The following is a 144,179-nucleotide window of genomic DNA, read 5'->3' as shown; positions in this document are numbered from 1 at the left end:
AGTATTGTTCTCCTTTCTGGTCTTCAGGTGCTGAATTTAATCTTAATTTTCTGGACGAGAACTTGTGGTGTATCAATTTTTTTATTTTTTATATTGATATTAATCTTTGACACTGTCGTTTGGTTAGTTCTTTATGCATGTTGCATAAGAATTTTTATAACTCTGACCATCCTTTGCCTTCTGATAATCTCACAGTCCCATCCTTCTCCTAATTTTAGGTATGCAGTTAATTCTAATAGTTATGCCTTTTCCATCATAAGGCTCAACACTACACAGTTTTTTAGAAGGTTTACTCCAGCTATGAGGAGTGTTAATCAGGCAGTTGAATCGGTGGAACTTCATATGTTCAAACTAACAGCGAATGTTTATATGTTGAACAGGCTGACAGAAATCTCTCTTTATAGTTTATATATGAAAGATCTATTTTTGACACTGTCGTTTGGTTAGTTCTTTATGCATGTTGCATAGAATTTTTATAACTCTGACCATCCTTTGCCTTCTGATAATCTCACAGTCCCATCCTTCTCCTAATTTTAGGTATGCAGTTAATTCTAATAGTTATGCCTTTTCCATCATAAGGCTCAACACTACACAGTTTTTTAGAAGGTTTACTCCAGCTATGAGGAGTGTTAATCAGGCAGTTGAATCGGTGGAACTTCATATGTTCAAACTAACAGCGAATGTTTATATGTTGAACAGGCTGACAGAAATCTCTCTTTATAGTTTATATATGAAAGATCTATTTTAATCATGTTACTGTTCTTGAAATATTTTATATTGATTATTCATTACTTCCTGTATAGTTTATTTCTTTATTTCCTTTCCTCACTGGGCTATTTTTCCTTATTGGAGCCCTTTGCCTCATAGCAAATAGTAATAATAGCTGCAAAAATAGGCCTCTTCCCTGCAACGGACTTACCTCGTCCCCTACGCTGGGTAGGGGAAGAAGGGCGGGCGCTACGGTCTGCCGAGTCGTCTGGTGAACCTGCAGGCGAAGAAATGTTGGAATCTTTAGGCATCTTCTTAGCTGCCTTCTTCTTCTTCGTCCCGAAGCGCACCCACTGGATCTCAGTCCAATCAGCACACTCCGGGCATGTAGAGGTAGGGGAACACGCTTTCCCCCTACACGTGGAGCACAGGGAGTGGGGATCAACCTCAGGCTTGGAGAGGAAAGCCCCGCAAGCATTTAAAGCCACAGGCCCAGGGCAATGACGAGGATGCTCCATAACACAAAGCTAACACACCAAGAGAGACAAGGATGAACGGGAAAGGGAAAATGAAAACACGTGGGCAACACGTGGTAAGCACAAAGGATCGGGGGACACGAGAGTCGCACAATGTAAGAGAGAGCGCGGCGAGATGTTTATCGCGTCGCGACCAGAAACTTACTGGCGATTCGACCTGAGCTAGCACGCTGCCTGACCCCGGGGTCGCCTCGGGGCATGTACCACACTGCCAGAGGTTGACCCCGTAGAAAACGGGAAGAGGGAGATAAACTACAAAAAGCTGGTCGGTTAGGTAGAGTTAACCAGTAACTCCTAAGAAGGTAGTTCTAGGTAAGTATGTTAGGAAAAATACAAATTACTTAAAAATTTGTGATTTTGAGGAAATAATGTTGACAGTTGCCAACTACTATACTGTACTCAGGTATATTATTATTTTGTTTTTAAATTTTTCCCATTTCCTGAGTTAATCATTTGGCTGCCCCATGTAAATAAAGTTAAAATGTATTTGAACAGTGTGATAAAATACTATTGATATGTTGATGTTTAATTGCAGAAACTCCTACCACAATACAATAATCGGCCAGGAAGGAGAGTTTTACGAAAAAGTGTTGTGGTTCAACGACAGCTACCTCTTCTTCCCAAAGCTCGGTCACAACCTACGGGGGTTATAGCCATGAAAGTTCTTCCACATGTTATTCAGGTTAGTTTTAATTTCTTCAGTTATATAGTACAGTTCCTAATTTATCTGTTGTACAGACTTGTCATTTATGTTTTTCCATTTTGAGAGACATTCTTTGTGAACCTTGACATTTCATTCCTGAATAAAAATTAGAAGACTGTCTGTTGGCTGGTTGGCAATAGAGATTTCTAGTTCCAAGTTTATAAGTACCTGAGTTCCCATGTTCTACCTCACTATTATGAGCCTCATCTTAGAAACCCAGTTGATTTTATTTGTAATATTTTTTATCCTATTTTTACCATGATTTTCAATTTAACTTTATTTTCTGATCGTGCTTCAATATATAGACTTTTATTAGAAGTAGGTGATTTGACTGTGTATATTTTAGTATTGGTGCTACATTATCTTGCCTTTCTAAGTTTGATATTGATTAGTTTCTATTTTCTACACTACATTTTTTTATTCAAGATATTTTGCATATCTAAATTATAAGTTAGAATTTACTAATATTTGGACAGTGATCTCCATATGTTACTGTAGCATTACCCTTGATTTTTTTTTACTGATTTTATTAACTCAACTTTTGAATTCATAAATAATAACTTGGATTTTGAATGTTTTTTTAAATATCTGTAGTGTAATCTATATATTAAGAGTAATTTTCTACAATTTTTTCATAATTGAAATAGGCACAGTAAGGTACAGTAGATAAGAAAAAATAGTAAGAAAAGGTGAATGGTTTTGTTTAAAATCATGAGAATGTCCTCAGTAAAGGTTTATTCTTTTCAATGGCGGTCCCATGAAAATTAGAAGTATCCTCTCCATTTAAATAAAACAATTAAAAAGTGGTGTAATATTGATTGTAAAGTAATTTGAAGCAGTCACACTTATTAGGAATTGCAAAATGGTCTTAAGGAAGATAGGCAAATCTTATTTTAGATTTGTGTATGTTTTGTCAGCGTATTGTTGACGTAACATATGTAACCATTTTGAAAATTATTTTCTCTGTTGATTATAAAATCTAGTTTTGAACAGTATTGTTTTTAACCCTTTTACCCCCAAAAGGACGTACTGGTACGTTTCACAAAACTCATCCCTTTACCCCCATGGACGTACCGGTACATCCTTGCAAAAAACTGCTATTTAAATTTTTGTTTGCATATTTTTTTATAATTTTTTGTGAAACTTCAGGCATTTTCCAAGAGAATGAGACCAACCTGACCTCTCTATGACGAAAATTAAGGCTGTTAGAGCAATTTTAAAAGAAATACTGCAAAATGTGCTTGAAAAAAATAACCCCTGGGGGTCAATGGTTGGAAATTTCCAATTAGCCTGAGGGTAAAGGTTAACATACTTGGCTATAGAATATGTATATATATTTTTGGGGACATGCACATATACAATAATATAAAAGGTTATGAAAGCTGATCCATAAGTGCATATTGCAACTGTTGCCAATTCCTGTTGACTTTTCTTGATAGGCTAGTTATTTGTTTTGCATATCGGTTGTGGAGTTAATGGTAATTTGCTCCAACATTGATACAAACTCTCATTCTTTACTATGGATATATGTTTCAGCGCGAGTTGGAATTTAACAAAGAAATTTTACGTGATGTCTCAATAACCCTCCGCTAGTTTAACCGCCCCACTCTAACACTTTCCCATTGAGTTCCTCCAAATTTTGCAACGGTCAAGTGCAGATGTCTCATCTTTTCACAGTCTTCTGGGTTTCTTTCCTTCTGAAGTCGCTGCAAAACTTTAAGAATTTCTTTCCCTTTACTAGCGTGTATGGATTTAAGACTTGCAATCTTGCTGGTTTTCCCTGGCGTATAAGGCCACGCATGTGGCACGTTTATGTCAGCTGTGGAGACTGATCCACACTATTTTTGCCCTTGCAGAGAGATCCTCACTGATTTTGCACTTCTTGCAGACAGTACCTCACCAATTTTGCCCTTCATGCAGATGGATCCTCTCCGATTTTGCCCTTCGTACAGACGGATCCTCCCCAATTTTTCCCTTCGTTCAAATGGATCCTCACCGATTTTGCCCTTCTTGCAGACAGATCCTCATCGATTTTGCCCTTCTTGCAGACAGATCCTCATCGATTTTGCCCTTTTTGCAGACAGTACTTCATTGATTTTGCCCTTCTTGCAGACAAATTCTCACTGATTTTGCTCTTCTTGTAGACAGATCCTCACTGATTTTGCCCTTCTTGCAAACAGATCCTCACTGATTTTGCCCCTCCTTGCAGACAGTACCTCACTGATTTTGCACTTCTTGCAGACAGATCCTCACTGATTTTGCCCTTCTTGCAGACAGTACCTCACAAATTTTGCCCATTGTGCAGACGGATCCTTACCGATATTGCCCTTTGTGCAGACGGATCCTGACCGATTTTGCCCTTCGTGCAGACGACACTCGTGCATGGAGGCTTTGCCCTGCCGGAGCAATACAGTAGGCTAAGGAAGAAGTCTAAAAGGGATTATTCACCTTCAAGTTCATCTTTCAGGTTGGAGAAGTCCTTATTTCTTTTTCCTATGCCTCCTTCCTTCCAACCTTCCTCTTCCCTGTTTGGCTTCCTCCGGAGGCTGATCGAATAGGAGTGATGACCATTTGACCTCCTGGTCAGGCAGAACTCGCTGCTCCCACTAGCGAAATAGTGGTGCCATTCACCTCTTGACACTCTTTCACTGTTAGAGGTGCTGAAGCTTGAGAGACAGCAGAAGTACGCAGTTGCCTCTACTGTGGTTGGTCTTAACCTTTCCCATCGAATTGCTGGAGGGGAGACACTTCCAGTTAGTCCTGTGCTCCCCGCAGTGTCATCCTCTGTAATTCCTCGCCAACCCGAGGAATTGCAGGCAGGTACTCTTCGGAGTTCCAGCCAAGAGCGTTTATACCCCGAGGTGAATGCATGCGCGGAATCTTTTCAGCATGCTGAGTTTGCTCAGTCTGATGTTCCTTGTGAACCTCAATCCTGCGAGGATGGTTGACGCTGTCACCAGCTCGAGAGGTTGTCCTCCTCTGAATGGTTTTCCCCTCGAGTGAGTACCAAGTGAGTGTGAGGTTTTTTGCCACCACACACTAGCTTTCTGGAGTCAGGTTCTTAGAAGCAATCAGGTAGTAGTAACCAAAGACTCTCTGGAGTCATAGACGCTTTCTATCGTGCCCTACGGACACATTTGAGTCTCCATTGAAAAGAACGAGGATTTGTGTTTTTGTTGGAACATATGTAAAATTTGGAAGTAATTTGCATTTTTCCTTATTATACATTCCTGAGTTCTTTGAACACACTTGTCTCACCATCACCTTCCCCCTCCAGAAGTTCTGCCTGCAATCAAAAGTGGAGGAACTCACTGGGTGAGTGTGTGAGTGGGGAGATCAGTGTACTCCCCACTAACCAGCGGAGGGTCATTGACACATTGCATAAAAGTTTTATGGCTAAATTCCAGCTCGGTTTGAAACATATATCCATAGTAAAGAGCTCAGGTTTGTATAGTTAGGAAAAATATAAATTACTTCCAAATTTGTCATTTTATAGCTTTGCTTACACTACGGTTTTTCATCACAAACAACTTCTGTAGGTTTTATGTGGTACTTAATGTAGCCTACATAGTCTAGGTTAACTCCATAGTTTTTATACAGTGAAAGTGTAAATTTAATTTCTCATTCTGGATGATTTGTTTAGGTCATTGGAATTCATATCATGTAGCCTAACATGAAAGTAATTGTGTATTCAAAAGACAAAAGTTGAAGTTATCTTAGGCTATGATTTTAGGTGTGCCGTAAATTCAGTTAATGTGATTACTTGTTTCATCTGGTAAGATTTCTTTCCCAAATTTGATGGATTAGCAAGGTTATAATATGCTTCATATTTCTCTTTAAGCTTGATTGAGATGTTTGTTAAACAATATACAACTTATTTGCAATGTTATAGTTGTTTATCATTGGTGATTTTAATTTTTTCTAAAATTTTCTTTTCTATTTTACATTGAATCTGGTAAAGGGAATATTCAGGTGTGTTTGTGTATGTAATTTCAATGCTTTACTGTAGTTATTTTCATAGAGACGGACTTTATCAATTACTGAAAATTTAATACTCAAATTTAGCCACCAATTTCATGTTTAATACATTAAATTATTTTTTATATTTAATTTGTATTGTTTTCAGCACAAAGATTAATTTTTGGTAGATAAAAGACATGCATAGGAAGTTTATGGAAAAAAAATTCTCCAGCATAATGTGCTCCTGAAGTTGTTACTACTCCAGGTCTACACCTCTGGGAATGTGCTGAGAACCGTTGAGTGCTTTGGTATTTGCTAAGGTTATAACGTACGGGCCTATTTTACCCTTTTGAGTGCATGGAACTGGCCTGCATTTTTGTTTGACTACTTATTGATCTTTCTTTGCCTGAGAATTATCTTCAGGGGTTATTGTTCTCAGGAACCACTACAGGTTAAAAGTTAACTCTGCAGTCAGTTATGGGCTAGTTTAGTCTAACCACCTCAGTACCTGCCTATTACTACTAATCTGCTCCCAGTTTGGTATGCTCTCAATTCATCTGTCTCTGCTGTTTGGCCTTCTGTCATCAACTGCCTTCGGTGTCTGAAGTAAATGATTCAACTTTGGTTATGGACACTAAGTTAAGGGTGGGGTTCCTCTATTGTATGGTGTTTACTGACAGTAGCTGAATCTCACAAGTGTTCTTTATCAGAGCATCCAAAAGCAGTGGCTATGAAGGCAACAACTATAGGCAGAAAGATTACAGGCACAGTAGCATAGGGCAACACTTTTATGGTTTAAGTAGTTATCGACTACCTAACCATAGGCAAATTGTCAATATCATGTTTACATGCAGGACAGTCAACTTGATTGTTTCACGGCTTTGAAGGTTGATCCATTTGTGATCCTGTTCCCAGGGTGATATTGAGTATATTGATGTAACACTGTGTTCACAGCAGTTATTGATAAAGATTGGTCAATCTGGTTCATATTAACAAGAATTGGTTGACTAGAGCAGACTTGGCCAAGTTTAGAACTGGACAACTTTGCAGTCTTTTCCCATTGGCTACAGTCAAGCGACTTCATTTCAGGTTATTTTTTACCTGCCTAAGTGCCATTACTTTGTGACTATGCAAAATAATTGTTCCTTTGATGACAGAGTGTCAACTGTTGGAAATTTTTAGATGCAATCAGAGTAGATATATCATCAAGAATTTTTGTGGTTGTCCAGCATTGTTGAACTGGTTCATTGATTTTGGGATTGGATGTAGCATGCAGATACAACAAAACGTTTGGCCTTGCCATTAATGATCAACAGACTTTCTTCTTATGCTGACTGCAATCATTTAACAGCTATCAGTGAATTAGTGAAATATTTTTACTAGTGAAAGATGGCAAATTTATTGGAAACCACTGAGATTTTATGATCCTGGGCCAGTCTGCAGCATAGCATATTTTATGTATTATTTTGTGACTCGACCAGTTACAGTTTTAGTTTTTCATTTAATTTTTATCCCTGTTATATGACCATTTTTCTAACTTGTCTTCTATTAACAGGAATGGCAGTATCAATATTATTTTTGCTTGGCCCATTCAAAACTTGTTGCATTCTTGAGCCCATAGACTTGTTCTGTTAGACTTGGTACCATCAACAATTGAGATAGTGCTACCAAATTTGGTGAGCTGCAGACTTTTAATGTGACATCTTAACCTTTTTTATTCTGACATCTGTGATCGCAGTGATAACAGACCAGCTCCCACCTTAATCAGTTCCATCTTTGAATGCAATACCACCACCATGAAGAATACAACCAGGGTTTAACTAATTTGAAGTCTAAATTTCTTTATTGAGAATTTAGCTGTATGGTCTGACATAGACATTGATTTTGAGATCACCAACAATGGCTGTTGTTGTAAAGGAGGTGCTCTGGTGGTCATTGGCAAGATTGGCTGATTATAGAAAACCTGGTCATTTGTTGGGTTGCAGGAGAAGCCATTTCACTTTGACTGTTTATAAAGGGTGTGATAAGTGGCACCTTGCAATGTAGTAATCCTGTTAGTTATGGCAAGTGATCCTCAAAGGGTTATATCTCAGATCTAATACCTGACTAATCAAGTTTAACTGGACTTAATATCAATTCTGGCATGGTCAGTATTTGGGGCTCTTATCTTTACTGCTATCATTCTCTGATGGTTTTATGATTATACGGCAGTTAGGGGGATGCCATTTCAATGGTGTTTACTCCTCGGATTGATTCAATAGCAACTGATGGTGAGACGTAATAAATTTTGCATTTAATAGGGAGAAAGTTTTCACATTATTCAGTATCACTCCTCAATCTGGATTTATGTCGTCATTACTTGTCCTTCAATGACTTCAATTGATTTTGAAGAGACAACAGTCCTTATTTTGTATTTTAAAAACTTTTGTAAAATTAAATTTACTATTGAATGATGTCTCTTCTTTAAAGGACCTGTGTCATGATCTTTAACACACACTGGTGCCTGGGGAAATCTCGGTAGACTATCATGGTTCCCTCTATTCAGAAAACAGAAAACTGAAGGGAACTATACTTCTGCTTGCAGCCTTGTATCATTGGGACATTTACAGCAAATAAAGGCCTTTTGTCCATAACAAGGTGGCTAATGGTTTTAGATACATGATCTGAGAATTGTCAGTAAGAAGGTAGGCTATTACCTATGAATTTCCTAGATATCCAACTGACTTTTCAAGATAACATGAACCCTGTAGAAGATTTCTAACCAGAGAATGCTAAGCATATTCCTGGGAATATGACCCTGGTGCCACATATAAGTGTCCATCTTCTTCAGAGCAAAATGACTTCAACCCCTTAGGATCCAAGCCTGTCATCAGCATCTTTGTCTTTAGCTAGAAGGAACAGTTTCAGGATACCAGTCCTTATTAAAGTTCCAGGAACTCTTAACAACCAGATTCATATGTTTTAGACTCTTAAAAACAACTTTTTTCACTCAACTTTTCAGGGGTATCTCTTCCTCGGCAGATTGGTCCTAAATTACGTTTAGGAAGTACAGTAATATAAGATTAGTTTTAAAGATTTTTTTATTTTTAAAGAAAAATCTTTTATTTTTTTTGGGTATGTAAATCCATCTTTGATGTATTATGGCTTGCCTTCCTATCCCTAATTTCTTCTCACAGCCATATTGATAATACCTTGACTACATGAGAGGTATGGTTCTTACATGAAACAGTAGGCTGCAGGTATTAGACAGCTAATTATTGCTTTGGAATGAAGTGTATAGAATTGATAACTAATGAATAAGATAGTGATAGGATTCATAAGTAATGAATAAGATAGTGATGTAAATGTATTTACACAAAAAATATTTTTTTTCTTAATCAAAGATATGATTTTTTTAGACTAATGGCATGTTATAAGTAATAATGTATTGACTGGATATTTCAGAAATTTGACTTGGAGGGAAATCAGATAAAAAGCTATCTGCCAATCAGTAAAGCAACTTCTCAGGGGTCACAATTGAGACCAAGTGCTCAGGCTGTGAATGCACACATAGTGGCTTCTTCATTGAATGTTGGGACACCTATTCAAGTTGACCACCCTGTGAATCCTAATACTATTCAATTAACAAGTCAACAAACACTGCCAACACCACAAAGAATCCTGCCGTCTATGCCTGTGGTCAGTACAAATCCACCAGCAACCAATGCGATATCTGTCAATGTATCAGGGCAGCCACTTCTTACAGTAGAGCTTCCTGCCCCTGTTACTTCACCAAATAAGCAGCCTGGAATTCTTAGTGGTGATAGTTGCCTACCAGGAGTTGTAAGTGCTCCGCCTGTGACTGACTTATCTGAGTTATTAAAACCTGCTTTACTTGTTGATAATACTCAATCTCAGATAACCGTTGTTACAAAATCACCAGTTAAAAGCAGCGTTTATGGCTCAGATAATTCTAATCCTCTAACTCCTAGGAAAATAGATAATTTAATAAACTCTGCTGTTTCATTGTCTCAGAGCTTCAATTATGCATTATCTGGAGACAGTAAAGAGTCGCTTTCACCGGTTTCAACAAATGCCAATTCAAGTAATACAAATATTAATGGTATACTAAACTCAATGGTTTCAGAAGCTTTGAGTGATTTACCTGATCTCAGTACACCACCTGGAACTCCACACCCATTTTCTAGTACAAAATCATCTGGTGAAAGTACAAGTTTTTTGTCTCAGCTAGAGAACATCTCTTCATCAGTTTCTACAACTACAGCTTATCCATGTATTCCTTCACCATTACTTTTTAATTCATCTTTATCATTGGACTCATTGCCCAGCTTAAATAATGGGCTTCCCGTCAACACTCAGCTAGTCAGTGCCCTTCCTACCACCACCACATCTGTAGGGCTTTCGAATATGCCAGCGCAGATTGCATCATCTCTAACTGCATCTTCAGTAACAACTTCATTATCACCCTGTACCTCATTACTTGCCACACCAACCACAAGCCACTTAGAACTTTCACCCTCTCCCATGCAAACAAACAGCTTTTCCTCACTTCTCAATACCCCAACTCCTCACTCCACCCATAATAATCCCTCAAGCTCAGGGGGAGACATATCTCCTCCTACACCTCTGACTGCACTCTTGCATTCACCTTCTGCAGGAAGTAGCAAAAATTTCTCAAATATGTTGGATTCAAATGGCCGCAGCAGCGCCAGTGGCTTAGCAGTGCCAGATCTCTACATTCCAGAAGGATCTTTGAATTTGCCATTACTTGACATATCAATGGGTGGAACTGTTTCACTGAATGAGCAGGCTTCTGGGTTGTTGAACAGTGAACTAGATTCAAAAGGTGCTGAGTATCCTGAAAGTACGACAGCAAAGCATGATTCATCAGATTGTATAAGAAGTTCTACTCCAACACCAATAGTTTCAAGTGAAAATTGTATGCAGGGGACAAGCAGTGACAAGTTACTGGACATAACCCTTGGAATATCCAATTCCAATTCAAGCTTTTCAAGTAAGTGATCATTACATGTTGGTTGTTTTACTTTATTTTATATGATTATGCTTATGCTAAAAAAAAAATAATAGCAGAATATAATTTTTACGAAGGTAGACTTTGTTACATTATTTGATTGTGATTTTTAGTTTGAAGTTTTTCAAGATGTCATAAAAGACATTTCCTATCTATTTTTGGTGAAAAGTGTTTGATATATATATTTTAAGGATGGAAAATTCATATCATTAGGCTTGCTCAAAGGATTTATTTATAAAAGAGGTAAAAATTTATAGCAAGGCAAAGTTAAATTAATTGGACTGTACAGCCTAATGAGTGTAAACTAAAAGGATATTTGAGAATTTGAAGTTCAAAAGCAATTTTGCTGCATCCCTGTGAATGTTATAAAAAATAAAACTTTAATGCCAAAGTGAACACCATGTAAAAGATTAAGCATGGATTATGTTCTGCTTTTGTTTTACAAAGAGTTAATTCCTAATAAGATACATTCATTGTATTTGAAGACAATTTGGTTCTATGTTGAAAAAAAGTAGTGTTTGTACTGTATTATGCAATGTAGTGAGTTTTTCCTTTGGATTAAGTATGTCAATGTCTATGACTACATCATTATTTTGTTACTGTTTTAGGCTAACAGTTTGTTTGATTGTATAGAGGAGAGGGAAACTTTTGTTGCAAGTAATTTTAAAGTACTAAGCCTCAGGGTGTGTTGTTAATGTTGTTTTGATTTTCAGGCTTGTTAGCTTCTGCCACACAAACTCCAAAAGTTCTGGACTCCTCTATTTTAGGGGCACTGAATATGGACAACCTAGACTGCGGAACAGAGTCGGGGAATAGAGGTGGTGTTGGTAATGTTCTTGAAGGGATATCGGGTGTTGAAATTTCTGGCTTTCCAGCGTTAGACACGTCTACACCATCGCCGCCGCCTTCACCATCCCGCCTTCTTCAGCAGGGGGATAACCAGTGGTTGAATAATGAAGTCAATGATTTTTCCCTCTCAAGTTTTCTTGGCCATTTTGATTCCCCTGTCAAGGGCTCAACATCAAGGGGGTCTTCTCAGTCCAACCCCCCTGACTTACCCATGCCTAGTCTGGTAACTGTATACAATGAAAACAGTGTTGATTTTATTGCAAAATTTGCAGAAATGAAAGCTAAAGCTTCTCATACTTACAAAAACTGAAGCATTAATGTGAATTTTTTTTTTTTTTTTTTGGAAAATATATGCAATACAAATTTGTAGATAGCAGTATCCTATTGTATATTTTGTACATACAAAGCAGATTTATATCACCATAAAGATATATGGTTTACAATTTTTTACAGGATGTTAGAAAGTTTTATTTGAAGTTTTATGCATCAAAAGTAGTAATTATTTTTGTAAATTTTGTTGCTAAAATTTGTATACAGTAGATTAAATTCCAAAGGAAAATAACATATGCATTATGTTTATAAAGACACTAAACTGAACACCATAGAGTTAGAATGCGTGTTGTATGCGTAAGCTAGATCCCAAAGATGTATTTGATTTTATTGTAAGATAATTCAAAAATGAAAAATCCCCATGGCTTTAAATGAAAAAGAAAAATGCAGCTCTTCACAACTTTTTACATTAATATAGATTTTTTCCTAAATGAAATATTTCTTTTACCTTTGTTTCATGTTTTTTATGAACAATTTTATTGCAATTTTATTGCAAAGATTATATTTTTATTTAAGAGGTCCCCTTTTTTGTTTCATTTGTTTGATGTCGGCTACCCCCCAAAATTGGGGGAAATGCCTTGGTATATGTATGTATATTTCTGAAGCAGTTTAATGATTTAAAGCACACTTTTGTGTTCTACATTCAATGTTTTACTAGTTTGAGGTTAAATTTTGTCTAGAGAGTGTATATTATGATTTCTTTTATTAGTTTTCCTTGCATATTTTACACCATATACTTCACAGATTTTATTCTTCTTAAACAGTTGTAAACATATTTAAGAAATTTGAAAGAACTATCTCATTGAATGATGACACAATATTTGCTTGCTGTTTTGGCACTGTAGAAATTTAAATCTCCTTATTGTGTGGGACTTTTACCAGGGAACAAAGTGTGATCTTTGTAGTATAATTGTGCTCTTCATTTTATCCAATGCCATTCAAATTTGTTTTGAGGCAACATAGATAAAACTAATTTTGTTAGTGGTGAAGGGATACAAATTATTGACAAGTGCCTAAACGAAGTAAGTATAATTGGCAAAATTGAATGTCTTCTTTTCACAGTGTTTAGCCATGTATGTAATTATTTTTCAATATTAATCTTACCCGATAATCATGTAGCTGTCAACTCTGTTGCCGACAGAAATCTACGGTCGGGATACGCCAGCGATCGCTATACAGGTGGGGGTGAACACAACAGCGCCATCTGTGGTCAGGTACTCCAGTACTTCTTGTCAACACCACCTCAATTTTTCCTCTGTCGTGCCTCCGGCTAGACCTACATGGATACGCTGTTAATTCTGGAGTTATTGTTCACGATTTGGTGATGTATTTGCTCTAGAGTTTAGCCTTCGCTATTCAGGAAGCTTTATCATTAGCTTAGCAAGTTTTTTGGAATTAATTTGATTTAATTTTGGTGACGAAGAGAGTATGAACTCTCTTTCACTTTTTAATGGCCGACCCTTCCCTTAGTCGGAAGGGTTGGTGTCGAAGAGAGTATAGACTCTCTTTCTTAATTTTGCTTAACAAAGTTATAGATTTATTTTATATCTCTCCGCCTTTTATAGGCCTCTTCGATTAACTTCCTTTTATTATAAACTTATTAAAATTAATTTTTATTTTTTTTTTTTATATGCGACCTTTCCTAATAGTAGGCGGTCTTTTCTTGGAACCGAAGTTAATTAACATTGAGCCCGTCATTTCGTTTTTACCTGTTAACATTTTATGCTATTTTAATGTTTTTGAAAGAATTTCTTTGATAGTCTCGTACTGTTTTCAAAGTTGAACTAACGTTTTGTTTTGTCTCTGCAGTTGTTGACGTTCAGAACGTTCAACTTGCGCTCTATCGTTACGATAGAGAGAGAGTATTAACGGTTTCACGTTGCAGTAAGAGTAAACCGATTCTAGCGTTTTGTTCATTCTTTCTTAGCTTAAATGGTTTTAATTCTAATAAAGGAACTTTTTATTTGGGAAATCTTTCAGTTTTTTTCCTTTAACAATAATATGTTTTAACGATATATATAATTGGGCTCATCTCTCAGGCTCTAAGTCAAGAGAGAGAGAGAGAGATAGAGACGGAGGGAGAGAGAGGAGGGTAAACGTTTCGTTCAAGCGGGTAACGTTGTTATCGTTTTTGCTCTTCTCCCTAGTCTCTTTAGGGGAAGAAGGTAAACGTTTCTAGAGTTTTATTCTTGTTCCCAGGCTTTTTGCGGTGAGAGATTTTAAACGTAGTTTATTTGATCTAGTGTTTAGTCTCTTTTCCAGCCACTGAATTATTTATCTTTCATTATGTTTTTCTGTTACATTGTAATACTGTTTTTGCAATTACTAACTTTTAATGAAGGATAGAATTGCGTGTTTCAGGTACAAACCACTTAAAGTTTCGAGTTCAGTGAAATAAGTGCAAACAGAAAATCAAAAGTGATAAAGTGATAAGCGCAAAGTGTTACAGTGTTGCGTTCGAGGGTTCGTCTGTTCGTGCCAGTTGTTCGCCTAGTCTGGGACCTCTTACAAGCTCCCAAGCCCAGGGGAGAAGTAACGTCGAAGGACTTATGGGTTCATCAGGCCTTGATCGACGAACAGACGTTTCCCTCCGTGGTTTCGGGTGTAACCAACTCACGTAGCCGACGTGATCACCCCACCCACACAAAGACGAGAGAGCCCATTTATTCCTCGTCTGCGGAAGAGGTTTCTCGCAGAAACCATGGACCAAATCTTGCAGCTTTTAAGTGCAAGTCGGTCCCTTCCGCGCAAGTCCAACTCCTAGGTGTAGCCGTTAGCACTGGGTCAGTTCGGACTTGCTGCAGTACGACAACTGCACACCTCCCAGAGAGGCAAGGTGGTACCGCAACAGGCAGTAACTCCGTCTGTTGCCGCACCAGCTGTTTTAGACCCTCAGTCTCAACAGACAGTAGCTCCGTTTGTTGTTGTTTTTCATAGACTCTAGTGGTCTATGCTGCAGACAATGCAGTCTCAGCTTGCGGTGTTGATGCAGGAGTTTCAGGCAGAGAAGGTTAGCACACCTCCTCCTGCGAGCGCTCCTCCACCTCTGCGCAGTCCACCCTGCCAGACGTATGATGTTGAGGCTCCTCCTGCCTCCATGCGTGAGCTGCCGCATTGGGAGTTGCCAGGTACCAGCGCTTTGCAGCAACCTCCTCTAACCATGAGGCAGGAGCCTCATGCGTTGCGGCAACCTCCTCCATCCTTGAGGCAGCAGCCTCATGCGTTGCGGCAACCTCCACCATCCTTGAGGCAGCAGCCTCATGCTATGCGGCAACCGCCTCAACTCTTGAGGCAAGAGCCTCTCTCTGCGCAGCTACCTCCTCAACCCTTGAGGCAGACGCAACTCTTGAGGCAGCAACCTCATGCTATGCGGCAACCTCCTCTAACCATGAGGCAGGAGCCTCATGCTATGAGGAGCCTCATGCTATGAGGAGCCTCATGGTATGCGGCATCCTCCTCAAACCATGAGGCAGGAGCCTCATGCTATGCGGCTTCCTCCTCAACCCATGAGGCAGGAGCCTCATGCTATGAGGAGCCTCATGCTATGCGGCATCCTCCTCAACCCATGAGGCAGGGACCTCATGCTATGAGGAGCCTCATGCTATGCGGCATCCTCCTCAACCCATGAGGCAGGAGCCTCATGCTATGCGGCAACCTCCTCTACCCATGAGGCAGGAGCCTCATGCTATGCGGCATCCTCCTCAACCCATGAGGCAGGAGCCTCATGCTATGCGGCATCCTCCTCAACCCATGAGGCAGGAGCCTCATGCTATGAGGAGCCTCATGCTATGCGGCATCCTCCTCAAACCATGAGGCAGGAGCCTCATGCTATGCGGCAACCGCCTCAACCCATGAGGCAGGAGCCTCATACTATGCGGCATCCTCCTCAACGCATGCGGCATGAGCCTCATCCCTTGCAGCATGAGCCTCATCCCATGCAGCATGAGCCTCATACCATGCAGCATGAGCCTCATCCCATGCAGCATGAGCCTCATCCCATGCAGCATAAGCCGCACGCCATGCAACATGCTCTGCTTTCCTTACAGCATGCTCTACATACAGCATGCTCTGCATACAGCATGCTCTGCATACCTTACCGCATGCTCCTCAGTCACACATCTTTGGTTGTTGCCAACTCACAAGACTGTCAAGCAGTTTCATAACGTTGCCTTCTAGTCTGCTGCTTTTGCACCAGTGAAACCCTCACTGAGAGAACTTAGCTTTTCTAGGATATGGTTCCTGTAGATGAGAAAGTGCTATTCTCCCTCCTTCTGATATTCCCTTGAGGACTCTGTCATTTGGAGAGGAGCCTTTAGCTGCTTAGCCTCCTATGGACTTTTATTTAAGCATAACATGCTTCCAGGGAGGGTAATGGTTCCACTTCAGTCGCTAACCCTGTCTGTTACCACACCTGCTCCCATAGACCTTGAGCTTTGTTGCAAGACATGCAGTCCAAGCTTAGTCCTTGTTAGAGGATTTTTTGTTTACGGAGTCAGTGTGTCACTGGGAAGACGTTCAACAACCAGCAGAAGTGACTTGTTGTGACGCAGTGCGGCAACCTCAGCAACCCGATAAGGAGTTGTCTGTACGACCCAGACAGTCTAGACAGCTTCGGGTTGTCGCTGTACTTCCTCGCTTCCCCATGGTTGACAGTTCACAGACTGTGCAGCAGTACCATGATCTTGTGTCCGGCTCCGTCAGACGACTGGCTTTTAAGAGCTCCCACAAGTCGTCGCTGTCTGGAGATTCTCAGATGGACTATGGATCTGACCAAGGAACTGGGCCTCCTGGTCAATTTTGAGGAGTCCCAGCTCGTCCCATCCCAGACCATTGTCTACCTGGGTATGGATCTTCAGAGTCGAGCTTTTCGGGCTTTTCCGTCGGCCCCAAGGATCTACTAAGCCCTAGAATGCATCCAGAGCATGCTGAGAAGGAACCGATGCTCAGTCAGGTAGTGGATGAGTCTAACAGGGACACTTTCATCGCTGGCCCTGTTCATCGAGTTAGAGAGACGCCACCTCCGCCCCCTTCAGTATCATCTAGCGGCTCACTGGATAAAGGACATGACGCTAGAGACGGTCTCAGTTCCTGTTTCCGAAGAGAGGAGGTCTACTCTCACGTGGTGAAAGAACAGCTTTCTTCTCAAGGAAGTCTACCTTTGGCTGTTCAGAAACCCGACCGCCGTCTCTTCTCTGACGCATCAGACACGGGCTGGGGTGCGACTTTGGACGGACAGGAATGCTCGGGAACGTGGAATCAGGAGCAAAGGACACTTCACATCTTTTGCAAGGAGCTGTTGGCGGTTCATCTGGCCTTGATAAACTTCAAGTCCCTCCAGCTTAACAAGGTGGTGGAGGTAGACTCTGACAACACCACAGCCTTGGCTTACATCTCCAAGCAGGGAGGGACTCATTCGTGGAAGTTGTTCTAGATCGCAAGGGACCTCCTCATCTGGTCAAAAGATCGAAAGCTCACGCTGGTAACGAGGTTCATTCAGGGCGATATGAATGTCATGGCAGATCGCCTTAGCCGGAAGGGTCAGGTCATCCCCACAGAGTGGACCCTTCACAAGAATGTTTGCAGCAGACTTTGGGCCCTGTGGGGTCAGCCAACCATAGGTCTGTTCGCTACCTCGATAACCTAGAGGCTCCCGTTGTATTGTTCTCCGATTCCAGACCCAGCAGCAGTTCACGTGGATGCTTTTCTGCTGGATTGGTCCCATCTCGACCTGTATGCATTCCCGCCGTTCAAGATTGTCAACAGGGTACTTCAGAAGTTCGCCTCTCGCAAAGGGACACGGCTGACGTTGGTTGGCTCCGCTCTGGCCCGCGAGAGAATGGTTCATAGAGGTACTGCAATGGCTGGTCGACATTCCAAGGACTCTTCCTCTAGGAGTGGACCTTCTACGTCTACCTCACGTAAAGAAGGTACACCCAAACCTCCACGCTCTTCGTCTGACTGCCTTCAGACTTTCGAAAGACTCTCAAGAGCTAGGGGCTTTTCGAAGGAGGCAGCCAGAGCGATTGCCAGAGCAAGGAGGACATCCACTCTCAGAGTCTATCAGTCTAAAGGGGAAGTCTTCCGAAGCTGGTACAAGGCCAATGCAGTTTCCTCAACCAGTACCACTGTAACCCAGATTGCTGACTTCCTGTTACATCTAAGGAACGTAAGATCCCTTTCAGCTCCTACGATCAAGGGTTACAGAAGTATGTTGGCAGCGGTTTTCCGCCACAGAGGCTTGGATCTTTCCACCAACAAAGATCTACAGGACCTCCTTAGGTCTTTTGAGACCTCAAAGGAACGTCGGTTGTCCACTCCTGGCTGGAATCTAGACGTGGTCCTAAGGTTCCTTATGTCATCAAGATTTGAACCTCTCCAATCAGCCTCTTTTAAGGACCTCACATTAAAAACTCTTTTCCTCGTGTGCTTGACAACAGCTAAAAGAGTAAGTGAGATCCACGCCTTCAGCAGGAACATAGTTTTCACATCTGAAACGGCTACATGTTCCTTGCAGCTCGGTTTTTTGCTAAAACGAGCTTCCTTCACGTCCTTGGCCTAAGTCGTTCGAGATCCCAAGCCTGTCCAACTTGGTGGGGGACGAACTGGAGAGAGTACTTTGCCCAGTTAGAGCTCTTAGGTACTATCTAAAAAGGTCATAACCTTTACGAGGACAATCAGAAGCCTTATGGTGTGCTATCAAGAAGCCTTCTCTTCCAAGGTCTAAGATCTCAGTTTCTTACTAATTCAGGCTCCTGATTAGGGAAGCACATTCTCATCTGAAGGAAGAAGACCTTGCTTTGCTGAAGGTAAGGACACATGAAGTGAGAGCTGTGGCTACTTCAGTGGCCTTCAAACAGAACCGTTCTCTGCAGAGTGTTATGGATGCAACCTATTGGAGAAGCAAGTCAGTGTTCGCATCATTCTATCTCAAAGATGTCCAGTCTCTTTACGAGAACTGCTACACCCTGGGACCATTCGTAGCAACGAATGCAGTAGTAGGCGGGGGCTCAGCCACTACATTCCCATAATCCCATAACCTTTTTAACCTTTCTCTTGAATACTTTTTATGGGTTGTACGGTCGGCTAAGAAGCCTTCCACATCCTTGTTGATTTGGCGGGTGGTCAATTCTTTCTTGAGAAGCGCCGAGGTTAAAGGTTGTGATGAGGTCCTTTAGTATGGATTGCAGCCCTTTATACTTCAGCACCTAAGAGTCGTTCAGCATCCTAAGAGGACCGCTACGCTCAGTAAGGAAGACGTACTTAATAAAGGCAGAGTAATGGTTCAAGTCGTCTTCCTTACCAGGTACTTATTTATTTTATGTTATTTTTTAATAACTAATAAAATAAAATACGGGATACTTAGCTTCTTTGTTAACATGTATGCTGGTCTCCACCCACCACCCTGGGTGTGAATCAGCTACATGATTATCGGGTAAGATTAATATTGAAAAATGTTATTTTCATTAGTAAAATAAATTTTTGAATATACTTACCCGATAATCATGATTTAATTGACCCACCCTTCCTCCCCATAGAGAACCAGTGGACCGAGGAAAAAATTGAGGTGGTGTTGACAAGAAGTACCGGAGTACCTGACCACAGATGGCACTGTTGTGTTCACCCCCACCTGTATAGCGATCGCTGGCGTATCCCGACCGTAGATTTCTGTCGGCAACAGAGTTGACAGCTACATGATTATCGGGTAAGTATATTCAAAAATTTATTTTACTAATGAAAATAACATTTTTTAAATATTAAACTTAGCCGGTGAATATATAATAGCTGACGTCTCGGACGGATCGACAGAAACCAAAAACTCGCGAGCGATCGCCATGAAGGTTGCGGGTGTGACCACCAGCGCCGACTATCGGCCAGATACCGCATATACTTGTAAACAGCTCCAGTTCTTCTCTGTCGGTCTTATCGACAAGTTGATTCCGCTCGCTGTTGACCTTGAGTTTTCGTCATTTTTGGTGAAGTACTTTATTTTGGTTGTTTTGAGCTTTCGCTGTGACGGGTGTTTTTTTCTTCAATTAAAACTCTTGAACCCTTTTTTGGCTAGTGTTTATTGTTGATGACTTTGGATTTGTTTTGGATTTTCTCTGATTGTTCAATATGGCTGACCCTTCTCCTATCCCTGGACCTAAATTTCGCAAATGTAATGCTAGGGATTGTAACAAACGTCTTCCCAAGGCCTCTCTCGACCCACATACCGTTTGTTCTAATTGCCGGGGTAAATCCTGCCAATTAGGAGATCGGTGTGATGAGTGCGTGGTCTTGTCGGAATTCGACTGGCTTGAATTTGATAAATATTCTCGTAAGCTGGAGAGAGATAAGGTGAGGAGAAGCTCCTCTAGGTCGTTGGAATTTTCCTCCTCCCATGCCCCTGAACCTAATCCTTCCCCTGTAGTAGTTGTTCCTGAACCCTCTACTAACACTCATGAACCATCCATGCGGGATATGTTTCTTGCGATTCAAGCTTTAGGCGAGAAAGTTGAGTCCTTAGCATCGGACCGTAACCAACTCATGTCAGATGTGAAGTTATTGAAGTGTCAGAGTGGCAAATCAGAAAATCGTAGTGATAAATTGATAAGTGCGACAAAGTGTATTTAGTGTTGCGACCGAGGGTTCGTCTGTTCGTGCTTGTCGCTTCCCTAGTCCGAGACCTCTTTCAGGCTCCCCTGCACCAGGGAGAAGTAATGTCGTAGGACTTAAGGGGACGAGAGACTTTAACCAACGTACAGACGTTCCCTCTTTGGTATCGGGCGTTTCTCGTCAAGATCGCCCTTACCATAAGACGAGCGAGGCTGTGTTCTCCTCGTCATCCGAAGGCTTTTCGCAAAAGAAACCTTGGCGCAAGGTTTCTAGACCCTTGAAGCGAAAGTCAGTCCCTTCAGGACAGGTCCAGCATCCTGGCTGTAGCCATTGGGACAGCTCTGACCCTTTGCAGTCGTCGGAAGACTGTTCGCCTTTTAAATGTAAGCGTAACACGGGATCCGAGGGTCTCGGTAAAGGCAATGTTTTGCCAACACAGACGTTACCGTCGTCTCGGCCCGTTCCGACTCCCGTTGATCCTAAATGGGTTGTCCTGCAGGACATGCAGACTAAGCTTGCCTCCCTTATGGAGGAGTATAACGTTGAGCAGGTTCACTATGATCCTTCGCTTTCGAATCGCCGTTACGCTGATCGAGACTCTGGCCGTCAGCCGCCCAAACGAGCTTTTACTCGTCCTTTTGACGTTAGTGCTGACGTTTCTTGTACTTTGAAACGTGATGTCGGTAGTTTTTCACGTCAGTCACGTGACATGGATCCTCCCTCGCTGCAGTCTCGTGTTGACGTTCAGCCGCTGCCGCAGTCTCGTGTTGACGTTCAGGACGTTCGCCGACCAGCTCTGTTGCCTCGACTTGACGTTGAGCGTCAATCACCGCAGTCGAAGGTTGTTTTGACTGCTCAGTCTATGCAGTCAATGCAGTTCCGACGTGACGTCGAGCGTCCATTAACTCCTGTTGTTGTTGTTGGTCAGTCACAGTGTTTTCAGTCCTTTCAGCAGCGGCGTGACGTCGCTTCCTCTACTGCTACTGCTGCTCCTTTGCTTGTTGACATTGCCTGTCAAGCGTTGCCGCCGCGGCAGGTCTCTCCTTTTCATGAGACTCTGCAATTGTCGGACGAGGTTCCTTCAGGTGAGGAAGTTGCTGATCCTCCTCCTACTGATATTCCTTTGGGCATTTTGTCAGACAGAGAAGAGCCTAAAGCTGCTCAGCCCTCTATGGACTTTAAGAAAATCATGTTGATTTTTAAGGATCTTTTTCCGGACCATTTTGTAACTTCTGCTCCTCGTTTGCCTCCGTCAGAGTTTGCGCTAGGCCTAGCTGCTTTGAAGCCTTCGTTTACTAAGCTAGTGCTCTCTCGCTCTTCTAAGAGGGCTTTACGTTTGCTAGGCGACTGGTTGATCACCAGGAGGAGTTTAGGGAAGACAGCCTTTGCTTTCCCTCCTTTTAAACTAGCTTCTAGAGCGAGCGTCTGGTATGACAGGGGAGAAGTTCTCGGCTTGGGAGTTCCTGCCTCTGCCCAGGGAGACTTCTCAAGCCTCGTAGACTCTCCCCGTCGCCTGGCCATGAGATGCTCTAAAGTTTACTGGTCCTCCTCGGACCTTGACCATCTCCTCAAAGGGGTTTACAGGGCCTTCGAAGTTTTTAACTTCTTAGATTGGTCGCTAGGAGCCTTAAGCAGGAAGATCTCGTCGGCCGACCAGGATGTTTCCGTGCTTATTATGTCCTGCATGGACAAAGCCATCCGTGATGGCTCCAATGAGCTCGCCGCTACCTTTACGGCTGGAGTCCTGAAGAAGAGGGAGACTCTTTGCTCGTTCCTTTCGGCAGGAGTAACTCCCTGCCAAAGGTCGGAACTTCTCCTTGCCCCTTTGTCATCTGCCTTGTTTCCTCAGCAGTTGATCAAGGATATTGCGGCTTCTCTGGTGCAGAAGGATACCCACGACTTGATGGCTACGTCTGCTCGTAAGGGTGCTCCTTCATCGTCTTATGTCGTAAGACCCAAGATCGATACCCCAGCGACGAGGTTTATCCCGCCCTTTCGTGGCAGAGCCCCCAGTAGGGGAGGCGCTCGTGCCGACAGTAAAAGAGGCAAGAGGAGAGGATCCAAGTCCTCCCGTGGCAGAGTCTGACTGCCCACGTCCTCAGACACCGGTAGGGGCCAGACTGAACAACTTCTGGCAGGCCTGGGAGAAGAGGGGTGCAGACCGAGAGTCTGTGTTGTTGCTCAAGGAGGGGTACAAAATACCTTTTGTACGTAGACCTCCTCTAGTAACAGTTCCTTTAGACCTCTCTCCCAGGTATCGAGAGGAGTCAAGGAGACAAGCTCTACATCAGCAGGTTTCTCAATTGCTAGAGAAGGGAGCGGTGGTGAAAGTCTCGGACCTTCAATCACCGGGATTTTACAACCGTCTCTTCCTAGTCCCAAAGCATACAGGAGGTTGGAGGCCAGTGCTGGATGTCAGTGCGCTCAACGTTTTTGTTGTAAAAACAAAATTTACGATGGAGACCACGAAGTCCGTCCTAGCAGCGGTCAGAGAGGGAGACTGGATGGTCTCTCTCGACCTGCAGGATGCGTACTTCCACATTCCTATACACCCGGATTCTCAACCGTATCTGAGGTTTGTATACAGGAATGTGGTGTACCAGTTCCGAGCACTGTGCTTCGGCCTCAGCCCTGCTCCTCTCGTGTTTACGAGGCTCATGAGGAATGTGGCAAAATTCCTTCATTTATCGGGAATTCGAGCCTCCCTGTACCTGGACGACTGGCTTCTCAGAGCGTCGTCCCGTCATCGCTGTCTGCAGGACCTTCAATGGACGTTGGACCTTGCAAAGGAGTTGGGACTGTTGGTGAACTTAGAAAAGTCTCAACTGAATCCCTCCCAGACGATTCTCTATTTGGGGATGGAGATTCGCAGTCTAGTTTTTCGGGCTTTTCCGTCTGCCACCAGGATAGATCAAGCCTTGCTCAAAGTCCGCCTCATGCTGAAAAAAGACCGTTGTTCAGTGAGAAGTTGGATGAGCCTCCTAGGGACTCTCATCCCTGGAACAATTTATCTCACTAGGGAGACTTCACCTTCGCCCTCTCCAGTTCCATCTAGACTCCCATTGGAACAAGGGCAAGACTTTGGAAGCTGTGTCAATCCCGATCTCCGAGCCAGTAAAAACGTGCCTGAACTGGTGGGACAGCAACATAAGTCTGCGAGAGGGTCTGTCCCTGGCGGTCAAGAACCCAAACCATGTGTTGTTCTCAGACGCGTCGGATTTGGGTTGGGGAGCGACTCTGGACGGTCTGGAATGTTCGGGTCTTTGGACGTCGGATCAGAGGAGCCTGCACATCAACTGCAAGGAGCTGTTGGCAGTTCACTTGGCCTTGATGAGTTTCGAGAGTCTTCTACGAAACAAAGTGGCAGAAGTGAATTCGGACAACACCACAGCCTTGGCGTACATCTCCAAGCAAGGAGGCACTCACTCCCACACACTGTTTGTCATCGCAAGGGACCTCCTCGTCTGGTCAAAAGATCGAGGCATCTCACTGTTGACAAGATTCATCCAGGGGGACTTGAACGTCTTGGCGGACTGTCTCAGTCGGAGAGGTCAGGTGATCCCCACAGAATGGACCCTCCACAAGGACGTGTGCAAGAGTTTTTGGATGACTTGGGGCCAACCCACCTCTTTGCCACCTCGTTGACCAAAAGGCTCCCGACCTATTGCTCTCCAGTCCCAGATCCAGAGGCGGCCCACATAGATGCTTTTCTGCTGGACTGGTCTCACCTGGACGCGTACGCATTCCCGCCGTTCAAGATCATCAACAAGGTACTGCAGAAGTTCGCCTCTCACGAAGGGACAAGGTTGACGTTGGTTGCTCCCCTCTGGCCCGCGAGAGAGTGGTTCACAGAGGTACTTCAATGGCTGGTAGACGTTCCAAGGAGTCTGCCTTTAAGGATGGATCTCTTACGGCAGCCCCTCGTAAGGAGTCTTCATCAAAGCCTCCCCGCGCTTCGTCTGACTGCCTTCAGACTATCGAAAGACTCTCAAGAGCTCGAGGATTTTCGAAGAAGGCAGCCAGAGCGATCGCGAGGGCTAGGAGAGCATCTACCATCAAGGTCTACCAGTCGAAGTGGGAGGTCTTTAGAGACTGGTGCAAGTCATCATCTATTTCCTCTTCCAGTACCTCTGTAGCCCAAATTGTAGACTTTCTCCTGCATCTGAGAAATGTTCGCTCCCTCTCTGCTCCCACTATTAAGGGCTACAGGAGCATGTTGGCTTCTGTGTTCAGACATAGAGGCTTGGATCTGTCCAATAATAAAGATCTCCAAGATCTCCTTAAGTCCTTCGAGACCTCTAAGGAGCGCCGTATGTCAACTCCTGGTTGGAACTTAGACGTGGTCCTAAGGTTCCTAATGTCCGACAGGTTTGAGCCATTACATTCAGCCTCCCTGAAGGATCTCACCCTCAAGACGCTTTTTTTGGGTGTGCTTGGCTTCAGCTAAAAGGGTCAGTGAGATCCATACCTTTAGTAAAAACATCGGCTTCTCTACAGATAAAGCCACATGTTCGCTTCAGCTTGGTTTCTTGGCCAAAAATGAACTGCCTTCTCGTCCTTGGCCTAAATCTTTTGATATACCTTGCCTATCAGAGATTGTAGGCAACGAGGTTGAAAGAGTACTGTGCCCAGTTAGAGCTCTTAAGTTTTATTTAGCTCGTACCAGATCTTTACGAGGTGGATCTGAGGCCTTATGGTGCTCCGTTAAGAAGCCCTCATTGCCTATGTCTAAAAATGCTTTACAGTGAACCCTCGTTTATCGCGGTAGATAGGTTCCAGTCGCGGCCGCGATAGGTGAAAATCCGCGAAGTAGTGACACCATATTTACCTATTTATTCAACATGTATATTCAGACTTTTAAAACCTTCCCTTGTACGTAGTTCTGTTAACAAACTACCCTTTAATGTACAGAACACTTAATGCATGTACTACAGTACCCTAAACTAAAGCAGGCACAAATATTAAAGGTGATTTTATATCATGCATTTCCTAAACACGCTAAAAAGCACGATAAAAAATGGCAACCAATGTTTTGTTTACATTTATCTCTGATCATAATGAAGAAACAAACTGGAGGTAGAGCTTTGCTTATTACCCAGACATATTTCCCATACTTTTCCCTTAGAACTACATCACATCTTCCTACTTTAGATATATATATATATATATATATATATATATATATATATATATATATATATATATATATATATATATATATATATATATATATATATATATATATATAAATATATATATATATACATATATATATATATATATATATATATATATATATATATATATATATATATATATATATATATATATATATATATATATATATATATATATATATATATATATATATATATATATATATATATATATATATATATATATATGTATATATATATATATATATATATATATATATATATATACGTGTGTGTGTATATATATATATATATTTATATGTATACACATATACATACCTACATATATACATAAATACATGCATATATATATATATATTATATATATATATATATATATATATATATATATATATATATATTACTGTATATATATGGGTTATGGAAAAAATCCGCGAAGTGGTGAATCCGCGATGGTCGAACCGCGAAGTAGCGAGGGTTCACTGTATCGTATTTTATTAGATTTTTAATCCGAGAGGCTCATTCTCACTTAAGTGAAAAAGATCGTTGTTTACTTAAGGTCAAGACGCACGAAGTAAGAGCGATAGCAACTTCCGTGGCTTTTAAGCAAAACAGATCTCTACGAAGTATTATGGACGCGACCTTTTGGAGGAGCAAGTCGGTGTTCGCTTCATTTTACTTAAAAGACGTCCAGACTCTTTATGAGGACTGCTACACACTGGGTCCATTCGTTGCAGCGCGTGCAGTAGTGGGTGAGGGTTCTACCACTACATTCCCTTAATCCCAATATCCTTTTAATTTTCTCTTGAAATGTTTTTAATCTTGTCTTGGGTTGTACGGAAGGCTGAGAAGTCTTTCGCATCCTTTTTGATTTGGCGGGTGGTCAAATGTCGTTTCTTGAGAGCGCCCAGATTAAGGGTTTTGATGAGGTCCTGTTGTATGGGTGGTCGCCCTGGATATAACAGCTCCTGGGAGTCTTTCAGCATCCTGAGAGGATGGCTGGGCTTCGTGAGGAAAGCGGACTAATAAGACAGAGTAATCGTCAGAGTCAGCTTCCTTACCAGGTACCTATATTTAATTGGGTTTTGTTATGATATAATTGTCAAAAACTCATGAGCATATATGCCTTTATTGTATTAATACTGGTCTCTTCCCACCACCATGGGTGTGAATCAGCTATTATATATTCATCGGCTAAGTTTAGTATTTAAAAATGATATTTTGATTATAAAATAAATTTTTGAATATACTTACCCGGTGAATATATAAATTAAAGGCCCTCCCTTCCTCCCCGATAGAGACCCAGCGGAATGAGAAGAACTGGAGCTGTTTACAAGTATATGCGGTATCTGGCCGATAGTCGGCGCTGGTGGTCACACCCGCAACCTTCATGGCGATCGCTCGCGAGTTTTTGGTTTCTGTCGAGCCGTCCGAGACGTCAGCTATTATATATTCACCGGGTAAGTATATTCAAAAATTTATTTTATAATCAAAATATCATTTTAATCAAAAGTTAAAATTTTCTTCATGATTTTTATGCTTGGAGATGAATAATTTAAATTTAATGGCTGTTGATCTGTTCAGAGAATACTGTATTTCAAAATATGACATGCAGTAACAAGAAAAATAATTGTTTGGAAATGTTAAGGCTTTAGAATGAAATTCATTGGGTATTGTTTTATGCTCATTTCCCGCATAGGTTGTTATCCAAGTTTGAGAGATATGTGGTTTTTGCAGGTAGGTTCATTTGCTGTTAAATGTATACTGTACATGTATGATCAATCCAGAAGTGACACAATTTCTCCTTATTGAATAATATTTTTATTTAGATTGCTTATGATTTCATTGATTTTAAATGTAGCTTTTGAGACTATTGGTTGAGTTTCTTCTTCGGTGCTGATTTTGAATGCAAAATTTTTGTTTCAAGAGTTGTGATTAAGTTTTTTTATTTAATTGGAATTGTATTGATCTCTTCTTATACTTTTTTTCACTTAGTCGTCTGCTGGGAAATAGTGACGAGTGTTTTAAGAGGATGTTTAAATATGAATACTAAAATGGCTGAAAGTTCGTAGAATATCATGGGACATATTTCTTCGTGAAGAAGGACTTTGTACGGAGAATTCCTAGCAAGAAAATTATGCATTATTAAGGTGAGAGGTAAGTAAGAACTGTAAAAAAAGATGAGATTTTTCATAGAATATCAATTTATGATTTTCCAAATATTACATGTACTTTTATTTCAACGATATGCAACTGGCCATGCACACTGATACTTTAAAGCTGGAGTGTTAACTAGTCTATTTCTACTGTAGGTGATGCATAATTTTTTTTTCATTAATTTAAAGCTTTCTGCTTTTACTTGTGCCACTATGTTGAATCATATGCCAGATATATAACTGAAGCATAGTGAAAAAAAATTTATTACTAATCATGTTTATGCCTTGCTTAACATCAAATCAGAACATGAATTAAATATCACGTGGATGAAAAGTACACTTTAAGCTCAGGGAGACTTATTGGAAACAACCAGATATACATATAACAGGACCATCCTTGGGGAGAATTTGTGGTCTCCACAAACTTTTTGATTGATAACATTTTTCCCTGATAGAAATTACGTAATATAATTTCAGTACCGTTATTTAATTGAAAAAATCTCTTGTTCATGGATCCCTATCAGATATAATCTGGTTTTAGAGATTTCTAGCTAGAAATATGGAAGGTAGACAGCGTGACACTGGATAAATTGCTCAACAGTATTATAGGATGCCCTTTTCCTACAAGTTTATTTCCCTTGTTTTATTTTGCTTTGTTCTTGTATTTTACTTATTAATTTATTAGCCATTCTTGTACCCAAGTCAAGTTGAAGCCTGTTGAAATTAGGCGTATTGTATATAAACATTTACGTGATCTTGGTTGGTTCAACTGCTACGACTAGATTCGCACCATCATAAGTATTGGAATGTCTGTCAGAGTGGTTTGTATTCTTTACCAGTTCAAGATTTCATGCTCAAGTTTACAGTAAGTCCATTTTAGGGGAACTTGCATCTCGTCTGACAAGAAAATACGGATGGATTACATCAACTGATAGTTACAGTGAGTTAGATTTTTCGGCTGACACTGGAACACATCTTGTGGAATTTTGCTGCTGTAAAGAAATCAAGACCTACTCTTCCAGTGAATATACACCCCGGAGACAGAACGGGATTTTAGAACAGTAATTTAGTGTAATTCTCTCAGCCCAAGTTTATCCATTTGCAGTTTCCGATGACATTCTGACAAAGGTAGTTTCGATTCAATGCCACAATAAAATTTAGTCAGATAAAGATTTAAACAAGAAGTACAATTAGCACGATAGCTGCAAAGCTTCAGATTTGGAATTGAGGAGACTAGCAGAAAATACGGATCATGGATACTAAGGATGTCATAAATCGTGGCTATGTAAATTTTCACTGTTTGTAATAAAACAATTCAAATCAGAGAATTGATAAATGAGAAATGTTTTGATGTGTTAGCAATATATGAAACGTGGCTAAATGATGATGTCAAGAATAACAAAGCTGAAGTGACCCCCGTTACACATGCTTTCTTTCATATTCTGAGAGAGAGCAAGTTGGGGGGAGGTGGGTTGTTCATTCTCAAGGCTATTCTACCATCAAGATGATAAAAAGAAAAGTGTAACAAGTTAGGAATATATGGAAATAAACTTCACACAAAATACAGAGTGACAAAAAAAACGGTCATCACCAAAAAATGAATAACTTCCAAAATTTTATTTAGATCGACACAAAACTTTAGCTACATTAGGTCAAGCGTGTGTAACAGACATCTCCAAAGTTTCAAGTCTGTACAACAAAAGCTCTTTGTTTCACTAGCTCCAAAATGTGCTCATAATGAGCTCCCCGTCGCTGCAGGCACATTTGGATCCGGCGGCCAAAGTTCTCGATGACCTTCCCGCATTCCTCCCTTGGGATCACTCTTATTGCTGCTGTGATTGCTGCCTTCAGGTCAGGGATAGTCGGGGGGGTTGTTTCCATATACCCTGTCCTTAAGGTATCCCCAGAGATAAAAATCTGGGGGGTTCAGGTCCGGTGAATGCGGCGACCGCTCCGGGTCACACCTGCGGCTGTTCAGTCGGTCGGGGAAACGCTGCTGTAGCCATGCCAATGATTCATTTGAAGTGTGAGGGGTGGCACCATCCTGCTGGAACCACTGGAGGACCCTGACAACTCCTCTCCGTCGACCAAGTGGTGTCCAGAACTTGCCAAGCACCTGGACATATCGCTCGGTGTTGATTGTCACAGACCGCTCGTTGTCGTCCTCGAACCAGAATGGTCCAATGATGCACAGGCAGTGCACTTCACCGAGTGTAGTGGCCTTTGCAGACAGTGCTCAGGGGGTGTGCTACCCCAGAAGATATTGTTCTTCGAGTTCACGTGACCTGACAACAGAAAACGTGCCTCATCCGAAAACCAGACATTGTCAAGGAAGTCTGGCACAGCGTCAATCTTGTCGCAAAACCACTTGCACATCATCACTCGCTTCCTCATGTCATCAGGTGTAAGCTTGTGTTTAATCTGTATCCTGTAAGGATACAAGTGGAGATCTGCGTTCAAAATTCTCCACACGGACTCCCGATTGATTCCAAGCTCCTGACTTTGCCGTCACACAGACTTGCTTGGGCTGGGGACAACAGATTCTCTGACTGCAGCAATGTTGCGTGGTGTTCTTGATGATTTCGGTCGTCCAGAGTGTGATTCTGTTAGTGTCTTTACAATTGAGGTTATGCACAGTCCCATGGGTTCTGAACTTGTTGACCCATCTGTAGATCATTGAGTGGACAGAAAATTCTTGACATCTGAACCGTTCTTTGAATTGCAATTGAGCTGCGTGGATAAACTTCAACCGAAAATATGCCCAACTATAAATGTCTTTTCCTCAGTAGTCCATGGCATCTCAAAGGTTGAATTTGGTAGACTCTTAGAACATTAATTTTTCTTGATAAATCTGAAAAATAAAAGGAATTGATTATTTATTTCAAAAGTTATTCAAGTTTAGGTGATGACCGTTTTTTTTTTTTTGTGTCACCCTGTATAAGATGTCTATCGTAATATTATAGTTTACAAACTCCTGGGAACAAATGCAGATATCGTTTTTTGAGGAATTCAATATGCTCATTGATATGATTGCCATGCCATCAACAAAATTAGTTATCTGTGGAGGTTTCAATTTTGGATGAATGATGCATCAAATCGTGATGCTTCAGCCTTTAGTGAGCTATTGGAATCATAACAATTAGCTGATACTGTAATTTTGGTTGTGCAACAACTTTAACTGGACGTATATTTGACTTGGTTGTAAGTGATGGAATGAATCATATTGTATTGGGTATTTATGTGGATGACAATTGAACCATTTCCTGTGTAAAAGCTTATGATTTTTAGATTACCTTTACAGAAACACAGTGCTAAAGGAAATAAGCTTTAGAAATAAAACAAACTTCTCTCCTCGTGTACTTATTGCAGTCATTGTAATCAACGTTTATTGGGGTTTATGTGTTGATTGCCTTATAACTATATAGTATGATGAATAAAAATGAATATGACATCTGACCATTGATGGAAAAGACTAAAACTGTAATGTATAGATCTTGCTTCAATGGGAAGCCTATAGAGAGAAGGAAAAAAGACATAAAGAAAGCAAGTGAAGTCTGTTAAAATCTGAAAGTGCATGTGTGGAATACGAAACCGTAAAAGGCCTATATAATCACAGCACCTGTTAGGGAGGAAAAAACATGCGAATACTATAAGAAAACAAAATCCAGGAAGCAACAACAAACATGAAGAAATTATATCATTTCCTAAATGGTGTAATGGAAAATGTAAATTTTACTTCTCCATGAATAATAATAATGATGCTGCTAAAACTTTAAACTATGTTCTTACTAGTATTAGAGAGTGATTATCAGTTAAACAAAATAACCTAAGAAACTTGTGGTGGCTTATTTGGTAAGGTCCCTGACTGGTCATTGCTAGACTGGTTCAAGTCCTGCTCTAACATTATTATTATTATTATTAATTGCTAAGGTACAACCCTAGTTGGAAAAGGAGGATGCTATAAGCCCAGGGGCCCCAACAGGGAAAATAGCCCAGTGAGGAAAGGAAACAAGGAAAAATAAAAACATTTTAAGGACAGTAACAACATTGAAATAAATATTTTGTATATAAACTATAAATACTTTAACAAAACAAGAGGAAGAGAAATTAGATAGAATAGTATGCCCGAGTGTACCTTCAAGCAAGAGAACTCTAACCCAAGACGGTGGAAGACCATGTTACAGAGGCTATGGCACTATCCAAGACTAGAGAACAATGTTTTGATTTTGGTATGTCCTTCTCCTAGAAAAGCTGCTTACAAGTGCTGAAGAGTCTCTTCTACCTTTACCAAGAGGAAAGTAATCACTGAACAATTATAGTGCAATAGTTAACCCCTTGGGTGAAGAAGAATTGTTTGGTAATCTCAGTGTTGTCAGGTGTATGAGGACAGAGGAGAGTCTGTAAAGAATAGGCCAGACTGTTCGGTGTATGTGTAGACAAAGGGAGAGAACTGTAACCAGAGAGAAGAATCCAATGTATTACTGTCTGGCTAGTCAAAGGATCCCATAACACTCTCGCGGTAGTATTTGGTGTCTTGGCCGACCTACTACCTTTAGCGTCTGCAACCTCACCATCCATATGAGTTAAGGGTGTGGGGTTTGGGGGAGCCTATAGGTCTACATGCTAAGTCGTCAGCAGCCATTTCCTGGCCCTCCCTGGTCCTACCTTGATGGAGAGTGGGCTTAGGCACTGATCATATATACATCTAGTCAGTCTCTTTGAAACAGAATTGAGTGGAGAAGACAACTGATTCCACTGACAGGCTGAAAGCCTACCTGGGAGTGGAAGTGAAGTGAAGTTTCTCGGGTATTGTCCTGCTTTGCTAGGGCAATGTCACTGTCCCTCACCTCTGCTATTTATGAGCGGCCTTTAAACCTTTAAATAAACATGAATATTAACCTGGTCTTAATATCTAGTAGTTTGTGACCTAGGTGTATAATTTGTCTCTCAGTGCTCAAATAAGTTATTTGATGTAGTAAGAAGGGCTGGATATCACCTTAGAAACATTTCTTATGTATGGAAGTGTCTGGATGAATATTTTTTAAAGAAACTTTGTATTAACTGTGGTATTACCAGGAATGACTACCAACACCATCTATCACAATCTACTCATAGTGCAACTTAAGAAAATAAAAATCAATAAACAAAGGAGCAAGATTGATAAGAGATCCCACCTGAGAAAGGATTACTCATATTAATTGGATAACACTGGTTGCCTGTTAAAGCCAGGAGAGAGTTAAGTTTCTATACGCCGTTCTGCCAACAAATCATGTCGACATGAAATCAGTTACAGATGGTTTAAAGTTTTTGGAGCCAAGATGTACGCTACTGTAGATTCTATAACTTTTAAACAAGCAGCCTCAAGACTATATAACAAACTCCCACTAAACATCCGAAAGATATTAAGAATTTCAAGAAGAAACTGAAGACTTTGTTTTTTTAAATGCTTCACTAATGTGAATTTAACAATTAACTTGAAGTACGCTATGTGATACACTTAAATTACTTAAGAATATATATTACAAGCAGATAGTGTAGATCATGTAGTGCATAAGGTTTCCTTGTGTGATAGGACCAGAAAAAAACACCTTTAAAGTAAGCATTTTGATAGATTTTGACATATATTTCTAATTGGAATTCAGAAGTCTTGCAATTGTTGGGACAGCAGTAAACATCCAGGTTTTTATTTGTGTGGGGAAAACAAAAAGAACTGGTGAACTAGAGTGCATCCTGAGAAAACCACTACAAAACTAACCTAACCTAATCTACGTCAGTAAGTCCTTGATTAAAGATGTCTTATTTTGGACACTGAATAAACCCACATAAATATTTTGACCCCTCACCCTTTCCTTAAGAAGGAATTAGAAGTACCAGGAACTCTATTCTGACCATCCAAAGGATTCGGGTTTTAAGCTTCCCCCTTGAAAACCCCCCCTTCCTTGGTGAGGTTCCCCTTATTGTCATTTTTGTATGAAGACATCTGTCATCGGAGGCACAAACAGTTGTCTGAACTTGGTCGAGTAAACATAAGTGCTAATCCTTCTGAGAGATCAGCTTATTTTTGGTTAGGATTAAGTATCTTACAGCTAAATTAATCTAAATTTTTAAAAACTTACTAATCAGTTATACATCTCCAAGAAAAAATTGCAGTATTGGTCATTATGAAGTGTTGAATAGTGTTACTGTGCTTTTTATAATGTTTAAAAGTGCTTTTTCCATTTGTTTAATGTATTACTTTTTACATAACCCCTTGGTTGATCATGTGCATGTATTGAACTTAATCCATATCAAGCCCTACAAAATAAGCATAGTTTCTTATTTCTTTTTTCAATGACACTTTATGATTCAATATGTTTGTATGGTATGAATTTTGAGAGAAATAGTTTTCACTTTTGATATCTACACCTTGAATATCATAGTGAAGAAAATAGCCACAAGCTTTAACATTTTTGAAATAGCCAAATTATGGAAAAACAAACCTATTTTTGATATACAGTAGTCCACTTATTTTGAAGTACTGTAATGGGGAAAGTGAAATTTTTGAGGTACAGTAATGTATTTTCATGAATTAGAATTGCTATTTAATGACATATTTTTGTTGACAATTTACCTTTTGGGGGGAGGGGGGTTTGCTCATTAAAATTTCTTCAATTAATGTGAATTTTAGTGTACAGAAAGTAACTTCATTTTACTAATTTCTAACTTCAATTTTAATATCAAGGAAGCTGGCGTCCTTTCTTAATGTTATTGAACACTACGATCAGTAAGTCAAGATTTTAAAGCTTTAAAATTTGTAGCTCAGCATTGGTTCTATCCCAGTATTCATAGATTTTATCCATAATTTGACTTTTGAGAATATAAACTTTTAGGTATTTATGTTATGCTATCTTTTCTCAAATAGAATTTATTCCTTTATGGATACAAACTTCCGAGTCATTTATGTGGGTTACTGTTAGTTTCGTTTTCTACGACCAGACATTTAAAAGAAAATTGGTTTGATTACATCATGCTTTGGTGGTTGGCAACTGCTGCACGTGATGCATAATGCTTGGCCGAGATGTGGTATTTATATGACCTGGGTAGAAGTAGATCCACACCTAGTTTGCCCTTCTTGTAGAAGTAAACGATGTTCTGTGGAGAAGTCGTTCTCACAGCAAAAAATGTTGTAAGAGAGATCATTCCCCTTCTTCATCTTCTATCAGCAATGACAAGACATGTAAGATCAGTCCAGCTGGGAATGTTAACCCTTATCCAGGTCTGTGTCAGGATCCCACTGAGGCTCCTGTCATGGATGATGACAGCCATAATTTTGTTAATATTTTATCATCCCATGTTGGTAGTGTACAGTATGAATTTGAACCTGTACTTATAGCAGATGCTAAACTCATGCATTCTACGGACACCATCTTATTTCAGATAATTCTTTGCAGGTACAGAGTGTAGATAAGGGACGTGGAATGTTCCCCCCTTCCGAAGAGTCATTCACAAATTTGACACAGATTAAGGCGCTATCGGCAGACGACGTAGATATGGTCCACGCTGTCGACGTTCTAGGTAGAAGAGTCTTGAGAACTCTCTCTCCCCTTGTAAATCGAGCTCTGAGAGAGACTTCAATTCCTCTGCCTCACACTCAGTTGCTAGAGGCAAATGTTCTCTTAATGGGAGTGAGCTGGACTCCTATTACTTCTCTGCCTCCTATTCCTGCCACAATATGAATGACACAAGGGAAAGGAAGGACGTCCAAGGAAGAATTAAGAACTCGGCAACCGTTAAAAAGGAACAACCGAATGAACGAGTGAGTACTAGCTCTGCTGATGTAATCCCCTTGAAGCCTCAGAGTCAAGCTCAGAAGCCTCACACTTTATTAAGGTTATGAGCCTCATCTGTCATTTTTATGGATTGAATGAACGGTTTGCTATTGACTCTATCTTTCCGCAGTCTCAAAGCCTCAGACACAGGTTCAACGTAATGCTTTCTAATCTGACTAAAGATACGCTAAACTTTCTGAATACAGTATATAAGTCTCAGCATCAGAAAACTCGCTTAAAGCCAGTAGATCCTCGAAACAACCACCTTTACCTTTTACGTACACTGGCGCTTTTCAGAGTCCGTTTCCCTTTGTCGGTGATGTGGCTAACCTAGTCCCATCAGTACCAGTAGAGAGAGAGAGAGACTGTGTAATCTCTCATCTATTTTGTTAGGGCCCAAAATAACGAACATGGAGGTTGCAGTTATGTCAGCAATCCAAGCCTACTTTTGGATAGACGGCTGGTTTGGACCAGTCTCGCTTTGCGGTATCAGAGAACCTGAAGAACGAGCATGTTCATGAATAATTTGAGGAACTATCCAGATCTGGAGCCAAAGCCTTAGAGTTTCTCCTACATGAGAACATATTCCTCTGAGGGAAATTGCTCTAAACAGCTGTTCCCCAGAGATGCATTAGCCCTAAGATTTCAGAGCTAGTAAACTTCCCCTCCCTTTTCCTGCCCTCAAAGGTAGCAATGGCGATCGAAAAGGTCATCATGCTCCTGAAATACCTGGATGAGTGGCTTCTCTTAGCAGAATCCTAAGCTCTCCTGTTGAAACACAGAGACCTACTCCTGGGTCTGTGCAAGGAGTTAGGGATCCAATTGAATCTGCAGAAGTCCATCCTTGTCCCCCAGCAGTCCATCAAAGACTCTGTTCAAGCCAGTTCCTTTTCATCAGCTGACAGAATCTTGAGGGTCAGAGTATTAGCAGCAACCTTTCTGAATGGGAAACTCCCTTGAAGCCTTCACTTGGAACTTACCTTAATGCAAGTAAGAATGCCTTGAAGTTGAGTATTTGATATATTTGATTATATATTGAAATTTTGATAGTATGCAATACTTGACGTTCATGTCACTTCACCCCTGGGCAAAGCATTTAATTCTTTAGAATTAAATGTAAGACCGTGAATCTTTACAAGGTAGCTACACTGTTCACTAATAATTAACTTTGGTCTCTTGCTATTACTCATAGTAATTATATCTTGAGAGACTTCCTCCCTCCCATTTATAGTGATTCAAGAAGTGTCCTTCAAGCTCTAGAAGGTTTTAATTCTAGTAACCCTTTAGTTTTAAAGATTTTAGAGTGGCTTCTAATTATTGGTCTGAAAGGTATAATAGTTCGATTTTGTTGGGTTCCGGCACATGTAGGTGTGTCTGGAAATGAAGAGGCAGATTCACTGGCCAAAAGTGCTGAAGCCGAGTTGTTACCAAAAAGGTTTCCCATTCACTGTAATAACTTTTAACCAGCAATTAAGAATGTTATTTATAACAGTTGGCAACAGCTTGGGATAGTGTAACTGAAAATAAGATGAGAGAAATTGCGATTGTTATGTCCCCTTGGAGGTATAATGGAATGCCCAGGAAATGGGAGACGACTATTTGTCGTCTCCGCATTGGTCATACTTGGATGACACACGAGTTTCTGCTGGCTGGCCAACACCAATCATATTGCGACGACTGTTTGCTACCCTTGACAGTGGAGCATTTGTTGACTGAATGCCCCTGTTATAGCGCAGAAAGAAATAGATATCTGTTTGAAGCTCGGGGTGAAGGTGGCAGGTTCATCCTTGCCAAGATCCTTGGACTTGTGTTGTATAATGCTAGTGGCATTTTTAAATTTGTATCAGAAGTAGGTCATCTTAATACTATCTAGGTTAGTTTTCTGGTGTTAATTGAGTATTCTTTTAATCTTTATTTATAATAAACGATATGGGCGTCAATGACCTTCGATGTCAGGATGCCAGAGAACTTCAAATCATTCATTCCTCCCTCCCAATGAAGACTCGCACAGAAATGACTCAGAAGTTTGTATCCGCATAGGAATAAACTACAAATCTAATATTTGTATTTTTTCTAGTTATATGAACCTGAGTCATTTATGAAAGGTCCCACCTCAAGTCTTTGACCTGATGAGTGTTGCGAGGAAGCGCTTTGAACAAGCATTACAGTATTCATCATGCGTATCAGCTGCCTAGCAATGAAGCATGATGCAATCAAACCAATTTTCTTTTGAATGTCTGGTTGTAGAAAATGAAACTAGAAGTAACCCAAATAAATGACTTGGATTTTTATAGCTATGAAAAATGCAAATTGTATTAAAGTTGTACAGTAGTATGAAAGAATTCCTTATTTTTAAAGATGTATGTCCATGGTTTGTGCATGGCAGACGTGGTCCTACAATCTTTCCAATATCAGTATGGTGGGACATCATGGCAGGGGCATAGGGAACATGTGGAGCGTAAGAATTATATTGATTTTTATTATTACCGGAACAGGTAATAGTTTTCTCTATGATGTTTTCTGTCAGTTACTCCCTTTTTGTGGCTATATAGATTTCCATTTCATATATGGTACTCAACATACAGTGTGGTTTATTTTATTGGTTTTGCCTTAGAAGTTATTCAGCTTTGATACGCAACTTTTTATTTACAAGGTTAAGCGTTCTTATACCACAAGGAATCTATATAACTTTAGTTGGTTTTCAGGCTGATATTTTTCCCAAAGGTCTAGAGGGACACATTCATTATCTATGGTTGTGCAAGTTGTTTTAATCAAAATGTTTTGAGGGTTCTCAATTAACCTTTTTCATAGGTAGGATGGTTGTGCTTTTAAATGTGAATTTATGATGCAATACGTATAGACATTTGTGAAGTAAACAGATATAGACTTCAAAATTTTTAAGGGGTTTCCAATACATGTTTGTGAAGTGTCATTAAAAGATGGCTGTGTTTTTTATATGCAAAGATGTGAAGTAAACACAGATGTATAGTTTAGAGGTATGTACAGAAGACACATCTTGTAATTTTGTCTGCGCATTTCTCAACCTTTTATATAACCTGCATTATATTGTACTGAATAGGTGTGTTTGCCAAGAATAGTCATCAGCAGATGCAATAAATGAGTCATGTATTTTGGTTAGTATCTCTTTATTGAGGTAGCCACCCTTGCTCACTTCATCACATGGGTACCTCATTTAAAAATAACTCCGGTATTTCAGACTCTTCAACTTTTCATCTCGGTACAAAGTTTTATGAAGTATTTTGTGCTCATTATGGTCAAGATATGCAGATATCATGTTGGCAAGGTTAGCACCGTAATTTGATTTTCAACTAGAAAAAAAGAGGCTAGTAATTTGTTTTTATTTATTGTAGACATCTGCAATTGTGAAATCCCATTATATTTTTTTAGGAACTGAGCAGTTCATGTGTTGTTAGTGTCTTGTTAATCTACTTTATTAAAAGTAAATACAGTAGTTAGAAAAGTTTTCATTGCATTTTACTATTTTAAAATACTGATGATAAATTTATAAAGAGGGTGCCATTCCCAACTACACTAGATTAAAAAAGATTAATTAGTGTAGTGATATAGGTGTATGCCGCACAATTACTGAACGTCTGTAATTGAACGAGTTATTTTTCAGTCAGATGAATAATTTGTTACAGAAGTAATTGATTTTATTAAGCATTTGTGGCTAACCTTTTGAGCTTAGAGTAAATCAAATTGAAAGTATGTAGTTCATATATCTTAGAAAAGAAATTGTCACCACTCTCCAAAATCTTGACTTACTTTATACTGTATGTTCCTGGGTGCTGCAAAAGAAATACTGTACCATAATTTAAAGAAGATGGAATATTTTGAAGAAAATTTTTATTTTAAGGAATAGACACTTTATTAAGTTTTGAATTTTGTTATTTTTTCTTTTCTGGTTTTTAACAAAGGGGCTTCACTTGTATTGGGCTAGAAAGGCATTTTTTTTTTTTCCACAAAATTTTTTTCATATAAAATCTTTCCAGTCATGAAAATTTTTTTAATTGCATCTTATGCATTGAGAAAGGGATGTAAGAGAGTTTTTAAAATACAGGTATTCATAGTCAATAGTGCTAGGGACTCTTTATTACTTATTTTTTAAGGACCATAGCCTCTGTGTGACGACTACCGCTCTTCTATCACAGTAGGTTACTTTAAATTCCACATGGAAGTGGGGAAGGGCTTATCCCTCCACAAGACTATAGCATGATGTCAATTGGCTTGGCAAAAAGTGAAAAATTAATCATCAACCACAGGTGTGTCAACATGTGCTGCGCTGCTACTTCAGCACTTTCCTTTCCTACCTACCTCTTGGGGTGCTATTTTGCTAGAAAGAAGAAAGTTTTTGCTAACAGAATTTTACCCTACCCTGTAACTCAAGCCTTGAAAGGGGGTTCACGTGACATATCTAATTCAATACCATCAGTAGACAGGAAACAATTAAGAATTATGTTTAATAAATGTTAGCCAAGAAAACATTTCAAGTTTCCATAGGGGGTAATAACATCAGTACATCTCATGGGGTGCACTGTAGGAATTGCACTACTTATGGCCTTAGCAGCATTCCATTAGCCTCAAGCACACTTGCTATATATAATTCTATTTGTTACTGAGCATATACAAACTATTTGTCCTTTAGATTAGGAAATGTTTTCAGTGGAGTTGGAATGGGCTTCGAAATCCTTAATGAGGCAGTTAGCAACAGGTGGTGGGTGCAGGTGAATAGCACTGCCTACCCAATTGTCAAAAACTTCACTTTTGTCTTTGGCTGAAACAAGTAGGATATATATATATATATATATATATATATATATATATATATATATATATATATATATATATATATATATATATATATATATATATATATATATATATATATATATACAGTGATGCCTCTACATACGATCTTAATTCGTTCCAGAAAATGCTTCGTATGTTAAAACGATCGTATGTTGGAGCAAATATTCCCATAAGAATACATGGTAATTTATTTAATTCATTCTTCAACCTAAAAACCCATAATAAATCCTTAATAAATGGCTACACATAATTACACATAACATTAATACAATATAATAAATACATACAAACCAGAAAAAAGAATAATAATAATGAAATAGTAAATAAAAAAGGGGTTTTACCTTAGTGACAGGCCAGCGCAGGTGTAGGGACTGCTAGGCAGGAGGAGACGGAAGATCAGCGAGGAGGTAGGGACGGTGACTTTGTACGATAACGTGTACGATAACTTACACTAACTTACACTACTACGTGAACTTTAACTTAACTTAGCTTATTTTTTTTTTTTTTTTTATAATTTTATATTTATTTTTTTAATTTTTCTTTTCTTATTTTTAATTTTCATCACTTTCACTCGATTCGGTCTTCCTTTTCTTTGCTTCACTTTCTTTCTTTTCATCATGATCACTAGACCGTTTTAAAGATTTTTTAAAAAAACTTTCGAGTGAAAGTTGCTTGGTACGGCTTGTGAGGATTTTTCTAAAATGCGTTAAGCAAACATCATCGAACTGCGTAACAACACGGCAAACCTGAAGTTTCTGTGGGTGATGCTTGTCGATGAAATCAACGTGTTGATGATATGCCAACATTGTTTTATTTCCGCCGTACCTAAGATTTGGTCTACCTCCTCGATCTCCTCCGACTCACGCAACTGCGCTTAGAACTCATCATGCTGCAAGGCTTGCAGCTCCTTGAGTTCCTCGGTGGTGAGCTCTTCATGATGCTCATCGACGAGTTCGGTGATGTCATCTTCATCCACCTCCAGACCCATGGACTTGCCAAGGGATACAATCTCTTCAACGTCTTCCTCGGCGGCAACCACAGGTTCATTCCCGGGGCCAAAACCTTCGAAATCTCTGGGAGCAACAGCGTCAGGCCAAAGCTTCTTCCAAGCGGAATTCAGGGTCCGACCAGTAACTCCCTCCCAAGCCTGATCTATGATCTTTAAGCAGTGCACAATATTAAAGTGGCTCCTCCAAAATTCACACACAGTTAAGTTGGTGCTTTGCGTGACATTAAAGCACTGCTTAAATAAGTGCTTGGTGTACAGCTTCTTAAAATTAGAGATGACTTGCTGGTCCATGGGCTGGAGGATAGGTGTGGTATTCGGTGGAAGATACAACACCTTGATGAATTTGTGTTAGTCGATGATATCATCTTCGAGTCCGGGGGGCTGAGCGGGTGCATTGTCCAAACAAAGCAAGCACTTCAAAGGCAAATTCTTCTCCTGAAGACACTTCTTGACAGCAGGGCCGAAAACTACGTTTACCCATTCCACAAAGATATGCCTAGTAACCCAAGCCTTAGAATTAGAATGCCATAGAACATGTAGCAGGTCTTTATTAATTCTATGTGCTTTAAATGCCCTAGGGTTTTCGGAATGGTAAACCAATAACGGCTTTATTTTGCAGTCCCCGCTGGTGTTGGCACAAAGCGCAAGAGTCAACCGATCCTTCATTGGCTTATGTCCAGGCATTTTCTTCTCTTCGGTGGTAATGTACATTCGACTAGGCATCTTTTTCCAAAACAGACCGGTTTCATCACAGTTGAACACCTGCTGCTTTACGTAACCTTTCTCCGCTACGATGCTTTCAAACTTTTTAACAAAGTCTTTAGCAGCCTTGGTGTCCGAACTTGAAGCTTCTCCATGACGAACAACTGAATGAATCCCGGTCCATTTCCTAAATTTCTCAAACCAACCTCGAGACGCCTTGAATTCCTCCGTCGTAGGATCGGCTGAACTCTCCCCCGCGTCACCCCGAGAGCGCACCGCCTTCAAGTCACTGTAGATAGCGCTGGCCTTCTCACAAATTATCGTTTCCGTGATCGTATCGCCAACAATCTCCTTGTCTTTGATCCATATTAACAAGTCGTTCCATCTCTTCAAGGGTAGGGCTACGACGTTTGGAAATAATTGTGATCCCCTTCGAAGGTTTCACTGCTTTAATGGCTGCCTTCTGTTTTATGATTGTCGAGATCGTAGACATATTCCGGCCATATTGTTTAGCCAGATCGCTAACACGTACACCTCGCTCATGCTTTTCTATTATTTCTTGCTTTAATTCTAATGAAAGCATAGACTTCCTCCTTTTCTCACCACTACTACTACTTCCTGAACCGAAACTAAGCTTTTTAGGACCCATGATTACGGAACACAGAAAACAACACGTGAAAAAGGAAGATGAAAAACGCTGTTAAAACTGAGCGAATAGAGGACAACCACACGATGCGCACGAGATGAGAGGACTGATCAAGGTGACGCTTGATTGGCGTCCCTCCGATGTGCTGCCGTTTAGTGGCGTCAACAACAAACGACGCTGGACGCTTTCGAGAAAATTCCATGTGTACGCGTAATGTTTACTTTGTATGCTAGAGCAACACTTTGGGTGTCGAGACAGAAATTTGGTCGAACTTTACCTCGGATGTTGGAAAATTCATATATTAGGACATTTGTATGTAGAGGTTCCACTATATATATATATATATATATATATATATATATATATATATATATATATATATATATATATATATATATATATTTATATATTTATATATATATATATATATATATTTATATATAATATATATATATATATATATATATATATATATATATATATATATATATATATATATATATATATATATATATATATATATATATATATATATATATATATATATATATATATTACATCATCATCATCAGCCGTTACTATTCCACTGCAGGACAGAGGCCTCAAACATGTATTTCCATACATGTGTTTCCATTTGCAGCTGTTTATGGTCTTTGTCAATCCATCGTCTTTGCTTCCTTTCCCTGCTGCTTTTGCAGTCTCTAGGGACCCATTCTGTTGTTTTTAATGTCCATCTATTAGCTGTCATTCTCATTATATGTCCTGCCCATGTCCATTTCTTTTCCTTACATTTAGTTAAAATATCCTCTACTTTAGTTTGCTCTTTTTATGTCTCTTGGTTTAATTCCCATCGTTGTTCTTTTCATAGCTCTTTGAGTTACAACTAGGTTATGTTCTTAGGCTTAGTAACCATCCAAGTTTCTGATGAATAAGTTAAAACCAGTAGGACTATCTGATTAAATGATTTTCCTTTTAGAGAAAGTGGCATTTTACTTTTCATAGTCTCATTTTGTTCACCAAATGCTCTCCATCCCATGCACATTCTTTTAATTTCATTCATGTGTCCTGGAGATACACTCACTGCCTACTCTTAAGTACGTATATTCATTAACAGTTTTCAGAGTTGTGTCCATAGCCTTTATTTGTTATATGTGCATTTTCAGTAAATATTAGCTTAGTTTTACTCATATTCATTTTCAGTCCTACGTTTCTACTTTCCCTATTCCAATCTTCTAAAATCTTTTCCAATTCCTCCTATGATTCACTAAACAACTATATCATCTGCAAATCTTAAGTTGTTAAGGTATTCCCCATTGATATTAATTCCTACATTTTCCCAATATGAATTAAAAAAAAGAAATTATCTTGGCTTACTGTGAATAATTTAAGAGAGATGGGGTCTCCCTGTCTAACACCTTTTCCCAATATGAATTTTCTCACTATCTATATGTAGTTTTAAGATGGCTATACTTTTGTATAGATATCTTCAAGTGTTCTAACATAAAACTCATTTATTCCTTTTCTCTGAAGGGCATTCATTATTTAGAAGTTTTGACAGAATCAAAAGCTATACATGCCATACATAGTAGTTTGTCATACTCTGCTGATTTTTCCATTAGCTGGTTGTACTTGGATGTGGCCAGTTGTTGCATACCCACTTCTAAATCCTACCTGCTCTCTTGGTTGATTAGTCTAGCTGTCTTTCTATTCGACCTAATGTGATCCTTGTAAATATTTTATATATATTACTGAGAGTAAACTTATTGGGTGGTAATTTTTCAGATCTTTTGTGCCTCCCGTTTCGTGAGTTTGTATAGTGATAGTTTTTTCCAAGCATTCTTGCAAACATTTCATGTAAAGTTCAGCTAGTTTTACTGCTATGAAATCTCCTCTATCTATTATTGAATAAATTGTTAGGCCATCTTATCATGTTCCTTTATCTCTTTTCATGCCTATTAATGCTTTCTTTACTTCTACTGTTACATTTGGTACTGGCTCAGGTTTTTCATTATTTATATTGGGAAAGTTGTATCTTACATCACTACTGAAACTTTTATTACTCCATCGCTTTTGTTGATGATATTTCCATTTTCATCTGTTCTAGCAAACATCTGTTGGCGCCTTGTTCCAAGACTTCTTTTCATCAATTTGATGCTTCCTGTCTTTAGTGTTTCCTCAATTTTGGACTGATTGTGTTTATAAGGGTCTGGGGGTTTTAGTTTGTTTATTGTTTTGGGGAATTCTGATAACTTCCTTTTCATCTCTTGGATTTTACTCTAACTTCTAATTTTTTCTTTAATAGGTTTTTGGTATTTTATAGTGGGTCTCCTTGATCTTGCTTAGGAACTTTTCCACCTATTGTTTGTGCTGATTCCAATACAAATTTTGTGAAACTACTGTTCATTTCTTCTTCACTTTCTTCAATTTCATGATGTAGCTAGGAGTACTTGTTTTGTATTGCTAAAATAAACTCTTCAGATTTTTCTCTTATTACGGGGGTTTATTTTCTTCCTTTGATCTAAACAAATTTTGCTTCTCACCAATACTGTATATGATTACTTAACTTTAACAGTGTTACATCTTTAACTAAATTAGTTTTTTCACTGAGAATAAAATCTATTTCATTTATCGTTTCTCCGTGCCCATTTTCAATGTTCCTTTTTATAAAAAGGGTGTTATTGATATTGTTTCTTCCAGTAAATTCTGCAAAGATGTCTCTGTTATTCTTTGCGCCTACTCCAAGTTTACGCACTACTGATTCTCCTCGTCTTTTGACTTACTTTGACATGGAAATAATTGAAAACATGTAAATTGAGCCTTACATTTTTTCATAGATATTATCATTATTATTATTATTACTAGCTAAGCTGCAACCCTAGTTGGAAAAGCATGATACTATAAGTGGGCTCCAACAGGGAAAAATAGGCCAGTGAGGAAAGGAAATGAGGAAATAGATAAACTACAAGAGAAGTAATAACAATCAAAATAAAATATTTTAAGGTATTTGACTTTAAATTATATCTATCATACATAAACTATAAAACTTCATAAAAACAAGAAGAGGAGAAACAGGGTAGAAATAACATGCCCAAGTGTACCCTCAAGCAAGAGAACTAACCTAAGAGAGTGGAAGACCATGGTACTGAGGTTATGGCACTACCCAAGACTAGAGAACAATGGTTTGATTTTGGAGTGTCCTCATAGAAGAGCTGCTTACCATAGCTAAAGAGTCTCTTCTAGCTTTACCAAGAGGAAAGTAGCCAGTGATCAATTACATTGCAGTAGTTAACCCCTTTAGTTAAGAAGAACTGTTTGGTATTCTCCGTGTTGTCAGATGTTTGAGAGCAGAGGAGAATGTGATAAGAATAGCCAGACTACTCGTTGTATGTGTAGGCAAAGATAAAATGAACCGTAACTAGAGAGAGGGATCCAATGTAGTACTGTCTTGCCAGTCAAAGAATCCAATGACACTAACGGTCATATCTCAATGGGTGGCTGGTGCCCAGGCCAACCTATTATCTCCTGATCTTCATAAAAAGTTTCTATTTCTTCCTCTGTATGGGACGTTTGAATGATCTTCAGTTTATACTTTTTACTTAGTTTGATAATTAATCCTGCAATTCTATCACATGCTACAAAATTCTTCCATGTTACCTGCTAAACTTTTATTAAAAAGAAAACCCACTCCATTCTCTTTGTTCCTTTCATGTCTTCCAAAGCAGATTATATGGCGCTTTCCTTCCTGGTTGGTGAACTGCTCCTTTCTCAGAATAGTACTGTTGTGTCCTTGGACTTCGACTTCTCAGTTTAAAGAGTTGGAGGAGAAGTAGGTAAGCAGAAGCTATTTGTTACTCTTCCTCTTTCCTTCTGATTCTGTACCTTTTCTAAGACGTAGAAGTTTAGGAAGCCCAATCTCAGTTGCGAGATGTCTTTGCTACACCACCTCCCTTTTGGGGTGTGGGTTGGATGACACCCAGATGGTTCCTAACGTAACTGGCCCCCCCCCCCCTCCAAATGCAAGCAGCCAGAACCATGACAGGGTGAGTAGCTTGGTGGGACAGAAGTGCATATCTTTGAATGATCTTGGGTACATCTGTTGTCCATGTGTAGAAGAGTTGGACTCTCTCTTTCCTTCCTGCATGATGAAATACTGCTTCTCTGATTAGGATGCTGTAGTATTTGATGTTGATAAGAGGACTCCTTGAGATTGTTGCCGTTTGATCGTGTGCAGTTGAAGGCTGCAGGACTGTGGTTGAGGGATCTCAGCCTAGTGCTTAGACACAAGTTCAACGCTCCCTCCCCACCTCAGTCATTAAAGGTAAAAGTACAATGTTCTCCTGTCTTTGCCTTGATTGGTGATAGAGATCCTTCTCTCCCAGGGGACTACCAGACTGGTCTGGCTTTAGTCCATGATTGATTTGCAAATTCTGTCCTTTGGTCAAAACGCTAGTTTTTGCGGGGGGAGAGTAGATCTTTGGAGTGGCCTGTCAGACACTACCCCTTAAAATACAACGGTTCACGGCCATTTTATGCCACAGGTACTGGTTCTTGGACCGGTACTGAGGGGAGCAGAAAACCCTGAGATGGATTGATCCTTGTGGATATGCTTGCTTTCAAGGGCAATGAAGGTGTTGAGGCAACCTTGGCGTCCCTCCTCTGGTTGGCCTCTGTCATTGATTAGCACTTCGGTGCCCCTCAAGGTCTAGGCCTTTTCTAAAGTACCTGATCAGATGTTGCTAGTTTGTCCTAGTTTGATTTGACTATCAGATTTGGGTTTTCTCACTTCTGGTCAACCAACAAGGATTCTGCCACATGCACTCTTATGAGCCAGAGGCTGATGCATCATATCCTCACCAAGAGACCTGTTAATATATCCACTATGAGGTGGACTCCCCTTAGAGAAACTTGAGCCAGATTGTTTATCTTTCTCAACCAATGATTCAGTGGCCACTCTGAGATGTCTCCTAATTTGACTGGTCAGGCACTAGGCTTACGTCGCAGGACGTGTTCCAACCCTAAGAGTCTTCAGAGAAGTATAGGAGTCGTGTTGTTTGATGGGAAGGCAGTGACTTGCTTGACACATCAGTCACCACTTAATTGAGCTAACTGGGTTTTAAAGGGGAGGGATACATGGCTTCCAGATTCTCAAACCAAGTTGGTCTAGGGTAGCTATAATGCTGGTGGCTACCTCTTTTTCTTCAGAGAAATCTTGTGAAGGCAAAAAGAAGGCTGAGACCTACTCTAGTCCTCGATCATGAAAGCCTATGACATCTATACATACATAACCCTTTTAAGGTACCCATCTTGGTCAGGTCAGGAAGGGGGAAGAGTGAAGGTAGAGAGGAAGCTGATGACAGCTTTCCCCCTCTGTTGCCAAGGAGGGGAATGCCTGTCTGTCTTTGAGTAAGATAACAGAGCACAGGGCCTAGCTCAGAGTAGTGAGTGTCCTTCGGGATGGGTACTTTCTACTGTTTGGAGCAATTTCCTTGCAGACCTGTTATATGTTTGAACACAACTCAATGGTGGCAGTGTCTCTCGGCTACCTTCCTCAATGGAGAAGCTCGTTTCACAGGGGCATCCTTTACTGATTTGAAAGATCACTGGTCAGCCTTCAAAGGTACCCCATTCATCCTTTTCCCATGAAACAAGTGGCATGGGCTGATCTTCCTGGTAGCTGCACAAGGAAACCTCACAATGTGAGACACATGACAACTTCTTGACATGCAACTGTCCTGTGTGTCAAAGCAGGGGTGGGGCATGCACCTGGTGGCTTAGTGTGGTGTCTGTGAACCTCTGTACTTTAACAAGTAATTGGTAATATTGTTACACCACCCCCTTAATAATCTCATCAAACATGCACGGTATCTCAGTCTTGTTCTCTCTTCCATTTTGTTGGAAATTAACAAAGCAGATGCATATCTGGGCTTATCACCCTGATACATATTTGACAGGAATGTCTTATTAGACAGATTCAGTTGCCAAGGGTAAATTGTGACTGATTGCTCCTTACATCCTTGTGTGATGGAGATGCTTCTTATCCCGTGGAAATCACCAGGAACCATCCTGTTAGGCACATAGCTAACAAAAAGCCCTTGGAGTTTTATTTTCCTGTTCAAAGGTCTTCCAGCACCCATGGGATCTCCTGGACATACAGTACTTCTTGTTCACCAGCTGATCTACCAATGTTGACCATGCCAGGCCAAAGGATAACCCTGGTTGCTCCCAGATGGCAACTTGCAGAATGATTCCCGATCTGTGAGCACGTCTTGAGAATTAACCAGTCTTTTATCTACCAATGTGAGCCATCATCTGTCTACAACAGTTCTCCGGGCCTAGGTTTGGACATCTCTTGCCAGAGTATCAGCGTTGCTTTCTTGGTACTAGCAGATTCAGGAAAGATGCATCACAACATGATCTTTTTTTATTTTTTCTTAGAGCATACACTTAGACCTTTGCCAGGGAGTCAAGATACGAGTCCAATGTAGAGTTCACAAAGTTGTGGAATCTGCAGACAGAAAAGTGTTGGAGTTTAGATCCACCAAACAACTTTTGTCCCTGTGGTGGCAGCTCTTTAGTTATGTAGCTAGCACAGCTCCCTTATGGGACAGTATGCATCTTTCTATGGTAACATGTTTTAGGCGAGTCTGGAGAACTGTAAAATGACTGGCTCCTCTGCCTCTACTTTCCTTCTCTTTGCATTTGGATAAGTGTTTCTTATTAATACACACTTGATCTGACATTGATAAACTGCATTACTGAATACCATTCTTATTAGAACTGATCAATAAGTATTCGTCCCCCCCCCTTCCTCCCTTTATGAGGGGGATGATGGTAAAATGAATACCTTCCTCACTCATACCGAGTCAGCTGTATCTTTCCAGACTTTTGTGAGAGAAAGATCCTTTCATTGACCAATTACTGGCCAGGCCCTATCTGTACTCATCTCTTATGTTGAGCCAATATGTGGTTGCCGAGTCATTTCTGCTCTAACATTTCCAGTGAAGAAAAGGACAAACCAGTTGTGTTCTAGGGAGGATTTCATACCCACCAATAAGTGAAGCTCCCTACTTTTGAGGGTGAAAGGTTCGTATGCTAGTAGGAACAAATAGGTTATAAAAGTAATATGTTTTTTCTAGCCATACAAACCACGAGTCCTATATAGCTAAGCTTCCCACCTCAACCACCCATCTCAGTCCTGAGCTACCGGTCATTAACAATTTTAACAGTCGTTTCAGCTCCACCGAAGGCATTACCCGTTTTAAGGGACTCATGTTTGTATAAACGAGGAAAAATACAAATTCCTTTAAAAAAAATGTTTTACCTCTGTGACCACTTTCTTTCTTCTCTTAGTAAACTTCTTCAACTTTTAATTTATAGTTTAACTGCAGGGTTTTCTTGCTGTTGCACTGAATGGCCTCACAGGTCCAAATTCTGGGTTATAAATATTTTTCTTTGAAGTGTTTCAATTGCTTTAAATATAAAGTTACATTTGAGAGATCAACTGCTGAAGATCTTACAGGGATTCTGGGTTATATATAGCCCAAATTTCACAAACCTGTAATCTATGAACATTTTGAAAGTGATGGACAGATAAGTTTATTCCAAAAGAAATATTTTTCTTTGAAGTCTTTCAAGTTACATTTGAGAGATCATTTGTTACCTCACCAATCCTGTTGAATCAACTGCTGAAGACCTCTGCATTTATGTCTCATGTGGTTTTTCATGTCTTGATATGGAATGACTGTTTTTTTTTTTTAACTGGAACTTTGCTTACATAAGAATCTGTGATGAATGAGTAAATGAAAAAAAAAATGGAGCATATATTCAAGAATTTGGTTAATTTAACTGGCATTTTATTTAGACAACTTTGCAACTTTTTCATTGACTGCTATATTTCTATCTAATCTGGAAGGTCATGGTGGTTAATATTTCATAGATTTATAAAATTCGTTGTGATTAAAATTTCTTGTTTTATAGATAAACTTTGAGGGTCTTTAGCAATTAAATGAAAAGTACAAAATGGCTGAAATTTTGCCAGCTATAGTGTAATAATTGTTTGTTTTGAATAAAAGAATTCATTATTTCTGTTGAACTGTACAAGTGTTTTTTTACATATTAATTTTGTTTCAGATTTAGTGTTCATACTAGAGTTACGTCTTATGGCATTTCAGTTGTTATAAATTGTTTAATGTGTAGAAACACTTGACATTTGGCAGAAACCAGTATTTTCTTAAGATCTAAGATTAGAGAATTACATTTATTTAATTAATTTATATTCATAGTGACGGGAAATAATTTGGTGTAAGTACATTAGGTACAAGTAATACTACTACAATACAACTTTTGTCAAACATGTATCCAGGTTACTGTCAAATTTGTATCGTGTCCTCCAAGTTTATTTATCAGTGAAAGAAGTTAATGAACTTCATTTTTAGCACATGCTGAAATTTTGAATTTTCTCTACTCGTTCACTAATACAATTAAATTTATTATGTACCCTTCTATATGATGGAACAAAACTGAAATACAATATTTGCATTGGAAAGATTTCTTTTCAAAATTTCTAATAAGGTTTTGTAACTTTCTTCCGGTACTGTATTGTCCCTTTTTTTTTTCCAATTAATGAGAAATTGTCTTCTTTTGCTGTGTATCGGTTTACTGAAATCTAGTATACATATCTGTTTGTAGTATTTATACTATATAATGAATACACTTTACTTGTATACTGGATACAGTCTTCATATGTTTCTTTTTGAATCCTGTTGCACTCACATTAGATTATAGATTTCCATCTCTATGAAGAGGTAAAGGCCATTAAGAAGAGAAAGAATTCGAGTCATCACAAATTTGTCAAATATTCTTGTCCAGAGTGTAACCAGTCTTACATCTTTACTAATACTAAGGTAAGTCTCACTATGCAGGCTCCAGTTTTATCTTTTGGATTGTGTTGACCACCTACTTCACTTTTTCTGCCCCAGTAATTGTTATGCTCATTGTTCCTTAATGTCTACTCCATAATTGTACAGTATTACAATATTAAATTTCACAAGAGTTCTTGCAATTGTAACAAAACAAAAAAATGTTCCTCCGTGAATACAAAGTACCGTCCTTTACTATAAGAGAATAGATGATAGCGAAGCTGGAACACAGCACCTAAAACTTATGAGGTGTTAACAACTGACAGGTGGTTTACTTGTTGGTAATGCAGAGGCAACAGCCCCCCTTGTAGCTCACTGACAACTCTTAGATTCCAGCTGTTGTTGAGGACAGACGTTCTCCCTCTGATTGGAAATATTTTGAACGATATTTCTAATTTTTCTTTTTTGTTTATAGCATGTTTGTGCTGTGTGACTGACTCCTTCATCATGCCCCTGACCATATGGATGTGTCCAGGAGTACCGCCAAAACTCTCCGGTACCTTTAAGAGCAGTTTGTTTCTATACAAATACAAACCCTTCACTCTTTACTAATGGATATGTTTTCAGCATAGCTGGAATTTAGCCATAAACTTTTACATGAGGTGTCAACACCTCTCCTCTTGTTAATGGGGGTTAGACCGGCTCACACACTCACCTAATGGATTACTGCACTTTTGTTTTTGGTTCAGTAGAGTGAAGACGTGATGTCTCGCTCTCCTGTTAACCATATAAATAAATCTTATAGGGCTGTATATTACTTTTCTTTTTCTTTTGTGGGTGTGTGGTCTTTTGAGGATTGCAACTACGCTCTGCATACAGAAGACACTCCTGCACGCAGGCTTCTCCCTGTGACGTGTGTCGGGAGTGGTACGGTAGGTGATGGAAGAAGTCTAAAAGGGATTATTTTCCCTCAGGGTCTTATTCAAAGTTGAAGAAGTCCCAACTTCTTTCTCCGGCGCCTAGTACTTTCTGCTCGTTCGGCCTACTCCGGTGGACAATCAAGTAAGCGTGATGACCATTTAACCCCTGTATAACCTTTGGGTTTGGAGAAGCCCGTCACTTCCCCTAGCTAAACGGCTGCGCCTGCCGCCCATGGGAAGTCTAGCTCTTTTGATGCCTTGCGTCATTTGTGGCTTTCAGGTTCACCCATGAAGGAACGTGTTTTGGATGTGCTGAAGCTTGGGGCACTGCAGGAGCGCATAGCTGCCTCCGCAGTAGTTGGTCACAACTTCCCCCCTTCTGGGCCTTTGGTGGGGGGTCCCTTCAGTAGGTCTCGTATTTCGAGCCGACACTTCTTCTATAGCTCCCCTCACTTCAGTGGGGCCCCTCGAGTACCTTGTAAGCGGGTGTGTGATTCGTCACTGCCTAGTTTTAAGACTTCGAAACACCCTGGTGATTGTGGTAGCCCCTTTTCACCATGCCGCCTAGGCACCACGAATCTGCGATACTTGCAGTCCCCCTGCAATCCAAACATAAGCAGTCTGTTTTCTGTAGAAGGCAACTCATGAACCACTTGCAAGTACTTATGCGAGTGATCAAGTGCCTGTTCGCAATGTTTCGGCTCGTGAATAAGCATTTCCTAGCTTCAAAGCTAAGACTAGCACTTGGATGTGCACTCCTCAACCTTATTAGCGTGAGGCAGGCACACAGGCTCCTGCTCCTGACAGAGGTCTGTCAAGGTGCGCGTTCCGAGAGAGGTGGGTCCCAGTGACCAGCATGCACACAAACACCGCTCACCAAGAGCTCTAAGAGGCCATTCCTTGTTTCGTGGAAGGCACGCCATGGTTTGAGGTGCTCATAAAGGCTGTTAAAGCAGCTGTTACCAACCTTGCTCCAGCCTGATCATCAGGGGATAACCACCAACCTGTTCAAATCCTCCTCTCAGTTTCAAGATCTTTCATGATTTCCAGCCCACCTTTGGACCCTAGGTCCAGGAGTACCGACTCAAAGCATGCTCTTCCTCCACCATCGGAATCTCCTTTGATTCTAGGTCACTTGTGTATCTAAACTCTAAGGCTGGCCATGACAAGCCTGATCCATTATGGGAAAAACTGGATGTCTTCCCAGTTAAAAGTGACCAAGAAACGAATAAAGGAGACTGAGAACTTGCAAGGGTTTGAAGTCTCGTTTACAGATAATTACCAGCTGTCGCCACTTGAATTTGTGCGTACTGAACCAGCTCCTGTATCCTTGGAGCCTGTGGCTGACTCCGTGGTACCTCTGCAGTCGGTGTGGGCTCCTCGGAAGGAGACTCCCAGTCTTTTCGCTTCCTTTGCAGCTAAGCCCTTGGAGCAGGATATGAAAACTTCGGAAAAATAGGGCCTTGAAAGTTCTCGAGGTCCTAAATTGACAGAAGAGCACTCTCGGTTTAGTACTTGTCTTGTTGCCCACAGCGCAGCACCCCTCCGCTAGGCGTCGTGCCTTTGTTGGGGAAGTAGTTAATGAACCTGACCCAACCTAGCCTCCTATGGGTGCGAGTCTGTTGTTGGAGAAGAGTCAAAATATGAAGAATCTGATTACTAGGACGGTGCTGTTTCTGCCAATTAGACCTAAAACATCCCCCATCGATCAGAGAGACTCGGACTATTCTTTTCTGCAGGTGTTAGTCTGCATAATGAAACTGAATGAGTTGGGCAATCTATCATACCACCCTCCTGAAGGGAAGGACGCGGTCCTCGACTTCTGCCAGGCCCCCCTCTAACCCGAAAGACCAAGATCAAGTTGCCATTGACTTGGATGGGGAAGGGAGCCCAAGTTGCTGGGACTGAGTAACCCAGGGCTAGGAACTCGTCGCGGTTACTTCCTGCAATGTTTGTTTGGCAAAGAAAGTACTATGACATCCTCCCCGACGATCCCTCACCATTACCCCTAGACCCAGCGGTTTTGGCTTTGGTGCGCAACATGCCATTGGACAAGCTAGCTGCACAGCAAGTGATGTTCTTGTCTGCAAAAGCTGCAAACATGGAGCGGATTGCAAAGGCTTCTTTACAGGCTGCTTCATGGATCGACTACTGGTTAGCTCGGTTGATTATCTGATCGCCAGTGAGGATTTGGTAAGTAAGAGCCGTTGAGTTACTTGCTTACATTGCAGCCAATCAGTTGGCAAATAGGATCTTGAAATAATGAGACTCCGTCATTTAAAGGCACCAAAGAAAGAAGCACTCAAGTTACGTAACTACTCGATGGAGGGCCTTTCCTTGTTCAACATGTAAGACATCGACATGGTTGCGGAGTACTGGAGGACGGAGAGTCAAGACATCCTCCTCCACAGGAGGTTGCCATCTACCCCACCTTTTATTATTATTATTTGCTAAACTACAACCCTAGTTGGAAAAGCAGGATGCTATAAGCCCATGGGCTCCAACAGGGAAAATAGCTCAGTGAGGAAAGAAAAGAAAACGAAGAAAAATAAAATATTTTAAGAAGAGCAACAACATTAAAATAAATATCTCCTATAAACTATAAAAATTTACCAAAACAAGAGTAAGAGAATTAAGATAGAATAGTGTGTCCGAGTGCACCCTCAAGCAAGAGAACAGTAACCCAAGACAGTGGAAGACAATGGCACAAAGGTTATGACACTACCCAAGATTAGAGAACAATGGTTTGATTTTGGAGTGTCCTTCTCCTAGAAGAGCTGCTTACAATAGCTAAAGAGTCTCTTCTACCCTTACAAGGAGGAAAGTGGCCACTGAACAATTACAGTGCAGTAAGAAGAATTGTTTGGTAATCTCGGTGTTGTCAGGTATAAGAGGCAGAGGAGAATATGTAAAGAATAGGCCAGACTATTCAGTGTGTGTGTGTGTAAGCAAAAGGAAAATGAACCATAACCAGAGAGAAGGATCCAATGTATTACTGTCTGGCCAGTCCAAAGACCCCATAACTTTCAAGCGGTAGTATCAACGGGTGGCTGATTGCCAGGCCAACCTACAACCTAGCACCATATGCTTCGAGGTCGTCTTCCATCTTCAGACAAGTGCATAAGAAATTGTCGTTGCTTCGAGGCAGTCTTATGTCAAGAAGCAAGTTCCTAAGCAGCACTTGACTGGCAAGGACACTAAGGGTGGAGATGGAAGACAAGGTCAATCATCTAGGTGGGTATTCCGTCAGCCTGACCACCAGTGGGAGAATGCCTGAAATGCAGGTGGCAATAAAGGGAGATCCTTGGGGTTAAACCTTGAATGGTTTCAATATTCCATGCGGGCTACCACTTCCCGTTCATTCTCTCTCTCTTTGACAGAATATCCAATGACGTCATATTCCTTCCCGAAGTGATCAGTTTAGTAGTTCGCCCTCCAAGAGGTTCTCTACAGGTCCCCAGGCTAATACAGTCAACTTTTTCTTGTAGAAGAGTGAAGGATGGAGACCAGTCATTGACCTCTCCAGTCTTAACAAGTTTGTCTTATTGGACTCTGTTCAAGATGAAGATGGCAGAAACAGTCAGACAGGCTGTCAGACTGAAGGACTTCCATGATCACAATGGATCTCAAAGATATGTACATCCAGATCCCAATCCATCTTGCATCAAGGAAGTACGTAAGATTCATCTTATACGAGAGGATAAACAGTTTCAGGTGCTGTGCTTTAGCCTGTCCACAGCACCTCAAGTGTTAACAAGTGTGGTCACTCTAGTCTCAACTTGGGTCCCTTTTTTATCACAATCTGCAGATCATTACAAATTTAGAGGTCTTCTCTCCAACTTTCTTAGAAACTGGTATACAGTACCTTGGAAGGCAAATAGACAAAGTGGCATGACCCTTCCTTTTGTAAGACTCGCTTTGGAGTATCTGGTATCTGACGGCAGTCTTCACATTCGGTCTCCAGTGACGAAGATATTTTTGGTCTTGGTACAAGGACCCTTCAGATTGTTGCGTTCTGCTAAGGCCAGAGGAGAGACTTGAGTTGGGAGGAGTAGATACCAACCTCCTCAAGGGAGAAGATCTTCTCTTTCCTCCCCCGGATTTAATGCTCTTTACAGAAGCGTCAAAAGAAATGAGCCTTGCCTGTTGCAGCACATGGCCTCTGGGCTATGGTCCAATTCCAATTGGCAGTGCCACTTAAATCTTCTGGAGTTGAGGACAGCCTTTCCTACTCTCAAAAACTTTCATTAGCCCTTTTCAGGTCACTCCGTAAGAGTTGATGAGCAACCTGATGGTAATGGCCTATCTAAACAAACTAGGAGATACATTCTTGTGGTTGCTCTGCCAACTAGCCATAGAAATACTGGAATGGACAGAAGACAGTTTGATCTCCCTGTCAGCCCAGTTCTTTACGGACAAGAACATTGTTGCTGACAAACTTAGCAGGAAGATTTAGATAGTTGGCTCCGAATGGTCTTTACATCCTTAAATAGACAACAAAGTACTGATGTGGCGTTTGCTGATAATAGACCTGTTCGCAACGTCTCTCAACCAGAAACTAACGGTGTACTGCTCGCCAGCACCAGATCCCTGGGCATCTCTATAGATGCCTTCCAACATCCGTAATATAACCTAGACAGTTACACATTCCCCCTTCTGTCTAATGAGGAGACTCTTCAACAAGATGAGAATATAGCAAGATCTATTGTTGACCTCAATAACTCTAATGTGGCAGCAAGCAGAATGGTACCCAGACCTACTTCTGTTTATTGAGGTACCGAGGGAGTTGCCACCTCGCCACGACCTGCTCAGGCAACCATGCATAGAGATATACCACAGGGGAATCACTTCTCTACAATTTCATGCCTGGAGGTTATCTAGCATCTTTCTCAGAGGATTTACGCACGCAGTGTGGCGAAACTAATGTCTTGATCCCTCCGTAAATCATCTTCCACTGTCTATCAGGAAAAGTGGGCTATCTTCTGTGGTTGGTGTTGTCGAAGAGGTGTCTTTCCTCGCAGTGCTGCTATCACCATGATGGCAGTTTCTTCTATACCTCGAGGAGGAAAAAACTACCACTCGGCCTTGAACCTTGTCTTTAAACTGAACGGAGTTAACTTTTCCTCTTTGATGGAATTCTGTATCCTTATACAGAGTTTTGAGCCTATATGCCTCTAGTTGGAAGTTAGACCACCTCCTTGGAATGTGGTAAAAGTCATACTCTCTCTGAAAGGAGCTCCTTACGAAATTCCACGTGAGACTTCATATCGCGACTTGATGCTAAGACGGTTTTCCTTCTCGCCATCAACTCGGCTAAAAGGTTCAGCGAGTTGCATGGTCTTTCTTACGATATCGCCCATTGAAGGGGATGGGGGCAGGTAACACCTAGTTTCGAACCCGTGTTGTAGCCAAGACTTAGAATCCAGCTGTAGCGGACTCTCAGTTTGGGCCCTTCCGGATTTTGAGTGATATAACCGATGATCCTCATCAGCTGTTACATTGTCCTGTGAGATTGCACATCTTGAGCTCACCCGCATGTCACTTATCTGTTTATAAGCTCGGCAGTGTCACAAAGAATACAATCTCTGGTTGAAAGCAGCAAGTTGACCATGCACTGAATCCTGATTTTCCTCGACTTGATCATAGACACACAGCTCATGATGTTGAGGGGGAAAAGCACCTCTCTAGCATTCAAGAGTAACTTCTTTGTGGCATAGGTTCTACAAGTGGGCATATAGCGACGTTAGACTACCTTTACTGCTCACTACCTGCAAGACGTATCCCACAGTAACCTGGATACTTTCTCTCAGAGTCCTTTGATGTCCACTCAATAAATGGTATAAGCTACTTCAGCTCCCTTACAGGACAAGTTATTAAGCTGGTTAATCTCCTCCTTTTAATATTGTTAATACAGGAAAAGTAGCAGTCTGTCGAGGGCAGACGTCACCCGGTATTAATTTGGGATGAATGGAATGACTGGCTATTTTTTCCTAAATCTTCACTCCTCTGGGGCAACAGCATCTGGAGGACTCTGCAAGATGATAACCGTTACTCTTGTGTGGTCTGAAATATTTTACACATTTTGTTATGTCTCTCCCTGCTAGGGGGAGTCAGTTAATGTCTAGATTCAAGTTCTAAGAAGTGTTTCACTTTATTCTTACCTGGTCAAGTCAGTATTTAGTTTCCACTCACTCGCCATAATTGCTAACTCTCCTGCTTTTTAGTCTGAGAGTTCACAATGTCAGGATACCTCTTTCAAGCTCTAACTAGCTCAGAGGTGTACCTCATTTCACAAGCCACTTGGGTTAGGATTTGCATCCGCCTAAGGGTGAGTCGAAATAGTAAAGAGCGAAGGGTTTGTATTAGTGTAGGAACAAATGGCAAATTTTGAAGTACAGTAATTTGTATTTTTTGTAAGTATACAAACCTGAGCTCTTTACTCATACTTGTCCCGCCATCATCTGTCCCCCATGAAGTCCTACGCCAACAATCAAAAGTGATGTAATCCACTAGGCGAGTGTGTGAGCATGGTGGTCAGTATACCCCACATTAACTAGCAGAGAGCCAATGACACCTCGCATAAAAGTTTGTGGCTAACATATATCCATAGTAAAGAGCTCAGTTTTGCATACAGTAGTTAGGAAAAATATAAATGGCCTCCAAATTTTGACATATTGAAGTGGATCCTCATAGTTAATGCCAGTCCTGTAAAGGCCATGTGTGCATTCAGGCCTCCCTATGTGACGAGTGTCTGAAGTGGCCATCCTCCCAGTGGGAGAAGTTCTGCAGGAGGAAGAAAAAAGTCTAAGAGGGATGCTTTGCCTTTGGGATCATCCACGAAGTTGAAGTCCAGGGCAACTTCTTCTAAGCCCAGGGGCAAGGAGGCCCTGCTGTTTCCCAGTGAAAAGGCAGCGCCTTCTCCTCCTCCTCAGTGAAGACGCCACCTTTACAGATAGCAGACGGGTTACATATGCTTAGGCCTTTCTTCGGCATTCAAGCTTCCTTGTCGGAGGCTAAGCTGCAGCAGTTTATTTCTCAGCAACATCCTTCCAGTTCATTGCTCCCGTGGTGTTTTTTTAGGATCACTCCATTGCTGACCACTGCCAGAGGAGGATGCAGTACTGTAGAGGTGACCGAAGATCCTCTATCTTCAGTTCCCCTTTTGAGCACCCGTTCTTTGGAGAGTTCTTCACAACCTTGGCACAATCTCTCCTCTATGGAGATAGATCGCAGGCGGTTGGCTTCTAGACCTTCCCCTTCTAGATCAGCTACAATGGGTAGCAAAATCCTCTAGATCTTCTAGACGAGCTTTAACTTTGCGTGTTTCCACACGCTCTTCGAAAAGATCTGTATCACTTACTCCCGCTGCATCTCTCTGTCATCTTGTGCTAAACTTGCAGCTTCCAGCATCTCTCCTCTTTGGAGGTAAGTCGCAGGTGGTTGCCTTCCTCTCAGAGATTAGACAATGCTTCCAGACCTTCCCTTTTTGGGCAGCAAAATCCTCTAGATCTTCCAGACGAGCTTTACCTTTGAACAGCTCCACAAGCTCTTCTAAAAGATTTGTATCCCACACTCCTGCTGCGATCTCTGTCATCTTGCGCTGAACTTTCAGTTTCCAGTACCTCTCCAGATTTTCTTCACCACCATAGTATTGCTACATTGCAAGCTTCTGCTAGGAACTTAACTAGACTCTTCAGCTTCGCCTGATAGTTCTCACTAGTGAGAGGTAATTTCTCGCTGATCTTCAGACTATCGTGTTTCGTGTTGACCACGTTCGAGGAAGTGCTCCAGCTTAGCTTCTCCATCCCATTCAGTTTCTAGACACTCTTCGACCGAGCGTAGTTTATCCCATTCAGTTTCTAGACACTCTTCGACCGAGCGTAGTTTATCGAAGCACTCTTCATCGTCCTGCTCGGTATCCAAACGATCCCGGTATCGGTCCTCCTTTGAGAACGACAAGCTCTCGCCACACCACCTTCGCAGTCGCTTTTCTAGCAATCGTGCTAGTTGCTCACCATCGTCACGCTCTGGTCTTTCTAGAGACAGGGGGGGCAGCACCTGCATGTTTTCAGGATTCCAGAGTAGAGAAGCAAAGCAGCCTTGGCTCAGCTTCCTTCCCGGTTGACTTTAGAAGAAGAACCTGTCCATCTCGAAGATGACTACGTAGCAAACGATGCTCAGAGCGGGATTCGGAAGTTTCAGGAGATTTTTTTCAGCCAGCGTGTCCCAAAATACCAGCGACAGAAGGAGAGCCTGAATCAACATTCTTCAAGGTTCTTGGGAACATCTGTTATGTCAACAATCTCAGAGAAACTTTAGCTTTCCTTATGAAGGACAAGAAAGTAACCATCGACTTTCTGTGCTGTGTCGCTTCCAACGTCAAACCTTGCCTTGAGCTTCCATGGTCAACGTTGGCCAAAGAAGTTCTGGTCAAGGTGAGGAACCAGGTCTCTGGAGAGTACTCCTCAAAATAAGGGAAGTTTTCATGATTAGTTCCAATTCTATTTCCTAAACAGAAATAATATACAGTAGAGCTATCGAGGTTCTAACGTTAGGTCATCATGTAGCCTCAGGGTGCCCTTCTGAGAGACTTTTGCTAGTGCCAGTCTTGTTCGAGGTGTCTACCATGGAGGTTATGGCTATGAACACCTCACTGATGGCCTTGTGGATTAACTACAGGTCTGGTACGGTTGGTTACCTGGCCAATACAGATGACCTAACCAGCCTGGAGAAGAAGCAGGTGCTGAAGGACATTGTCCTAACAGGTGCAAGAGCAATAGAGTTTCTTATGCACTAAGTGACCAATCAGTAGGCCAACTGGGTGCTAAAGCACCGCAAAGCCTTGACCTCCAAGCTCCATAAACATATTGGTCATTGAGAAGGTCTAGATCTTTGTAAATCCTCCTTGAAACAACCTTTTCTCTTTTCACCAGCAGAAGTAGCAGCCACCACCAAAGGATGGAGGAAGAGACACAGGACTCTCTTAAGCAGATGGCCGTGTCCTTTCAACAGCTGCAGCCTTCCTCAACAGGACAGTCTAGACTAGTGGGCCAGCCATTGCAGCCCAGAAAACAGATGAATGCAACCAAAGCAGCCCATCCTTAAAAATCCATGTCAAACTTTCCCTGCCTGACAGAGCTAATCATGGGCATTACCCATATATTTCCACCAGTGAGGAAATGCCTACAAAGGAATTGGAGGTGGTGATTCCTGGGGACAGAAAGCTGGAGAGTTTGGGTTCAGCTTTCCGGTTACCTCCTCCCCTTTATCAACTTGCCCCTCCTGATTCCTCAAAATCGTATCGCTGAGGGTCGTCAGATTATCTCGCCCTTTAAGAAGTCCAGACCATTGTAGAGAATACGTTCTCCAAGAGGTCAAGGTCGGGTCTCTCGGCTTTTACAATAGACTTTCTTGTAGAGAAGGAATCTGTAGGCTGGAGACTAGTCATCTACCTCTCCGCCTCGAACAAATAGTACAGCAGACCCTGTTCAGAATGGAGGCAGGAGCTATAGTTAATCAGGCATTAAGACCTTAGGACTCAACGATAACTTTAGATCTGAACGACGCCTATTTTCAGATTTCAGTTCACACGTCTTCAAGGACATACCTTTGAGTGCTCATCAATGGGAAGGTATTTAAGTTCTCTGTGCCGTAGGTTTTCATGAGGATCTTCGAGCTGGTGTCATCATGGGCACACATCAACAGGATCCGGCTGTACCTCTACCTGGACGAGTGGTTGATCTTAGCAGAGTTGAAGGAAAATCTTCTTGTCCTACAAGACAAGAGTTCTCACATTGTACAAAGACTCCCAGAAGAAAAATCTGTCCTTATCCCCACACAGAAGCTAGTGTATCTGTAGATGAAAATAGATACAGTTCAAGGAAGTGTTCCCCCCAAGACAGGATTTCTCACCTGCAGGAAGCAGCTTGTCTTCATGGGTCACTCTTTGCTACCACCCATCAGTGGCAGATTCTTCTCAGTCACCTAACGTCTTTACATGGTCTTGTTCAGAGGCAGCCTCTGCAGTCTGTCCCTTCCTGCAGTGGTAGAGTCGTCATGGTCCCAGCATCAAGATGATCCTCTCTCACTAGTATGTATCATCACAAAATTAGCTGACTCCAGGTAGGATCTTTTGTGGTGGTTAGAAGTGGGAAACCTTCGAAGGGGATGTTGCTCTTGACTTTCCTAAAGAGTTTCATCTATTCACAGATACATCTAGGGAAGGGTGGGGAGCACACCACAGACAACACGATATCGGGCATCTGGATGGAAAAAGACCACCAAGAACATATAAACCTTTTGGAAGTGAAGGCAGTGTGGTTAGTTAGCCATTCAAGAATTTTGCCCTCTTCTCAAAGTGGAGTTGATGAGGGATAACACCTCCTTAGCGTTCTACATCTCTAAACAAGGAGGAACAATGTCTCACTAACAGACAGTTTAGCGGTAAGGACTCTAGAGTGGGTGAAGTCCAACGCGATTTCTCTATCAGCCAGTTTTCATCCCAACCAAGAAAAATGTAGTTGTGGACAACACAAATCACTGGAGCTGAATGGCCTGCCTCAGATGGCAACGGAAATCCTGACATTGTAGAGTTTTACAAAAACAGTCGACCTGTTTGCTATGGCTCTGAACCACAAAATAACAGGATATTGCTCTTCAGTGCCAGATCCAGCATCCGTAGGATATCCTTGATGCTTTAGCTTTTAATGCCTACTAAGAAGGGTCCAAGCAACCCCGAACTTATGCATGACTATTACTAAGCACCAAAATAGCCACATGAAATGATACACAGATCTTCTCCTGCTAATAGAAATGAGAGAACTTTTTCACCTCCCAGACCTGTTACAACAATCATATGTCAGGATTTATTACAGGGCAATGTACAGGGCAATGAAGTCCCTTCATCTTTAGGTGTGGAGATTATCAAGCATCTCCTCTCAGAGAAAGTTTTTTCTCTAGAGACTGCAAAGGAGATGTCTAGATACCAACACAAATTGTGGTTGATGTCGCATGGGGTATCTATTCTCTCTGAGTGTTTCATTAAATGCTGACCTTTTCTTCTACCTCTGTACGGAGAAACTCTGCTCCATTTTAGTGGTAAAAGGCTATTGCTCAGCCTTGAGCCAAGTCTTTAGAATAAATGGGATAGATGTTTCTTCTTTGGATGAATCTCCATGCTCAATTGGAGTTTTGGGTAGACCTGCCCTCCAGTTGAGGAAAGTCCCCTATCTTGGAAAGTAGTAAAGAATTTACGTTCCTTGAAGACAACACCCTATGAACTGTTGAGGCATGCCTTGAAAGGGACCTTACTCTGAAGATGGTGTTTCTGCTCTCCTTAGCTTCGGCTAAGCGAGTCGGTGAACTGCATGGGCAGGGCTACTCTTCAGCACTAAGCCAAGTCTTTTAACTGAAAGGCCTGGACCTTTCCTCTTCTTGGGAATTGACCCGGCTGAGGAGCAGCTTCGGGCAGTCCTGTTCGCCAAGGTAACGCAAGCCTTCCCCCCTCTTGGGATGTTACCAGAGTTCTCGCCTCTTAAACATTTGCCTTGGCTCACTGGTTAGCTGATTGGGGCACCAAGAAATTTTAGCATTGGTGCCCGATTGGATCAAGTCTGTAAAGTTCTTCCTTGTCGCAATGTTCGTCTAGTCATGGATTGTGGCGAAATTTTCGCCAGCAAATGCTCAGTGTTCAAACTTGACATTATTTGCAGGCTAGTAACAGAAGCATCTTTCATGGCAGTAGATTCAAGTTAAACATGTTTTGCCCTTGTGCATGACCCTCTTGGAGTCAGTGTACACTGCAGATTGATTGATTGAGGAGAAGGGTCTGTGGAGAGAGTGGAAAGCAGGATCTTATTTGAATGGCTAGAGTGGAGGGAATTTCGTTGACCAAAAACATCAGAATCGACCATATTTATAGCCGTACAAGTAAATTTCATCCATTGAAACTCAGAGGCAGCTTTGATCCTAGAAGGGCACTGAAGTGCCAATCAATGAATATCTTTCCTCCCTGATGAGAGTTATGGTTGTCTTCCTGAGGTCATCAAATTCACAAATGAGAGTCAGTATCTTGATAAACGGGTCCCATAAGGACCAACAGGTCCGGTGGGTCCTTGTGCTGAACCCAGCTAGATTTCACTGGAGTTATCATATGCACAGTCTGGAGTTAGATAACAGAAGTTCCAGAGAGGACTGGTGTCCTATCAGACATAACCACTGTTGAGCTGGAGAGTTTCACAGTAGGAAGGGACTTTCTACCTTCCTTAGTCTTTGTGTCCTGTCATCGACAGGAATACTTTTGAGAACCTGGTGTCTAGAAGCATCCTTGAGTATACCAGTTTCTGTGTTGGTTACAAAGAGGACTTCGAGATTTACCAAGATCCCCAGATTACAACAAAACTCGAGAAGCCTCTCTCAGTGTTTGAGAAGGGTTGTCATCGAATCTGCTAAGATCAGCCAGTCGTCCAGGTACCTCAGCAGATGAATGTCGATCCATGGGCCCAGATTGACAGTAGTGAGAGGACCCTAGTGAAAACCTGAGGTGATGTTAACAGGCTGAAGCACAGCACCTTGAACTGATATCGTCGGTTGTCTTCGATGATCCTCATATACTTCCTTGATGAAGGATGGACTAGGATTTGGAAGTACGCGTCCTTCAAATCCAGAGTGCACATGAAGTCCTCAGATCTGCTCGCCTGACTGACCGTGTCTGCCGTCTCCATCCTGAACAGAGTCTGTTGCACAAACTTGTTTGGAGAGGAGAGGTTGATGACAGGTTTCCAACCTCCAGATGGCTTCTTTACCAGAAAGTCGACTGTAGAAGCCTGGGAACCCTTCTAGGACCTCTTCGAGGGCACCCTTCTCCAACATGGTCTGGACTTACAGCCCTGAGGGTCTGTTCCTTCACGGACACCTTTGTGTAGGAACTAGCTAGGTTTGGATGTGGAGTCAAGGAAAGGAGAGATAGCGTGAAGGGGATATGATAGCCTGAACATATTACAGAGACCGTCCATGCCTCGGCCCCATGTTAGAACACCTCTGCCACCGGCATTGCAGGCATCCTTACATTGGTGGACAAGTGGGAGGATTGCCCTCCACCACATCCACTAACTCTACTTCCTATACTGGCCTCGCTTCCTTTAGACTGGTCCTTGGCAGGAAAGGGCTTCTTCGAGGATGACCTGGGAGCCAGCATACTCCTACTGCTCCCCTGTGATCTAGTGGGCGGAGGCTTATGGTTAGAGGAGCTGCCGCATAGGGCCTCACTTCTGGAGAACTGAGTACTGGCTGGTCTGACTCCAACACTGCAGCTTTCTTGACGCCTTCAACGTTCAAAAGCAAAGGACCCTCCATGGATGAGGCTCGTAGTCTCACACCTCCGTCTTCAGTACTTGCCTTTGGAATCTTTTGATCACCGCATCCCGGCACTTGAGGACCCAGTTAGCTAAGTTTACCACCTCGTAGAGAAGAAATGTAAATATGGCCCTAGCTCGCTCTTGGGACTAGTCCTCTGTCATGAAAAGGTGGCCCACCAATACTGGCCATAAATCAAGCCGCGAAGTGGCTTACATGGCATACTTTGAGACCCTCCCATTGTTCAGGGTGTCGCTTACTGAAAATTTTACCTATAGTCCTGAGTCTCTGAAACGAGGTGCCCTTGGTCAGAGAGACTACCGATGGATCGTAACCCTGCCAGGTTTTCGACTACTTCATAGTATCTCCTTTGCTGTACGAAAGGAGGAGAGAGGAGTTCATTGCATTGCTGGAACATTAGGACTGGGCACCTCTAGAGATTTGTGCGAAGGCCTTCTTTCTGGCCCCCTCCAACCCACAAAACAGGGCAAGGCTGCGTTGGTTTGGCCAGGTTTCGGGATACTGTACAGAAGGTCTGAAACCGTGTCCTTACCTTTGGGAGATTGGGTGGAATGATCATCCAGCATATTAATAGCCCTGATAAATGCTAGCACTTGCCTATGTGTGGTCCGTCTCCCTCTGCTCTGTTGCAGAGATCTTTTGGCTTGCGGCTCTCGTAAGTGTGTAGTCCTGCTTATAATCCTGTTCGAGGTCTTCCATCCACGAACTTTCACCCTTAGGAGCCCAGGATGGGTTGATGTGATTGTCATAACGTCTCGTCGTCTCTTTCGACGTCGAGAGAAGCTCCTTACCTATCATTGTCGTGGAGCGAGTCAAACTTGGCACTTTCTCTTGAACTGGTGCTGCCATCTAAGATGCCCAGTTCTTGGGCACCATCTTTGAATCCTTCATTTCCTTCGGTCAAGGTAGGAACTTGGCGAGTAAGGAAGGTTTCTTCGAGCTCTCCTTCCTGGATGGAGGAGAGAAGTGAGACAGAGGGAGTGGGCTGGATTGTTGGAGCATTCTCAATCGAGGACAAACAGTAAGACTTCGTTATTGAGATTTCGAGCCACTGCTGGTCCAGGGGTGAAAGGTGTCACCCGGGGTAGGAGTTGGTTGGTTCTGCTACCTCTTCTTCTTAGTAGGGATCATCAGAGTTAGCTTTAACTTTGAGTAGTATTGTTGTGGGAGGATTTGGTACCTTTGATCATATAAGTGACAATCCCTTGGGAGCCTGCCATTCCTGAGGTCGAGTGGTGGAACTGAACTCTTTTGTCTCTGATCGGATAGAGGAGAGGTGACCCTCGAGGCACATGATGCTTTCAGCGGGATCCGCAAAGGGCTGGTCGAAGCTGCGGCTACCAAATCTCTACATGGGGGAACCTGGAAAGTCCCCGACACTGCTTGTTGGAATGCTCTGACCACCTCATGGAACTAGGGCATGTCCTTGATAAACGAAGGAATGGTGGTTGGAGTCACGTGGGAGTTTGCATTCTGGTGTTCATCTATGGGGGGTTCTTGGTCTGTCCTCTTCCTGGGAAGAGTGCTTGCACTTTCTTGAGTAAATGCGTACTGTCGTGATGTTGTGTTCCATCTTGGAGGAACAAACAGGTGTTAGTGGATGTGCCCATGTACTGTAGATGTTGAAACCCTTGGCTATTTTGCTCGCTTATCCTGATGAACAGGAAGTTGCGAGGAAGAAATCTTTCGTCCCTGATCGTGGGCTGCTGTATTATTGCGAGCTGCTACGTGGCCTCAAGCTGACGAGTGGTCGCAAGGTGAAGCATGGCCGCAGGCCGCTGCATTGCTACGTGCTACTGTGTGGTTGCGCGCTGAAGAGTCATAGGAAACCTTCTGTCATTAAGGCTTATGCAAAACTTGCAACTGAAAATAAACAAAAGTATTAATAAATGCAATATAGAACTACACAGCTTTTCATGCTTCATTCACAAAGTCACCATCACTAAATTTTCAAAGTAATGAAGTAACAATAAAATCTGCTGTTGTAAATTAAGTGTAATATATATAATACAAATGAGTGACAGAGCAGTGTCATTTAATAAATTTAGTTGAAAAGTTCTTGTACAGTTTCTTAACACATGCTAATATATGTAAACCTTCATTGTTTTTGAATAGTTCAATTATTTGAGGGAAAAAAAAACTATGTACTGTACTGTATTTCAAGACCGGAATACTAGACTTGAAAATTTATCTGACAATTAAAGGGACCCTTCATCATTATTAATATGAAACTGCTTATTGAGAGCGCTAAAATTTTGTCAACTTAACTAATTAGGTCACCCACTCACGAAGATACAAAGAACTAATTGAAAATTTTGCTTTAGCATAATATACAACAATACACTATATTTAAATTTTCAAAATCTAATTAAGTACTTACACCTTACATACCAGTAAATGTAAAGTACTTTAGCTTTAGGAAATTCCAAAATAAACAAAGCTTTGTTTAATATATAACTTAGTTTGGATGAACTTACTTTATATCTACTGGATGGTAAAGTAAAAATATGTTCACATTACCAGATGGTCACATTACAATACAATACAAAAGTAATTGCAGAAAGGCCAAGTAGTATTTTTAATTATAAGCCAAATACAAAAGAAAAACACAAAATTTCTATGGTTGATACACCAAAATATAAATTAAGTGTAGATACATATTTTAACATTTAACTCTAAATTATTTCTGGAAACTATAGTCTTTTGACTCTTGCTGACCCGCATGCAGATGTGAAATAACCTTGCCCTACAGCCAAAAAGAATTAGGCTCTAGTAACAAATGCATGAACACAGTCCTTGTACTGCATTTTTCCAAGTCAAGAGAACTAAGAAAGGGATTTGTGTAAAAGCCTTCCTTCAGTTAAAAGAAAAAACTGTTATCGCCAATTATCTCTTAGCTAACAGTGTACAGTTCTACATTTTCTGGTTCATTTACTTATATGATTGTTGGCCAGCTGTTTAAATTTTCATAAATAAGGAAAAACAACCAAACCTATTTACATACAACATACAGCAAAATTAACATTCAAGGCATTTAGATGCATCAATTTTATTTTTCAGTAATTGAGAAATGATGCCTCAGAAATTGTATTTAATTAAATTGAAAGATGACAATCAGAAAACATTCTAGTTGTATAATTCCATTTTGCATATGTTGTAATCTCTACATTTAACTAGACTCCATATTCCAGTTATCAATTTTTAAAATTTTGACAAATTTCATTTACTTCATAGAAGCCCTGGCTTTGTTTTAAGAAGAAAAAAAAAATAATAATGTATATTTTGGTAGCAAGTTTTTGGAAACTTAAATGTGATTCTACCAGCTTTTTTTCTAAACTGGGAAATGTGTTTACTGCCTTAGAAGTTATATACAAACAAATATCTGTCAACAATTATTTCCCCTTTTAGCCAGTAGTCTGGTTGTATAGATATCTTTATCACTAAATTGCTTTGTAGCTTGCATCCAAGGTCACAAATCAAACTTTGCCAATAACCTGAACTCCTAAAATCCTGGCTTAAAAGAAAGCCTTTCAAATAAAACCTGGCATATCACTAAAGTATATATGGTGCATACACCCAGATTCACTGTGCTTGTCTTCTGACATGTCCAGACGATCAGGCAAGATTGCTGAAAAAGCTTCATCATGCAAGAATGAATGTTGGACAAATGGCAGTCAATGAGTGCAAAGTCATGATAGACTATGCCTGTAATTCATCAAGTGGGGTACAACAAATATTGTATGGTGCTCCGTACTATTAATAGGAGAAAAGTGTTGGGTGGCATTATTATTGCAGTTACCAATGATGCAAAGAATAGTTATATAGAATAGACATTTATGGGATCCCTACAACAAAAATATGTCAATCAATGATCGGGAAGTGATGCATGACTATGCTTGTAGGTAGTCAAGTGTGGTATGACAAAAAGTGCACGGTGCTCTGTATTTATGATCAGAAGAAAAGTGTTGTGTAGCATATGATGCAAAGAATGACCAAATAAATTACTGTTTACGTGATCCATACATCAGTACCGCAAAATCTGCATGGCTACAAAATTATATAAAAAAAAACTTTGTGTAAGCACTTTATACATTCCTAGCATAAGATTTTCGGCAACTTTGTATACGTATTTGGCAGTGTAGTACAGTATAGAACATATATCTAACAAAAGCTTATTGTATACCATATACCAAGTATTGCACTAAAGATTACTTGCAATTGATAATTTATACCTTATGTACATATACACTATTAGATTATTTACAATTTGCGAGATTACTAGGTCAAGACCAAGGCAATTATGAATTAGCGTGACGACTCTAATTGAATATTTCAAAAGGGCTCTCTTATAATAATAAATTTCAAAGCCACTACAGTATTTTCCTTTCTAGGACAGTGAAAACTTAGATTCACTTATGATGGATCTACTAACACACACTTCCCAGATTAACATCTCAGCATTTATTGTTGTGAACTCATTTTATAGCAAGAAAGATTCTTTATATTAACTACAGTATAGAGTACACTTTCAGTTTGACAATCAAAATTTCATTTGTGTGCTCATTACAAATTTACTAAATATTTTTGTTTTGATAAATATACACTAACACAATTGACGAGGATTTCAACATATATGAAGTGTTTAAACTGTTTCAGAATGTATTAAACACCTTTAATCAAATATGACAGATAATAAAAGATATGGACAGAAAAAATACTATAGGATTGGATGAATTGGAGATCATCAGGTACAGTATACTGTGCGGCAAAAGGATTGCTTTGTGGAACAGAGATGTGATCAATAAAAAAAAGTTCTAGAACAAAAAAATGGAAGCTGAGATGAGGATGTTGAGGTGGATATCTGGAGTTCTGAGAAGAGATGGTCATGTTCATAAAAAAGTCATTAACACAAAAAGAAGTAAAGGGGAAGGACATAGTTAATAAGAAAAGATAACATAAAATGAGATGTTGGAAAACGGGACAGAAGTTTGATAGGGCCGATAAGAAACTGCAATCCTATCTAGAAATGGGTAAAAGCTGAAGACAAAGATGACTACCTATAATCACAGCATAAGCTCTTTATTTTCTGTTAACTTATTTCATATAGCAAAATAGCTTTTAAGTAGTTCGACTTGAATCATTGGGCAACTGGTGATATGGCTTGCCACAGATATGATCTTGCTGATAATGAGTGTACATGTTAACAAATATGTTGGTATATCTGACATGATTAGTATTTATGTTAATGTAGATCAGGTCTGCTCATCTGGACATGCCTCTTATGTGTCACTGTGCTCGTCTTATAATGTGATTGTTTTAGCATTGTTCATTACCCAAGTAATTTGAGATCTATGCCTTTTAAGTCCAGGAAGAATAACAATGTTAGAAAGTAGTCCTACTTGTGAATCTACAAAATAACCTACTTTATGACAAAACAATAGATATTACAAAAACATATTAAACAAGCTCTATGTTATCTGCAAGGATTAGCAACTGGAGCTCAATTCATCTTTAAAAGGTCTATAATGGAACGGTGGATCAAGTATACATGAAAAGCAGAGTTCATGTCTCCTAAAAATCAACTTCAATATGGTTTGGAACAAACAGGGACTACAGAGTATTCGAAAACAATTCCCAAAGTGGAGGGAAAACTTATCCACAGATGGGGTACCTAAATATTTATTACCATAGATTAAAAAAAGTCTTTGTTCCCCATTCAGCACAGCACACGTGCTGGTTGTTGCATAATAACAAAATGGCTAAAGTGACCCTACCATAGGACGCGTTGTGGAAGTTCCAAAAGGAAAGTTTATTTTCTAACGAATGAACCCTTTTCCTTTGAAATGGCTGTGCTGATATTGCCTGGTCTCTTTATGAAATCATTAAATTTTCCTAATTTTCTCACGAGTCTAATACTACGAAACTCAGCTGAACTGTGCAAAATGTGCACAAACTGTTTACTGTATTCATACATTTAAACTCGGTTGAACTGTGCAAAATGTGCACACATTGTTCATTCATACATTTATATTTCTTAACAAATTGACATTCAATATTGAAAATCACTGGTGTCATTGACAACAAACTGTACATATCAGGTACAACACAGAACAGTATTTACAAGCTAATACATGTAATGTACACAACCTCCAATTTTACATAGATGATAGTGAAGATTTTTATATTTTAAAAGTCTTTCCACTCGAAGTTTTGACATTTGAAGAATACGACTGATGAGATTAATGTCCTGAGTGAACTATAACCACCATCTCAATGCCTGGACTTGTCACAGCATTCTCTGACTTATTGAGAGGTCCGGATACCATACCAGTGCAACTGTCTTGACAAGGTTCAGTACTAGGTTCAACAGCCGTCTGAGAAGTAACCTGGTGATTAATGAAGCGGACAAGAATGCCTCTCTTAATTTTTTTGTTATTATTTTGTGACTTCTCTCTTTCTAATGATTCTCCCGACTCCCTCTTCCACAATTGACCCATGGAAGGAAACCATCCCTAATCAAACTTCTCACGCAAGCGATTCTTCAAAAGAATTGGCACCAAAGATAATAAAGCTGCAAAGGCCAAAAGTACCTGAAAAAAAAAAATATATTCAGCAAATACATTTCTTAAAATTTGTTCCTATATTGTACAGTAAATAGGTACATTCAAATACGAATATTTTAAAATGCCCAAATTTTATGAATCTAAATCCTATTCACCTAATATCATTTCCAAGTTTACGTCACTTATCCTAAAATATTGATAGAAAACATTACATCCACGTTACACCAATTTACATCACGTGACTTTAATGTGGTTCCTCCATGACATAGTACCAACAAAATATTAAAACCTTTAAAAGTAAATTGTATTTTCCTTCAAAAGGAGTATGACTTCAGTGAACCTGGAAATGATACTAAAATTTAACAAGGTGGTTACAGTATAACTACTGACGAGTGCCGGGGAAATACCACTCGCCTGTCAGTCAGCAAGACTGAGACATTTTACCTTTCCGCATAGGACTTGTGGGGTGGCTGAGTCAGGAAGTGTAATTTGGACTAAAGTTCAAATAATTAGGAAAAACACAGATTACCTTTACAATTCGTTCTGACATTAATACAAATCATCGTTCTTCAATAAGAGACTTTCATAGGAGGGAGGTAGTTCCTACAAACTATAAATTCTGGCTGGATCAACTTTTCCGGAAATTAGAACACCTGCTTCTATAGAGGAGCAAAGATGATTCTGCCAACCTCTTGACAGCCTGTGTATAGGGATGCCACAGGCATAAGTTTTAGACCTGTACCAAAAATAAATTATACCAGATCACAGATGAACCTACACTGTATACTCTTATAGGATACATAACCTTACGAAACTGGGGAATTGCTCAACATTGACATCGCCTGTCCTACCTGTCTGGAGAAGGAAACAATTGCATCCCATCTATTCAAGATCCAGTTGTAGGATCCAGTTGGCAAATTGGTTAGCCAACTGATGTGCATATTAAGTCACTACCTTTGTATTGGACAGAATTAACCTGTTATACTTTCCCAACAAATCCTGAGTATTAGCTTGGTAAACGGCAGCACAAGACCACTAGTCGTTCCAAATAGCAACCTAGAGGCTGGCCATGGAAGAGGTTTCCATGGCAGCAGACAAAGGCTGGAAAAATGTGCCTTCCACTGCGAGTTTCTCCTTGGGGACCATCAAAACAATAATTGTGGAATCAACTGGAAGATGGGGTTGAGCTTGTGCCATGGGGTATGAAGAATTCACTTCTTCAAGAGTGTGTGGGAGGCAGTATCTAACAACCAGCTAGAGACTGCAGTAAATTCTCAGGCCCCGAGATCTGAGAGTTCACTCTTTCCACAGCCATGCAAAGTGGGAGAGAAAGTCCTGTTGCTTATTGACGTAAGCTGCTACATTGGTGTTGTAACTCATCAACACTACAAAGTGCTTATCAAATATTCTTGGAATGTTTTAGCAGTACTATAAATACTGTTTGCATTTCCAACATGATGTGCATATGCTTTTTTCTGCTTGCCACACACGTAATGTGACCAGATTGCCTAGGTGTGCACCAAATCCCTCCCTTGATGGAATTTGGAACAGTCGTATGTCAGGAGGTGGGGAGTCAAGTGGGACTCCCTTGGTGAGGTTTTCTTTGCCCAGCAATTACACAAGATCAGTCCACACTTTCTGTCCCACTGGAACAGGATGGCTTGCAGAATCCCTGGAGGCTGACATTCAGACACCAAAGAAGGGATCTCTGGCAGTCATCCGATAGGAACAATCTTCTCCAATGATGAGAGGAGGCAGAGAAAACTGCCAAAGGCAATCTAGAAGTATTGACTTTCGCTACATCTTGAAGCCTATTGATGCAATTGTCTGTGTAGAAAGAATCTTGCTGGTGCTATGTCTGTCAGTATAGCCAAATACTTCAACCTTAGCTTAGGTGCAAGATTAGACTTTTCACAATTTATCACAATCCATAGAACACAACCAAAGAAAAGAAATCTACCTTGAGCCTGTGGCATCTTCCTCCTGGAGGAGGCCAGGATCAAACAATCTTTGAGATACATAAAAAGAGATATATGATGTGCAATTGGTCCAAGCTGACACCTGCATGAACACCTGGGGGCAGTGTACAGCCAAAACAAAGGATTTTGAATTGATACACTGCTCCGCGGAGGATGAAGCAAAAGTACTTCAAAGAGGACTGACAATCAGAAACAAAGGATCTTAATTAAACTGATACACCGCTCCATTGATAAAGCAGAGGTACTTCTAAGAGGATTGATAAATGGGCAATTGGAAGTATGCATCCTTCAGATCCACTGAAGCTATAAATCTCCTCTGATGGGAGAGAGGTTGATCACTGGTCTTGAGCTTTAGTTGACTTCTCCACCAAGAAGAGTTGACTTGTAGTAACCCAGAGATTAATCTAGAAAAATAACAAAATTATTTTTCTCCATTGCTTCCATCTCTCCCATCAAGGCCAGGGCATTTTAGCATTGATCAGCAAGTGAGGATTTCGAAGGGTGTAGGTATCTGTCTTGAAGGACTTATACTCAACTGCTCTGGTCCCTGTTGCTGTCATATCGCTCAAGGGCATGACATGCATCCCCCCTCCCCCCATCCTTTTTGGCTGATGAGGAATTGACAACAGACTTCTTCACCTCCTTCCTCCTCCCTTCTTACCTTCTTGAATTAGCCAGGTGGGGCATTTTCAAAACCATCACTACTGGCCTTTTCTATATACAGTATAGTTATAATCATATTGTTATCCTCATCATCATTTTGCTATTGTTCTTTAATAAAGTAATTTACTCTTAATTTCTTTTTATTTCTCTGTATGTAATAGTTGACCAGGGAACCAGCCACTCATTGAGATGCTACTGCTAGGGAGTTACTGGGTCCTTTGACTGGTCAGACAGTAATTCATTGGATCCCTCTCACTGGTTATGGCTCATTTTGTCTTTGCCTACAAAAAACATGAATAGTCTGGCCTATTCTTCCCACATTTTCCTCTGGCCTCATACTCCTGACAACACTGAGATTACCAAACAATTCTTCTTCTCTCAAGGGGTTAACTACTGCAATGTAATTGTTCAGTGGCTACTTTCTTCTTGGTAAAGGTAGAAGAGACTCTTTAGCAGATCTTCTAGGAGAAGGACACTGCAAAATCAAACCATTGTTCTCTAGTCTTGTGTAGTGCCATAGCCTCTGTACCATGGCCTTCCACTGTCTTGGATTAGAGTTGTCTTGATTGAGGGTACACTCAGGCACACTGTACTATGTTATGTCTCTCTCCCGTTTTTTTTTTTTATGTTTTTAGTTTATATATGAAAGGCTGAGAGGAACATAGAGAGGAGAGGTCCCCTTTTTTGTTTCATTTGTTTGATGTCTGCTACCCCCCCAAAAATTGGGGGAAGTGCCTTGGTATATGTATGTATGAAAGATCTAATTTAATACTATTACTGTTCTTAGTATATTTTATTTTGATTGTTAATTTTTTTTATTTCCTTGTTTCCTTTCCTAACTGAGCTATTTCCCCTTGTTGGAGCCCTTGGGTTTAGCATCTTGCTTTTCCAATTGGGGTTATAGCTTGGCTTGTAATAATAATAGTAATACAGGGTTTCTTTCCCTACTGGGGTTCTCAGGCCTATAGCATACTACTTTTCCAATATCTTCTTAAAAGATTCAAGGGAATAAAAAGCATATTGCCCATCTAATGACTTGAAGTTCACAACAATAATGTATAGGTAACTATACATAGAATATCAAATACCTCCCAATAATGATAGCAAAATATTATGCAAATTTCATACAACAAACTCAATTAAAAGTTGTCTGCAGAATTCATGTAAAACTATAAAACACCTAATAGTGTTTTGCTAATTTAAAAAATGGATATAGTGTGTCAAAATGATAAAGTTCTATGATATTGAAAAATAAATTCATTTCTTCAATTCCAACAATTAATCAAACCTGTGAAGGTGCTGTAAAGAACTCCTCAGGGTAAATTAAAAGGCAAAAGTAACATTATTATATGAAATACAGCACTTCACACTATTGTAATTATGAAAATGTTTCAAGTAAATCATACTTACAAGGGAGGTAAATGAAAAGGCATCTCTGGAAGAAGTGAGTTGGTACAAAGTGGTACCTGCTTGAACAGCTAAAATACTGGGTGGGGCGACACCTGAAAAATATCAAGATATTGATAATATACAGAATTTATATACTGAACTCTGAAGATTGCAATACAAAATTAAATATAATGTACTAATATTACGGTATATATTAGGTCACTTTATGATACCTGTTAAAAACACATATAGAGAAGCCTTAGAAAACCTTGAATAAAGTAGTAGAAACATCTATCAAGAAATGTTTAAAAAATGGTAATGATGCATTATTTCTTAATAAGACCTAGGGAGAATAATCATGTCCAATCTTCCTTGGCAGCTGAATACTGTAATTCTTACCAAGTCTCTGATGCCATGTCATTATTGTAATTGCTTAACCTCAGCCAACAATACTCATTAGATTGTAAAAGACTATCCATTCAGTAAGGCTTCTCTAAACTAAATATGAACATGAACTTTAGGGAGAACAAATTACTCTCATAAAACTACATAAAGCCAGTTGGAATTCAACCTGTATTATAAAACTTGAAAATTTCACAATATTTGGAGGTGTTAACACATAATTTTTCATTACTATGGATTTAGCCTAAAATTTACCCTTTTTTCTCCAGTTTTTATTTTGAACTTATACATAACAAATCAGTGTCTGTTTCCTTGTTTGGGAGCCAAACTATAAATATGCATAACTTTGTCTGACTACATATATGTGTGAGTTCTCACATGGCTGCAAAAGTTTAAAGATCATTCTGAGGAGCCTTAGTTGTTCTGTTAGCTACATATCAACAACGGTGTTCGAGGACATCTTCAAACACCCATGGGACCATCTTTATGCCTACACCTTTCCTTTGTTCAGCTTGATTCACCAAAAGATCAATCTATTGATGATCACACCAAGCCTTTGGATGATCCTGATGGCTGACAGATGTCTAAAGATGAGTGGTATCACGATCTGGTAGCCTTTTTGGTTTAGTTCTCATGAAAAATGGTCCAGCTGAACACTTCTTTGTCAGCTGCACCTTCAGGGGTACCATTAATCTGTGAAGTTGTTTAGCCCTTCATGGTTGAGGACTATCCAGCATCTCCGAGCAAAAGGTTTTTCACGAGGGACTGCACAGATGCGTCTGCATACCTGTGATGGTTCTATGCAGCTGTCTTCTGGGGAATATGGGCCATCTACTTCAGCTGGTGTCGTAGAAGGGGTACCTCTCCGGTCTGACCATCTCTAGTGTAGATCACGAATTTCCTTGTCTATTTTTACTGTGCAGCACCTCACAGTCACATATTAAGAAAGATACTGTTCAGCATTAAGCCTTGTCTTCCAACAGAAAGGCATGGACCTTTCCTTCGTGTGAGAATTGTCTATGCTCCTGAGGAATTTGGTGCAATCTTGCACATCCCTGGACTTTTAGCCACCAGAACAGGAAGTGACTGGTGATCTATAGTCTTTAATGCATACCCTTTGAGCAATAAAATCTACCTCTCAAAACTGTCATTTTAAGGTAATTTGCATTTGAAAAATAAGTGTGTTGCATGGATTCTCTTATGTAACCAACCACGCTGAGGGTTGGTAAAAGCTCTCATTTAATTTTTTGCTCAAATAATATGGCCAAATCCAAAATCTATCAGCCCAGACCAAATTTCAAGACCTCCAACATTCCGTCATCGAAAGAAACTTCGGATGGTCATTAAGAGATGTTTTTTTCTGTCCTATGAGGGCTCTGTGCTACTATCTGAAGAGGACTTGACATCTCTGGCCAAAGTGTCAATGACTCTTCCTTAGCACTGACAGAACCATGAAAGAGAGGTTGTAGAATGAAGTTTCTTTCTAACTTTGTAAGACTATGAAATGAGTATACACCTCAAACGATGATAAGTTTAAGGTAACAGCTCCATTGAGAGCTCATGAAGTATTGGCCCTACCTTGGCCTCCAATAAGAACCTGGCAGTTGCTCAGCTGCTGAAGGAAGGAGTCTGAAAACAAAAAGACAATCTTCACTTCCTTCAACAGAAGTCTGAAATGAAAGGTAGAATGACTGGCTCTTCTACTTCTTTCCTTCCCCTCTCTTGGAGATGAAGCAGTCATTTCATTATACACCGAATCTGACATAGATCCTGGGAAGCTATATTTCCAGGTATCATTCTTATCAAGATATCTCTCTAAGAAATATTTCTTCCCCCTTTCTTCTATAACATTGCAATACATGGTGGAATTTATATCAAATCCCAAAAAAGCATCTCACTTTTGGGGGAAGAAGGGCTCTTTATTGACCAAGTACCAGGTTACATAACCAAGTCATCTCCCTCACTCCCCAACTAGATCAGGAATGATATAGATTCAACAAGTCTGGTTCTAGGGGACTTTCCTCCCACCAATAAGTGTCTCTCCCTATTCTAAAGGGTGAAAGGTTAGTATAAGTGTATGAACAAATAAACTTTAAAGTTAGTTTGTTTTTTCCTAGCTAATACAAACCCGAGTCTTTCCACCTCAACCCTGCCTCTCAGTTCTGAGCTGAAGGTAAAAAGTGAAACCTTTGATAGGAGAGTGGGCAGGTCTATTTGCCTGCACACACTATAACAAGGTGAACTACTTTGTTACAAACTTCAACGAACATTCAAGCAATGAATAATAAAAATTACTTTTAAAATTTGCTATTTGGTGTCAAATATTTTAATTTCTAATTCTTTATTAAACAATAGCCATAAAAGGATATTAAACTTTATTCTAACATTAGCAATAACTGCCTGCCCCTAAAAATTAAAAGTCCTGGGTAAGAAAGAGTGGAAAATCAAAAATTTTAAATAATTTTTATTTTTCCTAACATACTCACCGAGAACTACTTTTCTTGGAGTCACTTGTGAATCTCTCAATCTCGACCAAGGTTTTTCCCGCCGTTACCCCCCTTACTCCGCTCTACATAGGCTTACCCCCGCCGCCAGAGAATGCGCCCTGAGGGCAGGATTAGGGCAGGTCACTGCTTCTCTAGGTCAGCGTCCTCATTAAGTTCGTCGCTTAGCCCAACTTGGCAATGGAAGGATGGCACTCGGGGACGGAAGGGAGGGCCATTACCCGAAAAGTAGTTCTCGGTGAGTATGTTAGGAAAAATAAAAATTATTTGAAATTTTTGATTTGTTCCAACACAAATACTCACCGAGAACTACTTTTCTTGGAGACTTATACTTTAGGAGGCGGGAGTGCTATTCTGACACTTGACTCGGCACATAGTGCCTAGAGGGCTATGGAATGCGGGGCCTATCATAGTGCGGAGTGAGGGTAACTGCGGAACCTTACGCTATTATCTAAGACTCACCTCCTAAAATTTCTTCTGGCGATTTTCTCCTGATGTAGTCGCGAAGAATTTGTTCACCGTTGGGGACAGCTTCTGGCCTACCGCTACACAGCTTGGAGGGCGGCAATGACTGTCCCAATGGAGAACCCGTCCAAGGATTTTCTTGAATAATCCTTGAGGTAGTGGGCAGTAAAGGTCGACTGGTGCGACCAAGTGCCTGCCTGTAGGATCTGCCCCACCGCCATGTTTCTCTCAAAGGCCAAGGAGGTGCTCAGACCCCTGATGTCATGGGGGCGGGGAGTGCCTGGCACTGCCATTCTATCCTCTTCATAGGTTCTAGCGATGACTTGTCTCAGCCAAAAGGAAATGGTGTTCTTGGAAACTTGTTTCTTATTAACACCTGTGGAAATGAAGAGGTTCTTGGTACCTGGTCGGAGATGAGCTGTCCTTTCCGGGTACTTTCTGAGCGTCCGTACTGGGCATAACTTCAAGTCTTCCGTAATGCCTGTCTTGGGAATGGCCGGAATTGAGAAACCTTCAAACCTCGGGTCCCAGACTGCTGGGTTCTGAGTCTTCGCCACAAAGGAGGGCACGAACCTGAAGGACACTTCTTTCCACCCTTTGGAGTGCGAAACGTCGTAAGACAGACCATGGATCTCGCCCACTCTCTTAGCCGAAGCTAAGGCTAGCAAGAAGACGGTCTTGAGGGTGAGGTCTTTGTCCCCGATATCTTTCAGGGGTTCAAAGGGAGGACGACTTAGCATCTTCAAGACCTTGGCTAGGTCCCACCTGGGCACTCTCCTAGCTTGAGGGGGGCAGGACTGCTCGAAACTCCTAATCAGCATCGCTATGTGTCTCGAGGTCCCCAGGTCGATGCCTTTCAGGAGGAAGACTTGGCCTAAGGCGGCTCGAACTCCTTTAATGGCTGGGATTGACATTCCCACTTCATCTCTAAGATACACCAGAAACTCAGCTATGTCCGGGACCGAAGCTTTAAGAGGTCTAATGTGTTTCCCCGAGCACCACTTCGTGAAGGAGGCCCACTTCGCCTGGTATACCACGGTAGAGGATTTCCTCTGGTATAGTGACATTCTCTTAGCTGTGGCGGAGGAGTACCCCTCCTTCTTCAAGAGCCGCTCGATAGTCTCCAGGCGTGAAGGCGAAGAGAGAGAGGGTTGTCGTGGAGCCTGAGGAAGTGCGGTTGGTGCAGGAGGTCTGACCTGGTGGGCAGAGGCCAAGGCGGTTGGCTCGCTAGGTCTTTTAGGTCCGCGAACCACTCTCTCTCCGGCCACCAGGGCGCTACCAAAGTCATCCTTAGGTTTCGGGAGGCCCTTACTCTGTTGAGTACCTGCCTTATCAGCATGAAGGGGGGAAAAGCGTACATGTCCAGGTTGTCCCACTTGTGCTGGAAGGCGTCTTCTAGGGCTGCCTTTTGGTCTGGGACCGGGGAGCAAAAGACCGGTAGTTGGGCGTTGAGCTTTGTTGCAAAGAGGTCCATCACCGGGGAGCCCCAGCGTTGAATGATGAGTCTGGCTACTTCTGGGTGTAGAGACCACTCTGTCCCCACTATTTGACCCATTCTGCTGAGGCCGTCGGCTAGCACGTTTTTCTTCCCGGGGATGAACCTTGCTAGCAGCACCACTTGCTGTTCGTCCGCCCAATGTAGGATGCTTATGGCGAGGTTGCACAGTTCTTTCGATCTCATGCCCCCTTGCTTCTTTATGTAGGCCACTACCGTGGCGTTGTCGCACATTAACGCCACAGTGTTTCCCTTTAGCCGACTTGCAAAGTGAAGACATGCCTTCTGGACTGCTCTTAGTTCTAGGACATTGATGTGGAGACGCTTTTCGCTCTCCGACCAGGTACCGCTTGCTGTCTCTTCCAGAAGGTGGGCCCCCCACCCTTGGTTGGAGGCATCTGTGAACAGGAGGTACTCGGGGGGACAGGACCCGAGGGGCATCCCCTTGAGGGAGTTCGACTAGCAGTGCCACCATTCTAGGGAGGTTCTCGTGTCTGGAAGGATTGGAATTAACGCCTTCTGAGAGCCTGTCTGGGACCAGAGGCTCTTGAGGTTCCATTGAATGGGTCTGAGCCTCATCCTCCCTTGGGGAACCAGTTTCTCCAATGAGACCAGGTGACCTATCAGTCTCTGCCAGTCTCTCGCCCTCCTGGAATGTTCTGACAGGAACGGCTGAATGATGTGCTTGAGGTTCCGTATCCTGTCTTCCGAGGGGAAAACCTTCCCCTGCACGGTATCCAACGTCATCCCCAAGTATCCCATTCTGTTGGATGGTGTTAAGTTCGACTTTTCCAGATTGATTACGATTCCCAGATTCCTGCAGAACTGGAGGAGGTTTCTCCCTTGTTCCTCCAAGAGGGCCTTTGAGTTGGAAAGGAGCAACCAGTCGTCTAGGTATCTAATGAGACGGATACCCCGTTCGTGAGCCCACACTGAGACTGTCGTGAAGACCCTCGTGAACACTTGAGGGGCCGTCGACAGACCGAAGCAAAGGATCTTGAACTGCAGGATCTGGGAACCCCATTTTACCCTGAGGAACTTCCGACTCGACGGGTGGACAGGGATCTGGAAGTATGCGTCCTTGAGGTCGACCGTCATCATGTAATCTTTCTCCCTCAAGGACATCAGGACGGATTTTGGGGTGTCCATCTTGAAGTCCGTCTTCTTGACGAACTTGTTGAGGGCCGACAGGTCTATCACGGGTCTCCACCCCCCCGTTGCTTTCTCTACCAGGAACAGGCGGCTGTAGAAGCCTGGGCCTGGGAGAAGGACCTCTTCCATGGCCCCCTTCTCCAACATGGAAGAAATCTCCTCTTGAAGGGTGGCCCTTTTCATCGGGTCCCTGGGGGCCAACCATTCTGTCTGGCTGGCTGGAATAAGAGGGGGTGGGTCCGCTATGAAGGGGAGCCTGTAGTCTTCTTTCAGGACGGACACCGTCCAAGGATCCGCTCCTTGTGCTTTCCATGCTTGCCAATGAGGTCTGAGGCATCCCCCAACCCGAGGCTTGGGCGGGAGTAGGGGGCCTCTCCCTCTACCTTCTCCTAGAGGGGCGGCCTGATCTGCCTCTCTTAGAGGCGGAGTACCCCGACCTGAAGGAGCTGGAAGAAGCTGGTGCTCCTCTGCGGGAGGGCTGAGGAGTTGTTGTCCAGGAGGAGGAAGGGGCGTCCCTCCTCGAAGTGTTGGGGGCAGCCTGAGGAGTCACGGCGCTATCCGAGGCGGCTCTCCTGTATGGCGGCCTTCTAGATGACGCCTGTCTGGGGACGTTGGCCTCTTTCTTCTTGGACACTTTCTCCATTAGGTTTTCCAGCTCTTTTAAAGGGAACAGAGACTCACCCCACAAGGGTAGGCTACGAACAGCTCGGGCCTCTCTGTCCGGGATCCTCCTCGACACCTTAGCTAGTACCGTGTCTCGTTTCCTTAGTACCCAGTTGGCCGTCAGGGCGAGCGCCTGGTACGCTAGAACTTCAGAGTTTTCCCCCCGGAGGTGAGAAGGTCCGTCAGGAGGTTCTGCTGCTCAGGATCTTCGGGGTCGATGGAGGCTTGCACGTTTACTAAAGTGGAGGCCCACCAGTCCAGCCATGAGGAGACGTTAACCAGGTCCCTCGACATCTCCTCCATCATGGCGGCTCCCGTCGGAGAGAAGGAAACCGGGGCTGACGAGGCCCTTTCGTCTGAGCCGCCTTGTCCCAGGATGTCCAAGGCCGGGTCCACTCTACAGGGGCCAGGGCGCCGCCCTTCTGGAATGTATACTTTCCCTTGTGCTTTGAGGCCCTGGAGCAGTTTCGAGGCACTCTGGGACTTGGGGGCTTCCGCATTGCTGGCCACCAAGTTGTCTATGTACTCTTGCCCTAGTACTAGGTCTGGGGCAAGAGGAAGGGCCAGGGAGGACTTCGGAAGGGCGTCGTGATGTGTAATTCTCAGGAGGCTTGATCTCCAGGAATTCCCCTTAGGCGCCGAGGGTTCTGTAATCCCATGGTGCCTCCTGATGAGGCCCACCACTCTTCTGTATGCGGAGTCCTCCGACGGGGGAGCTTCTCCTCCGTCAGCCGAGGCCTCGGCCTGGAGTGGGGGCGCCGTGTTGCTGGTTCGGCAGACCGGTCGTCCCGCCCTTGGGTCCAGGGGGGCCGACCTGTAACCGTAGGGAGCTCCGTAAGAGGGTGTATCTCGCTGCAAGGTGGGTACCACCGGCTCAGGGAGGGCCCTCGGTTGCCCGAAGGCTCTGGAAGCGGAAGTCACGGTCCCGGTGGGCTGACCCGACAACGGGAACCGTTCCTTCTTACTCGATGACCGCACCAGCTGGGCTGTTTCGGTCAGGCTGCCTGCAAAGAAGCGCGTTTCCCCCCGCTGGGCGGGGTGAACCGGAGGCCTCGAGGACTTATGCTTCTGTGAGAGGTCTTTCCTGCGTGCCAGGTCGCGCGGTTCTAGGCTGTGCGTAGAGAGCGGCAGCCTAGACGCACATTCACTGGAACGAGGGTCTGGAGAGTGGAGCCTCATGGACTCTCCTGAAGGTACGTAGACCCAGGCTCCCCCGGGAGAGGCATTTCTCCTACACTTATGTCAATGGGAGCGGGAGTGCTTCTTGCTAGGCCGCGACCTTGACCTAGAGCGGGAATGATCGCTTTCGGACAGCTCCCTTCTCCTGCGTCGTTTCCCCCTGACTTCTTCCTCGGAGGATGAGTCTACCTCTGACGAGTCCGACGGCGCCACGTTCCTCGCGTAACGGGTGCCAGCGTGATCCGCGGGGGAATTTCCTCGCCGCCGGACGTCCGAGATCGAATACTGGAGGAAGTCCTCGGGAACCGCCGTGGAGATCGTCGGCACAGAGTCTAATCTATCCATGCCAGGGGTCCAAGGTTATGTCCAATCTTAGCGGTGACCTCCCTGGCGTCTTCGGCAACTTCCACCCGAAGGCATCGCTACTCGGGCGGCGAACTCTAGTTTGGCTGTCCCCTGGCGGGGGAGAGCCCGACGCACCGGCCCAAGAGGGCGGAGGAGACTCTGAAACAACAACACTGCCCCATACGGGGTCTTCAAAGGACGCGTGGTCCCCCACCACAAGGCCTGATTCCCCTGAAGCACTACCGGACCCTTCGTTAGCCCTAGAGGGGCCCGCCCTTGGTTCTTCCCTCGCACTGGGTTCCCTGGGAAGAACGCCTTGACTATCTACAACACTGGAGGCTTCTTGCCCTCTCCTCTGCGAAGGAGACGGAGAAGCCGAGGCTTCGTCGGACCGATCACTGGCCGACGGTAACGAAGAAACGACACTAATCTTCCTGGGGGAACGCTTAGAAGATTTCTTCTTTTTGGTACCGTAGCGTACCCACTGGATATCATCCCAACTTACGCACTCCGGACACGTGTCCGCGGAGGAGCAAACTTTCCCCCTACACGTGGAACAAAGGGAGTGAGGGTCTACCTCTGACTTTGAGAGGAAAGCCCCACACGACTTTCCGGCTCTAGGCCCAGGGCAACGGCGCACATGCTCCATCGTTCGCACACGAATGGCACAACACCAGTGAGCTATAAGTACACTGGGGATATACACAGGGAGAACGCACTGTAACACTTGCGAATAACGCACTACGCAAAAACACAAGTCCCCACGCTGGAAACACGTGGAACACAAACGCGCCAAAAGATCGAGAGAGACGAGAGTGAGCTGTGTACTGCTCACGACCAAGGAACTTAATGAGGACGCTGACCCAGAGAAGCAGTGACCTGCCCTAATCCTGCCCTCAGGGCGCATTCTCTGGCGGCGGGGGTAAGCCTATGTAGAGCGGAGTAAGGGGGTTAACGGCGGGAAAAACCTTGGTCGAGATTGAGGGATTCACAAGTGACTCCAAGAAAAGTAGTTCTCGGTGAGTATTTGTGTTGGAACAAATGGGAAATTACAAACACATTCCATTTCCAATTCTCATTCTACGTCATTAAGAAAATATGATTTGCAAAGACAATTCTTCTTCAACACAAATTTTATACTGATTGGATTATTATTATTACTAGCTAAGTTACAATTCTAGTTGGAAAAGTGTGATGCTATGAGCCCAAGGGCTCCTACAGGGAAAATAGCTCAGTGAGGAAAGGAAATAAACTACAAGAGAAGTACTGAACAACAAGAGCAATAAAAGATTTCTGAGCTTTGCCAAGGGGTGACATTAAAACAAAAGGAAAGACATTCGATTTGCATCTGACCCACACTCTGGATCATCTCCAAATGTTAAAGGACTTGTCCATGGCCTTAGATCTATCTTTTGTGAAAATTTTGTTAAAATTTGTCGTGCAATTTTGATGTAATCCTGTCTAGAGACAGACAGACACAGACAAAACAAATAAACCAGACTCCAGATCCGGAACGGGATCATCCCCAAAAGTTAATGGAGTCGTCTATGGCCTAAGATCTATCTGTGATGAAAATATTGTCAAAATCCGTCAATTTATTTTAACGCATTTAAAAGGGCAAAAAATTCAAATCTGGATCATCTCCAAAATTCAGTGAGGTTGTCCTTCAATCCCGAAAAAGGAGCCAGTCGTCTAGGTACCTCAAGAGCCTGATACCCCTCTCGTGGGTCCAACGCGACACCAGGGTAAAGACCTTCGTGAACACTTGGGAGGCTGTGGAGAGACCAAAGCAGAGGGTGCAGAACTGGAAGACCTCTTCTCCCCACTTGAACTTGAGGAACTTCCTACTGGATGGGTTTACTGGGATTTGGAAATAAACGTCCTTTAGGTCTATGGACAGCATGAAGTCGCCCTGCCTGATAGCAGCCAGGACAGTGCGAGGGATTTCCATGTTGAAAGGCGTCTTCCTGATGAATTTGTTGAGGGAGGAAAGGTCTATCACCGGTCTCCAACCTCCTGTGGCTTTCTCCACCAAGAAGAGCCGACTGAAGAACCCCAATTCTTGAAGGGGTGCTCGTTGGACAGCGCCTTTCTGTAGTAACCCGCAGATCTCCTCTCCTAAGGCCAATCTCCTGACCTTGTCCTTGGGGGTAGTAGTCTGGGCTTGTGTGCCCATTATTAACGGGGGTAGGTCGTCCTTGAAGGGCAATCTGTACCCATCGCGAAGGACTTGAATAGTCCATAGGTCCGCGCCCTGAGCAGCCCATGCTTCCCACCGATAATTGAGGCATCCCCCACTGAAGGGAGCATGGAAGAGGGGGGGGGGGGCTCTCTTCCTACTTCCTCCAAAGGAACTTGTTGCTGCGTGGTCGTCAGTTCTGTCCGAACCCCTGCCGACCGTTAGGAGGGGCGCTTCTGCCTGGGGCGAAGGAGGGCTACGGGTATCTGGACCAGCCTGGAGTGGCGGGAACCTGTGGAGAGGGAGGCAGAGGCCTGTTAACTACTGTAGGAGGCCTTGGTCTGGGAACCTCCCTATTCCCATGATTATGATGTCTGGAAGACGAGCTGGAGGCCCTGTGGAGAGCGGCATCTCTGTTGTCCCTCCTCCACTTATCGAGGGCTTCTTCAATTAACCTGTCATCAAACAGCATCTCGTTTGACAACGGCGAGTTTCGTAGGTTACTTATTTCCCTCGAGGGAAGCCTCCTCGGCATCCTGTGAAGAACTGTGTCCCTCCTACGAAGGACGATGTTGGAAGCAGCTACCAGGGACTGTTCCGCTAGGAAGGAGATGGCCCTCCCTCCTGACACTGCAAGTTCCATAAACTGTTCCTTGGCCTGGTCCGACCAAGCCGGTTGTTGCAGAGCCAAGGAACCCATGACGTTGGAGGAGACAGAGAATGAAGATCACAGTGCTGGCTCGAGGGCGACGATCTGGATAGAAAAGGCCACCGAACCCCCAGTAATCTTATCTTCCGATAATCCTGGGGACAGGGATGCCAAGTTCCCCTCTACGGGTCTGGCAGTCAGTGGGAAATCCTCAGGGGCGTAGAATCTTCGATGCCTTACCCTCAGGTAAGGCAACAACTTCACTGACCCCGAGGCCTTCAGAGAATTCTTGGGGTCGGCGACGGCCGCACTAATCTTCCCCAGCTTTCTGCCCAGAGATGGGGCCAAGGGGAGAGACATAGAGGGACGAGCTTCTCAAAGGATGCCAAACTGCTCCTCCAACAAAGAAACTTCCCCTGGAGGAACAACAGGGGCTGGCTCCGGCAGGTTATTGAGGTGCCTGATGAGCGCCAACACCCTGGAGAAGGAGGAGGAGTCTTCCACCGAAGGGTCCTCTTCTGCCAGACCCTCCAATGACTGGTGAGCATCGTCTCCGAAGTCTCTCCCCTCTGGAGGTCCTGTCCACAAAGGGAAGGATGACCCATGGGCAGAGTCTCCAGCCGGAGCCTCTGCTCTACGCACACTTGATGAGGCGTGATGGTCTATGGGACCTCTATAACCTTGGGAGCCACTTAAAGAATTTAATGACTGGTGACTGCCTGCCGCATCCTCTAGCCTTCTCTTCTTGGGGTCGGGGTCTACCAATACCGATGTGGGAGGGGGAGAATGCATTAAGGTCCTCGAAGAGTGTGTTCCTAACCCCCTTCTCTTCTTCTCTCCCTCACCGATAGTCCTGCGAGGGAGGCCGGAATGACGACGGGGGCATTCCCTGAAGGGTTTGCTCTTCCCAAGGTGGCAAAGGATCCTTCGTAGGAGACCTGAACAGGGTCCATGGAGTGTTTCCCCAGTGTTCCTGATCCCAAGGGGAAGGATCCGAGAAAAGGCCTGCCTGATGTAGGTGAGGGGTGGCTTCCGATGATAGGGTGGCATTAGCCGGCTTGGCGGAGGCGGGGGGGCGCTGGGTTGGAGATGGCAGCAGGCCAAGATGGCGGCTCAGCTTCGTGAGCCGATGCGGAGGCGGCAGGCCAAGATGGCGGCGCAGCAGCGTGAGCCGATGAGGAGACAGCAGGCCAAGATGACAGCGTGAGCCAATGCGAAGGCAGCAGGCCAAGATGGCGGCGCAGCGGCGTGAGCTGATGAGGATTGATTTAAAGTTTTCAAGCATCCTGACATCTAAAGGTCATTGACGCCGGTAACATTTGATTTATGTATACAAAAATAAAAAATAAAATAAAATAAAAAATAAAAGAGTACAGTATTCAATTAAAATCATAAAAGTTGAATGTCATAAAAGTTAAATATTTTTCAGAAGACCTGCTTCTGAAATAAATCTAAAAATGCCACTTGCATGGTAGGACACATCATTTCCAAGAATCTTGGCAAGGATGAACCTGCCACCCTCACCTCGAGCCTCAAACAAATATCTATTCCTTAAGTTGTTATAATTGGGGCATTCAGTCAACAAATGCCTTACTGTTAGAGGTACTAAAGTCGTCACAATACGGTTGGTGTTGGCCCTTCAGCAGAAACTCGTGTGTCAACCGAGTGTAATCAATACGGAGACGACAAAGAGACGTCTCCCATTTTCGGGGCATCATATTATACCTCCAAGGATATATGTCATTTGTTACCTCTCGCATTTTATTGCCATCTAGGCTATCCCATTGCTGTTGCCATTTTTTGCAAACCAATTTCTTGATGTCAGGTAAGAAATCATTATAGGGAATGGGATACCTTCTTGGCAGCAACTCGGATGCAGCCTTCTTAGCCAGTGAATCTGCCTTCTCATTCCCAGACACACCTACATGTGCTGGAACCCAACAAAATTGAACTGTTATACCTCTCCGTCCAATAATAAAAAGCCATTCTAAAATCTTTAAAACTAGAGGGTTATTAGAATTAAAAACTTCTATAGCTTGAAGGACACTCCTTGCATCACTATAAATTGTAAAATTACCCTCCTTCTCCAACGCTATTTTCTCAATAGCGGTTAATATGCCATACAGTTCGGCAGTAAATATGGAAGCGGTCAGAGGAAGTGCACCTCTACATCAGATTTGGAGCCATCAGTATAGATAAAAGTTGATCCTCTATGTTCTTTAACATGTTCATTAAAAAGAGACATGGCTTCTAGGTCTGACATATTCTTATCTCCAATAAAATATTTACAAAAAGATATCTCTGGTAACTTCCATGGAGGCGTTGATGATACCTTGAATGGAAGTACCTTATTTCTAATTATATCCAGACTACTTAATAATCGTTTCACCCGAAAGCCATAAGGTTGAGGAGATTTTGGGTGCAACTCAAAGTATGATGCGTGTCTTACAAGGCTTGCAGTCTGAAAGGCTAGAGAGTTAGGGAGTCTTTGCAATCTAAACCAATACCGAATAATGGAAGACATTCGGTAAAGGTCTAGAGGTAACTCTCCAGCATCAACAAGGAGACTTGGGATAGGCGAGGTTTTAAAAGCTCCAGTAGACAATCTAACACCTGCATGATGTATCGAGTCTAATATTTTTAACCGGCTTGGGGTGGCTGAAGAATATATTTCACAACCATAACTAATTTTGGAAAAAATCAAGGCCTTGTATAATTTTAAAATAGTATTGCGGTCTGCCCCCCATGATGTATGGGACAATACTTTCAAGATATTCAGAGCTTCAACACATTTACCTTTTAACGCTTTTAAGTGAGAAACCCATGTAAGCCTACAATCAAATATCAAACCTAAAAATTTAGCTTCTCTTGCACATGGTATCCGTTGACCTTTAATGTATATATCCAGGTCTGGATGTACTCCCCGGATACGACAAAAATGGACAATGGTAATTTTACTTGTCGAGAACTTAAATCCATTCATTTCAGCCCAGTGGATAATTTTATCAATAGAGAGTTGGATTTTTCTCTCAACCATTGCCATTCTAGTGCCAGCAAATGATATTGAGAGATCATCCACAAATAATGTTGAGAGAACATCCTGGGGAATGGCTGAGGATATCCCATTAATTGCTAGTGCAAAAAGGGTTACACTCAGCACACTACCCTGAGGAACTCCTTCCTGGCACTTACTCTCTGATAGTTTCTCCCACTCTCACTTGAAAAACTCTACGTGAAATAAATGCCTGAATAGATAATGGCAGCTCTCCTCTCAATCCCAATTCATGAATGGTTTTAAGTATACCATATCTCCATGTGGTATCATATGCCTTTTCAAGGTCGAAAAATACTGTCACATGGTGCTGTTTGGAAGCAAAGGCTTCACAAATAGAAGACTCAAGTCGTATTAACACATCAATTGTTGAGTGCATTTTTCTGAATCCACATTGAATCGGTGATAAAATACCCTTCTTTTCAAGGTACCACATCAGCCTTGCATTGATCATCTTCTCCATGATTTTACATAAACACGAAGTCAATGCAATATAATGATAGCTTGCTGCTAAAAACTTGTCCTTACCAGGTTTTAAAAAGGCTAAAATAATGGCTAGTTCCCAAACACTTGGGTAACTATGATCATGCCATATTCTATTAATAATACTTAAAATAAATAACTTTGTATTATAATGTACATGTTTAACCATTGCATATGGAATTCCATCGGGTCCAGGAGCTGTATCGTTGCAAGTAGTGAGTGCGGAATCAAGTTCTCTTTCAGTAAAAGGAGAATTATACGATTCTTCCCTTCCTGTTGCAAAATTAAAAATTTTCTTTTCTTCAATGCTCCTGTACTGGTGACCAGGAGCTGCTACACTCTTGCACGATACAGTTGAAAAATGGTCAGCCAGGGCATTACTAACTTTATTTCCTTCAGTCACAAACTGACCATTCACTTTCATCACTGGTGGTGGGTTCAGGGTAAATTTGCCTGCAATTTTTTTTATTTTCCTCCATACAGAAGATGGTGGTGTTCTACTATTAATAGAGGAAACAAAAGCCACCCAAGATTGGCGTCTAGCTTCTTTCATGGCACGACGGAACTGTGCTCTACACTTTTTGTATGATATCAAATTTTCATCAGTACGGCGTCTACGCAATCTAGTCAGGAATTTTCTGGTGGCTCTGTGCAAGGCTGTTAATTCTGAGGACCACCACGGGACTGGTCGTCTTTTGAATAGTCCTGTGGTTTTGGGAATCGAATTGATTCCTGCTGTATGAAGAGTTCCATTCAGTAGGTCTATGGCACCATCAATACTTTCAAACTGTTCTGCTCTCCCTTCGATTTCACTTAGCTCAGAAAATTTAACCCAGTCTGCCTTGTCTAGATTCCAACGTGGCGATCTTTACAAAGGCGGACCCTTGTTGGTGTTTATAATGATTGGTGCATGATCACTAGTATGCCAATCATCTAATGTCCTCCAATCAAAATCAATAAGGCAGTTAGAGCTTGCAATTGAAAGGTCAATGCATGACAAAGTACCTGTCTGAACATGGAAGTGTGTGGGCTCTCCTGTATTAAGGAGCCCCACATCCTCATTCTCCACAATTGATGAGATAATATTGCCCCTTGTGTTGGCCAAAACATCACCCCATAAAGGAAGTCTACCATTCATATCTCCCAGTAAGAGAAAAGGTTGAAGGAGTTGTTGAATGACCTCTGCTAAATCATCATATAAAATATTATCATTTGGAGGTAAGTACAGACAGCATATTGTATATTTTTCCCCCTATATCAATTTGTACAACAACTGCCTGCAGGGTTGTACGTATAGACATAGGTATTTGGGGAACATCTCGACGAATGTACATGAGGCTTCCGCTATGGCTCCCTGCTTGTTGATTATATGGTCTTTTATAGCTAACATACTCTCGAGGACTAGGAGTGTTAGAATCAAGCATACTTTCCTGTAGACATACAATTATGGGGGAATGCTCATGAATTAGGAGCTTAAGTTCTTCATATTTCGCCCTCAAACCCTGACAGTTCCATTGCAAAATGGAGGAGAAAACTATGGATTATTTCTGGAAGACATCTTGGATGAGGTCTTCCCATTAGCAGTTTTTAATCTAACATTATTACCGGTAGGTTTCTTCAGAGATGGTCTTGTTATGTTGGGTTTTACATTTGTGTTTTTCTTTGTATTCTTTTTATCTATTTGTTGAGGTGGATGGTGGACCTCAACCTGAATTTCTGATTTATTCAGTTCATCTTCTGGTTCATTAGAAACATCAACAGACAAAACATCAAATTTATTTGATGTCATAACCTTAACGTTTCTAATGGAGGGTGGAGAGAGAGATGGAGGTCTCTCTCTTTTACGATTAATAGATGGTGGGATTCGAGGTTTTTGCACCTTTCCCACAACAGGTCACAAGTTAGTCTTAAGTGGAACCTCCATCAGATCAGGCAAGGACATGGCCTGAGAGAGGTTTGTATTATTTTTTGTAATGGCGGCTGAAGGCTGTACAGCAATGGGCAATGACCTAGTGTTAATACACCGTGGTAAAGCCTCAGGAGGTAATATGGTTACCTCGTTATTTGACATTTTGTCAGATAGTATACTTTTTTTTTAGCTATTGGCAGCTCTGGGTTGGTTTGATTTTAATGCCTTAGCATATGTATTTGATTTATTTAATAGTCTTTTGGCATGGGTCACACTTATATGTTCTAAGTTTGATTTGTTGAGGGCAGCTTCCTCCAACTTATATAGCTCGCAATTCTTGTGTGTGGATTTGTGATTTGAGCTGCAATTTAAACACCTGGCTCCAAGTGCACTCTCTCCATGGTAAGGTTTGGAGCAAATACCACACATCTTCTCATTTTTGCAAACTTTGGACGGGTGCCCAAATTTAAAACAATTAAAGCATTGCAATGGCTTCTGCTTGAAGGGTCTTACTTTAATCCTTTCGTTCTCGATAATAATATGAAAAGGTACATCAGCATCCTGGAACGTAAGGATTATCATTGATGTACCTGGGACTTTGTGAACTTTCCATACATTTAATGGACACATGGCCAGTATCTCCTTCCGTAGCTAAAATTTAGGTGGGGTTTGACATCTAACTTAATGTCATCATTACTTATTTTCATGTGTACTGGATTTGGCATGGATAAGGAAACTATTTTTTCCGAAAAGAGATATATCGTCTGGTGCAATAGTTCCTACTTTTTTCTGAATCAATTTGCATATTTTAAAATAATTCCCTGTAACCCCCTTTGATTCAGCTATAAGCCACATCGGTGGTTTTGGATTTCTCTGGGAGGGCATAACTAAATCTGCGTCTTTTTCCAACCAATCGGCAGGCCTGTACACATCCAAATCTTTTGGTACCTTATCGCAGAGAGCAGCCGCGACATTCAAGTTATTAATTTTAATATTATTCAAGTTACTTATTGCACTAAATGCTTCGTCATAACTACTATAAGATATCCATGAATCCCAAGTTTCATCCTTATTTCTTTTATGCATCCATAGCATTCAAATGCTTTACATGGATCATCATAATTTCTCTCTATTGAAATTTGTGTAACATGGAGGATTCGAAGTTTCCTCGTGTTACCCAAATTACTAGATTTTGAAATATCAGTAGAATGGTCCTTTCCCGTTCCGAGGTCATCAACAGAGTTTTCCCTTATCACATTAGCAGAGGTCATCGACAGTGCCGGGGGAGAGTCAGCATATCCAGGGGATGGGGGTTCGTTCCTTAAAGAATCCATTAGACGAAAGAGAGAGAAAAGGGTTAGTTTGATGTACCTGCTCGAGAATGTTAGGCCATCACACGTGAGGCAGCTCTAACATATGGCGCTGGCGGCTGAGGGGGCGCCCGGTATACCCGAGTCTGCCATGCGGTAAGGGGAGACGGTGCGCACGTATGGGCAGGCCAAGATGGCGGCTTTGGCGGCCGGTCGGGGAGAACCATGTGTGAGACACGTGGGGCGGTCAACTTGCTCATCCTGTCGATCTTTTCCTCCAATCTCCCGAGAAGGGATATGAGCGCCGAACTCACTGAAGGGGACGGTAGGGGAGGGGCCGATAACATCGGGGAGTCCGGTCGAATCAGTGTGGTCCCTTCTCTCTCGTTCATCTGTTGTAGCGATGGCGATACCGATGGAAGGGAAGGAATTACCAAAGAACAGCTCGACGAAGGCCTCGAACTACTGTCTTTCTTCGAGGAACGTTCCTTTTATCCTTTTCTTTTTCCTCTTCATAGCCATAAGAGCCCATTGGGTTTCAGACCACTCACTACATGTATCGCTCTGAGTACAGGCACGACCACGACACGAGGTACACAAAGAATGGGGATCAATTTCCCAATGTGAAAGGAAAGCCGAACACGCTTTCCCATTCACACTGGGATAATGACGTTGAACACGAGTGTTATCCATCTCAACACAAACACTATGCACACACAATAAGTGAAAACTCAAACGCAGGTCACAGTTTAAGTTGCGAGCGAAAACTATAGGTCTACACTGGGCAACGACCAGAGTACGAATGGCGACCTTTGCCCTGTCCTTATCAGGCCTGACACGGCCTTCTTCTTGGTGCATTGTGGGTCAAAGACAGTGGAAGGTCGCTTTACGCAGGGAACATACATTGGGGCATTTTACCGGCCTGAGGCCTCATGCCTGTCGCCTGGAATGGAGTCCTGGTTGGGGGAAAAATTTTCTGGTCGCAAGTTAATACAAAAGAGTAACTCCTGAGAATAGTAGTCCGTGGTTACAATGCATCGGAACAAATATTCACTAATAAGAAGAACCATTGATCCTTCGAAGGGAAGCGTTCCCCACGGAGAAGCTGAAAAGTTAAATTACAAACAATTATAATTTCACTTAAATTACTAAGAAAATAATCGGAAGCGCAACCTAACCCACGAAAGGGAAAGGTGCTCCCCCCGTTGGTACACTGTCTGAACCCCATGAAAGGTGAACGGCCTTGATTAGAGAAGACCGAAGTCAATCTCTGAAAGGCCATACTCCCTTCCCTCAGTAATCCTAAGTTCCCCATGGAAGAGGGAAAGGCGAAGACAACAGTTGAACAAGGAGGGTTAAAACAATGACGATTCACCTGCGGCGGCAGCCAAGTCAACGGTAGGTTATCCGCCGACGGGAAGACTGATGGACAAGGGGGGAGAGGTCAGAAGGGAAGATTCTTGTCGTATACGTTATATCACACAGCACAAACACTGAAAAGGAAACTTACAAAATTTCAGAGAGAGAGAGAGAGAGAGAGAGAGAGAGAGAGAGAGAGAGAGAGAGAGAGACCGAAGTCAATCTCTGAAAGGCCATACTCCCTTCCCTCAGTAATCCTAAGTTCCCCATGGAAGAGGGAAAGGCGAAGACAACAGTTGAACAAGGAGGGTTAAAACAATGACGATTCACCTGCGGCGGCAGCCAAGTCAACGGTAGGTTATCCGCCGACGGGAAGACTGATGGACAAGGGGGGAGAGGTCAGAAGTGAAGATTCTTGTCGTATACGTTATATCACACAGCACAAACACTGAAAAGGAAACTTACAAAATTTCAGAGAGAGAGAGAGAGAGAGAGAGAGAGAGAGAGAGAGAGAGAGAGAGAGAGAGAGAGAGAGAGAGAGAGAGAGAGACCGAAGTCAATCTCTGAAAGGCCATACTCCCTTCCCTCAGTAATCCTAAGTTCCCCATGGAAGAGGGAAAGGCGAAGACAACAGTTGAACAAGGAGGGTTAAAACAATGACGATTCACCTGCGGCGGCAGCCAAGTCAACGGTAGGTTATCCGCCGACGGGAAGACTGATGGACAAGGGGGGAGAGGTCAGAAGGGAAGATTCTTGTCGTATACGTTATATCACACAGCACAAACACTGAAAAGGAAACTTACAAAATTTGAGAGAGAGAGAGAGAGAGAGAGAGAGAGAGAGAGAGAGAGAGAGAGAGAGAGAGAGAGAGAGAGAGAGAGAGAGAGAGAGACCGAAGTCAATCTCTGAAAGGCCATACTCCCTTCCCTCAGTAATCCTAAGTTCCCCATGGAAGAGGGAAAGGCGAAGACAACAGTTGAACAAGGAGGGTTAAAACAATGACGATTCACCTGCGGCGGCAGCCAAGTCAACGGTAGGTTATCCGCCGACGGGAAGACTGATGGACAAGGGGGGAGAGGTCAGAAGTGAAGATTCTTGTCGTATACGTTATATCACACAGCACAAACACTGAAAAGGAAACTTACAAAATTTCAGAGAGAGAGAGAGAGAGAGAGAGAGAGAGAGAGAGAGAGAGAGAGAGAGAGAGAGAGACCGAAGTCAATCTCTGAAAGGCCATACTCCCTTCCCTCAGTAATCCTAAGTTCCCCATGGAAGAGGGAAAGGCGAAGACAACAGTTGAACAAGGAGGGTTAAAACAATGACGATTCACCTGCGGCGGCAGCCAAGTCAACGGTAGGTTATCCGCCGACGGGAAGACTGATGGACAAGGGGGGAGAGGTCAGAAGGGAAGATTCTTGTCGTATACGTTATATCACACAGCACAAACACTGAAAAGGAAACTTACAAAATTTCAGAGAGAGAGAGAGAGAGAGAGAGAGAGAGAGAGAGAGAGAGAGACCGAAGTCAATCTCTGAAAGGCCATACTCCCTTCCCTCAGTAATCCTAAGTTCCCCATGGAAGAGGGAAAGGCGAAGACAACAGTTGAACAAGGAGGGTTAAAACAATGACGATTCACCTGCGGCGGCAGCCAAGTCAACGGTAGGTTATCCGCCGACGGGAAGACTGATGGACAAGGGGGGAGAGGTCAGAAGGGAAGATTCTTGTCGTATACGTTATATCACACAGCACAAACACTGAAAAGGAAACTTACAAAATTTGAGAGAGAGAGAGAGAGAGAGAGAGAGAGAGAGAGAGAGAGAGAGAGAGAGAGAGAGAGAGAGAGAGAGAGAGAGAGAGAGAGAGAGAGAGAGAGAGAGAGAGTGTGTGTGTGGAAGTAACGCGCAAGGTACGCGAGGCAAAAAGGGCAGCTGACCTGAGGTGGGGTCAGGGATTGGGTCATTCATATGAAGAGAATAAGTAGTTGTTTTGGAAAGAAGTGAAGACAGTAAGGAAGGCTGGCTCAAGAATTGAAGAAACTGTGAAAGATGGAAATGGAAGGTTGTTAAAAGGAGAGGAGGCAAGGAAAAGGTGGGCGGAATATTTTGAAAGTTTACTGAATGCTGAGGATAATAGGGAGGCAGATATAATTGCTGTTGCAGGTGTTGAGGTGCTGGTGATGGGAGATGAGAATGAGAGAGAGATTACAATAGAGGAAGTGAGGAGAGCACTAGATGAAACAAGAGTAGGAAAAGCATCTGGTATGGATGGTGTGAGAGCTGAGATGTTGAAGGAAGGGGGTGTGACTATACTTGAATGGTTGGTGAGATTGTTTAATATGTGTTTTGTGTTGTCAATGGTACCAGTAGATTGGGTTTGTGCATGCATTGTACCACTATATAAGGGTAAGGGAGATGTGCATGAGTATTGTAATTCATGAGGTATTAGTTTGTTGAGTGTAGTTGGAAAAGTGTATGGTAGAGTATTGATTAATAGGATTAAGGATAAAACAGAGAATGCAATCTTAGAAGTACAGGGTGGTTTTAGAAGAGGTAGGGGTTGTATGAATCAGATTTTTACAGTTAGGCAGATATGCGAGAAATATTTAGCAAAAGGTAAGGAGGTGTATGTTGCGTTTATGGATCTGGAGAAAGCGTATGATAAAGTTGATAGGGAAGCAATGTGGAATGTGATGAGGTTATATGAAGTTGGAGGAAGGTTCTTGCAAGCAGTGAAAAGTTTCTACAAAGGTAATAAAGCATGTATTAGGATAGGAATTGAAGTGAGCGATTGGTTTCCGGTAAGAGTGGGGTTGAGACAGGGATGTGTGATGTCGCCGTGGTTGTTTAACTTGTATGTTGATGGAGTGGTAAGAGAGGTGAATGCTCGAATGCTTGGAAGAGGATTGAAACTGGTAGACGAGAATGACCATGAATGGGAGGTAAATCAGTTGTTGTTTGCGGATGATACTGTACTGGTTGTAAACACGGAAGAGAAGCTTGGCCGATTAGAGACAGAATTTGGAAAGGTGTCTGAGAGAAGGAAGTTGAGAGTTAATGTGGGTAAGAGTAAGGTTATGAGATGTACGAGAAGGGAAGGTGGTGCAAGGTTGAATGTCATGTTGAATGGAGAGTTACTTGAGGAGGTGGATCAGTTTAAGTACTTGGGGTCTGTTGTTGCAGCAAATGGTGGAGTGGAAGCAGATGTACGTCAGAGTGAATGAAGGTCGCAAAGTGTTGGGGGCAGTTAAGGGAGTAGTAAAAAAATAGAGGGTTCGGCATGAAAATAAAGAGAGTTCTACATGAGAAAGTGATTGTACCAACTGTGATATATGGATCGGAGTTGTGGGGAATGAAAGTGACATAGAGACAGAAATTGAATGTGTTTGAGATGAAGTGTCTAAGGAGTATGGCTGGTGTATCTCGAGTAGATAGGGTTAGGAACGAAGTGGTGAGGGTGAGAACGGGTGTAAGAAATGAGTTAGCAGCTAGATTGGATATGAATGTGTTGAGGTGGTTTGGCCATGTTGAGAGAATGGAAAATGGCTGAGTTGATGGGAGAAGTATAAGAGGAAGGCCAAGGTTTGGGTGGATGGATGGAGTGAAGAAAGCTCTGGGTGATAGGAGGATAGATGTGAGAGAGGCAAGAAAGCGTGCTAGGAATAGGAATGAATGGTGAGTGATTGTGACGCAGTTCCGGTACGCCCTGTTGCTTCCTCCGGTGCCTTAGATGACCGCGGAGGTAGCAGCAGTAGGGGATTCAGCGTTATGAAGCTTTATCTGTGGTGGATAACGGGGGAGGGTGGGCTGTGGCACCCTTGCAGTACTAGCTGAACTCGGTTGAGTCCCTTGTCAGGCTGGGAGGAATGTGGAGAGGAGAGGTACCCTTTTATTATTTTTTAAATTTTTGTTTCATTTGTTGATGTCGGCGACCCCCCAAAATTGGGGGAAGTGCCTTGGTATATGTATGTATCTATATATACTGTATCAGAAAAAGTTAAGTTAAAAGAAAAATTAATGGCAGTCCAAAATAGGTAAGGAGGAAGAGCGGTTACAACTGGTCTCCATTCGAGCCAAAAGTAAAGTGAGCTAAATCACCGGTGTGTGAGTGGGAGTGGTAGCAACCTACCCAGCCCCAACACCCTGGTGTGGGTAGCTAACCCTTGGTAAATTCTAATGGCTTGTCATTTCAGCTTTGCAGAAAGTAATACCTCTAAATAAATAGCGCAGGTTTGTATTCCAGTTACGGAATAAATAAATAAAATAGATAGAATTCGGATCCTCCACAAAATTCAATGGGGTTGTACACGACCTAAGATCTATCTGTGGTGTAAATTTTGTCAAAATCCGTCTGATAGTTTTGACGTAATCCTGTCAACAGACACAGACTAATAAATAAATAATTAAATCAACCCAATTGAAAATATTACCTCCTGGTGGAGGTAGTTTATAAACAAACTCCAAGAGAAGTAATGAACAATTAATAAACAAACTACAAAAGAAGTAATGAACAATTAAAATTAAATATTTTAAGAACAGTAACAACAATAAAATAAATCTTTCATACATAAACTATAAAAACTTCTAAAAAAGTGGAAGACAGTGGAGAGGCTATGGCACTACACAAGACTAGAGAACTTCTTGTTCTTCCTTGTCTACATCTTTTCCCACTTCTATGTGAGGTCGATGTTTCTGGTCAGCTTTCTCCATCTACCTCTGTCCCGCACCTCATCACCGGTTAATCCCTTTGATCGAAGGTCATCCGGTGATGAGGTGTGGGACAGAGGTAGATGGAGAAAGCTGACCAGAAACATCGACCCCACTTAGAAGTGGGAAAAGATGTAGACAAAGAAGTAGTAGTTCTCTAGTCTTGTGAAGTACCATAGCCTCTCTACCATGGTCTTCCAACGGTTTGATTTTGGAGTGTCTTTCTAGAAGAGCTGCTTACCATAGCTAGTCTCTCTTCTACCCTTAATCATAGTAAAGAAGAGTTGAGTAACGTAGGCTGATATATCATACCAGAAAGGTATTTATCTTGACATTTAGGCAAATAATTTTTTTTTTCTACAAATGTGCACGTGATCAAATATTCCTACCAAATCATATGACTATATAAAACACATAAAACCACTAGTTACTTGCATCGTATGAACTAAAAGATTTTGTTACACTACCTGGTTTTAAAGGCCCACTGTATTGTGACAAAAGCTTGCCATCATAATGGAGCAGTTTGGTACTTCCCACCAATCAAAACCAAAAACAAAAAAATCTCCAGTAGACCCTTAATGATTTGCATTTAAAATAAAATGTGAAAGGCTTACCTAGAAAGGTGCCAAACCAGAACGGCCCAAGAGGAACATTAATGACAGGGCTGGTTATATTAATAAACCAATTTGGAAGAAAGGGGGTGATCCGTAAGAATATAATATAAAACAGCAGATTGTCTCGTTGCTTATCAACCTGAAAGAAAATGAACTTGCATATAATTCACATTTCAATTATTTTTTCTTAGTTTATTATATGAATGAGAATGTTATATCTATAAAACAATGTCAATATAATTTTTCAGAATAAGAATACAATGACCATCAAAGCTATTTATATTAAACACTAACTAAATGTATACCAAAATGCACATTACCTTATCCTGCCATGATTTTGCCCTTTCAGGGATATACTTCAGGACAAGGGGTCTGCCAGCTAAGTATGAGAGTAGGTAACAAAATGATGCCCCAGTTGCTGAGCAGAAGCATATGAGAAGCAAGGCAACCTCCCATCGAAACAGGAAACCTAAGCAAAGATATCATGGAAAATTAGTTTAACAAGACTTAAGTCACATATCTAAACCCTCACACAGCACATCTGAGGGAGTTGTTCTTGAATTAGAAGTGGAAATTAGAGCAAGGTAAATGCGGATAACTTCATCAGAAGACATCAGATAGAACAGATAAAATGAAAAATACAAAAAGGAGACTGTTTGTTCAGTAAAAAATATAATATTTTAATATATATTCAAGCAAAAATTAAGCGTTCAAACAAGGATACCAGTGCTTGGCACCATAATAATCTTGGATGAATTTTTTATTTCCAGTAACATTATATTTCAACATGTTTGGCTAACATTCAGGGAAGAGTTATCTTGACAAAGGGAAATTGATAACTAAAGCAAGGGAGTTTTAATAAAAAACAATGTCCTCAGAAACCCAATGCTGTTCATTTCCATTTCTAATCTTGGATTGAAGCTAACAAAAATTTTAAAGATGGAGTAACAAGAAAAAAAAAAACTTATAAAAACCACATTGGTGGTTTTAATAAAAGAAAAAATGAGGCAGCCACAATTCAAGTGAGCTTTCATGAACATCCCATTTACATTGCACATAATTAAATCTTATGAGGAATTAAATAGTTACTGACTGAATTATTACTTGCATTCTCAAAGATTTGAGACAAGAATCACTCTCAATCTTTCCTATCTTTTAAACGGTACAATTATAGAATACATAATTAAACAGGAGATACTAGGTACAGTTATTTATTAAAAAAAAAAAATCCAATTTTACTCTGTTTTGAAGGGATCCATTAAAATAACTTCAATATTCCTCAATTAATAGTAACATTTACTAAATGTACCTACATGTGCAGAATAAACAATAATTTATCGAAGAGCAGCATGACCTATAATATTCATTAGTAATACTTCAATCTTGAATACACTCAAGTGCAGACATGAAAATAACAAACTGTTTACACAAAGCTGTTCTGAAATATAATTAAAAAACATTCATATGTTTTTGGTAGCTTAAAAAAATCTTCAAACTTGTCCTAAGGAAGCAGCTGAAATTCATAAAGAATTAAAAATATCATATAAACCAAGTTAAGTAATGGATTAGGCCATAACCATGGGTAAATGTTATCAAAAAACTATTGAAATACATGGCAAACTGGAACAGAGCAGCTCTATGAGATTTGAGCATAAGATACTGGACATGTCAAATGAAGAGTAAATTAGTCCCTAAAAAAGAGTAAAGTAGTCTCCAAAAGAATATAAACATTTAAAAGTTATTAAAATTTTTGAAGACACAAGAGAAAAACATGCCCATTTCTTTTCATAACCTCAAGTGATATATGAAATTCTTAGTATTACGCACTGAACTTTAAGAAAGGAAGGTGACTTACCCGAAAGAATGGAAAGGAATATAGATCCTGGAATGGCAAAGGTCTGTAGGCTGATCAATATACTTAAGGAAATTAATCTGAAACAGTAAACTGATACAAACAATGATCACTCGATTATTCATTCAACTACCACACACAAGAGAATTTAAAATTAATAATCCCTTAAAGAGAAGAGACTTTTGTCCACTAGCAGCCATGTAGATTCACCACCCATGAACTTCTTCTGTAGATAAACCTAATTTACAAACAATGGTAATGTTTTATCATAGCTAATAAAGTCCTCATCACTTTCTTACTTTATATAAAGGCCTCTGTTGGGATTATATTTTGTTATTTTCATTTTTACAAAATTGCGATGTTGCACATATATAAAAGACATTCTAGAGGTACACAATGAGGGTAAAATATTTTTATATCAACTACTTTTATAACTGGTATACAAATTACAAACTATTAGGTATGGTTTTCATCATTCATCAAAAAAAAGGTACCCGCATTTTTAATGAAGCTAAATATTCACAGATAAAAAAAGCACCATCATCTCCATTTTCACAACAGATTTCCTCGTTTTAGGGTTTGACATAACTCGGGTTCTTTCCAATGTCATATCTTTTTCAATTACCTTCGTCACCTGTTTTAAAACCAACTGTTCATCATCTACCTTTCTTTATCCTTAAAATTGGCTTTTGTACATGTTGATTTGATGTTAAGATTCCTTCTCTAGGACGCCAGACGGGGGTTCGAGTCCCGCTCAAACTCGCTAGTTTCTTTGGTTGCTACAAACTCACCATCCTTGTGAGATAATGATGGGGGGTTTCAGTGAGCCTATAGGTCTATCTGCTGAGTCATCAGCAGTCATTGCCTGGCCCCTGGGGTCCTACCTTGGATGGAGAGGGGGAGATGCTGATCATATGTATATATGGTCAGTCTCTAGGGCATTGTCCTGCTCAATAGGGCAATGCCACTGTCCTTTGCCTCTGCCATTCATAAGCAGCCTTTAAAACCTTTAAAACAAGAGGAGGCGGCTCAACTTTCAGCAAGCTCTCTGATTGGTTAATCTTGACTTCCTCTTGGAAATACTAACTTCAATCTAAACTAACTTTTTGAATATTCATCTCTCTTTTAAGCCAACTCCAAACAAACAAATAAAAAAACAAACATTAATTCTAAATACATTAGGTAAAGTAGTATTGTACTGAAGTGAATAACGAAGTATGAAAGGATACAATATATAAGTAACAAATACTCCTGCTAGCACCTCCAAGTAGTATCGATCTTTATAATGGGATAACACTTTCCCTAAATTCTTAGCGTCATCTATATCTGTTGGAAGCTTCATGTACTGATATTCATCTCTGGAAAAAGAAAAAAAGAGCAAAGGGTATTACCATACTTGATCTAAAATGCTGAATTATATTTAACTCTACTGAAATATATAGTACATGAATGGTAAGATATAAATAGTATTTTCCTTAACAGTACTTAAAATGGAGATTAGTAGCTGCTTTTGACTGGTGTCAGAAAGTACATCAATTAACATATCACACTGATTCCAGGATACATGAGTGTAAATAATATGAATTTTTTTTTCTTAACCCGCACAGGATTGTTAAGCTTTACAAATGAAGTAAAAAAAACTTCTCATACGATGCCCCTCTAACTTGAATCCGCATTACTTTCTATATTTTCCATATCAGTAAACAATTTCTCTCTTCAAAGTTTCTTGGAAAATGAAAATAAAACAATATCACAGATTTTAAAGGTGAGGACTATGAAATGTGAAGTAGGAGAGAACGATTGAAGAAGTATTAATTTAAAAGCTCAAGATAGAGATGACTGGCGAAATCTATCTGAGGCCTTTTGCGTCATAGGCATAGCAGATGATGATCTGTTATATCTACCATGGCACTACCTTAAACTTTAGCAGGTAGCAGGGAGCCAACAAGAAATGAAAGAGGATATTTTTCCTCCTTGTTCTTCCCTGCCTGACATGGGGCTCAGCTGAGTTTGATTGGTCCTGCTAGGGTGTCTAAGTGCCCCCTCCTACCCTTCTTCCCTGCTAATGAACCTTCTTGTGCCGACTCCCTTACTGCCGCTACCTCAAAGTAGTCACCATAAGGTGACCCGTGGTAACAACAGTGCTTATCAGAACTGCGTCACAATCACTCGCCATTCATTTCTACTCCTAGCACACACTTCTGTCTCCGTCACATCTATCTTCCTGTCACCTAGGGGTTTCTTCATGCCATCCATCCACCCAAACATTGGACTTCCTCTTGAATGTCTCCTATCAACTCTTGCATTCATCACCTTTTTTAGCAGACAACCATCTTCCATTTTTTCTACATGGCCAAACCACCTCAACATATTCATATCCAAAGATAAATAAAATATATAATAGGTTATGAGTTCCATGGATACTTTGGAAATACAAAGCTCTACATTTTGAATTTAATCAAGAGCGGAAAAATATTGAAAGTAAACCTAAATAAATGATAACTAAATATATTGAAGTGTGGTATTAGTATTAGTAACAAGCCAAGCTGCAACACTAGTTGGAAAAAGCAGAATGTCTCATGGATTTCAATGACCCTTCATGGAGGAACATGCAATGTAGCATTCATTTACTCAAGTTCATTATTCATAATAGTTTCATAAGTAAAATATGATGCGCGTTCATTATTCATAACAATTTTATAAATAAAATATGATGCTCCTTCAGTACTAAAATGGGGTTAATAAAGCAAAGGCAAGAAATTTTACCACTATACTATAAATACCATCAGACAGACATTTGCAATAATCTACATAGCTACTCTTCTTAAGGACTATTTCAATGCTTAGGCATCCTGTTTCAAGCCCCATTTAGAAACTAAAACCAATAATGACTTATTCCCCTTTGCCAACAATCAAATTACCTAAGTCGTAACTTCAAGCGATAATACAAATACCTAAATAAGGCACTCCTTTATTCAATTTGTCTCATAACTCTTCAGAAGTCACTACAATTTCAGAGGTAACAGCTAACTAAGAACTCCCAGCAATTTATATCAAAAGCTTATGCTAAATTAAATGCTAATTAATGTTGCCTAACACAGTACTATACAGTATGTATATCAGTCAAGCAGCTGAAGTAATTATAATGATATTTCCTTCCTTGTTGTGATTAATTTTTGTTAAAGTATTCTCTCATTAATTAACAAAGAAATTAAGAACTTGTAAAGGAATCTAACATTTACTTCAAAACAACTATAATATATAAGAAATAAATTCACAATAAATCAGTAAAATTATGAGGTATATCACTACAGAAAATGACAAATTTGGAAGTAATTTGTATTTTTTCCTAACAATAAAAACCTGAGTTCTTTACAGTTTAAACAGCTGGGAGTGGATGGGTCTTTTCTTGGCATAATTATTGAATTTTTAAGCAATAGATTGCAAAGAGTTGTTATTGATGGGTACCATAGTGAGTATTGGAATAGGATATCTGGTGTTTCTCGGGGAAGTGTTCTTGGCCCATTACTTTTCATACTATATACACGACATGTGGTTTGGCCTAGAAAACAAGCTCATTCTATATGCAGCTAGTACTAGAACTTTCTTTGTATCAATTCCATCTCCTGAATGTAGATCTGGGTTTGCTGAATCCCTTAATAGAGATCTAGCTAATATTGCTGCACGGTGCAAATTATGGGGCATGGAGTTGAATCCTAACAAAACTCAAGAGTATGATTGTAAGTAGTCATGGGCAGTTGCTCCACAACATCTATATCTAAGCATTGATAATGTTTCTTTAACTTTGTATGACTTTTAAAATTTTAGGTGTAATTCTCGACAGCAAATTAAAAAAAAAAAAAAAAAAAAAAAGGGCTTATTGAGAAAGTCTTGTAAGATTATTGGTGATCAATCTATTCTGAAAAAAGTGTTTTAGTTCTTTCATTCTACCTCGTTTCAAGCATCATTCTCCTGTCTTGTCTTCAGCTGCTGAATCTCATCTTAATTTGTTGGACAGGAACATAACTGTCTATTCAATTTCTTATTCCTGATCTACATATTAATCTCTGGCACTGTCATTCAATTAGTTTGTTATGCATGTTGCATAAGATTTTTCATAATTCTGACCATCTTTTACATTCAGATATTCCCAGACAGTACCATTCTGTTTGTAATACTAGGTATGCAGTTATTCTAATAGTCAGGCCTTTTCCATCATGAATTTCAATACTACACAGTATTCTAGAAGTTTTATTCCAGCTGTTACCAAGTTGTGGAATGATCATCCTAATCATGTAGTTCAATCAATAGAACTCTAAATATTCACACTTGCAGCAAATGTTTTTATGATGAACAGGCTGACATAACTCTCTTTTTATAGTTTACATATGAAAGATGTTTTAATGTTGTTACTGTTCTTAAAATATTTTATTTTAATTGCTCATTACTTCTCATATAGTTTATTTCCTTATTTACTTTCCCCACTGGGTTATTTATCCCTGTTGGTACCCTGCTTTTCCAATTTGGTTTGTAGCTTAGCTAATAATAATAATCATAATATAGATATATGTTTCTGCACAATCTGATTTAGCCATAAAAACTTTCAGAAGAGTAGCCAACAACCCTCCCTAGTTAGATGGGGGGTTGACTCCCTCCCCGCTCACACACCCACCCAATGAGCTCTTCTACTTTTAAGGGCACAACTTCTAGTGGGTAGATGATGGCAGAACAAGTATTATACTGTATGTGTAAACAACTCAGGTTTGTTTGGTTAGAAAAAATACAAATGACTTCCAAATTTCATATTTGTTCCAACACAAATACAAACCTTTGTTCTTTACTGCAGAGACTAACCTCAAGGTGGGTGGAAGTCCAAATTCCTACTGGCTGGAAAGTTTGACCCAGAATACAAGTCTGAGCTCAATAGAGCATGAAAAAAGTTTCCTGACACTTCATGAACCCTCATCTTGTCAATGCTGGAGACTTTGACAGCCTAAGTAATCATGTTGAGTGAGTGGAAACAAGAACTGTGACTTTCCCAGGTAAGTATAAGGAGTGAGTAAACATACACTCATACTTAAAAGCAAGACATTACCCAACTACCCTTACAAGGAAATTGGGTACATAACAAAAATATATGCACCCATATTTCCGACTATAAAACTATAAAACTTACCTGAAGTGGAAGAAGGCTAATTTGCAGTTTTATGGATGCTGTGCCCAAAGAGAGGGGAAGATGAAGGAAGAAAAAAGCCAGTTATGCTATTAATTTATCCCTAACTAAAACTGTGTGACATCTACCCTCGACCAAGTCCTGCAAGGGAGCTGAGGTAACTAAACCACTTGTTGAGCGGCTACCATAGGCCCCAGAGTAAACATATCTAGGGACCTATGGGTTACGTCCTGCAGGTAGTGCATGGTGAAAGTGGTTTGCTTGCGCCACAGAGAAGTTTCTCTTGAACCCTAGGGACATGCTTATGCCCGACATCGTGAGCTCTGGGGCTTCTACTCTGTTGATCAGAATGGAATCAAGTCACAATCTGATGCTTGACTCAACGGTTCTTAAGGAGCTTCTTTCAGTTCAGGGAGCGTAGTACTTACACTACGTTCCAGGAAAGTGGTCTAACTTCTGACTGAGGGCAGGTAAGCTTAAAACTCCATATTATTACAGATAATTTCAACAAGGAATAAATGTCAACTCCATTTAGTTTGAAGACAAGGCTCAGGCCGAAAGGTAGCCTTTCACCGCCAAGACTGAGCAGTTTTTCTCCCGGAGATACAACAAAAACTCCGCAATCCGGGGACCCTGTCCACTACACCAACCCCAAAAGATTATCCCCTTCGCCTGGTAGACAGTACAGTAATACCTTGAGATACGAGCTTAATGCGTTCCGGGACCCGAGCTCGTATGTCAATTCGCTCGTATCTTGGATCAATTTTTCCCATATAATATAACTAAAAATTAATTAATCCGGTCCCACCCTCTGAAAAAACACCTAAAAACAGTATATTACAGTGGAAAAATATGTTTTTAATTGTTCTAATTCACAATTTACGCTCACAAAATAACAAATATCTACGTACTGGTTATGATCTGCAATAAAATGCGACATTATTATGGAGTTCATACCTTCGAGACAGACGGTAGCAGCTAATGGCGGTGTGTGCGGAGGTGGAGGGAGAGAGACTTGACGGCAACACGTTCGGTACGCTACACTTTTGTAACACTATGTAACATAACTTAAACTTTAAATTTAACTTAAATGAAATTAGCTTATTGTGCACACACTTAAAAATTAATGTTATCTTACGTTACACTAAACAATTCTAATTTTGTTTTCATTTTCCTTTTTTTACTTTTCTTCTTCCGGCTTGGCTCTTTTTGCATCGCTTTCACCTTAACTTTTTGCCGGCCTTTTTAAAAGGAATCTATCTAGGGATATTTGCTTTTGCCTCCCCTTCAAAATGTTACGAAAATGACGTACACAAGTGTCGTCACAAAAGACTAACACACGACCACACGCCAACTTGTCCGGGTGCCTCTTTTCCATAAAATCAGAAAACTCCTGCCACTTCGCTAACATGTCTCTGATTTCCTTCTTTATAGCATCCTTCCGCTTGAGGATGGTACATATTGTTGATGTACTCTTCTCATATTGGTGAGCCAGCTCAGTCACTCGTACACCACTCTCATGTTTTTCGATTATTTCATGCTTTATCTCGATTGTCATCATAGGCTTTTTCTTTGCACTACCCTTGTTTGCACTCGCTTGCTTTGGACCCATTGCTTATTCACTTAATTCTGAAATGATTAACGCAAAAAACACGTAAAAAATGCAAAAACTACGGCTGATGCTTGGAGATAACTTTACGCAACGGAGATCCGACGGGAAAGAACATGAGATGCTGTCCTCGTGATCAGCCTCTCGCACACTTGTCCACCTAGCGGCCGCATAGGGAACCGTCTCGTATCCTCGTATTTCAAACTTGTCTTGTATCTCTGGGCAAAAATTTGCTAGAAACTTTCCTCGTATCTCAAATTTCTCGTATGTTGGGACACTCTTACGTCGAGGTATTACTGTAATAGAAGGCCTTTTGACATACCCAGACATCTGTTTCGTCACTGCGTGCAGAAACCTCTCTATGAGAGAGGATGGGTAACCTCCGGGCATGAATTCATAGGGATGCAACTGTCTTGTGAAATATTTGAATGTGTCGCTGCAGAAGGAAGTCATGGAGGGGTAGGAGCTCCCTCGGACCCTCTGTTAGCAGAAGTAGAAGGTCTGGGAACCATTCTGTTTGCTGCCACAGTGGAGCTATTAGTCAATGAAAGAATGTAGGATAACCTCATCTTCTTGAAAGTCTCCTCATTAGACACGACCAGGGAACCGCATAGAGGTCTATGTTGTCCCAGGGGTGTTGAAAGGTATCATGAGGTATCATGAAAGGTCGCCATGGGTCTGGTACTGGTGAACAGTACACTGGAAGCTTCCAGTTGAGAGACTGTGCGAACAAGTTTAGCATCGGAAAACCCCACAGTCAATACTTTCTTGGATATCCAGGGATGCTCAGATTGTCTGCAAGAAAGTTTTTTTTGGGCCTAGGATGAACAGGGCTGAAAGGGAGATCAAGTTCTCTTCCGTCCAATGCAGAATTTCCATGGCTAATTTGACAAATCTGCTTTGAAAAAGTACTTCATTGTTTGTTTAGATATGCCACTACCGTCACGTTTTCACTCAGGTGGAAGAGGAATGCAAGGAAGTATCCACCGAGGGCACGAGACTGGCTGGAATGGACTCTCCTCCAGAGGCTCAGTGGGAAAGGTCAAGACCGACCATTGCAGAGGCAGCTGTGTGCTTCTACTGTGCCTCAACTTTCAATACCTTCAACAGCTGTTCCTTCGTGGGGAACCCGAAAGTCCCAAGGAAGGCTACAACTGATGCACGGGCTCTCCCAAATCCTTAGGTTGTCCAAGGGTCAAACGTTCATCGCTCTTATCAAACTGGCCTCCGGGGGAAGCCAAACAGGAGAAAAATGGTGGGAGGGTATGAGGTGCAGGAGAGAAAATTCGGGTGTCAAAGAATCTCTTTTAGGCTTTTTCTTTCTCTGTGAACCGTATCCTTTCCACTGGAAGGAAGACCACTCCCAATACTTGGTGCAAGAAGCCTTCGTGTAGGAGTGTCGTCTGCACAAAGAGAAAAACGGTGAGGCTCTATTTCCATAGCTGACATAAATGTGCTGCAAGAGTGGCCCAATATGCCAGGCCAAATCTCCATGATTGCAGTCCTCAATACCAAGCACAGATGGAATAAAAAAAAAAAAAAAAAAAAAAAATTGGCTGAAAAAAAGAAATTTTTAAATTTTTACAGTTCAAAAGGAATGAATCTGGAAGAAAGACAATACAACTGCACTAGACTGTAGCAAAAGCAAAAGTGGAGGAGCTCACTGGATGAGTCTGTGAGCGTGGAGGTTTGGCTAACCGCCGCTAACTACCAAAGGGTTTTTGACACCCAGCATGAAAGCTTTTATGGCTAATCCAACTCAGACTGAAACATTTAGCCATGGTAAAGAATGGAGGATTGTATTCATGTTTGCACTAATGAATAATATTCTAGTCTTAAATCAATAATTTGAAATAAAAAAAGCCCTTTATCTTGAATGTACAAATAACAAACTACCAATGAGAAGTCATAAGTGATTTGGTAGAGGTCTAGTTAAGAGCTCAAAAAGAAAAAGGTTCAATATCTTCACAAATGAAGGATTCTAACATTTTTACTTTCAAACATTTAAATACTACTTTAGAGTTTACGACTCGCTGCTCTACAGATTAATTACACAGCATTTTTTCTCCTAAAAACCAAATTTTTAAAGAAAATTTCATCACAATTTTCATTCTTGACATTGCAAAACTCTCAGTACTTACTGTTCTAATTGTGGAAAATTTCTATACACAAATGCAAGAGCACTTAGGGAAATTAGAAAAATTGCAACAAGCGATAGTAAGGCCTGCCTAGTGTCCATCCCCTCCGTCTTCACCCCTTTCCCCTGTCCTTCATCACTACGTGTCATCTCTGAAAAGAAGAGGTTAAATTATTATTAGAAAGTACAGAATGTCACATTATAAAATACTTTGTACTAAAAGTATTGAATGTTAAACATTAAAAAAATTAACAGAGCAAAGTCTAAAACACTATGAAGGCTAAAAAACCTTGAATGCTCAATCTTGTTTGTTAATTGGTAAAATAAACAGTTATGAGTAATTTAACTTTACCTCAAAGTCCTCAAATAGCACAATCCCACTTTGAGAAAGATGACAAATTTGGAATAATTTAGATTTTTCCTAACGATACAAACCTGTAGCTATTTGTGAGGATTATACTTTGGGCAAAGCTGGAAGGCAAGACTTTTAGCGAGGTGTAAAATACCCTTCCGCTAGTTAGCGGAGGGTGGTAGGAGGGGTCCTAGTAAGTGGGAGGTGGTAGGAGGGGTATATGGCTACCCCGCTCACACACACTTGTGTTGTCTCATTACTTTTTATTGCAGGCATGATTTATTGGGAGAAATATGATGGCAGGCCAATTTGTATAAATAGCTACAAGTTTGTATTGTTAGGAAAAATACGAATTACTTCCAAATTTGATATTTACTCCAAAATTAAATACTAACCATCCCTATTTATTGGGATTGCATCCCTTAGAAAACCAAACCAACTGGCTGGTTTTTGACCAGGGATTTTCCCATAAGTGCTCTGCACGTAACAGGGAGAAACACTGAAACCTTGCTAAACAATTTGTGCAAAGCAAGGTTAGCAGCCTGAGCAATCTGTGTGATTGTGTGATACTAGAAGTACTGCATGACTGGTTTAGGTAAAAATTCTCAGTAACAATAGGAATCCTACAATCAACCGTAGACGTTACCCAATCCCACCTCGACACCTAAACCAGGTTACAAAAGGTTCTACCTGCAGACAGAGAAGGCCAGCTTTGCAGAGTACTATAAGTGCTGTTACCCCCAAGGGGAAAAATGAAAGAAATAGCCAGTCATTCTTTGCCCTTCATGACGGACTTAACCGTGGTTAAACTCTGCCCTCCCCCATCTGCTATTTGTCTATCAAGGAGCCTAAGGTGGTTAATCCATTTATTGTGTAATCACCACAGGGTCGATGGAGAATGCCTCCATGCTCCTGTGGGTCACGTCTTGCAGGAAGTGGGCGGTGACAAAGCCTGCGTCACAGTAGTTTTCATTAATGCTAGGGGCGTACTCCTGTCCATAATGGTATGAGCTCTAGGTCTCCTCTATAAGGAAAAGGATCAGGATTCAATGCTTGGCCCATGACCTTGGGAATCCAAACCAAGAACATGTTCTGGGTATCTTCCTCTTGACCTTCCCCAGGCTGACAAAGAGTGCTGACACTCAGGGGTGAGCTCCTGCAGTTTCCTTAAGGTAGTACCTCAAGTTCTTCCCAGGCATAGTAGCTGTTGATCTGGATAATAAACCACACTACAAAGGACTCCCAATCTGAAGGGCTCGAATCTAGGAACCGAGCTGCCAGGAACAAAGTCAAATATTACCTGGTCTTTCGTCATGAAAGAGAGATGTTGAAGGAGGCCCATGGGATTCACCGGCTCTCGGATGAATCCAACACGAGCGGGAGACCTGTCATCAAAGTCAGGGGAAGATCTGCTGCTTGGCATCCTGAGTCATAGGGGGGCAACCTTCAGGGGCCGAGGGGCATGAACCATGATCCGTGGAAGAGCTCTCGAAACTCTGAATGAAGAGAAGTGATGCCAACGCAGAGGAAAAGATAATTCCTTTCGGTCTAAAGGCAAGGCTCACGAACGAGCCGAGACCACGAGAAGCTTTTCCTCCAAAAGGTAAAGAAGGAACTCTGCTATTGCCAGAGTAGTGGCATTGAGGGGAAAAATGACAAATTCGAAGATAATTTGTATTTTTCCTAACCATACAAACCTTAGCTATTTACATTGGGTTTACCTTTTAGCGCAGCTGAAATGGCGAACCATTAGAATTTAACGAGGGTGTATTACCCCCACGCTAGTTAGCGGGGGGGTAGGGGAATGGTAGCTAGCTACCCCTCCCCCCCTCACAAACAGTTGAATGCTCACTTTCACTTAGAGGTAGGACTTGTCTTGGGGGACAGGGCTGGCGGGCAAATATGTGTAAATAGCTAAGGTTTATATGGTTAGGAAAAATACAAATTATCTTCGAATTTGTCATTTGTTCCGTAACCGAAATACAAACCACGCTATTTACATTGGGTGACTTACCCATTAGGTAGGGTGGAAAGTCCGCAGCCATACTGGCTTTGGCTTTACCCGGGGACTCAGAATCCGAGTGAGTCGCACTCGAGAAAAGGAGTCCCTGCACCTCACAAGTTCCTTGCTTTGCAAGGAACCGTGTGGCCTACATAAGCTTGTGTGTGAAGGAAGAAGTGTGACCCGTCCTAGGCAGTTGACCTGGAGTTCCAGAAGGAACTCTGGGTTAGGACGTTCCCAATACCACCTCGTCAGGGTATGGGGGAGGGGACGCGACAGTATTGACTCAATACTCGGAACACAAGGAAGCATGGTTTACCTGCAGAGGTTTGAGGTCAGCTATGCAGAGACCAGGATGCTGCTTCCCCGTAGAGGGGATGATGAAGAAAGAAAAGAAAGAAATAAGGGCCAGACCTACTTCTTTCGTTCATGCAGACTAAAACCTGATAATAATGCCCTCAACCTTCTGCTACCTGTCCAAAAAGGAGCCTGAGGTTAGACCAGCTGTTGTGTAGCCACCACAGAGCGATAGAAAACGTATCGAGACTCCTGTGGGTCACGCCCTACAGGAAACGGGCTACGAAGGTCATTAGACGCTTCCAGACTCCAGCTTGTAGCACCTGCGTCACAGAGTAGTATTACTCAAAGGCGAGGGACGTTGCAATGTATCCAACATCGTGCTGTAGGGCGACGTGACGGGGGAGGGTCTGGAGACAGGTCGAGATGAATGTCCTTGAGTCCGGGCTGAAGAGGTATACTGGTGACTCTCCCCCGTGTCCTCCTTGTGCTCCCAAATCGGCTACAACTGAGGACAAACTGCAGCTGTTCCCAAAGCTAACCTCTCGATTCCTTTACTGGCAAGAAAGAGAAGGTCTTGGGACATCAGATACAGAATGGAGACTCGAAATCTTTAAGGAATTGGACCGAAGGGCTGGGTCCCCCAGATTCTGAGTCTAGCCAACAACTCAGGAGCGAACCTGAATGTTGCCTTCCCCTCTTCCTTAGAAAGGGCGGAGTCGTACGAGACCAAGAAGATTGCTTACACACTGGCCGTGGCCAGAGTGAGCAGGAGACCCAAGGCGGAATACAATCCGAGGCCTGTTGTAAAGGGTCTTGAGAAGATCTCTTAAAGGACTAAAAGTCCGAGCCATGCTCCAAGTTGGAGGTCTTCCTCCGACTAGGGCAGGGACGATCGTAGCTTCGCATGAGCAAGAAAGATCCAGCGGGCAGGAAAAAGTTATTCCTTTAAGCCTGAAGGTCAGGGAAAGGCTGAGGGACAGGCTTCATTGCCGAGAGCGGAAAGGAGTTTCCTCCCGCCGAAAGGCAATAAGACTGTTATTGCTGGAGAAGAGGCCTCAAGGGAAGAGGTATATCTCCCCCGGCACCCACCACCGAAGATTCTTCACTTTGCCTGGAAGACCCCTGTGGATGACTATCGCAGATGACGCGACCTCCGTACCGCGACTGTAGCGGTTTTTCTCTTCTTGAGGAGGAGGCGTAGTGTCTCCAGGCATGAAGCCGAAGCGACGCCCCGGTTCGGGAGAGATGTCGCAGTGTGGTTGTTTGAGTAGTCTGCGCCGTGGGAGAAGCTCTCCGGGGAGTTACGTCAGGGGAAGCAGAGGGTCCAGAAACTGTTCGGCGCATAGTCCCAGTGGAGCTCTCCCATTGAAAGGTTGACAGACAACCTGGTCTTGTTGAGACCCATTGTCCACAGACAAAAAGGAGGGAAGACGCAGCCGTTGAAGTTGTCCCACCATCACCGGAATGCATCTTGCCAGAGTCTCGGGGTCTGAGACTGGGGGGAAGAACAGCGGAAGCTTGAGGTTCCAAGCTGTCGCGATCAGGTCCCCCAGACCAGGACTTGCTGGTTACTCAAGGTCAAAGACCCCCAGGTACACTCTCTCTACGAGGCTCTGCTCGGATAGTCGGAGAGAACATTCCTCTGCCTGGAATGAGAGAGCCGATGGTGGTATTGAGAGAATCTCAATCATCCCGGTATCTCTACTGCAAGATGTGAAGGTGTGAAAATGCGTCCCCTGCTGGTTAGAACACGCCAAAATCATGAAGTCGACGCGCACGGGGCAACTTGGCAGGAGCTGTAGGATCTGTAGAGGGGCCAGACTACGGCCCCTAAGCCTGCCTGAATGATGGAGAGGTATCCTTCAGGTCTTGACCATAGGCCTGGACCGGAACATGCCCCCACCCACCCCCTTCCTTTGACGAGTCCGAGAACAGCATCAAGAATGTGGGGAAAGGACGAGAATATCCACTACCATCAAGAAGTTCCATAGGTCAACATCCATTGCAGGTCTAATAGTTCCGCTGGTCCCACAGGGGCCAGGAAGTCCGGTTAAACGTTGCCTGAAACCACCGGAACTTGGACCGCCCCACATGGAACTTATCCTGAGGCGACCGTTCGGACTATAGACGGGTCAATGAGGAAAGGAGAACTAGGAAACTTTCCAAGGTAGGGCTGAAAGCTCTGCTTGACTGAGAACAGGTACTGCGACTCTCCTCAGTCTTGCCACAGTCAACTGAAAGGAAGGCTCGGAGGAAGTGGCAACAGAATCTGGCGTCCCCAGGTGGTCACCCATCCAAGTACCGACCAGAACCGACGTTGCTTAACCTTGCTGGACGGACGAGAAGCGGGGTTTCCAACGTGGTAAGGCCGTTGACTCAATATCATGGCCAGATACTCCAGATGTTGAGGCAGAAGAAGAGAAGGCTCCAAGCAAAATACAATGAACCCACACTCATGGTAAGCATCCGGAAGCTTGTCCCGGCGCTGAAGAAGGTCGAACCCGAGCCTACCGGAGTTGACCAGCCCTCCAAAAAGCAGAGGCGGCGGAAGCCTGCACCTGAGCGACCATGAGGAAAACAGGGAGAGTTCTCTGGGGAAAAAAACCTGCTATGCCACGGCGGGATAGCCACACTGCATCATAAGCAGGAATACTTGCAGTCTAGGCTGAATTCGACGAGCTCCCTGGAAGATGGATGGAATGGAAACTGAAAGTACCCGTCCTTCCGATCCAGGGTTTAAGGAGTCCTGTCGCCTCGTTACCAGTCTGATCGATTCTGCTGTTCTACGCTGGCCGTAGTTTGTTCAACAAACTTGATCAGGGCTGAGAGGTCGACTACGGAACTCCCCTCTCATATCCTTCCTTACAAGAAAGGATCGACTGAAGAGGCCGGGGGTGAAGCCGTCGATGATCCTATGGAGGACCTTCGCCTAAGGTATGGATCATTCTGCCCAACCGGGCAACTCTTGCCGACGCTATGGCATAGAGGTTCAGAGACACTGAATTCACTGACAGAGACGGCAGGCGCGATATCCTTGGCTGATCACAGAGATTGTGCGGGAATGGGCATCGGGAAGCTGTCATCCGGATGAGTACCCTTAAGCATCCTCCCAGCGAGAAACCTGCAATCCTAGAGTTCGTGAACTCTGCCGCTCCTTTTAGGACTATGCCCCCCTGGGGGAGCCTCCTGTGCCATCTGTTCCTGACAGGAGGAAACTGCAATTGGACACCTTGTCCCAATTGTCGTATCCGATAACTTAGGCCGACGTGGTTGAAAGAAAAGGGCACTGGAGCCCTGCAGAGTCTGGAAGAAAGCGCCTTGGAGGAGTGAAAACGGAAGTCGATTTACTCCGCAGAGCCGCTGTCTAAGTCTCTGTCCTTGGGCACAAACAAACTCTTCTCAAGGATGGAAGGGTGTCTGAGGTCGTCGACCTCCACAGATGAGACACCCGAAGGAAGCCCTCAGTCAGCGCGTCCAGATGGTACAACATTGAGCTTGTCCGCAAGTTAGATACTTAACGACGAAAGGCCAAGGTGCCTGAGCTCGAGAGGAGGAAAGTACCCATGATCTTCCTGTAGCTTCCTTGAAACAAACCTCGGGCCGTAACCGAGGAGTGAAAGGACCTGGTAAGCCCCCAGAGGAAGGGGTAAGCAGTCACCCCTTGGCCGATGGAGAAATCTCGAACGGAAAGCCCCCCGCCAAAAATCCTTCCAGGGAATGACGGGGAAGGGCTAACCCAGGTTCTGGAAAGAGGAGTGTTGCTCAGACCTCCCTGAAGTTTCTTCCTATTCTTGCAAGTGCTATGCCCTGCGTTTACGGGGTGAGGCCGTGTTCTGGAAATACGCTCCAGAAGAACTCGCCAGGCTGGCCATGCTGCGAAAACCCCAATGGGAATCGTGGTCGCAATCGGCCTGGAGCTCGCGCGATGGTAATTCAAAGATTTGCGCGTGGGCGAACGTGGAAGCGCCCATGCGTGGTCACGCAGGAACGCAAACGAAGGTGAGCGAAGGAGCGTAGAAGGAGAGCGAGCGTGGTAGGAAGGGCGAGAGCTGGAGGTCGGCGAGCGATAACCCATAGACGAGCAATGGATACTGCAAGAATTAAGCCGACGTTCGTGCGAAGAAACACTGAAGGTTCGAGCGATGGAACACCGTCGGTTCGCGCGACGGAACACCGTCGGTTGGCGCGACGGAACACCGTCGGTTCGCGCGACGGAACACCGTCGGTTCGCGCGACGGAACACCGTCGGTTAGCGCGACGGAACACCGTCGGTTCGCGCGACGGAACACAGTCCGTCCGCGCGATGGAATGCCGTTAGTTCGCACGGGGGCGAACATTGGAGAGCATGTGCGCATGAGCGTAGACGTGCAGGCACGTGGGCGCGCAGGCGAGCGGTCGCGCTGGCGCGCAGGCGAGCGATCGCGTGGGCGCGCAGAAGAACGGTTGCGCGGGCGCGCAGGAGAACGGTCGCGCGGGCGCGCAGGCGAGCGGTCGCGAGGGTGGGCAGGTGAATGAGCGCGAGTCCGAGGCGGCGAACGCAAGTGTAAGCGCGATAGTGAGGAAGACCGCTGGCGATATGGATCAACAGGCGATCGTGGCGATGGCGCGTTGTGGCATGTCGACGCGTTGGCGAGCAGCATGCGCAGGTGGGCGATCGCGCGATGGCGAGCAGCATGCGCAGGTGGGCGATCGCGCGATGGCGAGCAGCATGCGCAGGTGGGCGATGGCGAGCTAGTAGCTGGCGAACCATGTTCCTTCAGAAGTGTTGGGGAACGTTGGCGTGCTGGCTGTAACACGCGCGGGCGATCCGGAGATCGCCGAGAGACAGGTGATCGCTGACGTGTAGAACGCTGTTGAATAGGCGATACAGTGAACCCTCGCTACTTCGCGGTTCGACCATCGCGGGTTTTTTCCATAACCCATATATATATACATATCGCGGATTTTCCGGAAATTTTGAAAATACCGCAATATCTGAAGACCCCAAATACGATATTTTGTTACCTGTAATTCCATTAATACTGTAATTAGTAATATCTGCTCTTACTGATTTTTCATTGCATTACATATGACATATAATTAAGCACAGAAAGAAATAAAACACGAAAAGAGAATGTGATCATACGATAATTCAGTACTGTATACAGTACGTAGTAAAATTAAATCGAACATGAAACGCAAATCAGATGCAGTCATACCATATTAGAATGGTATAAGGCTGCTGTTGGCTACTACTCTACTGTACTACAAATGTAATGGAAGTGCTTCTTTTCCATGAATCTTTTGTATGTATACGTACGTAGTACTGCATCCAATAATATTCTTTGTTGCAAAATGTTATTTTCATTAGTAAAATAAATTTTTGAATATACTTACCCGATAATCATGTAGCTGTCAACTCCGTTGCCCGACAGAATTCTACGGAAGGGATACGCCAGCTATCACTATACTAGAAGGGGGTGTACTCACCAGCGCCACCTGTGGCCAGGTACTGCAGTACTTCTTGTTGACACCACCTCAATTTTTCCTCGGTCCACTGGTTCTCTATGGGGAGGAAGGGTGGGTCAATTAAATCATGATTATCGGGTAAGTATATTCAAAAATTTATTTTACTAATGAAAATAACATTTTTCAATATTAAACTTACCCGATAATCATGTAGCTGATTCACACCCAGGGGGGTGGGTGAAAACCAGTGTACATGACTAAAAGATAGCTAAGTATCCCGTATTTCATATAATCAGTTATTCAGAATAACAATGAAATAATAAGTACCTGGTAAGGAAGTCGACTTGAACCGTTACTCTGCCTTTAATAAGTTCGTCTTCCTTACTGAGCGCAGCGTTCCTCTTAGGAGGCTGAATCAACTCTAAGGTGCTAAAGTATACAGGGCTGCAACCCATACTAAAGGACCTCTACACAACCTCTAACCCAGGCGCTTCTCAAGAATGAATTGACCACCCGCCAAATCAAAAAAGGATGCGGAAGGCTTCTTAGCCTACCGTAACAACCCAAAAAACAACAATAAAAGCATTCAAGAGAAAGGTTAAAAAAGGTTATGGGATTAAGGGAATGTAGTGGCTGAGCCCTCACCTACTACTGCACTCGCTGCTACGAATGGTCCCAGGGTGTAGCAGTTCTCGTAAAGAGACTGGACATCTTTAAGATAAAATGATGCAAACACTGACTTGCTCCTCCAATAAGTTGCATCCATAATGCTCTGCAGAGAACGGTTCTTATTAAAGGCCATCGAAGTGGCTACGGCTCTCACTTCGTGGGTCCTTACCTTCAGCAAAGCAAGGTCTTCATCCTTCATTTGAGAATGGGCTTCTCTAATCAGAAGCCTTATATAATAAGAAACTCCGTTTTTGGACATGGGCATCGAAGGTTTCTTGATTGCACACCATAAGGCTTCTGACTGTCCTCGTATAGGTTTTGACCTATTAAGATAATATTTCAGAGCTCTGACAGGGCAAAGAACTCTTTCTAGCTCGTTACCCACCATGTTGGAAAGGCTAGGAATTTCAAACGATCTAGGCCAAGGACGTGAAGGAAGTTCATTCTTAGCTAAAAATCCGAGCTGTAAAGAACATGTTGCAGATTCGGATGTGAACCCAATGTTCTTGCTGAAGGCGTGAACCTCACTAACTCTTTTAGCTGTTGCAAGGCAGACGAGAAAAAGAGTCTTGAGGGTAAGGTCCTTGAAGGAAGCTGACTGGAGAGGTTCGAACCTAGGAGACATAAGGAACCTTAAGACTACGTCTAGATTCCAGCCTGGAGTGGATAAACGACGTTCTTTAGAAGTCTCGAAAGATTTAAGGATGTCTTGAAGGTCCTTGTTGGAAGAAAGGTCCAAACCTCTGTGGCGGAGAACTGAAGCCAACATACTTCTGTACCCTTTAATCGTAGGAGCCGAAAGGGATCTCTCATTCCTTAGATGTAATAGGAAGTCAGCTATTTGGGTTACAGAGGTATTGGTAGAGGAAACTGCATTGGCTCTACACCAGCTTCGGAAGACTTCCCACTTGGATTGGTAGACTCTACGAGTGGATACCCTCCTTGCTCTGGCAATCGCTCTGGCTGCCTCCTTCGAAAAGCCTCTAGCTCTAGCGAATCTTTCGACAGTCTGAAGGCAGTCAGACGAAGAGCGTGGAGGTTTGGGTGTACCTTGTCTACGTGAGGTTGACGTAGAAGGTCCACTCTTAGAGGGAGAGTCCTGGGAACGTCGACCAGCCATTGTAGTACCTCTGTGAACCATTCTCTTGCAGGCCAAAGGGGAGCAACCAGCGTCAGCCGTGTCCCTTCGTGCGAGACGAACTTCTGAATGACTCTGTTGATGATCTTGAACGGTGGGAATGCGTAAAGGTCGAGATGGGACCAATTCAGCAGAAAAGCATCCACATGAACTGCTGCTGGGTCTGGAACTGGGGAACAGTACAAAGGAAGCCTCTTGGTCATGGAGGTGGCAAACAGATCTATCGTAGGCTGACCCCACAAGGTCCAAAGTCTGTTGCACACGCTCTTGTGAAGGGTCCATTCCGTGGGGATGACTTGATCTTTTCTGCTTAGGCGATCTGCTGAGACGTTCATGTTGCCCTGAATGAACCTCGTTACTAGAGTGAGGTTTAGACTTCTTGACCAAATGAGGAGGTCACTTGCTATCTCGTACAGGTTCCTCGAATGGGTCCCTCCCTGCTTGGAGATGTAAGCCAAGGCTGTGGTGTTGTCGGAGTTCACCTCCACCACCTTGCCTAGCAGGAGGGACTTGAAGTTCATTAGGGCCATATGAATTGCCAGCAGCTCCTTGCAGTTGATGTGGAGCGTTTCCTGTTCCCTGTTCCATGTTCCCGAGCATTCCTGTCCGTTCAAGGTCGCGCCCCAGCCCGAGTCTGATGCATCCGAGAAGAGATGAAGATTGGGGGTCTGAATCGCTAACGATAGGCCCTCCTTGAGAAGGAGGTTGGTCTTCCACCACAAGAGAGTGGTCTTCATCTCTTTGGTGACAGGAATAGAGACTGCTTCGAGCGTCAAATCCTTGTCCCAATGAGCTGCTAGATGGAATTGGAGAGGGCGGAGGTGGAGTCTCCCTAACTCGACGAACAGGGCTAACGATGACAGGGTCCCTGTTAGACTCATCCACTGTCTCACCGAGCAACTGTTCCTCTTCAGCATGCTCAGGATGCATTCTAGGGTTTGGCTTATCCTTGGGGCCGATGGAAAAGCCCGAAAATCCTGACTCGAATCTCCATTCCCAGGTAAACTATGGATTGGGAGGGAATGAGCTGGGACTTTTCTAAGTTGACTAATAGACCCAGTTCCTTGATCAAGTCCAAAGTCCAGTTGAGACTCTCCAGACAGCGACGACTCGTGGAGGCTCTCAACAGCCAGTCGTCTAAATAAAGGGAGGCTCTGATGTCCGATAGGTGGAGGAATTTTGCAATATTCCTCATCAGATGCGTAAACACCATAGGAGCTGTGCTTAGGCCAAAACACAGGGCTTGGAATTGGTACACAACCTTTCCAAAAACGAATCTCAGGAAAGGTTGGGAGTCTGGATGAATAGGAACGTGAAAGTAAGCGTCTTTCAGATCCAACGAGACCATCCAGTCCTCCTGCCTGACCGCTGCTAGGACCGACTTCGTCGTCTCCATAGTGAACGTCTGCTTGGTGACATAAGCATTGAGCGCGCTGACGTCCAGCACCGGTCTCCAACCTCCTGTCTTCTTGGCCACCAGAAAGAGACGGTTGTAGAAGCCCGGGGATTGATGGTCCCGGACTATAACCACTGCCTTCTTCTGTAACAGGAGCGACACCTCCTGGTGTAACGCTAGCCTCTTGTCCTTTTCCTTGTAGTTGGGAGAGAGGTTGATGGGAGAAGTGGTCAGAGGGGGTTTGCGGCAGAATGGTATCCTGTAACCCTCCCTTAGCCACCTGACAGACTGGGCGTCTGCACCTCTTCTTTCCCAAGATTGCCAGAAGGTCTTGAGTCTGGCTCCTACTGCTGTCTGGAGAGGAGGAGAGTCAGTGTTTGCCTTTTGAAGTCTTGGGACCTTTCCTAGACCTGCTCCTGGAAGAGTCTGGACGGGAGCTTCCTCGGCTGGGGGCTCTGCCACGAAAGGGCGGAATAAACCTTGTAGCAGGAGTATCAGCCACTGGGGTGCGGTAAGTCCTGGGAACTGAGGGAGCAACCTTAGTCTTACGAGCTGAAGAGGCCACAAGATCATGAGTGTCCTTCTGAATCAGGGCCGCAGACAAATCCTTGATAAGCTCTTCGGGGAACAAGAACTTAGAAAGCGGAGCAAAAAGGAGTTGAGACCTTTGACAAGGTGTGATGCTGGAAGAAAGAAAAGTGCAAAGTTGCTCCCTTTTCTTAAGAACTCCTGAAACAAACATTGATGCAAGCTCGCCGGACCCATCCCGAATAGCTTTATCCATGCAGGACATTATAAGCATGGCTGAGTCCTTGTCCGCAGGGGAGGTCTTCTTGCTCAAGGCCCCCAGGCACCAGTCGAGAAAATTGAAAATCTCAAAGGCACGAAATACACCCTTTAAGAAGTGGTCTAAGTCGGAAAAGGTCCAGCAGACCTTAGAGCGCCTCATCGCTGATCTACGAGGAGAGTCGACCAAACTTGAGAAGTCAGCCTGGGCAGAGGCAGGGACTCCCAAGCCTGGTTCCTCTCCTGTGGCATACCATACGCCCGCCTTAGAAGTGAGCTTAGTAGGTGGGAACATAAAGGAAGTCTTCCCTAGTTGCTGTTTGGACTGCAACCAATCCCCTAATATTCTTAAAGCTCTCTTAGAGGATCTAGCAAAGACGAGCTTAGTATAGGCTGACTTAACAGGTTGCATGCCCAGCGAAAACTCAGATGGAGGAGAGCGGGGGGTAGCAGAAACAAAATGGTCCGGGTATACCTCTCTGAAAAGAGCTAGGACCTTACGAAAGTCAATGGGTAGAGGAGAATACTTGGGTTCCTCCACGTCCGAAGAGGGATCTAGGTGCGCAGCTTCCTCCTCAGAAACCTCATCACCAGAGTGTAGCGAAGTGAGAGGTAAAGTAACAGCGGTATGCTGAACAGCAGAATCTGAACAAGCGGGTGCATAAACACTTGTGGTTTCATCCTCAAGTCTCTGTTGCTGAGTTAAAACCTGAGGTTCAGGCTGCAAAGACTGGTCAAGAAGAGTAGAGGAAGGTAGGCGCATGGGTTGAGGTGGCTGACTCCTAGCATGAGCTTCCTGTCTCAAGAGTTGCGCTTGCTGAAAGGGTTGCGGATGCGCAGTAGCAGGTTCCTGAGGAACGAGTTGAGGTTCCTGAGGTGTGAGCTGCGAGAGTTGAGGTAGCGGCTGCGCAGAACGCAGTTCCTGTCTCGCGAGTTGAGGTTCCTGAGGAGCTAGCCTTAAGAGTTGAGGTTCTCGCCTTGAGGAGAGTTGAGGTCGCTGCAGCGAGAGCTGAGGTGGCTGCCTCATGGATGGAAGAGGTTGTCGTACCTCAAGAGGTTGTTGCCTCGATGGTCTAACCGCAAGAGGAAGAAGAGGAAGTAAGGCATAAGACTCCTGCTCCCATTGTTGAGGTTGTCTTAAGGAAGGCGGAGGTTGCTGCACACCGCTGGTAACTGGCAACTCAGAACGCGGTAAGGTAGCCTGAGGAACCTCAACTTCGTACGCCTGGCAGACTGGACTGCGGTGAGGCGGAGCGCTCGCAGGAGGAGGTGTAACCTTCTCAGCCTGAAACTCACGCATTAAGACCGCAAGCTGTGACTGCATGGACTGCAGCAAAGTCATCTTGGGGTCAACAGACGCTAAGGTCTGCTGAGGCAAAGCCTTAACAGAAGATGAGGTCTGTTGAGGCATCGCCTTACCTCTCTTAGGAGGTGTGCAGTCACCTGATGACTGCGGAGAGTCAGAGCTAATCCAATGACTGCATCCAGGTTGTAGAACTCTTGAGGTCTGGACTTTACATTTAAGAGGTCTTGAGACCTGAGTCCAGCGTTTCCTCCCCGACATTTCTTCTGCAGACGAGGAAAATAAGGGCTCAATCGTCTGAGGGTGGGAGTGACGGTCTCTGTAAGACACGCCCGCAACCACCGAGGATACTTCTGTGCGCCGATCAAGGCCTGCCGAACCCTTTTGCCCTTCGACATTGCTTCTCCCCTGGGCTTGGGAGCTTGCAAGAGGTCCCGGACTGGGAGGACGACTGGCACGCACAGAAGTACCCTCACGCACAACACTGACACTGACACTAGCACTCGGCACCGCACTGACACTAGCACTTGGCACAGCACTGGCACTATCACCTCCCTCTGCACTTTTGACCTTAAGTTCTTTGACGTCTGCCAAAAGAGACTTATGGTCACTAACCACCGATTCCACTTTGTCACCTAAAGCCTGAATGGCACGCAAAACATCGGACATATCAGGTTGAGCACAAATAGTAGGTTCGGGGGTAGCCACTACAGGGGGAGGAAAAGGTTGAGGATCATGAGGTGAGGAAAAAAGCGAAGAGCGAGAAGAACTCCTCCTAACTCTCTCTCTCTCTAACTTGGTTGAATATTTCAGGAATCGAACAAATTCAAGTTCCGAAAGTCCGGCGCATTCCTCACATCGATCTTCCAACTGACAGGGTCTTTCCCTACAGTCAGAACAAGCGGTGTGAGGATCAACCGAGGCCTTCGGAATACGCCTATTACAAGACCTACATCGTCTATGGGGTGGGGCTTGTGAAAGGTCAGACATCTTGAATCAAAGAGCTAGTCAAGGGGGATTCCAAATCAAGCAAAAGATCGTTAACCATTAATCAAAACCAAATAAAAGCTATCTAAGCTAATAGAAAAGTTTCCAGTATAGCGAAAGCTGAAATCTTAGAGAAATACTTCACCAAAACCCGTGAACAATACTCCAAAATTATAAGCGTATCCAAGAACGTCTTGCCGGAAGCACGACAGAGGAAAAATTGAGGTGGTGTCAACAAGAAGTACTGCAGTACCTGGCCACAGGTGGCGCTGGTGAGTACACCCCCTTCTAGTATAGTGATAGCTGGCGTATCCCTTCCGTAGAATTCTGTCGGGCAACGGAGTTGACAGCTACATGATTATCGGGTAAGTTTAATATTGAAAAAATCACATTTCGAATAAGCGTATGAGAGAGAGACACACACACACATCCTACAACAAAAGCGTAAAATAGCGTACGTAAAGCTATTATTATTACAGTATTATTGTTGTTGTTATTAAAATTATTATTGTTATTATTATTATTATTATTATTATCATTATTATTATTATTATTATTACAGTATCATTATTTATTATTATTATTACTGTACAGTATACTGTACGCAGGGTATCTTGTACTTTGAATTGGGTTGTGATTGGTTCAAGCGCTGATAGATGACAATCAGAACCCAAGTTTTGTAATCTAGCCTCTGATTGGTGTTTTGACCGCTTCTCCAACCCGCAGCATCTCTTTCCGCGGTCACTTTGTCTCCCGCTGTATCGCTGTGTTGACGTTGTTAATTGTGAACTTTAATCTGTGCTGTGCGTGACTGTTTTAAGTTGAACTTTCTGTTAAACCCTACTGTACAATGCCTCCCAAGCCTTCTGCTTCTACTAAGGCTGGTAGTGAGCCTAAACAGCACCGAAAGATGATGACGATTGCTGAGAAGGTGACGCTTCTCGATACTATGTTAAAAGACAGTAGAAGTTACGCGGCCGCAGACCTCGAAGACCTGACGAAATCGGGCAGTGAAGACAGTGAAACACAGGAAGAGATCCAAGAAAATGTCGAAGAAACGGTCTTAACATTAGAACGGCTTGCCAAGCTCTGCAAGCTTGCGAATGAGGTGAAAGAAATGTCGCAAGAGTGGGACGAGGATATGGTTCGTTCTGTACAATTCTGCACCAAGATCGATGAACACATGGCTCCCTACAGGATGCTCTTGCGAAAAAAGAAGCAGCGGCAGCAACTTCCGATCACAATGCCCTCAGAAGAAATTTAAGAAGTGTCTCAGGAAGAAGTTGAAGAGGTGTCCCAGGAAAAGACACCTCCGTCTGAAGAGACGTAAAATACTATTATTGGCTGCACAGTAGAAGACATCATCAGCTTCATCATCATTTCTACTGTGCAGCAAATTCATCGCCATCATCATTCAAGTTTTTCTTGAACTTCTTTCGTGGTGAGTACAGTAACAATCTTTATTTTTTACTTTAATATTCTAACATTTTAATATTTGTGCCTGTTTTATAGTTTAGTACTGTATGCATTAAGTTAAAGGGAAGGTTTTAAAAGTCTGAAGAATATACATGTTGTAACCTATCATATTTTTTTTGTTTAAAATTTACATTTACGTACGTAAAACAATCTCTCTCTCTCTCTCTCTCTCTCTCTCTCTCTCTCTCTCTCTCTCTCTCTCTCTCTCGTAAATTGTTTTCCTGCTTTGCTACATACAGTATGTACTGTATGATTTTATATAGATACGGTAAATAATATTTGTAATAACATATTTTGTAAATGCTTTTACTGTAAATATCATTATTTATCACTTTCATCATGCACGTTAAATGCCTTCTTTGTTCTGAGCGTGGTTGTTTACTGAGCGTACTTTATGACGCCGTCGTTTCAGGCGGCGTCATAAAGATAAACAATTCATTTGGAAGTCCTAAAAAAAATTAAGTAAAACATTGGTAATAACAAAATCAACATACTGTATACATCAATATAATCGATGCAAAAACTAACCTATACATATATGTGTACACTAAATGAGTTTGTTTCTTCATTATGATCAGAGATAAACGTAAACAAAACATTGGTTGCCATTTTTTATCGTGCTTTTTAGCGTGTTTAGGAAACGCATGATATAAAATCGCCTTTAATATTTGTGCCTGTTTTAGTTTAGGGTACTGTAGTACATGCATTAAGTGTTCTGTACATTAAAGGGTAGTTTGTTAACAGTACTACGTACAAGGGAAGGTTTTAAAAGTCCGAATATACATGTTAAATAAATAGGTAAATATGGTGTCAATACTTCGCGGATTTTCACCTATCGCGGCCGGGTTTGGAACCTATCTACCACGATAAACGAGGGTTCACTGTACTAAAATCGCCTGTGCGCGCTGGCGAGCAGGTGAACGCTGGCGAGCAGGTGATCGCTGGCGAGCTGATGATCGCTGACGAGCAGAAGGCAACGCGTGGAAGCCTGCGCATAGAAGAAGAGTCCTTGACCCAGACCTGAACCGAAGTTCTAGATCGCGAGGGCGAACGTGGGCGCACAGGGCGCGTCACAGGAACCAACAGGAACAGCAGGGATGATCATCATGAGAGCGCTGACGAACAGGAGAGCACTGGCGAAAGGAGAGCGCTAGCAATCAGTAAGCGCTGATGAGCAGGAGAGCGCCTGTGCGCTAACACTGAGCAGGAGAGAACACAACAGAAGGGCGCACAGGGGAACCCTGACACGCAAGGGAAGAACCCCCGTGGGAGGCAACCCTTTGCCCTGAAGGGAACGTTGTCCGTCGGGAGACAGATGTCCATCGGAAAACCGTAGCCTGTCCGCCGGGAGACTGATGTCCGTTGGAAGACCGTTGTCCATCGGGAAGACCGTTGCCCGTCGGAAGACGAGATCAGACTGCTATCAATCTGCACCAAGGCGGAAGATCAAGAAAAAGGAGTTGTAGGCTGCAAACGGAGATTCAAAAAGGCGCTTCTTAGCACCCTTATAGGGAGATGAGAGGCCCTTACGACGAGGCGGACGGTGGGCCTTACGGCGAGGGAGGCCAACAGCAACAACAGCAGAAGAATCCTCCGAAGACAAGTCTCTATGAGTGTACTCTCTCGCGAACGAAAGAGAAACACTTCGTAGAAGAGACTGGTCAGCCAGTGACCTAAGAGGCAATCCTCCGAAGAGGGGCTCCTGCAGTTGCCCAGCCCCTTGAGCGAAACTGCAGGTGTGACCGCTCAGCACCAAGAGCATAGTTGCACGAAAAAAAGGCAAGAGAAGAACCCCCCAAAAGGGGAAAAACTCAAGCCTGGACAGGAAAAACTTCCCTCTGAAGGAAAGTTACCCGCCCAAGGAGGCAAGCCTCCTGAGAGTTCTAAAATGAACTGGAGAGCTGTCCGTCGTCACAGGAGTACTCCCAGTAGAAGGAGACACGCCCCTGACGAAAATATAAGGGGGAAGGCAGCAACAGCCGAATCCCCAGGCCTCAACAAGACAGCTCACACCGTTGCCATATTACAGAAACGAACTAGATCGGTAACTGTAAAAAAATAAAACAAAACTCATTAGTACACATTCATTGCCCCGGGAAGGCTCCGAAGAGGAATCCCGAGGGAAAGGAAACAAGAATTACACAACAGGCACGTGCCCTCACAACCACTTACACTCACGGAAGGAGAGCTGTAACCAAAACAGAATTATAACAATTATAATTATGAAACTATGTAATTTAAAAATGAATGAACACTAAAGAAAGACCGAAAACCCCGAAAGGAATCGTTCTACAAGCTGAAAAAAACAACTACAATTAGATTCATATACTAATTGAGACAAACGTACGGCGTAGCAACCCCCCCCACACGGAAAGGAAGCTACAAGGGCGTAGTAACACGTAGTAAAAGGGTGAACGACCTCAAGAGAGAGAGAGAGAGACCGAAGTCAAACTCGATCGCCACCCATAAAAATTACGCCGTGGTGGCCTAACTGCCGAGGACACCACGTAGATATCGTAGATATCGTACACTACACACACAAATCTGAAAAGGAAACTTACTGATTTCTATACAGTACTCAAATACATATACAAACATGAAAACATGTTTACATATATATTGAGTAAAAGAAAAGTAAGCGATTAAGTAAAGACAAAACAAACAATGGCTGCCAAGAGAGGACCAAGACAGAGACGTCTGTCACAGTCCGAGCCAAAAGTGAAAGTGAGCATTCATCTGTGTGTGAGGGGGGGAGGGGTAGCTAGCTACCACTCCCCTACCCCACCGCTAACTAGCGCGGGGGTAATACACCCTCGTTAAATTGTAATGGCTCGCCATTTCAGCTGCGCTAAAAGGTAAACCCAATGTAAATAGCGTGGTTTGTATTTCGGTTACAGAACAAATATCCCTTCCACGACACCAACTACAGAAGGCATTCCACCTGGCGTAGTAGTCTGAAGCCGAAGATCTACGCAGGTATCCAGATATCCTTTTCGCACCTCCTCTCTGAGAGAGGAGATGCTAAATAGTCTTCAGGCAAGAAGTCGTGGAGAAGCTACGGCTTTGTGAAAGATGTTCACAGGTGACTATTAGAGTACAGTAGATTGTGTTATGGAGGAAGTTTTCTACGGGCTTCCATCAGCATCTGAAGAAGGTACGGGAACACTTACGCAGATGCCAAGCAGAGCTAAGCGGATCAATGCCAGGTTGCAGATGATCATGCCTTGTTAAGCGCCCTTATCCTCAAACAGCAAGGGAGAAAACGGCTAAAACACCGAAGTTGACCAGCCGTTGCTGAATGCATCCTCCCATGGAGCCTGGGAATCAGTAGAGGATAAGCCCGTTGTTCAGGGACATTGCGAAGAGATCCACTATCAGGAATCCCCTCAAAGTCACTGCAGGCCACTGAATGATACAAAGTCCACTAGGGGACCAATATCTGAGTAGCTCTGCTAAGAAGACAGTGAGCACATTTCTCCTTGTCCAGAATGGATGGAGCTGATAGGGAAACAGAGTTATCTTCTGCCCATTTAGCCTACCATGCTAGAAGACAGAGGTGTTGCAAAAAGCAATTACTGCCCTGTTTGTTCTACGTAAGCCACTACAATGACGTTGTCGTTCACTAATACCACCAAATGACACGCCAGGGACTCAAGTATCTGCTGTAGGGCTAGGAAGACTGCCCTCTTCTCCAAGAGATTTAAATGACAGTACCATTCGGACCCTGACCATACACCAGAGGCCGAGTGGTACAGCATTTGTGGCAGCCTCCTTTCTTTGATGCATTAAATCCAGGGAAGAGTCAAGGAGATTGAATCCTCGGCAGAGATTCTCATTTGTCAACCATCTTCTCAAGCCCGTCTCCTGTAGAGACCAGAAAAAAGGGAGATTTCTCATGCTGCACCACCTGGGATCTGGCTGCCCCTAAAAAGGTTGGATTCAAGAGTTCAATGCGGGCTTGACGAACCAGAGTAAAACGGTGATCCATGAGATGAAACATCAAATTCAGAGATGGGACAAGGAGGTTGAATCTTTGGCGGAGATTCTCGTTTGTCAACCATCTTCTCAGGCCCGTCTCCTGCCCAGGTCCTGTAGAGACCAGAAAAAAGGGCAATCCCTCGTGCTGCACCACCTTGGATCTGGCTTCCACTAAAAAGGTTGAATTTGAAGGAGTCCAATGCGGGCTTGACGAATCATAGTGAAACGGTGATCCATGAGATGTAACCACTACTGGCTGAAAGTGCGTCTTGTGGAAGGAAGAGGCTACCACCATCTTCCGTGCCTTGGACCCCATCGTTCTAAGAATATCCATCTCTAATAAGGAGACAGGGATACCTCTCGAGATTTACTTCAATCCTAAGAGCATGAAAAACTTAAGGAATTGTCTCGGCGGTGACAAAGGTAAACCACCAAGTCTGTTAGGAACAGCCAGTCATCTCGAAGTCTCAGAGAATGAAGCCGATCCTCTGGACCCAGGTTGACAACAGGGTAAAAGCTCATGAAAACCTGAGGTGCTGTCAAAACCGAAGCACTGCACCTTAACATGGTATGCCTGTATTTAAAGATACTTCCTTGATGATGGATGTTTGGAATCTAGGAGTACGAGTCCTAGTGGTAGAACATGCACAGGAAGTCCTGTGGATTAAGTGCTTGCTTAACCGTATACCTCCTCCTCGCCGAACAGTTTGATGAACTACCTGAAACTTGTTCCATGAGGAGAGGACAAAACTTGGAGAATTCTATAGGAAAGAATTGTCTGTAGGAGCTCGGAGATACCTTGATGAAACATTTTGTTACGCCAGAGTCCGGGAGTCCAACTGGAGTTTCGGATTCACGTAGATTAAAGAGAGAACCGCCCTCACACCTCAACAGGTGGGTGGATGAGAATATATGCATGCTCTTGTAACTAAGATGCGGATTCTCTGTCCTTGTCGAAAAAAAGAAGAGTACAGTACTGTACTCCAAACTCGTAGGAGGGAGGAGGGGATTACCCACCACAGGGCAAACCCAACTTGAGGACAAGAAAGGAGTTATCCCTACAGAGGCACATCGGCCGATGGGCGAGCTCCGCTGAGGGAGAGCATCATAGTCAGAAGGTTGGCGAACAAGACTAAGGTCAGGATAAGCCTCTTTGGAGGAGGATCCCGCAGCTGGAGGGCTGAGAAAGCTTGTACAAGTCCTGAGGAAGCGTAGGCCAACAGACACAGAGAGCAAGAGAAGAGGAATCATCACTTCTAAATTGCTATAGCCATAATGTAAGCATGAGCTGAATTTAATCCCCTAGACAAGAGGGAATGAAAAAGGAATAACCCCACAGGGTTATGTCTCCCAAAGCAGGTGTGAAGGGCTGAGGAGAAGATCCAAGGAATCGGCCAAACAACCGTTACAGAGATTTGACAAGTTCTCGAACTTTTGACGAGAAGAAAGAGAAGAGAAGTAAATAACCTCAAAGGATTGTGTTCACAAGATTCGTTCCAAATCAAAGGAAAAACGGGTGGAGGCGAGTGGTCAGAAGACTTGTGTTGTGGCCACCGCTGCGTAAAAATATGCTCTACCTGCCTGGAAACGACAAATAGGTGGGGGAGGGACTCCTTCAGGAGAGATGCAATGCCCTAAAAACAATACTTAACTGGTACCACAGGTACACTTGTCGTACCAGACTACAAGGATGTTCTGTTGTAGGCGGTCAGACACCATGCGTAGGTGACGGAGGTACAGTATTCCTCTTTGGAAGAAGAGACCACAAGTATGTCGTCCACAAAGCACATGCACAACCAACGAAGGTCTTATCAATGAAGATGTCGGCTTGTAAGGTAACCGTATACCTTAAAGTCACGCAATGGAAGAGGAAACCAGAGGAAGAGGAGATTTCGTCCCTTAGGCACACAGCACGTCAGCCCACTAATAGTAGAAGTAGTACTAGTCGTGGTCATGGAGCGAAGGAAAACGTTCATGAACACTGACGAGGATTGGAGAGCCGATGTAAAAGACTGCTAATCGTATATGTGGGCTCTTTGAAACTCAAAGAAGAAGAAAGCGCTGGGAACCGAAACACTGTACCCGTGTGAAAGAATAAGTTCCAAGAGGCGGGTGAGGTATTAAGCGCCAAGGTTGACGCTTGTACTTTACTCCGCCATCGATGGAAAATGCTGGGTTAGGTTCCAAGAAGGGAGTGTGTGCTAAACTCCCTCAAGTGCATGTTGTGAAAAGCACTACTGAAGTGGAGCAACTCAAAGAGACCGAAGGATGACGATCTGTTTCGTCTAGATGAGGAAACTAGTACCTCTGATGAACAGAGAAGGAGTGTCTCACTGGGAAAAGCAGTGCACTTGTCTGAAGTGAGGATCGCAGATGGTAGTTCTGCGATCCCGCCCCCGAATAGTTCTCCGTCCAATGAAGCTGGATAAAACACATCAGGGATGAGGCTTCAGAAATTTCTTTGGAGCCGTCAGCGAATCTACACGCAAACCGGAAGAGCAGTTTGTCAAAGGCAAAAGTAACTTTACCTCAGGAGGAAGAGTAGCGAACTGGGTAGTGTGACACGGAATAGTGTACCCTCAGGCAAGAGATCTCTAACCTGAGAGAGAGAGAGAGAAGACCATGGTACAGGCACAGAGGCTATGGCACTAACCAAGACTAGAGAACATTGGTTTGATTTTGGAGTGTCCTCTTACAAGTGCTACTTACATACATACATACATATACCAAGGCACCTCCCCCAATCCCGGGGGGCAGCCGACATAAAAAAAAGAAACAAAAACAAAAAGGGGACCTCTACTCTCTACGTTCCTCCCAGCCTAACAAGGGACTCAACCGAGTTCAGCTGGTACTGCTAGGGTGTCACAGCCCACCCTCCCACATTATCCACCACAGATGAAGCTTCCTAATGCTGAATCCCCTACTGCTGCTACCTCCGCGCTCATCTAAGGCATCGGAGGCACCAGCAGGGCCTACCGGAACTGCGTCACAATCGCTCGCCATTCACTCCTATTTCTAGCACACTCTCTTGCCTCGCTCACATCTATTCTCCTATCACCCAGAGCTTCCTTCACTCCATCCATCCACCCAAACCTTGGCCTTCCTCTTGTACTTCTCCCATCAACTCTTGCATTCATCACCTTCTTTAGCAGACAGCCATTTTCCATTCTCTCAACATGGCCAAACCACCTCAACACATTCATATCCACTCTAGCCGCTAACTCATTTCTTACACCCGTCCGAACCCTCACCACTTCGTTCCTAACCCTATCAACTCGAGATACACCAGCCATACTCCTCAGACACTTCATCTCAAACACATTCAATTTCTGTCTCTCCATCACTTTCATTCCCCACAACTCCGATCCATACATCACAGTTGGTACAATCACTTTCTCATATAGAACTCTCTTTACATTCATGCCCAACCCTCTATTTTTTACTACTCCCTTAACTGCCCAACACTTTGCAACCTTCATTCACTCTCAGCCGTACATCTGCTTCCACTCCACCATTTGCTGCAACAACAGAACCCAAGTGCTTAAACTGATCCACCTCCTCAAGTAACTCTCCATTCAACATGACATTCAACCTTGCACCACCTTCCCTTCTCGTACATATCATAACCTTACTCTTACCCACATAACTCTCAACTTCCTTCTCTCACACACTCTTCCAAATTCTGTCACTAATCGGCCAAGCTTCTCTTCTGTGTCTGCAACCAGTACAGTATCATCCGCAAACAAAAACTGATTTACCTCCCATTCACGGTCATTCTCGTCTACCAGTTTTAATCCTCGTCCAAGCACTCGTGCATTCACCTCTCTCACCACTCCATCAACACGCAAGTTAAACAACCACGGTGACATCACACATCCCTGTCTCAGCCCCACTCACACCGGAAACCAATCACTCACTTCATTTCCTATCCTAACACATGCTTTACTACCTTTGTAGAAACTTTTCACTGCTTGCAACAACCTTCCACCAACTCCATATAACCTCATCACATTCCACATTGCTTCCCTATCAACTCTATCATACGCTTTCTCCAGATCCATAAACGCAACATACAACTCCTTACCTTTTGAAGAGCTACTTACCATAGCTAAAAAGTCTCTTCTACCCTCACCAAAAGGAAAGTAGCCACTGAACAATTACATTGCAGTCGTTAACCCCTTGGGTAAAGAAGAATTATTTGGTAATCTCAGTGTTGTTAGGTGTATGAGGACAGCGGAGAATGTGGAAAGAATAGGCTACTCTATTCATGTGTAGGCAAAGGAAAAATGCGCCGTAACCAGACAGAAGAATCCAATATAGTACTGTCTGGCCAGTCAAAGGACCCCATAACTCTTTAGTGGTAGTATCTTAATGGGTGGCTGGTGCCCTGGTGAACAAGGAGACAGTGGATCCTCATAATCCTTCTTGTACAAGAACCAAGGTGAATCGGAGGATCTCTTCGGCACTTTCTTAGAGTCTTTGCTCTCCCCCCACTTTGAACACATTCAAAAGGGTGAAAAAGGGTCTTCTGTTATTCCTGTATGAGTAACACCATCAGGAGACTTTTAGTCTAAAGGTAACCATCTGGAGAAGACAAACTTAATTGGGGACAGTCTGTATTTGATCACATACGATATGCACCTAGGTGATCTACACCTATACATCTGAGGATGAGGATTTAGTGAAATGGGTCTCACTTGTGATTTCCCCTGAGGTTCATGTTGTCATGTGGTTATACCCTGTCCAGGGGAAACTGTGAAGGAAAAATCTGCATCTCTGAAGAGTGAGAACCCTGAATCTGACAAGGACCGGTAATACTTGAGACTTTTGTATGATAGTCTTACCTCTTATTTCTTCGCCGTAGATAAGGTGTGCTTAGAGGCCTGACTAGGCACACGACAAAGGAAGTTTCCTTCCTTTCAAATTAAGTTATTAAATTCTGTTGAGGGCACGCAGCCATCGCACGCTAGCACGTCTTTATTAACTATTCCATATCCGTCTGAAAAGTGTATTGCTAGTGTGCTCTACACTGTGAGTGCTACTAATGTGAGGGCATGCTCTCCTCGCTTAATTCGCAATCGGGGAAACGTGAAGATCCATAGGATCACGTGAGCAACTGATACTGTACTCGCTAGTGTTGAGCACACCAGCGTGGGAGTGTGTGGAGCATAGACAAGGTCTGGTGAGGCAGGTTCCATTGAGTTAGTGGGGAAGTGTGCGCGCACAAAGCAGTACGTTCATTGCTATTTAATGAATCAAAGTTCAAAACTCCTGATTACTCACAGGCAATATTACTTATGAGCTTGTGTATTAGTAATGGAGGACGCATGCTGCTCTAAAGACCTGAGAGAGCGAGCATACTCATTATACCTGGATAGACTACAGCATCTCTTTTGAAGAGAATTTGTTCCTTTCAATATCGACTTCACTGTAGACCCCGTAAGTGTTGCACAATTAGTGAAGTCAAACTCGAGGGCTTCTTCCAGTTATCATCATCAAAATTGTTCAAAATAAGGAAAAATACACCACGTACCCATCATATTTTATTGTACATTCCCACAATCACCTAACCTAACCTAGAGTCCTCCAAATTGAGTTACACAAACACACACAAACCAATTCCTCATCTTCCATACGGTGCAATGTTACATCAATTTAAAAAACTTCAATAAACCCCTTATGGGTAATTACATGTATGATACTCAAATCTCTAGCCAAATACATGAACCATATATTAAATTTCTGGGAAAATACATAAACCATATATCTTTTAACTGGTTATCATATATTTTAGACATTTTTTTAACCTGAATATTGGAGGAAAACCTAACAGTTAAGGAGAATCTCAGTGAGAAAACTGGGTTAAAACATTATCGGGGGAAAAAAAAGTTTTTCATACAACGATTGCTGGGTGGGACTCTATCGAAAATTTACAGATTAGACTTGTAACTATTACATTATTCAAAACAAAATAAAAATTCCAACTAAAAAAGAATCAATATCCTCCCCAAGCTTAAGGGGAGCATCCGCTATGGATATAAATATATAAACTTTCAGATACCAAAAATTGAGATATCACTTCTATCTATGGCCAAACATGTCGCATGTGCCCTCAAGAAGTTTCTGGCAATAATTCTTATATATAAAGAAGATATAGTGGTTTCTAGATGGTTACGTCATCCTACCTGAGTTGTCTGCTAAAGCAGACTATGTAGGTTTGTCTTGAGCATTGATTTTGCATAAATACAACCATTTTTTCATATCTTTTTGTTATCTTCTTTAAGTCACCCACGTGGTAATGGAACACTGGTGTGTATATGTGCCAGTTTTCCGTTGTTTACACTTCGAAGGATTTTATTTATTTTCCTAAAGTCGGGTACTTGATTAACTTTCCATAATGCCCAAACACAAAAGAAGGTCTTAAGCTGCCAGAAAGAGAAATGTGATAGTGGCATCTCAATTTAGATGGGCCAAAAAGCATAAAGTAGGCAAGAGTGACGGTGAGTCTGGCAGCAGTGAAGTGATGATGTTGAAGAGTGATCAGTAACCCTAATAAGAGGGAGGAGGCCTTGGGGCCGTGCTTGCGGTATTGAGTAGAAATTGTATCTGGAAAGAAAGTTAGTTGTTGTTCAAGTAATTTAGACTACAGTAGTTCGAAATAAGTATCGATAATGATATTTGCTAATGAAAGTTATGTTTTACTTTCCTTCATAATCTCATAGAAAAACTTTGACCGTCGATATCTCAAAACTATACTTCTTGACCTTCAAAACGATTTTTCTCCGCTATTTATAAACCGATCTTAAATCCAAATACATCGTTATAAAGGTGAATAAATTTACAATATTTTGTATGGAGGAATTTTTCTAAAGTATATTTTCTATTTTCTATATTTTTCAAACTTTCAAAATATATAAATATAAAAAATATTCATGTAACATAATTACCAAAAATATGGAAAAGTCCTATTGGCATTTTGTTTAGGTTGAAACTAAAAAAATTCATGGAATTTTTTTGTTAATTCTGTTCAGGACTTTTTAATAATAATTGAATTAAATTTCTTTAATAGATTTTTTATTCATTTAAAAAAAATAATTGCAGAATTCAATGAAACTCGCAGAGATTTACCTTTGCACTAGGGGGTGTAACATTTAGAAAAATTAGATTCATCTAGTGATAAATAACGGTTTTGGGTTCAACGGCAGATGCTCCCCTTAAACTGTAATAATACCTGAAAAACGTATCGTACATGTACATGGCAAGAAATTGAAGCAACTTAATCACTGAATAATTGAATATTATATCAACAGTCTACAGTAGCCTGGCCTAAGCAATGGTTACGTACATCTACCGGTAGGTCTACCATAGTATTTGGTCAGCGAGTAACAAATTTACCAATATTTGGGCCACCTAAGTTCAAGCAGCCCTCTCAACAGTAAGTAAAAAAAATACAAACAATTTAGCCGGGTCTATGATAAGCTTATTAATAATCTTATGTAAAAACGTAGGCCAGATGACTACGCAATGGGATTCTGGCCAACTACATTAAAGCTTACAGTGGAAGGTAAGAAGAAAAATACGGGTTATAAATACCTCAGATTCTTGCTTCTAGCTTTGGACTACATCAATTATGCTTAACAACTTAATAAGCTACAACTCAACGAGTCACAACCATGAGGGATGGAAATTTTCGATTCAGTAGTGACAGCTGAAGACATCACAATCTTTGCTCTATCCTCTTAAGTGACACCTCACAATTTCGTAAACACAACATAAGAGATTTCTGTTACATACTCTGAACATCGGTTCTCGGGTACGATTGGTTCCGTTCTCTGTATTCTATTTAGTCCTTAACTTATTATATTGATAAAATTGATTATATACCAGAAAGAAATTAGATAAATATTAATCTAAAATTAATATCTTATGCATATCAACTCTCTTAAGCTAAAATAATATGTATATGAAAACGAAGATGGTGTATAAAACCAGATTAATTTAACCAAACGTATCCTGAGCAATGGACTGTTTTTGGTTGAGTTTTGTGCGTATCACCATAATTAGTAATACCCTTTTACAACAGATACGTACAAGACCGAAAACTATATTGGTAATTATAAATTTTCATAAAATGGGTATCTACATCATATACCTAACATTAAAAGTCATTCATAACTGATTAAACTGAAACAAGTTGGTATAATTATCTCCTTTTACATTGCAAAATAGAGAATCATTATTTCTATACGGAAAGCCTTTTCAAATTATAACATTCAGTAGTTTAAGTTTGTGTTTGTAGTCTTATCTTTGTACGTCCATCTATCAAATCCGAGTCACGTTTTTAATATACAAACAGTAAACGTGACCCAAACCGACACATCCCGAAGACAGAGCTGGGATTGCCATTAAGAATCTTAACAATAGCTTCTTCTTACTTATAAAATAAATATTAAAACGCCCTTTCAAAGCAAAACATAGTATATGAATTGATCCCGAAATACGTATCTCTGTAAACTATCGCGTCATTTAAGCTATAGTTTATATAGGAGACATCTATTTTAATGTTGTTACTCTTGAAATATTTCATTTTTCCTTGTTTCCTTTCCACACTGGACTATTTTCCCTGTCGGAGCCCCTGGGCTTGTAGCATCCAGCTTTTCCAATTAGGGTTGTAACTTAGCAAGAAATAATAATAATAATAATAATAATAATAATAATAATAATAATAATAATAATAATAATAATAATAATAATAATAATAATAATAATAATAATAATGATAGTTTTCTTTCGTATTCTCCAGAATAACTAACTATTTTTTAGGCATATGCATTCAGTGTATATATATATATATATATATATATATATATATATATATATATATATATATATATATATATATATATATATATATATATATATATATAAACACATGAAATTGTGAGTCGACACATGCAATGTGATTCAAGATTTTAGTTTAGTCTTAATGCTATAAAAACTAAGAGAATAGAGAATTATGTGGGATTTTCACTGGGTTCTTTGTATTCTAGATATAATTAACTTGCATAAAACCACCACTCAAGAGCGCTGCTGTTCCATAATTTATGCTAAGTCTTAATACCACGATAAAAACTCACAGTTGTACTTAAATTTGTGAACTAAAAACATTAACGTTACAATATACATAGGCCTAGTCTTTGTTGGTTTGCACATCCTTTAATACATTGATAACTTATCATTCTTATGGGATGCATATTACAAATATTCAAAATTTATCCATATCAAGACTTGCTTAGTCTTGAAAATATTCAAGTTTTCCCATCTTTTCAATTACTAGGAGAACTCAGAATCATTTAAACAATACAATTATTATTATTATTATCATTATTATTATTATTACAACGCTGTACTAGGCAAGACAACCGATATTGGATTGGTTTGCTGTGAACAATTAGACAAAAGTCTCCCAACATCACCAATCCGCAGCTGGCTAACTTAGTGATGAAAACTGGCCAAACTCCAGACATGATTAAGGACTGACTATCTGAGCCCTTTGTCCTGCAGTGAACTATAAATGGCTGCATATGATGTTGTCTCTCTCTCTCTCTCTCTCTCTCTCTCTCTCTCTCTCTCTCTCTCTCTCTCTCTCTCTCTCTCTCTCACACACACACACACACACACACACACACACACACACACACACATATATATATATATATATATATATATATATATATATATATATATATATATATATATATATATATATATATATATATATACATATATATATATATATATATATATATATATATATATATATATATATATGTGTGTGTGTGTGTGTGTGTGTGTGTGTGTGTGTGTGTGTGTTTGTATACCGTTGGACCAGTGAAATTAGTGAGTTGGGTCAGCTCGAGACTTCTGATGACCAATAAGAAAAGACAGATGTCAACACATCTGTCTCCTTGAATATTCATGAGCACCCAAACAGCCTTCCTCGTTAAGTACTCGTTAAAACCAAAGGGATGACATCTGGGTCACTTCTCTAAGGGCAAAAGATGTTTAGCGAGACAATCTCTCTATATGAATATGTATGTACAGTCCCGGACAGAACTCTCTGGACAGGACGTCATGGTATCAGATAAAACAAGCTCCGAGTGGCTCCATGTAAACCAGTTGAATATTGCTTTAAAACTCAGATGTCTTTATTTGACCCATTAGAACTGAGGTTAGGAAGTTACAAAGCTACCCACACAAAAAAATGCAATATAGAGCAGTTAAAAAGGAAATGAGAAATGAAATATTAAACTGGTGTACTTTGGGCCACTCAGAGAGATACGATTACTATACTGTAGGCCAGAGAGTTCTGTGCAGGACGTAGGTCTACACTACAATATACCAATATAGGTCTACCTATATATATTCTAATCAGATTAAGAATATACATTTCATGAGACAAATTCATATCTAGATCACACGGAGAAGAGGGAATATAGAATGGCTTGGAAAAATATAACAGTATTACATTTCTTTCCATAAACCATTATCCAAATTCATTAATTTACGAATAAGTATTTCTAAACTTTGCATATAGCATAACATACAATTAAATAAATGAATATAATTTTTGGGGGGTGTAAAAACAAAGATTGAATATTAAAAAAAAGAATGGAGTAAAACTTACCTATGACAACATAATCACTAAGAAATATTATTTGTGTTCCTCTGCGAGCGCGCATGACGCTACAACTGTTCTAAAAAACAAATTATGGTGTCCAGCGTCGATCTACGTTTTTCCTTTAAACGCTTTGAAATTAATTTCAGCCCCAGAACTTTTTCCTTTTTTTCTAAAGGACATTTCTGCGTCACATGCTTGTCATTTCATTGGCCATCAAGTAGGCCGACATAAGATAAGAACAGTTCCCGTATAACACTTGGGGAAAAACACGTTCACTCCATTATATGTTAATCGTGTCTTAGACTTTCACAGGCACGCATTTGACAGCACGACGACGCCAACCAACATAAATCAGGTTACTCGCGTGCCGTTACACAGCACACCTTAATGTCTCCAGGTAAGTAACAAACCGTATGTTTTAACGACACAGCGTCAGCACCATACATTCATTCATTAATTTTTTTTTACAACAGTATCATTAACTTTCAGACTTTGTATCTTTGTCTTAAATTACGTAACTAAGTCTAAATATGCAGTCACGTAACGCTATTCTTGACAGTATAGCAGGAATATTTTTAACAACACTGCAACATCATTCTTGCAATACTGTAAGCACCACGTAACCGTCAACCGCTAACATTCACAAATGGAGTTTTGTTTTCAAGAATAGTTTATGCCTATAAGAAGTGCAATTGGAGATGAAGATTCATTATTAGTTGATAACAACAAAGAGTGGAATCATGCTTCTCTTCTGAAAGAAATACAGATTTAACATAAAAAAAATATAATTTAATACATAAAACTCACTTTGGAATATTTTTATCAAGGGATTCTATCATATACAACGCTCTTGACTTTTCTGATATAAACCACTTAGGTTTAGGACTAATGGCCGTAGACATGAATTCTATTCTTAATATAAGAGAAGGAATGGGTGTGGAACATTTAATTCTTCCAATTGAAAAGAGCCAATTATTATTATTATTATTATTATTATTATTATTATTATTATTATTATTATTATTATTATTATTATTAGCTACGTTACAACCCTAGTTGGAAAAGCAGGGTGCTAAAAGCCCCAAGGCTCCAACAGGGAAAAATAGCCATGTGAAGAATTGAAATAAGGAAATAAATAAGCTACAAGAGAAGTAATGACCAATATAAAATGTATTAAGAACAGTAATAACACCAAAATAGATTTTTCAAATTTAAAACTTAAAATAACAAGAGGAAGAGAAATAAGACTGAAAAGTTTGCCCGTGTGTATCCTCAAGCAAGAGAACTAACCCAAGACAGTGGAAGACCATGGTACAGAGGCTATGGCACTACCCAAGACTAGAGGACAATCTTTTAATTTTGGAGTATCCTTCTCCTAGAAGAGCTGCAAAAGGGTCGATTGAGATGGCTTGGATTGGGTTCCGGAAGGCAAGAGACGAAGGGGAAGACCAAGAACTAGGTGGAAGGATAACACCAATAATTTGTTAGCAAGATGCGACACAAATTGAAGCTGTAGGAATCTGTCAGGATCGCATGGAGTGGAGAACAATAGTCAAGAATCTCTCAATTAACAGAATAACAGAATAACGAGCGTCCGGGTGAGCAGGTGAGCAGCGGTGATCTTCTCCTGGAAGAGCTGCTT

At 42.1% G+C, this 144,179-nt stretch overlaps 2 protein-coding genes and 1 pseudogene across 3 annotated transcripts in view; 1 reads left to right on the top strand and 2 right to left on the bottom strand.

Moving 5' to 3' along the window:
* crm (cramped chromatin regulator) overlaps nt 1-13,201 on the top strand; it is a 118,425-nt gene extending 105,224 nt beyond the window's left edge. Inside the window, exons 13-15 of the mRNA XM_068354111.1 lie at nt 1,780-1,926; nt 9,352-10,921; nt 11,653-13,201. Of these exons, the coding sequence (XP_068210212.1) occupies nt 1,780-1,926; nt 9,352-10,921; nt 11,653-12,098 (2,163 nt within the window). The 3' untranslated portion in view covers nt 12,099-13,201. The remainder of the gene's footprint in view (nt 1-1,779; nt 1,927-9,351; nt 10,922-11,652) is intronic.
* Nucleotides 13,202-68,170: 54,969 nt separating this feature from the next.
* stas (Transmembrane protein stas) lies at nt 68,171-143,219 on the bottom strand. Of its 2 annotated transcripts, none has more exons than XM_068354108.1 (8): nt 142,544-143,219; nt 112,026-112,173; nt 104,332-104,460; nt 103,106-103,155; nt 101,571-101,719; nt 101,251-101,389; nt 76,809-76,900; nt 68,171-72,783 (listed from the first exon to the last, which is right to left on the bottom strand). In XM_068354108.1, the coding sequence occupies exons 1-8, from the start codon at nt 142,596-142,598 to the stop codon at nt 72,706-72,708; spliced, it is 840 nt and encodes a 279-aa protein (XP_068210209.1). In that variant the 5' UTR covers nt 142,599-143,219; the 3' UTR covers nt 68,171-72,705. The 2 variants fall into 2 exon arrangements, with proteins under 2 accessions (XP_068210209.1, XP_068210210.1); XM_068354109.1 differs by lacking the exon at nt 142,544-143,219 and adding an exon at nt 139,450-139,629.
* LOC137623943 (5S ribosomal RNA) lies at nt 116,933-117,051 on the bottom strand (annotated as a pseudogene).
* Nucleotides 143,220-144,179: the final 960 nt, after the last annotated feature.

This window comes from Palaemon carinicauda, chromosome 30 (assembly GCF_036898095.1).
Source record: "Palaemon carinicauda isolate YSFRI2023 chromosome 30, ASM3689809v2, whole genome shotgun sequence".
In the NCBI taxonomy this organism is placed as follows: Eukaryota; Metazoa; Arthropoda; class Malacostraca; order Decapoda; family Palaemonidae; genus Palaemon; species Palaemon carinicauda.
Note: the sequence above shows the minus strand (reverse complement) of the source record. Positions and strands in the feature narration are given on the sequence as shown.

Coding starts and splice junctions, on each gene's coding strand:
- stas (XM_068354108.1), bottom strand. CDS start 142,598: ATGCGCGCTCGCAGAGGAACACAAATAATATTTCTTAGTGATTATGTT. Junction 104,461..112,025: donor AATTTTCCACAATTAGAACA/GTAAGTACTGAG, acceptor TTCTTTTTCCAG/AGATGAATATCAGTACATGA. Junction 103,156..104,331: donor GTATTTGTTACTTATATATT/GTATCCTTTCAT, acceptor TATATTGATCAG/CCTACAGACCTTTGCCATTC.